Source organism: Hemiscyllium ocellatum, chromosome 45 (assembly GCF_020745735.1).
Source record: "Hemiscyllium ocellatum isolate sHemOce1 chromosome 45, sHemOce1.pat.X.cur, whole genome shotgun sequence".
Lineage (NCBI taxonomy): Eukaryota > Metazoa > Chordata > Chondrichthyes > Orectolobiformes > Hemiscylliidae > Hemiscyllium > Hemiscyllium ocellatum.
Window position 1 is genome coordinate 15,703,738 of NC_083445.1, and position 113,342 is coordinate 15,817,079.

General features: G+C 40.6%; 3 protein-coding genes across 4 annotated transcripts; 2 read left to right on the forward strand and 1 right to left on the reverse strand.

Annotated features, from left to right (window-relative positions):
- Window positions 1–2,097: 2,097 nt before the first annotated feature.
- LOC132835909 (A-kinase anchor protein 8-like) lies at window positions 2,098–34,127 on the forward strand. 2 transcript variants are annotated; one of them, XM_060855012.1, is made up of 13 exons: window positions 2,098–2,189; window positions 10,323–10,370; window positions 12,174–12,369; window positions 13,307–13,766; window positions 14,612–14,723; window positions 15,202–15,230; window positions 24,258–24,309; window positions 26,082–26,148; window positions 26,693–26,834; window positions 29,588–29,693; window positions 32,158–32,288; window positions 32,725–32,820; window positions 33,384–34,127. In XM_060855012.1, the coding sequence occupies exons 1-13, from the start codon at window positions 2,171–2,173 to the stop codon at window positions 33,858–33,860; spliced, it is 1,935 nt and encodes a 644-aa protein (XP_060710995.1). In that variant the 5' UTR covers window positions 2,098–2,170; the 3' UTR covers window positions 33,861–34,127. The 2 variants fall into 2 exon arrangements, with proteins under 2 accessions (XP_060710995.1, XP_060710996.1); XM_060855013.1 differs by lacking the exon at window positions 12,174–12,369 and having other exon boundaries at window positions 2,099–2,189; window positions 13,306–13,766.
- Window positions 34,128–49,096: 14,969 nt separating this feature from the next.
- Window positions 49,097–77,315, forward strand: LOC132835965 (A-kinase anchor protein 8-like). The gene is made up of 13 exons (XM_060855127.1): window positions 49,097–49,181; window positions 53,128–53,166; window positions 56,223–56,385; window positions 63,562–64,027; window positions 65,324–65,447; window positions 66,941–67,002; window positions 67,599–67,662; window positions 67,764–67,845; window positions 68,549–68,690; window positions 70,376–70,478; window positions 72,300–72,430; window positions 74,754–74,849; window positions 76,463–77,315. The coding sequence occupies exons 1-13, from the start codon at window positions 49,163–49,165 to the stop codon at window positions 76,886–76,888; spliced, it is 1,917 nt and encodes a 638-aa protein (XP_060711110.1). The 5' UTR covers window positions 49,097–49,162; the 3' UTR covers window positions 76,889–77,315.
- An 8,266-nt stretch (window positions 77,316–85,581) lies between these two features.
- On the reverse strand, window positions 85,582–108,224 carry LOC132835918 (volume-regulated anion channel subunit LRRC8C-like). The gene is made up of 4 exons (XM_060855029.1): window positions 108,209–108,224; window positions 99,151–99,293; window positions 87,536–87,900; window positions 85,582–87,469 (listed from the first exon to the last, which is right to left on the reverse strand). Exons 2-4 carry the CDS (start codon window positions 99,286–99,288, stop codon window positions 85,582–85,584), a joined length of 2,391 nt encoding a protein of 796 aa, XP_060711012.1. The 5' UTR covers window positions 99,289–99,293; window positions 108,209–108,224.
- Between the last annotated feature and the right edge of the window lie 5,118 nt (window positions 108,225–113,342).

The following is a 113,342-nucleotide window of genomic DNA, read 5'->3' on the forward strand; positions in this document are numbered from 1 at the left end:
GGGGGTGTCAAGCATCATATTAATTAAAAGACAATTTGTGTTGCAGATGTTTCGTCCCTGTCTAGGTGACATCCTCAGTGCTTGGGAGCCTCCTGTGAAGCCACAGAACAGAACCACAACAACGAGTACCCGAGCTACAAATCTTCTCCCAAACTTTGAATCAAGACACAATTTCTATAGGTTTTATGATAGACCTTTAGGGGCAGTTGGGATACAAACATCCAACTTGGACTTCTATGGAGCAAGAAACAGAGTTATTATTGGGTATGGTATGACACCTCTTCAGAATTACCCTTCATCAGAAAGGGGTGATTGAGGCAGAAATCTTTAAGACATTTAAGAAGTATTTAGATAATCATTTGAAGCACCATAATGTGGACCAAGATCTGGAAAATGTGATGAAACACCATAGATTCTTGAAATCTGGACCAGACACAATGGGCCTTTTACCCCGTGCTTTAACATTTTATGACTCTAAAACAAAACAAAAGCAGAACTTACTTAAGAAATTCAACAGACCTGACAATGGCAGTGAAGAGAAAACTGAGTTAATGTTTCAAATCCTGAGTCCCTTCTTCACTTAGATTCATTGATATGTACAGCATGCACCCAGACCCTTCGGTCCAACTCGTTCATGCCGACCAGATATCCCAATCTAATCTAATCCCATTTGCCAGCATTTGGCTCATGTCCCTCTAAACCTTTTCTATTCATATAGCAATCCTTTTAAATGTTGTAATTGTACCAGCCTCCACCACTTTTTCTGGCAGCTCATCCCATACACAAACGATCCTTCGTGTGAAAAGTTGCCCCTTAGTTCCCTTTTATATCTTTTCCCTCTTACCCTAAACCTATGCCTTCTCATTCTGGACTTGCCCACTCCTGGGAAAAGACCTTGTCTATTTATCCTATGCATGCCCTTCATGGTTTTATAAACTTAGATAAGATCACTCCTTAGCCTCTGACACTCCAGGGAAAACAGCCCCAGCCTATTCAGCTTCTTCCTATATTTCAAACCCTCCAATCCTCACGACATCCTTGTAAATCTTTTCTGAACCCCCTTTCAAGTTTCACAACTTCTTTCTGCTAGGAAGACTAGAACTTCTGGAGAGGTTAAGGCAGAATCTCTCGACATTTAAGACATGAAATGGTCATACGCCTTAGAGCTGGAAAATGGGGTGCCAGACCTGCTGAATTTATCCAACAATTTCTGTTCTTCACTATGTTGGACTGTCCAACTCCTTGAGCCTGGTCCTGCCATTCAGGAGGATTATGGTGGATCTATACATTTTCATGCATAACTGTTGATTCCTCTATTGACCAAGAATCTGTCTGTCTATATCTCTCAATCTAAATGTATCGTACTTTGCAGCAGTGAGTTCCAAAGGTAAACGACCTTCTGAGAGAAACAGTTCTTAGATTTACATATTTTCCCAATCAATCTGTAACACACCTCTGGAGTAGGGTAGAGGCGGAAAGTGTGGCGCTGGAAAGGACAGCAGGTCAGGTAGCATCACATTTCTGATGAAGAGCTTACGCCCCAAACGTCGATTGTCCTGCTCCTCTCGGATGCTACCTGATCTGCTGTGCTTTTCCAGCGCCGCATTTTTCGAGTCTGGTCTCCAACCTCTGCAGTCCTCAGTTTCTCCTGGAGTAAGTCAGACTTGAACCCAGGTATGCTCAGTTTAGGAAATGATTTGGAGATGCCGGTGTTGGACTGGGGTGTACACAGTTAAAAATCACACAACACCAGGTTATAGTCGAACAGGTTTAATTGGAAGCACACTCGCTCCGAAAGCTAGTGTGCTTCCAGTTAAACCTGTTGGACTATAACCTGGTGTTGTGTGATTTTTAACGGTTTAGGAAAAGAGGAGACTGGATGAAACAAGGGAAACATTTAACACCTGTCAAAGGCAAATAGGAGATTTGAAACGACAGGTAGACCCTGCACCTCCAGCAACATAAACATTAACCCGCTACACCACCCAATGATGAAGGGCGAAGGTGGAAAAGCTACATGTACGTCACAGTGGCCGACACATGACGCTGCAGCGTGACGTCTCTCACGTGCTGCAGACGCTGCGACGTGACGACGTCTTCACCCCCACGTGACTCCACGCTTTTGACGTCGCCAAGGGCCCGACCGTTTTCTTTCTGAAGCCGGACCACAATGGACGGTCGCTACGGAGGTGGGTGACAATCGGGCTCTCGTTTCCTTTTGCACTCACGACTCCACCTGCCTTATCAGCATTTGCGCGCTTGGTGAAAATCGACAAATTCCTTCTTTTTCAATTCCACCTTCCTGCACACCCCCAGTAAAACCCCTTACTATTGAAAGCCCGATTTTCTCCGTTGGCGCCCCCGTCGTTAGGTGTTTGTTTCTACCCCTCTGTCGGTTTATTTTCCCACGATGAGTAAAACCGCAGCATTGGCACGGTGGTGCCTCCCATCCAGGTTTCACGAATTGGTCTAGCTGCTGTTGGAGACATCTACCATTGGCTGGTGATGATATCAATCACCCTCCGAACAGCCGGGGGATGTCGAATTATTTTTACAGATGACTTAAATCCACTTTTATTCCAACCCTGGATATGTTTTTTTGGGGGGGGTGGGTGGGTAGGAGAATTACTGACGGGCACCTTCAGAAACAGAACCGATCCGTATTCAGTCAAATAAAAATTGTGACGCACGCGTGGTTAGCTGTCGCTTTTCTGTGACGGTTTTGAAGATTGGGTGTTTTCTGATCGGTTCCTGATTTTTCTTCTCCTCTATACATTTTAGTTTTATTAAATACTGTGTCCTGATTTGATGGCGAGGGACCTTTCTTTTTCCCCCACCGCCCTTTCGCTCCAATGCCCTATTCCCCGATTCCCTCGATCACCACAAAATGGCCGCCGCCACCTCCTACTCCAGGCGCGCTCCCCCCCTCTCCGAGCTCGCTCGCGCGCGCACGCACGCGCCACAAACCTGACACCCCAAATCGGCGTGATGTATTCTTTCCACTTCCCCGCCCTCAGCCCCCTTCTCTCTCTCTCTCTCTCTCCCCACCCCTCTCTCGCACCCCTCTAACCCCCCCACCCCTCTACCCTCCAACCTATCTGCCCCCCCACCACCGCTCTCCCTCTGTTTCTCTCCACCCATCTCACCACGCTCTCTCCATCCCTCTTTCTGTTCTCCCCCACCCAGTTATTCTTTCATGATGCTTCCCTGTTTGCAGTTTTACTTCATAGGTAGCTGTACTGTGGATGGTGTAAATCGGAATATTGGTGCCAAATTACTGCAATGTTATTGTAGTAATTGCTGACTAATTCTTGCCATTCATCTATTTCTCTATCTCTCCGATAAGACGTTATGAGCAGAGATTAGCAGAGAGGTATAGCGATTAGGTAATTGGTTGATGTGGATTGTATTTCAGACTGTTTTTGTTCAGTTGGATGTGTTGTCTGCAAAAATTTGATGATTGCTTCCTGTTGTAATGAACTGTAACATAAATGAAACTTGTGTAACACTCAGTGGAGTTGCCTTGGTGAATACAGAATTGGATATGATCTTCTAGTTCGGATTATTTTAAGATCTGCCTTGGGAATGAATTTAAAAATAGCATCCGAGTGCCTTGTATTAATGGTTGTTGTTACGTAATGTTTGCCAACATGAGGGCTTGATTTCACGTGAGTTCACTCATGGAGTCAAAGAGATGTACAGCACGGAAACAGACCTTTCAGTCCAACTTTTGCACGCTGACCAGATACCCTAAATAAGTCTCGCCCCATTTGCCAGCATTGGCCCGTCGCCCTCTTTAAACCTTCCTATTTATATATCAATCCAGGTGTCTTTTAAATGTTGTAATTGTACTAGCCTCCATCACTTCCTCTGGCAGCTCATTAAGTTCCCCTTTTAAATCCTTCCTCTCTCACCGTAAACCTATGCCCTCTAGTTTTGGACTCCCCCACACTGGGGAAAAGACCCTATCTATTTACCCTATCCATGCCTCTCATTTTATAAACCTTGATTAGGTCACTTATAAACCATGTCCAGGGAAATAGACCCAACCTATTCAGCCAGTCCTTTTAGCTCAAATCCTCCAACTGTGGCAACATCCTTGTAAATCTTTTCTGAACTCTCTCAAGTTTTACAGCATCCTTTCTGTGGCAGGGGGACCAGAATTGCATGTAGTATTCCAAAAATGGCTGAACTAATGACCTGTACAGCTGCACTATGACATTCCAACTCTTATACTTCATATGCTGACCAATAAAGGCAAGCACACCAAATGCCGCCCTCACTGTCCTACCTGTGACTCCACTTTCAAGTGAACTTGCACTCCAAAGTCTCTTTGTTCAGCAACACTCCCCAGGACCATATCATTTTTTTTTCAGGCCAGTGACAAGCAGTGCCCTTCACATCAAAGGGCAATGCTCTGTGATGATCCCTGTTTTTTTTTTTCCTTTTTTTCTTTACCCCCGCACTACCACCAGGACCATATCAGTAAGTGTGTAAGTCTGCTCTGATTTGCTTTTCCAAAATGAAGCACCTTGGATTTATCTAAATTAAATTCCATCTGCCACTCCTCAGCCCAATGGCGCACTTCACTGCTACGTCTCCAATTTTGGTGTAATCTGCTAACCATACCTCCTTTGTTCACATCCACATCATTTATATAAATGATGAAAAGCACTGGACCCCTCACCAATCCTTGTGCACAGGTTTCCTGTCTGAAAGGCAACCCTCCACTCCCACTCTGTCTTTTACCTTGGCGCAAGTTCTGTATCCAAATGTTAATTCTCCCTGTATTTCATGTGATCTAACTTTGCTAACCAGTCTACCGTGAGGAATCTTTGTCAAACGCTTTACTGAAGTCCATATACATCACACTCACCTTACCCTTATCAATCGTCTGCGTTACTAATTGAAAAAACTCAGCCAAGTTAGTGAATCATGATTTCTCATGGACAAAGCCATGTTGACTGTTCTCAATCGGTGCTGAAAATGTGTTGCTGGAAAAGCGCAGAAGGTCAGGCAGCACCCAAGGAGCAGGAGAATTGACGTTTCGGGCATGAGCCCTTCTTCAGGAATGAAGGGCTCATGTCCGAAATGTCGATTCTCCTGCTCCTTGGATGCTGCCTGACCTGCACTTTTCCAGTAACACCTTTTCAGCTCTGATCTCCAGCATCTGCAGTCCTCACTTTCTCCTATCCTTAATCGGTCTTTACCTTTCCAAATGCATTTAATCCTGTACCTCAGGTTTCCGTCCACCATCAATGTCAGGCTCACTGGTCTGTAGTTCACTGACTTTTCCTCACCACCTTTCTTAAATAGTGACTCCACAGTAGCCAACCTCCAGTCTTCCAGCACCTCAACTGTGGCTATCGATGATACAAATATTTCACTTCCCTAGCTTCCCTCGGAGCTCTAGGGTTCGCCTGATCACGTCCTGGGAATTTACCTTCCTTAATTCCTTTTATGCTGTCTAGCACCGCCACCGACATGAACTATTTTCAAGATGTTGGTGATATTTCCCCATGTTCTATACCTTCCATATCCTTCTCCAGAGTAAACGTTGATGCAATATACTTGTTTAGTATCTTCTCAATTTCCTGTGGCCCCACACGTAGGTGGCCTTACTGATAGTTGTCCTTCTGTCCTAAATGTATTTGTAGAATCCCATTGGATTCTCCTTAACCCTATTTGCCAAAGCTTTCTCGTTCCCTCTTATTGCACTCCTGATTTCCCGCTTAAATGTACTCCTACTGCCTTTAAACTCTTCTAAGGGTTTAATCAATTTCTGCTGTCTATATCTGACACATGCTTCCTTTTTCTTGACCAAAACCTCAATTTCTCTACACTGACCAGCCTTGCCCTTCACCCTAACTGTCTCCAGATTCTTGTTACCCAGGAAAATGAAAATAGAGGGCCAAATTAGTGTATTGCCGTTTCTCTCTTGAACTGGAGGCATATCATGTGCTAGACAGTGCAGTGTACATATGACTTCTAAGGTAATATTTGTCACAGGTGCATGTTAGATTATAAATTATACGTGGTTATATTCTGTCACTATAACATTGAGTATTACCACTGCTTTGTAATATTGGCTATACTGAGGTGGAGGCGATGGTCTGTGTTGCCCACCACTAAGTTTGTTGTTGAGTCTAGTAATGTCTGTTGTCGAATAAAGCCAGTTGGTTCACTAACATCCTTTAAAGAGAAATGTTACCCTTGCCTGGTCTTACCTACAAGTGACTTCAGGTGCACACCAACATGGCAAAACATTTAACTGCCCTCCGAAATGGCCGAGCAAGCTGTTCAGTTGCAACCATCTCTACAAAGTCTCAGAAAAAAAAATCAGATGGGCCACCTGCACTTCAGCACTGGAAATGACAATGGCAAACGCAGCCCTTTTGACACCGTGTAAAGTTGTCCTTATCAACATGTGTGGGCCAGTGCCAGAATTGGGAGAACTGTCTCAGACCATTCAAGAAGCAATCTGACATAGTCATACTCTCAGGATTGTACCTTACAGACATTATCTCAGACACTATCTACTGCCATGACAAACCCAGCGGAGGTAGTGGCACAGTGGTATACAATCAGGAGGGAGTTTCGTTGGTGTCATCAAGTAACAAGAAATTCCATTCTTGACCTCATCCTTGCCAGTCTGCCTGCAGATACATCTGTTCATTACAAGGATTGTGCAGTGGTCACTGTTGAGACCCAGTCCAGCCCTTACATTGATAATTCCGTACATCGTGTTGAATGGGTACAATAACCATGTTAAATTGGACAGACTTTGAACAGCAACTTGAGACTGGCCATCTCTGAAGCACAGTGGGCTAACAATAGCAGAACTGAACACTGTCAAAATTTGCAACCTCATATCCCCACTCTACGATCACTGTCAAGCCAGGTGATGAACCATGTTCAGTGAAGAGTGCAGGAGGGCATGCGAGAAGCCACACCAGCATATCTAACAATGAGGTCAACTTGGTGAAGTTACATAACAGTGCTACCTGTGTATCAAACAGCACAAGCAACAAGTGATGGAACTAAGTAATTCTGCAACCAAAAGATTAGATCTAAACTCTGCAGTCCTGTTGCAGCCAGTCATGAATGATAATAGACGTTGAACAACTCAGTGACAAAAGAAACTTCCACAGACATCGTGGTCTTCAGCTAAGGCTGAAGCATGTGCAGTAATTGTCAGCCAGAAGCAATGATTGGATGAACTATCTCTGCATGCCCCAGGGTCACATGCCAGTCTTCAGCCAATTTGGTTCTTTTGATGTAATGGTTTGAGTCACTGGATACAGTGAAGTCTGTAATCCCTGACAATGTTCAGGTGAAGTACTGAAGATGTTCCAGACGTTTCTGCACCTGTAGCTAAGCTGTTCCAGGGAAAACAAAACTTGTCAACAGGCGAGTAGCAGTGAGGGAATGGATTTTGATTGCTGAAAATGCGATGGAGGCAGGTTCAATCGAGGCATGAGGTAAGCATCAGTTGGTTCTTTGGATAGAAATGATGTGCAGGGTTATGTGGAAAAGATTGGACCAAATGTCCTTCTGGGTGCTCAAATCTGTGATCATCCAGGCTATCAAGCACCACTTTATTACCAATAGTATTAGCAGTGATTCCCATTTTGAATTCTGCCACTGTCATTCAGCTCCTGACCTCATTACAGTGTTGGTTCAAACATGGACAGAAGAGTGACTTCAGGTGTGAGGAGAGTATAACTGCCTTTCAGTCAAGGCTGCATTTGACAGTATGGCATTGAGCAACCCAAGTAAAACTGGAGTCTGGAGAAATTGTTGAAAGGAATTAAACTCTGGAATCCTGCCTGGCATAATGAAAGATAGTTGTAGTTGTGGTTGTTGGAGGTCAGTCATCTCTGTTCCAGAGCACATTTCCAGAAGTTCTTCTGCGTATTGTCCTCGGCCCAAACGTCTTCATCTTGTTTCATCATTTACCTTTCCTCCATCATGAGGTCATAAGTGGGGATTTTCACGAACGATTGTGCCGTGTTTAACGCCATTTACAATGACTCCGATTCTGAAACATCTAAATGTAGTAAGACCTGGATAATATCTAGGCTTAAGCTGACAAGTGGTAAGAAACACAAATTAAACCATCACTCCTTAACCATTGTCAATACTGAATTCTCCACTATCAACATTAAAGGGTTATCATTGACTCGAAACTGAAATGGGGGAGCCATACAAATAGTGAGGACAAGAAGTCCGGAATCTTGCAGTAAGTCATGAATGATGGCAACTCTCCCTGACTCAAACCTGCCCGTCATCTAAAAGGAGTATGATAAAATGCTCTCCAATAGCCTGATTGAGTGCAATGTCGACAACAATAAAGCTTAACACCAACCATGATCATGCAGCCTCCTTAGTTGGCACCACCTAGAAAAAAAATCACTTCCTGCACCACTGACACTCAGTAGCAGCAGTATGTACCACCTGCAAGATACGGTGGAGAAATTTACCAAGGCTCCTTCGGCAACATGTTTCAAACCTGCAACCACTTCCATCAAGAAGGACCAGGGCAGCAGATACGTGGGAGCATGACTATCTCCTTCAAATTAGAGTGGTGAGTGACTTGGAAGTCTATTGATGATACTTCTGTGTTTGAGTCAAACGCCTGGCATTCCCTTTCCAATGGCAATGTGAGTCTTCCTGCAGCAAATATATAGTGGATTTTCAAGAAGGCAGCTCTCCAATGCCTTCTAGACATGTCATCACTGGCTGCGCCAGCACTTATTGATTATATTCCTATGATTGGAAAAAGTCCGAACATATTGATCATTACTAATTCTTTTATTGTCATTTCCAGATAATAAAATGAAGTTGTTAAAATCGTACACTGTAGTCCTTTGTTTTCTGTGCTATATGTTGCATATTTGAGAAACACATGTAGCTGATATGCTGTTATTAATCGTGTACTTGCTTATATCTCTTGAGATTTCATAAAAGTAATCCTATACAAAACTTGGTTCTTTTAATGTCATTACAACATTTCTCGTTTATACTGGCTGAATTTTGTTACAAAGTTTGCACGGATTGGAATGATGTAACATGCTATCATTTGTCTACTTGCCTGTGGCAAAATCCTCTGAAATTTGATATTGGCTGAGATATATAGGATGTTGCCAAGCATATGCCTTAATGCCTCCACATTGGGGTAATTATCATGCATTGTTCGTAAGTTGCAATTAGGAAGCACTGAAACATCTAATCAGTTTTCTTTTTAAAGCAAACGTGTGATAAAAATATACTCCTTTATATGATAGGGTGTATAGGTGTTAGTAGTATCTTATAATGGGCTATTCAGATCGAAACCATATACCTGTTTGTTTTTATTTAATTACATCATAACCTGTTCTAATGTTGAATGTAGTTGGAATGTGTTGACAAGACTGCAATAAGCTACATTTGCTTGCTAGAAACTGTTATGATCTTCCTTTTTTTTCCCAATAAATTCACAAAACAAGTTGATTCTTGAATGTTTTACATCTCTCTACAGTCATTTGATTTATTGCTGCATGTTTATTCTTCTGTAATGTCTTTAATTGTTAAGGTTTCCCCTCTCATTTCCATCTTTCCTTAACCTAAAACAGTTCTGTGCTAAATTGATGCCTATCTCGAGGTGAGTTAGGGTTATATAATCTGTTTTTCAACGTGTCCGGCAGCTACAGTTTCTTGGTCTGAATGACTTCTAATAATTGTGGATGTTGAGTTTTAAACCTTCTCCGAGAATGTATTTTGCTTTAGTGTTTAATGCATCAGTTTACCAGTGATGTGGTAATCCCATGCATTTTGAGAGGTTGAATAGGTATATCCTTTTGTACTGCACAAGTGGTAAAATTTCTGGTTTGGGAAAGTGGATATTGGGGAAGTGGTGGAATCCATTAGGTTTACAACAACTGCTGTGTTGAATCTGTAGCTATGTAATGAATATGGTGAATACTATACCAAATTAGATTAGATTCCCTACAGTATGAATCTGTTTATTAAATTCATCTCTTCAGCTTCAAATCACCTGTCAGTATTCATTTGGCTTGCATGAGTTCCTTCAGTAGAAGAGATGAGAATATTGACAATTCAGCCTTGGGTCACCTGCAAGAATTGTTTGTTTTCTAACTTATTGTGCACAATTTAACTTCTTAGTTATGTTGAGCTGAATTACCTCATCATTGCCATTGTAACAAATTATGCCAGGTTCTTCTGGCTTTTACTTCCTTACAAATAACAATGAAGTGCATTTTTGTGAAATCGTTGAAGTATCAGTTGAGTTGATGATTAGTGTCTGATTCTGTTTTCCTTAGAGTACGGAGAGGATGATGCTTGGAATGCGGGAGGAGACGATGGTCAAGGTGATTTGCTTTCACTTTATCACTGAAGTTCCAGAAGTGGGAAGACATTGTAGGCTAATAGGGTCAGGAATTGCTATTTATAATGTACAGTGGAAGTCCATTATAACGTGGACATAGGGGTTCACAAAGTGTAACAGTTCCAACTGGGCCATCTTAAGAAAAATGTCTGATTTCTCTTATTTTGAAATTAATATTAAATGACATCTTTCTAGTATTCATGGGAACTCTGCAAATTCAGTTCATTTGAAACGTAATGGACTTTCACTGTGTAAGGAATAATGGGTTGAATAGGAGGGCATGTCTTGGAATCAATTAATGTTGATGCCCAAATTTGTTATATTGGACATAAATTAAGTAGTAAGCTATGTTATTGGTTATTTACTAGATGAGTAATTCTGGAACCTGGACTAACGATCTATCAAATTATATAGTCGTAGCTATGGGTATTTAAATTCATTTATTAAAGTGCTAATAATCTGTAATACTGATATTTCTGGATTATTGTAAAAAGCTATTTAGCTTGCTGTTCTTTAAGGTAGGAAATCTACCACCCTTATCTGGTTTGGTTGATTCTTAACTGCCCTCTGAAATGGCCTAGCAAACAACTCCATTGTATCAGACGTGCTAAAATGACATTTGGAAATAGGTAGGGTTAAGCACACTTACAAGAATGACATCTGTTTTCCTTCACTTTAATTGTCTGGTCTCTTGAGGCTAGTTGTCAATGTACAATGACATAGTACAAAAAAAACTAATGCACAGTGATACTCAAGATTTTATATAGTACTTGACAAAGTTGCCCTCGGGAGAACTTGAGGAAGGCATATTTGTTTTGCTACCGAGAGACTTAAACCTTTTGGATAATTTTGTGAGATTGGTGGTCAGATTTTAGTATCTGCTTGTGATTGACATATTCAACAATACTGCAATGAAATGAGAATGGCATTCCCATCCCAAACCCCTTGCCTGCTTAGGTATTTCATTGCTAAGTTTGCCTTTTTATCTAAACTTGCCATTGTTTAAAGGTTGGAAATAAATTAGCTGGTGCTCCAAAATGGAATTACATAAAGGAATGTGATGACTTGTAAATCCGTTTTCTTAGAAAACATTTCTCAGGTCAGAGGTGATTTAAATTAACTGATGCAACTGTATATTGAACTCTCAGGTTTTATAATTCTAATTTGTCAGAGTTAAGTTGCTTATTGCATAACATGGATTTGAATACCTGTACAATTAGATGTTTGAAGAATATTCTGTTTATGACAAAGCAATTTGTTGGAATAAGTGGACGTTGTCTAAGACCAGAGGGCGTAAGTGCTTTTGAGGGGATCCAAGGCGAATGTTTTTCACCCAAGCTGCATCTGGATGGACACTTAAAATGGCAGGGTATAGTAAGCTATGGCCCAAGTACAGGTAAATTGAATTAGTGTATTTAGTTCTTTGTAGATATGGTGGAGCAAAGGGCCTGTTTCTGTGCTCTGTGTCTGACATTTCCTCCGAATCCAGAATAAATTAGAACACCGTCTTAAAATGAGATCTAGGCCATTTCTGAGTAAAGTTGGGAAGCAAATAAATCTAGAACTGTTTTCACCTTTGAAGATGCGAATATTGGGACCACTAATCTTCAAAAGGGATTAGTGTTGTTTTGAGGCATATGATTGATGGGTAAATCAAGTCTGTGTGCATTAGTTATGATCTTATTGAATAGTGGTACAGGCTTTGGTTGAAAGTCTGTTCTTCTGACTTGATATTTCAATTTTTTTCCTAATCTGAATGTCTGATCTTTTGTTTTGTTTCTGTTAGGGTATGATGGCTATGATTACAATTACAACCAAGATAATTCAGAAAATTATTCAGGAAATTATGGCTATAACTCTGGCAATAAAGCTTGGGAAGCTCCTAAAAACACTAACACAGATTCCATCATCGCTAAGATCAACCAACGTCTGGACATGCTCTCTCAGTTAGAGTGTGATAAAACTTCAGGCCAACACAACAGGTATCTTCTGGAAGGTCACTAAATGGTAAAATGCTGCACACATAAAATGAAGAAATTGGCACTTGGGACTGATGTGACACTTCAAATTTAAATAGGCTGGCACACATTTCTTCTTTCCTCCCTCCACCCTCGCCTAGCCCCAAAGAAACATTCGCGCTTTTCTTCACTATGGTGAGAAACCCTGATTTATTCATTATTTTAACCCTTATCGAAATTAAAACTTAACTTTTAAATTGACTCAATTAAGCATGAATTGAATGCTTAAGGCTTTAACTAACAATTCATTGTTTAAAACAAAATTATAGCTAATGTTTTGTGTGGTATTCTATGCCAGATTAGCCAGATGCAAGACTTAATCTTAATTTAAGGCCACTAGGATTGTTGGCATAATTGTTTTGTTTATCATACGGGATATTCCAACTATGAATATGTCAAATTACTGTTTGCATTAAAATGTATGCTTCATGATGTGCAGATTATAGAATGCTGTAATTGTTTTGTAAAATCTCCCTTCTTTCCAGCAATTAGGTTAAGTTTTTGAGGATGGCATCCAGCAAATGAACATTTGTGATGGGGGTTGGGGTGGAGAATAGAACATTGGACAGTTGACGTGAACCATTTGTCTCCAAAGATTGCTGTTGGCCAAATGAATTGTTTTCCAATTTCTATGAAGGAAAGTTGGATATTGAGCGATTGCAGGCTGGTCACCCCATTACTTACACGTGTATTTGTCTTTTTGGTTTCAGTAAGCCACCTTTTGCTGCTTTATTTAGTAATTTAGACATTGTTTACAGATGTAGAAGTAAAACCTCAGACGCCATGATTACCTGAAATATCCTGTTTAGTTTTTAGTCTGCTGTCAGTTGAGTGGCAGGCTTTTGCCATCGTCCTTTCCAGCTACTGATTAGATTCCTTGCTTGCTCTGCAACTCTTTCAGGTTTGCACCTTATGAGTCCTATGACTCCAGGTCTTCAATGAATGACCATGATCCGTACAGATCTGGCTACGGCTATGGTTACGGTGATTCTGGACCTAATTATAACGATTCCTATGGAGGTCACTATGACCACTACGACAACTCCTACGGGACTCGCAGAGATCAGTACCACAACAGAGCATATAGTAGTCAACGGGGTCAGAATTGGTCTAGAGACTGGGCTCCAAATAAGAGAGCAAACTGGAATGACCCCTACATGCAGCCTGGAGGTTCCAGGCGGATGTCTGGACACTGGAATGAGCCAATGGGAGGCAGAGGCTTCAATGCTGCCTCCTCCACCAGAAATCTCCCTTCACTCTTCTCCCCAAACATTATCCCCATGGACCTGTTCCGAGCTCAAGGCTCGGCAAGAGCGTTTGGTGGCAGACTGAGAAGGAGAGACAAGAATCGAAACAGAGGCGTAAGTACCTTTTTTAAACAATGCACTTTATTTTAATCAGTAGCCAGCGGGTATGATCAATGAAAGATCAAAATGGCCAAGTTACAGGATATTTCTTTGTAGTGGAATGTCCATCTCCCTTTTTTATTATCCAGAAATGAGGTGTTCCCTTTGCTCAATAGCTTGCCATTAAGCATAATATTCACATTTTTAACCAGCTGCCTTACTGAGAATCTGAGGAAGAAGCAGGTTTTTGGACATCTGAGTGATTTTTAAGGTAGTGTAGTGAGGTAGGACTGTCTTTAAGGTAATTCATTGTGTGAAATACTTGAGTGTTACGGCTTGATGTAAGACTCTGAATGTCTGTCTTTTCTTCCTGTACTCATGCCCAAACCCCTTCCTCAAAAGCTTGCGTCTCTGGTCCATGTGAGCCAAGTTGATGTGTGATGGTCGTGTACGAGCATTACTGGGTATTGATTTGAGGGTCTGTTAGGGCAGGGATTGCACTTTGTTGAGACTGATTCACTGTACTGCAACTGCTATTTAAGTGGAGAGCCAGTCTCTCAAACTGGGATATTTGAGGGCTTTCTTGGTCGGGTGATTAAGAGGTATGAAATGTGTACTAAGCCATAGAAAAAACCCTTCCAGGAAGGACGATCGGCTATGGTATGCTTTTCCATCAAATTGCATTGTTCGGAAATGCCCTCCATGCATTTGCAGTTGCTTTAGGATTGTTAAATTTGTTTATTTCAAAGTGCTATAATATCTGAATATAATTAACTGATATTCAAAGATAAACGTTAAATTGTCAAACAAATGTTTTAAGTTCTGAAACGTGATTGCCAATTGTTTTTGCTTTATATCAGAGAAAGAAGGTTATAGGTGGCCCAGGTAGGAAGAGGAAACAGTCAACAAGTAGCACGGAAGATCCTGAAAACAAACAAGCTAAAACAGATGATGGTGAAGATTCTGATGCTGGTACTGAACACTGCAATGTTATTTACTTGGACATTCTGTACTGTTGATAAATGAGATGAGTGCATGCAAGTTTGAGGCCAGGTTTGAGCTATTGAATAGAGTTGATGAACAAATGAGTTGGGAACTGCAATGCTGTTTATTTTGGTGATGGCTGAAGGTGGGGCTCTGTCATGCTGTACATTAGAATGCAATATGCTGAAGGAAAAAAATCATTTTACAAAAACTTGGAAGACCTGTCCAAATGTAAATATAGGGAGGAAGAATGGTTCTGCTTCTAATCCATTATTTATGGTGACTGAAACATTGCAAGTTATTGGAGGACAGTGCAAATTAGAAAATGTGCATATCATCCAGTGAAAGCAGTGTTGTTATTTATTTAAGACTTCTGTAACAAATCAGAAAAAAGTTAATGTTGCTATTCTTAAAAATCTTAAACAGTAACTGTTCAAAAGCAATTGTTTTTGTTTCTTTATTGTAGAAGACAAGGAAGATGATGGGGCTGAATCAGTAAGTAAAACTTCTGTTGAAGACTTTCTTGTTGAAGTACCTGAATAGGTAGGGCATGAATTAGGACTTGGTATGGTTTTGCTGCTCAAAGTTGAAATTGCTTTGCTTTGATTTGGCCAGGAAGGATGTTTTTGTTTAGAAAGGTGGAGTTAGGGAAGCAAGAAGATTTCTGAAGTTTGTTAGTGTGTTACTTCTCGCTGGTTCAGTGGTAGCATGTGCTTTTTCTGTGCAGTTGCGTTCAAACCCGACTACAGTGAAAAGAGCGCTCGTACCCTAGGCCAACAATTTAATTGTAGTGTTGAGGATACTTCGAGCTGCTTTAATGTTAGGAGGGTGGGACTACAAAAATGTTTTTCATTTACTTCATTATTGTGGTGATGTGTTTTAATGCTATATGTCTGGGAATCACTTTGACATCCTGGAATCATTCCTTCCAAGAGAATGGTTTTTACATGCAAGGAATAGCATGTATGAATGTGTTAGGTTGTGCTGTGCAACTGATCCATGGTTGGCACTTCAAATCTTTCTGGTATGGTTTTGGAAGTCTGCAAGCTGCTACATTTCTAGGTGCAATTCCTGGTCTGTGCTTTTCATGAATTTTTTTGATGGGCTGTGAACCTAGGATATGTCGGCAGTGATTCATCCCAATTGCGCTAGCAAACCACCACTTTGAACCTGGAATCATAAGTGCCCATGCCGTGCTGTTAGGAAGTAATGATGATTGCAGTATAATTAGAAGTATCATCTCAAAATCAAGGAGACTTATGTGAGGTTGCTATTGTAAATGGCAAAAATGGTTGCTGAGAAATGGGTAAAAATTGTTTGTATTGACGGAGTAGTTTGTTCAGGATTGAGTGAGCCACATGAGTGAGTTAGCTAGCGGTCTGCATTGACCTTTGAAACTTTAGTATTCAGTTGTAGTTATTAGTGTCATGTGAGGTTTGTTATGATTTCTAATCAGTTGAGTGCAAGTTTACAAAGAAAATTCAGAGATAGGAATTTCTTTATTTAACTAAAATGGATTATGAAAGTTGTTCAATATAAAATTGTCACAGACCAGTGAAACACTTGCAATAAATTAACCTTTAATCTGTTTAAAACAAGTTATTTTTGAAGTTTCTTTAGGGATAGAGAAGATGATTATTAACATTCAAGATTAGTCTGCTTGGGTTCGAGTTGCACCCGCTCCAGAGATGTATAACAGCATCTCTGAAGAAGTTGATTAGAAAATATCTGAAACTAGTAAAGGAGGCAAAAAAAAAATCATGATTCGAAATAAGTCTGCATGGTATAATATAGCTTGTTCCTGAAATTGGTTTTAATGCTTGATGTATAATTCAGCAGCTGTCATTGCTTCTGAAGTTCACTTGTATTTTCTTGTACAAGTGGGTTCCTCAGAATGGCATCTTTTCAGAGAGAAAATGAGTCTTAGATTCCTCAGTGGGCACAGTAGTTTTAGCAAACTAAATATTTAAGTTTTCTTTCTCCCTCACACACTGCCTGGAGATGTTCATGATTTTTTTTTCTCCTTTTGGTCTGGTTATCAAAGGTACTGCTTGAAGTTTAGCACAATGGCTGTTCTTGGCTAGCTTTCTTTATGCAGCTCAGCCTCCTTTTGCTCGTAGTTTCCTGTTGGCCCTTTGAACCTGCTCCACAATTTAACATCATCATGACTGGTCATCTAACTCAGTATCGTTATCCTGTTTTCTCCTCATACTCTTTAGTCCTAAGCAAAGACTCTCGCGCTCTCTCTCACTCATTCACTCATGCCCGTTTTCAGGTTGGTGTTGCTACCAACATGGATGACCATATGTATGCATATCATTCTGCATCTTCCATATACCACTGAAGCTTCTCTGCATCCTGCTCACAGTATACCCTCTCATTGAACTTTGTGTTATCTGCAAAAGTGGAGGTATTACATTTAGTTCTCTCCTCTAAATCATGAATATATATTATGATTGATTCCTGTCTACCAACATGTTGTCAGTTCATTTCAGTACATGACCTTTGATCCCATGTGCATGGTAATCTCTTAGGTGGGACTTTAAATTCATGTAAATTATATCCATTTGCTTGTCCTATCTACTTGTTACATCATCAAATAATTCCCGCTTATTTGTCAGACACAGCTTTCACGTAAATCCATGTTGACATTGTTTGAGCCTGTCATAGTCTTCCAGTTCAAAAACACAAAATAGCGGGCTTGTTAATTTTGAGCAATGAGAAGTTTTGCAAAAAAGTCAGTTATGCTGAGCCCACTTAAAATTATTCCTCCCATCTACTATTTCTTTAGAAATGCGAGAATTCTATTCTCATTTTCTGTTTTGGTATTTCAAGAGTTTTACATAGTCTGGGCAACTAGTAGGAGAGACTAAAACCTGAGGGCCCAGCTTCAGTGAAAGGAAGACCCTTCAGAACGGGGGTAAGGTTGAATTTCTTCAACCAAAGGGTGGTGCACCTGTGGAACTCATTGCCACACAAACTGAAGGTAAAGTCATTAAATGTCTTTAAGACAAGTTTATTGTTGTAAAGGGCATCAGAGTTATGGGAAGATGGCAGGAGAATGGGGTTGAGAAACATATTAGCCATGATTGAATGGTGGAGTAAACTCTGGGCTGAATGACCTAATTCTGATCCAGTATCTTGTGTGTCAGCAATCCACTTGGATCTTACAACTGTGCAGTGAGGAACTTTTTTTTTCAGTCTGTTCTGTTTGGCTGAATTAAGAATATACTTTTTTTTTAAACAAAATCTTTAATCTCTCAACAGTATTATTAATGACTGGCAACTAGCCAAACTAACTAGAATGAGTGGAGATGTACTTTTCTGGCAAAGTAACCATGTCTCCTGAAGTAGTCTTAGTCATTGAAACTGACCCTTGGTCCAAATCTGACATGCCAACCAATTTTCCCACATTAAACTAGTTCTGTTTGCCTGCATTTGGTCCATATCCTTCTGAACCTTTCCTATTCATGTACCTCTCCAAATGTCTTTAAAACGTTGTAATTGTACCTGCATCTACCAATTACTTTGGCAGTTCATTACATGTAAATACCACCATCTGTGGGATAAGTTAACCGTAAGATCCCTTTTAAATCTTTCTCCTGTCACCTTAATTTGGACGCCCCTATCCTATGGGAAAGACCTTTGCTATTCACCGCATGACTTTATAAACTTCTATACAGTAATTGTTGTACCTCCTATGCTCCGTGGGGAAAATGTGCCAGCATGTCCAGCCTCCATAACTCAAATCATCCAGTCCCAGCTGCATCCTTGTGGATCTTTTCTGCACCCTGACCAATTTAATTGTATCCTTCGTGTATCAGGCTGACTGGAATGGTACACAGTACTTTAAAAGTGGCCTTGCCAACATCCTGTACAACTGAAACATAATGTCTCAACTCGTATAATCAATGGCCTGAGTAATGAAGGCAAGCTGTGCCAAAAACCTCCTTAACCATCCTGTTTACTTGTGACACAACTTTCAAGGAACTATGTGAAATAACTCTGGCCACTTGAGTGAACAGAACCTCTGACACTTGGTTGAATTTTTTTGTAGGTGTGTGTGTTGCTCGCTGGCCAGCATTTATTGCCACTCCCTAGCTGCCCTTGTGAAGGTGATGGTGAGCTGCCTTGAACTGCTGCAGTCCACCTGATGTAGGTTGACCCACAATGCCATTAGGAAGGGAATTCTAGAATTTTGATCCAGTGATAATGAATGAACCCACTTTCAAGTCAGGATGGTGATTGACTTGGAGGGTAACTTGAAGGTGGTGATGTTTCCATATATCTGCAGCCCTTGTCCTTCTAGATGGAAGTAGTTGAGATTTTGGAAGGTCCAATCTGAGAATCTTTGGTGAATTTCTGCAGTAGGTAGTGCACACTGCTATTATTGAGTGTTAGTGGTGGAGGGAGTGGGTGCATGTAGATATAATTCCAATCGAGCAGGCTACTTTGTCTTGGATGGTGTCAAGCCTCTTGAGTGTTGTTGGGGCTGCACTCATCCAGGCAAGTGGGGAGTATTCCATCACACTCCTGATTTGTGCCTTGGAGATAGTGGACAGATTTTGAGGAGTCAGAAGACAAGTTACTCACTGCAGTATTCTAGTTTCGGACCCGCTGTTGTAGCCACTGTTTATGGTGAGTCCAATTGAGTTTCTGCTCAGTGGTAACCTCCAGGATTGTGATAGTGGGAGAATTCAGCGATGGTAACACCATTGAATTCCAAGGAACAGCAGTTAGATTGTCTTGTAATCATGATGGTCTTAGCCTGGCATTTGTGAGGCTCGACTGTCATTTGCCACGTGGCAGTCCAAACGTGGATATTGTCCAGATCTTGTTGCATGTGCACATAGACTGTTTCAGTATCTGAATGTTGTGCAATCATCTGTGAACATTCCCACTTCTGGCTTATGTTCATATCTGTCAGCCAGGGGTTCCTGATTGGACCAGGTGACCCATTTTGGTCGACATGGCTGATCTTGTTACAATCACTACATCCCTCCCCCTCTAAATCCAGGGACGTAAGCCTATTCTTGTAGCTTCACATGGGCATTTTCGCCCCAGATCGAGTTCGTCTGATACGGATGGTGTGTACTGGATTGTAATCTGCCTCTTGCTCCTGAAGCATCTTGGAAGAAATTCATCCACCTTTTCAGGTGGTAAATGCATCACTACTGCGACATCCATTGTGTCCATCTCAGATTCCATGGTTTCTTTGATACTAGATGGAAGAGAACCCATAGATTCCAATAGCCTTTCTCAATGTTCTGAGACACTGCATATGTTTTGCTCTTGCCCCATTTGCTAGTTTGCAGCAGCAGTGTTCAAATCCTCCTTGCGAATCCAAATGGGTATGCTGCAGGGCCATTTCTGTGCTGTCGGCACCAAACATCATCCCCTGAAGTTAACTGCCTCTCTTGCTTAGAGAAATCTTGTGTAACTGACTGAGGGATGGTTGGATAATCAAATAGAAATCAGGACAGTTTGGTATTTATTGAAATTGTAGGCTGTTTCTTTAAACCTACGTTCAAAGTTTGAACTGCTCTTTCTGCCTGACCAGGGAATTGTGGTCTGTTTTGGTATTGATGGAATTTTCTCACACCTAAGATGCTCACCAAACCACCTTTGCACTACTTGAACATATTTCCGCTCTACATCAGCCAGAATCCAGGAACCATATGTTATTGGGCTGTTTATGAGCCAACACTACTCCACTATCTTACGGGGAAGCATCACATGTCAGCACCTGATCTAGCTTAGGATCATAGTGTAGCCACATCTTAGACAATAGCTGCTGCTTCATTTCCATGAAGAAAGATTATGTCGAGACCTGAGACCACTTCCAAGGCTGACCCTTTTTCAGCAGGAGATGTATGGAAGCCAGAATACATATGGACTTTTATAATAATTCACAAGCCCAAGGAGAAACCTAAGACACTGGTGTCAGAATGGGACACCTTTGATCGCCCTCGCTTTATCTTCCAACAGGTGCAACCTGTTCTTGTTGACTGTGTAGTTCAAGTTGGTCTCTTGGGGTGCCTGGAACACATTTTCTTTTCTAAGTTGTGTCCCTGTCTAAGGATTATGTCCAAGTTGTCTAAGTGCTCTTTAATGGTCTTTTCTTTTATTAGCACAGCATTCAGATAAATGGTGACCTGCGGTAGACTTTTGTAAAATATTCTCCATGCACACATACATTCACATACCCATACTTCTGCCTATATAAGGACCTTGTGACGACTTAACCAGATGCTTATTTTAGTTCTAATTTGGGTGTTGCTAAATAACTTAACTGTTTCAAGCCAGATGTAGGTGAGCTTTCCAAGGTGCGCACTTCTAGATTTCTCTTAGTCAATTCAGGCCTAGTGGCAAGATTGAACAACTCACGTTTTCCAAATAACAGCATGATGCTCGAAATGCTTACCCCAACTCCAAGACGACTACTATGAATGAATTTCTTTAGTATATTTTTTTCTCCTGTTGCCACTGAAAGAACTCTACAGAGGTTGGCATCCCATGACCATGTCACGCATTATTCTATGTGGACTGTCTTTGACACTGATCCCATTCTGTCAGCCAGCTAAGTGAATATTTACCTGTCAGCCAGGACTCTGGCCAGGTTATCAGCCCTAATAAGGGAACTCATTGTGAGGCTCATCTAGCTGGAGGGTAGTGGAGGCAGTAGGGCCTGGGCTCTAGGGCTTTGCAGTTGCTGTTCTGGAAAATGGCGGTAGCTGGCGGTTGGAACGCGGTACAATTCTATGGCCAGGTTCATGCTGCAGAGCGGCTGCGCTGCCTACGTGCTGTTTATCTCTCACAGGTACCACAGCAACATGAATTTCCCACCCAGGCTGACAACGATCAAGAGTATAGCCCATTGCACGCACTCACTTGTACAGTCAGGCTCAAGTCTCTCACATTAACCTTTGACTCGTTTACTGGAATGGAGAAAGTTGGAACAATTTTAGTCTCTAAAATTGTGCTAGCTTTGTTTCTGTCGTGAAATATCTTTATAGGGTATTAAAAGCAGAAATATGCTGTAGGAGTTCGGTCTGGCATGTTGAAGAGAGATTCTGATTCTTGGTCGGGTGATTCCTAATGAAGGGCTTATGCCCGAAACATCGATTCTACTGCTCCTCGGATGCTGCCTGATCTGTGTTTTCCCAGCACCACACTCTCAACTCTGATCTCCAGCATCTACAATGCTCACTTTCTCCATGGAGAGGAGAGGAAACAGTCAACATTTTGTGTCCAGTGACTTCCACACCCAATGGGTGACGTCTTGTTTGGTTTGTTAACTCTGGTTGTTTTAATTCAGTTATATTTTTTCCCAGTTTTATTGAAAAGCTTAGCAACTCTGCGATCATCTATGGAGAGAGAAATAGTTAATGATATTTGATGATATCAACATTGTCTTTCCTGCATAGTGAGCAAAAACTTTTATGGTGGGGTGGGGCAGTTAAGTAAGGGTGGGAATTTGTTGACTCAGTAGCAACATGTCACTGCTCAGTTCTGGTCTTCCTGTAGGAAAGATGTTGTGAAACTTGAAATGGGGCAGAAAAGATATACAAGGCTATTGCCAGGATTGGAGGGATTGAGCCACAGGGAGAGGCTGAATAGACAGGCTATTTTCCCTGGAGTGTCAGAGGCTGAGGGGTGACCTTTATGGAGGTTTATCAAATCTTGAAGGGCATGGCCAAGGTATTTTTCTGGGGTGGGGTATCCAAAACTGGAGGGCATAGGTTTAAGGTGCAAGGGGAAAGATTTAAAAGGGACCTAAGGGGCAATTTTTTCACATAGTGGTGCATAAATGGAATGAGCTGCCAGAGGAAGTGATGGAGGCTGTACAATTACAACATTTAAAAGGCATCTGAATAAGAAGGATTTAGAGGGATATTGGCCAAATGCTGGCAAGTGGGACAAAATTAATTTAGGATATCTGGTCATCGTGGGCGGGCTAGACTGAAGGGTCTGTTTCCATGCTGTACCCCTCTGTGACTTTGTTACAATCCCTACACTATAAAGCTGAACCACAAAGACACTCTATTCAACAACACTCCTTGGCTCTATCATTAACTTATACAGTTAATGTTCATCTTAGCAAAATGCAACTCCACATTAAACTCCATTTGTCACTCCTTGGCCTCTAAGTGACCAATGGCATTGCTGGAGCAACACAGTTAAATTCTTGTTCTAACACAGTGATACTGGGGTTGTCAAAGACAATCTGACAGTACAGCATTGCATAAATTGACAATAGCATAACAGATGGCAAATCGGTTAGTAAAAATTGGGTACACTCGAACTCCAGGGAAAGTGTGGGGAGAGAGGGCGGGAGGACAGTCATTTGGAGGTGGTGCCTGTTTAATCACTGTAACAAAAGGCGCGGTCACTGTTGGAAACGCATCTTTGATGTAATGTTTCTATTGGGACCTCGATCTCCTTTGGATAATCCGAGTTTTGGATAATTGGTATTCAGGTAATCGAGGTTACCCTGTAGATCAGTATGCTGTGCTCAATAACAGCAAACAGCTACCACGAGAATTACATCAACAGACAATACTAAACTTAGATCACTTATTGTTATTTATGCTGCTGCTCATAAAATTTTGTTAGTCACAAAATGTTTACTACTAAATAAACGTAACTGTTTTTCAAAGTAATTCACTGTAAAGCAATTCCAGGCATTTCTAACATGTAGCATTATGTAAATGCAAATCCTTCATCCCCACTAAATTATAGCAACCTCACAGAACAAAACAGACTTTCCTAAAAATGAATTTTTTTTTTGAGATCTGATTGTCTTATAATCTAGGGCTGAATCTCTTGATATTTTCGCAATGTGTCATTTTCATCGAGTTTCTTGGAGGGTTTCTCTCTGTGACTCCTCATGAGTTTTCTTGTGTTTTTGCCAAAATGATGGTGTTGACCACATACCACACCCCTACGGCATTCTTCTTTGGTGTTGGCCTGACCCCTTCATTTGTCATAGCCGGAAGTACTCATTGCTATTGGAATGTCAGGATATTCCTGGCACTGGCATCATGTTTAAAAGGCTGTTAGGTACCAGGTGAAGAGCTGGTAGTTTGGAGCTACAGATCATGACATTCCACAGTTTTCAGACTGGAAGTGGGTTGGGGTAGAATTTACTCAAGGGCTGCAATATGAGTTATGTGGGATAGAAGGCAACCTGTTATCAGCTGTCATTAATTGCAAAGCAATGATAATTGTGAAATAGGACAGAGAGAAGGGAAGGAGGAATGTGGGGAATGTTCATTTTTTATTTCTTGGTGAGGAATTTTTTTTAGTATCTTTACAGTGCTTTGGCAAGATAGGGAATGCAAGGAAGGTTGTAGCTAAAGCATATTTAACTTCTTGGAGGGTTGTCTATCTTTGCTTTAACTATATAGTTGGTGCTTGTAATGGTACATCCTAGCTTACCAACCTGCGTTTAAGATCAAAACTACCCTGATAGGTTCCTAAAACAAAGCAAATATTTACTGTCGATTGCCTGTTTTTCAGGGTGGTGAGGACAAGGATTCAAGTGAGAAAGGAGAGAAAAAACCAAAGCGTTGTAAGTTTAACTTAAACAGTAATTTCTTCAGTGATTGCTGTAAAACTTGGTGATTTTCATTGATATACACAGGAGTATAGAAATGTCCACTTGTGTTTTTATGTATGAATTCTGCTATTCATTCCCTCTTTCATTGTCAGCTTCTGAAATGGGGCATACTAGACTGAAATCCTGGATTGAGATATAATTCCTAAGTAATTAAAGTCCATGCTTAGTTAAGTCTTCTCAGTAGAGACTTTTTTGGAGAAGGCAGGATAAAAACTCATTGGAATTTCACCATGTAGGTGATTTAAAGTAAGGACTAAGGAAAGCAGGCAGGAACTTTGGTGAATATTGAAGTGCTCCCAAGGCACTTAATTCCCAATCTTAACAGCATTCCCAGTGTTATTTTCCTCCATTATTGCCAAAACAATTGTCTCTTCCATCTGCACCTTAAGTTGTTTACATCCAATACTGTCTGAAATTTGCTTTAGTTAAATGCTGCACAGAGTTTATTCTCCTAATTATGGGAAAGAGATTTCACTAGCCCTAGGTGCCTTTGAAAAGATGGTAGTGAGCTGCCCTACTTGAACCACTGCAGTCCATTTGGTGGTGTTACACAATGCTGTTAAGTAGAGAATTCCAAGATTTTGATCCAGCCATGCTAAAGAAATGGTGACATATTTCCAAGTCAGGATGGTGATTGGCTTGGAGGGAAAGTTGCAGGTGGTAGTGTTTCCCTTCTTTTTGCTGCCTTTGTTCTTCTAGATGGTGGTAGTTTGGAAGATGGTGTCTCAGGAGCCTTTGAACTTCATGCAGTGCAGTCTAGTTCTAGTCAATGGTAACTTACAGAATGTTGATTATGGAGAAAAGCAGCGATGATCTGACACTTTCAAGTGGCCAAATTCAGATTCTCTTATTAGAGATGGCCTTTGCCCAGCAGTTGTGTGGTGTAAGTGATACTTAGTACATGTGAGCCCAAGTCTAGACGTTGTCCAGGTCATGCTAATTTGGACATGGGCTTGTGTGTAGGGAATCCTGAATGGTGCTGAACATTTCTGACCTTGATGGAGGGACATTCATTGATCAGAACAGCTGAAAATGTTTGGGCCTAGATAGTGTCTTCAGCATTGCCTGCAGAGACATCCTGGACCTGAAATAATCAAACTCCAAAAATCTCCATCTTCCTTTGTGTCAAATATGATTCCATCCAGTGGGGAATTATCTTTCTGATTTCCCATTAACTCTAGTTTTGCTAGGGCTCAGTGATGTCATGCATGGACAAAACCAGAAGCTGTCTGTGTCCACATCCTTGGCATTCTTACTGAATTGTATGCAAATTTAATAATGTTAATCTGAGCATGTAATTATCTCTAGGTTTTGATTTTTGCCACTGAGATTTTCTTTGTGGAAACATAACATCCAATAAGGTAGTATAAAAATGTTTATGAATGGGTCATGTTGTATTTCTGGTTTATGTAGCTTGTCCTAATAGCCAGTACTAAGGAAACTTCACAACTTCCTAAATTTTTAACTGTCAATTTTCTTAAATCACTGATGCCATTTGTCAAATGCAGGCTTGAACTACCTTGGCCAGTTATCATTGGCCTCCCTATAAACCTCTTAAGCACTTGTAGAGAGAATTAAACAATGTTGCATGTTACTAGGGAGTGTACACCTGACAGACAAAGTTGAGGATTAATCATCTCACGCTTAGCAAATAAGGCTATAGCAAGGCTTTGGTGCTTTACATTCAATAATTAAAACAAATTGACAATTTTATTTTCAAATAGTTCCTACTATGCAAGAGAAGAAGAAGACTGGTAAACCCAAGAAGAATCGTGACCGTCTCGCAGAGAGGTACAGATCACTAGTGCCATGGTACTATTTTGGTCAGGAATTAGTTCTTGTCTATCTTGTTTATTCAGTTTATGATCCACCTGGTTGTAGAAATAAACACTGCTAAGTTTCAGTATAGTGTGCTTAAGAAAAGATGGGATTTTTTTTTAGCTGTTGTCTCTGTTTACAGAGGAAAAACTGGGTAATAGTGGTTACTGTAAATTCCAGTGGTTGCACAACTGTGTCACTTAGGTTGGGAAGAAGGAGGTATCTCTACCTCGCAGGCATTTTACCCTGAGGAGCTGCTACTGCCTTTGGCATATAAAACTTGAGCAGCTGCCCAAGCCACTTTAACACTTCATCTACTTAAATAACCTTGTCATAAAATAAGTGCCATACAATTTAATTCTGAATCTTGTGTTGGAAATACCAGTATTGATGTAATTTCATTGAGTTGTTAAGTATGTAAATTGTTGCCTAATAATTAAGTGTAAATAAATGCTTTGGAGTTTCTTGATTGCCCTCAGACTAGATGATTTCTCATGTTAACCCTTTTCCTTTGCAGGATAACATATGCCTGCTCAGTCTGCAAGTTCCGTACATTTGAAGATGAGGAGATTGCTGCTCACATGAAGAGCAAGTTTCACAAAGAAACTTTAAAATTCATTGGGACCAAGCTTAAAGCTCAGACTGCTGACTTCTTGGATGTGTGTAATTTTCTGCCTTTTCGAAATCTTAGTTCTCCAGACAATATCCAATTGTACCCTTGAGTTTATGTTTGAAACCTTGGAGGTTTAGTGCTGTTAGTTCATTAGTAGTGAATAAATTCTCTAGCAGATTATTAAGGTTTCACTGATTTTAAATGTATGCAAATGTTGATTGAGGTCCATCTTGAGTGCTTCATGTGGCTGTGGACCAAATACATGCTCAATTATTACAGCCAATGGTGTTTAGGACAAGAAGAACAAATTGCTGGAGAAAGTTAGCATGTCTGGTAGCATCTGTGGAGAGAAAACGGACTTAACTGAAGAAGGGTCACTGGACCTGAAATGTTAAGTCTGTTTTCTAACAGATGCTGCTAGACTTGCTGAGTTTCTCCAGCAATTTCTATTTTCGTTTTTGAGTTTTAGCATCCATACTTTGTTTTAATTTTACATGTAGGGACAAGTTGTTTTGTTTATATCCCTCATTATATTTTCTCAGTGTCTCTCTGGCATAATTATATAGTAATCGAGAACAGAATCCCTCATGGTTTCCTCCAGTTCAGAAGCCAGTTGAATGTACCTACTCCACTTCAGCTGATGATTAACCGTGCTATGATCAAGGAAGAAATTGGCATATTTGAAGTACTGATAATTAAGCTTTAAACTGTTGGAGCTTCGCAAGTCAGAAAAAATTTGCAAGGATGTTGCCAGGATTGGAGGGTTTGATAGGAAGAGGCTGAATAGACTGGGGCTATTGTATCTAGTTTCAGAAGCTGATGGGTGACCTTTATAGAGGTTGATAAGGTCATGAGGGGCATGGATAGGATAAATAGACAAAGTTCTTTCCCCAGGATGGGGGATCCAAACGTAGAGGGTGTAGGTTGAAGAGCGGAAAGATTTAAAAGGGATCTGAGGGGCAACTTTTTCATGTAGAGGGTGGTGTGTGTATGGAATGAACTGCCAGAGGAAGTGGTGGAGGTGGGTACAATTGTAACATTTAAAAGGCATCTGGATGGTTTTATGAATAGGAAGAGTTTAGAGGACTATGGGCCAAGTCAAATATGACTAGATTTATCTAGGATATCTGATTGGCATGGACGAATTGGACCAATGGGTCTATTTCTGTTCTATATGTCTCTGACTCTTAAACAGGAGAAATTTGCAATTTCACATCAATGTTAATCTTAAGATTTTAACCAAAGAATCAAACCACTTAACCAACCTAACTCACAATGGCATGCTCTAGCTGTCAAGAAATGTGTGCTGGTTAATTGGATTGGCCTTGCTGAAAGTTGTCCAGGGAGGTGCAGGTTAGGTGTTAATCACGGCTAAAAACCCCATGTGGGGTTACAGGGTGGTGTGTGTTTGGGTGGACTGCACACTTGATGGGCTAAATGACTCTTTGTGTACTGTAGGGATTCTGTGATAGATTGGTTCCTCTAATGAAATACCCTCCTTCCTGGGAATGTTTAAACCAGCAAAACTATCTCCAGATCGAATCTATCTGCAAGTATATTATAGCAAAAAGAACACCAACACATGTTCACCAACATCAGCACTTTGAATCCTCAATGAAGAATTCTAGAATAATATTATCTCGTTCTTGTTAGGATGCAAGCATGAGACTAAATTCTTCATAATGGATAAATAATTATTTAAGAATCCATTCTAAATTACATTGTCATAATGAACAATATCATAGAATATAAAACCTGAAGATAATCGTTTCACTTAAGCAGATAGTCAGCACTCTTAAGAAAAGTGAATATTCAGTGCTGTATTTTCTGACTAATGAGTGTTAGATGTGTAATCAGTTCAAGATAGTTATAACATGATTATTCTGCTTTACATTTATACACAATGTCTAAATCCCTAAAAACTCCTTTGGATGTTCAAACAAGTAAAATTAAAAGAAAACTATACTCTCAAACTGGATTAATTCCATTACAATGCCTTTGCCTCAACCTTCAAGAAAGTTGATGTCAAACTTAAGATCAAAAGTTTATCTGTCAATATAGAAGAGGCTTTCTTTGTTCATCGTATACCGCAAAAACTTTCAAATGTTTTTAATTTTACAGATTTTATTAAAATGAATGGTTCACTGACTTGTCTGCTTTCTGTCTCGATTGTTTGACTGTTTTCATTAAGTAATGCTATTTGAGGTCCTTGAGAGTCACACCATTGTTTTCTCTCAGTTCCTTGACATTTATTTGAATGTTGTGTGGTGTATTATTTCTATGATTTCTTTGCCTTAGTTGTTTTCATTTAATCTGTCATCTTCTTGACATGGTTTGGTTCTGATGTTTGGCAGCCTTTTGGTACCTGTGCAATGTAGCCGTTCTATGCTTGTGTAAATTTGATGGACTTTGCAATTCAGGGATCACCCTGTAGTTGTTTGGATGTGTGTACTTTCATCTGGGATTACTAGCTAGTCATCAAAATTATGAATTTTGTGACTCTGGCCAATTAGTCATTCTTTTATAACGGTGAGGGCTGCATTCCTGAGAACCCCTGCAAATGATCAAATTTGCAAAAGCACAGATGGTTAAAATATCACTGGATAAGTGAACTCATTTTGCAGATAGTGAGGATTTACTGTATGTTTTACGTGTAATTCTAATCTGCACAGACCAGTTATATCATGAGTTACATGACCCGTATGTGTCACTGATTTTACAGTTAGCTACTCAGCAACTGTGGAGCAGTGCTGATTTCAAGTTCATGTGTGGTAATGGTCTCTTCTAATTTTATTGCAGGAGTATATCGCTAACAAGAACAAAAAAACGCAAAAACGCCGGGAACAAATTGGAGATGAAACTATTCTGAAAAAGCAGCTGATGCAGCAACATGATGTGCTCCAGGGTAAGTCAGAAACTAATTGCACAATGCCCACTTGTATTTGATTTGTAAGAATTAATTCTGTAAACAACATGTAGCTGTACAGGATATTAGTTAGGTCACTTTGGGAATATTGTGCGCAATTCTGTTCTCCCTCCTATTGGAAGGATGTTGTAAAACTTGAAAGGGTTCAGAAAAGATTGACAAGGATGTTGCCAGGGTTTGGAGGGTTTGATCTATAGGGAGAGGCTGAATAGGCTAGGGTTGTTTTCTTTGGGGCGTCGCAGGCTGAGGGGTGACATTGTAGACGTTTATAAAATCCTGAAGGGCATGGATAAGGTAAATAGACAAGGTCTTTTCCCTGGGTTTGGAGAGTCCAGAACTAGAGGGCGTAGGTTTAGGGCGAGAGGGGAAAGATTTAGAAGGGACTTAAGGGGCAACATTTTCATGCAAAGGGTAGTGCATATATGGAATGAGCTGCCAGAGGAAATGGTGGAGGCTGGTACAATTATAGCATTTAAAAGGCATCTGGATGGGTATGTAAATAGGAAGGGTTTAGAGGGATAAGGGCCAAGTCCTGGCAACTGGGACTCTTTTAATTTAGGATATCTGGTGGGCATGGATGAGTTGGACCAAAGCGTCTGTTTCCATGCTGTACATCTCTATGACTCTACATATAAATATGTAACCGTGTAAAGTAAGTTTGGTGAATTTAGGGAGTTGGTTGCCTGGACTATTAATCCAGAAACCTAGGTAATGTTCTGGGGATGTGGGTTTGAACCCTGCCATGGCAGGTAATGGAATTTGAATTCAATTAAAAATCTGGATTGAAGACTCTAATAATGGCAATAAAGCCACTGTTGATTAATGGAAAGTAATCTATCTGGTTAACTTATGTCCTTTAGGGAAGAAATACTGCCTTCCTTACCTGGTTTGACGTGCATACAACTTACGGACCCACAGCAATGTGGTTGACTCTTAAATTGCCCTCCGAAATGGCCTAGCAGGCCGTTCGGTTGTAAAAATTACTAGAAGGTCTCCAATGAGGAAATAAAACTGACCATCTAGTGTTGACCTAGGCACATGACATGACAATAAAAATAGCTTGTCAACCCTGCATATGGGCCCAGTGTCAAAATTGGGAGAGAGGTCTCATGGACTAGTCAAGTAGCAGTCTCACACAGTCATGCTCGTGGAATTTTACCTTGGATACTGTTCCAAACATCATCAACTCTGCTGTATCCTGACCCACTGGCAGCACAGTCAGGAGAGAGTTGCCCTGTGTATCATCAGCATTGACTTTAGATACCAAGAAATTCAGCATCAGGTCAAACATGGGCAAGGAAACATTCTCCTGAATACTATATAGCAGTCCTCCATAATTTAATGAGTCAGTGCTCTGCCATGTTGAACAACATTTGGAGGAAGCATTGAGGGTGCCAAGGGTGCAGACTATACTGTGTGGAGGGTTTCAGTGTTCACCTTTTTAAGAGTAACTTGGCAGCAACTACTGATTGAGCTGCTGGAGTCTAAAAGGACATTGCTGCTAGACTGGGTTTATGGTAGGTGGTAAGGGAACCAACAAGAGGGAAAATAAACTGACCTCATCCTCACCAGTCTGCCTGCCTCAAATGCATCTCAACATGACAGTATCTGTAAGAGTGACCACCGCAGAGTCCTTATGAGAACGATGTCCTGTGTTTACATTGATAAAAATTTACATTGTGTTATGTGGGTACAATTACAGTGCTAAAACGAACAGAATTTGAATACAACTAGCAATTTGAGACTTAGCATCTATGAGGAGCTATGGGCCAACAGCAGCAGCAAAACATATATCTAAAAATGAGATGAGAACCATGGGACTAGTGTGCTCAACAGTATAGGCAAGAAGTGATACATCTGAAAATGAATGGATCATTAATAGGCTCTGCAGTCCTGCTGCGAGTAATGGTAGCTAATTAAAACAAATCACTGGGGGAGGTGACTCCACAAATACCCCATCCTGAATGAAAGGGGAACTGAGCTCATGGGTACAAACGATATGCAACAGTCTTCAGCCAGAAATGCCAAGTGGATGATTCATCTCTGCTTCCTCCAGAGATCCCCAGCATCACAGCTGGCAGTCTTCAGCCACTTTGCTTCATTCCATGTGATGTCAAGAAACTATTGGAGGCACTGGGTAATGCGAAAGCTGTGGACCCTGACAACGTTCTGGTGATGTACTGAAGACTTATCGTCCAGAACCTGATGCACCTTTAGTCAAGCTCTTCCACTACATCTGCAACAATGTTCACCTGTTTGCTCTGAATTATGCTTGGGTTTGCAAAGTCCCCACAGAAACTGGACAGATCTACAATTATTGTCAAGAGTGGTCAAGTAAATCCACTTTTTGTTGTAATGCTTTGTACTCTCATTTAATTTTGGATTCATGCCTGCTCAATTCAGTTAAGTTTTATTTTTCTAACTAGACTTGTTTTAATTGTAGGTATTGGTATGGAACAATGCATGAAAAAGGTGGAAGCAGCTCATTGTATGGCTTGTGAGCTATTCATACCTATGCAGACTGGCTTCATTGGGCAGCACTTACGGTCAGCTGAGCACAACAGAAACCGCAAAGTAAGTGATAGAATGGTTTCAGATCAGTGAATTCTTTGACTATAAAATATAATCACAAGCTACAAGAAAAGCATTTGCTTTGAACTTAGTTTTGTCATTGCAATGATAGTTGAAGTCTTCATCCCTTTTCTTACCATTCAATGCCCTTTAATCACCCCTCCTTAGCGTCTGCATGTCCCCCACACCATTTAAATAGGCAATTAAAGGAGTATTGTATGCATTGGGGAACTGTTTGTGATGGTTGATATGTGGCTTTATCATTTTTTGCCATGGCTTCACATTTGTTGTACTTTCAGTCATTTGATAACTGTTAGAAGTACTTCTGGATATATGTGGATTTGATTCTCCGTTCAAAGTATTGAACTGAAAAGTTCCTTAATCCATGAAATCACATTTGTACAGTATTAACTTGCTACTGTTTCTTTCTCTTAACCAGATGGCAATTGAGAGAGCCAAAAAGGGTAGCCTAGTTATTGCTAAAAGTATTCTGAATAACAGCAACATTGCAACAATGCTAGAGAAATACGTCAAGGTAAGCATATAATAATCTTGTTTGATCACTATTGCAAAGAAAGAAAGCACTTAATTGCCTTGTCAAACATTAAGTCAGATTTAGCAAAGGATTGACGTTGAGCCAAGACCTCTGAACTGCCTGATATAACTCAATTCTGAGCAGCTTATCTGAATGTCTAAATTTGTTCGAGACAACTTATTTCTGGTCTGCTCTAGAATATTCCATTTGTGCTCCATGTTGACTGCTTTTAGTTGTGGGACAGTTTCACTTATGGACAAGACTATACAAATTTAACTTAAAATTGTAAAGCTTAGCAGAAAGGATTCTTGGCTCAAATGTAAGTGAACTAGTTTTGAAGTACGACTTTGTTCTCTTGAGTAAAATCTCTTGTAGTTAATCAAATTTGGATTTGTTCAGAATCGCACACCTTGTTTCTAAATTTTAGTAGGGTTAGAGTTAGGCTCTTGAATAAAGGAATAAAATAACATTGTCCAACCCATTGATTTACATCACATCATTGTTCATTCTACTCAACACCCAACAATACCTAATGCCGCTTGTTAAAATTCCTTTTTCCCAAGGGTGAAAAACCATTCACTGATGATCCAGATGACAAAGATGAAGAAGAAGGTGGCATGCAAGAAGGCGATGGTGATGGTGAAGGTGATGGACTCAATGACAGCATGAATGATGGAGAAAAGAGAGAGGGAGAAGAAGGAGAAGGTGATGAAGAGATTGAAGGTGGTGATGGTGAACAAGATGATGGCGAACACTATGGTGAACAAGGTGGCGAACACGATGGTGAACAAGATGATGGTGAAGAACATGCCGAGGGTGATGAAGGAGAAGAAACAATAGATAGATCGGAGGACGCTGTTGATGTTGCAGATGAAGACATGGAGGCAGAAGGTGAGCCTGAAGCTGAAATGGAAGACTTGGGAGAAGGAGAAGATGATGCAACTGAAAGCAAGGACCCTGAAGAGCCTTTTGAAGCTGATGAAGATAAGATTCTGGAAGGAGAGGATGATGCATTGCCATTTGACACAGAGTTAGAGTAAATTTAGTGTGACTTGATAAACAGATGTGGATAAATGATTATGTTCCTCAGTCATTCACTAAAGCTTATACTAGTTTTAACGTTTCTCATTGTTTGACTTGCTAGTAGATTTGTGTTATTGCTGTACTTGAGTTCCAGCTGATTGTTTCATGAGTCTAGTAAATGCTTCCAATGTACTGTGCTGAATGGCTTTTCATGATGTAGACTATAAGCTTGCCTGTACCTTTGTTTGAAACATTTTACAATAAACATTCTTTCTATAATCTGACTAATGTGACAATCTTTTGAAGCATGTCAGATGAGCATCTTCAGGACTAGAAATTATGAAAATGAGTTGTATGGAATGAATCTTTTGCTTTTGCCAGTTTAAGAACTGAACCTTTTGGGCTTTGTAAACCAAGGCACTTTGTTTAGTCACACAAAATAGTTTGTTTCAGGTTGACCTTTGATTAGAATCAAAATGACATGAATAGCTAATAAATAAGCAACAGAAAATAAAATGGGTAGGGAAGATGAAGTAGAAGGTTGTGATTAGGTAGAGGTCAGGAGATGATTAAATGAGTTGATAATGAGAGACGAGGAAGCGTTGATAAGAAACATTAGAGCACTATCTATAGCATTGAAACACAGAGGATGTATAAATGGTTACGGCTGGATTCCTGTTAAATTTTATGACAGAAGTGATTAGTATCAATTTCTTACACTTTATAAGTGCCTTTATCAATAGAGCAAGTTACAAAACTTCTTGGGCTGTGGTGCCCCCTGGATTGTTCCTCCTCTGAATCTCACCTGTTGCTTTATGTTCACTATACTCTCTGATCTTTCCATCTCTGTTGAATGGTCTGTGATCAATAAAGGACTAGGATTTGTTCGTTCATGCCCCTATATTAATGTATTTTGGACATGACACCATGTTGAACTGTTCTTGCATCACATTTGCCGTTCTACCACCACTGAGCATCGATCTGTTGAGACTGCAAGACCATAAGATGCAGGAGGAGAAGCAGGCTATTCACACAATTGAGCTTAGTTTGCCATTCAGTTGAGATCATGGCTGATTTGATGATCAATAACTCCCCTTTCCTGTCTGTTTCCTATAATCCTCATTTCCTTCCTAATTAAAATTCTGTCGAGCTAAGCCTTAGTGTTTGTAATGAACCTCTAGAGTAAAGAATTGCACAAATTCAATGCCTCAGAAGAAATTCCTCCTCATTGGTCTCAAAGTGTAACAGCTTAATGTGTGAGTCATAGTCATAGAACTGAAGAGTGTGGAAACAGACCCTTTGGTCCAACTTATCCATGCTGAACAGATACCCTAAATCCAGTCCCATTGCCCTCTAAACCCTTATTCATCCAGATATATTTTAAATGTTGTAATTGAACCAGCTTTCACCACTTCCACTGGCAGCTCTTTCCCTCTGTGAAGAAATTGGCCCTTTAAATCTTATCCCTCTCACCCTAAACCTATTCCCTCCAGTTTTGGACTTCCCATCCTGGGGAGAAGACCTTGACTATTCACCTTATTCCTGACCTTTGATTTTATAAACCTCAAAGTCATCCCTTTGGGCGGCACGGTGGCACAGTGGTTAGCACTGCTGCCTCACAGCGCCTGTAGACCCGGGTTCAATTCCCGACTCAGGCGACTGACTGTGTGGAGTTTGCACGTTCTCCCCGTGTCTGCGTGGGTTTCCTCCGGGTGCTCCGGTTTCCTCCCACAGTCACAAAGATGTGCGGGTCAGGTGAATTGGTCAAGCTAAAATTGCCCGTAGTGTTAGGTAAGGGGTAAATGTAGGGGTATGGGTGGGTTGCGCTTCGGCGGGTCGGTGTGGGCTTGTTGGGCCAAAGGGCCTGTTTCCACACTGAGTCTAATCTAATCCCTCAACCTCTGCCCCAGGGAAAGTAGCCCCAGTCTATTCAGCCTTATAGCTCAAATCATCCAACCCTGGCAACATCCTTTTAGATCTTTTCTGAACATTTTCAAGTTTTGCAACGTTTTCTGATTGCAGGGAGACCAGAATTGAATGTGGTATTGCAAAAATACAACTGCAACGTGACCACCCAAATCAATACATTGACTAACAAAGGCAAACATAGCATGCTGTCTTCACTACACTGCCTACCTGAGACTTTCAAGGAACTATGAACCTGCACCTCATGGTTTCTGTTCAGCAACATCTTACCATAAAACGTAGAAGTCCTGCCATGATTTGCCTTTCCAAAATGCAGCACCTCACATTGATCTAAACTCCCATCTACCACTCATTGGCCCATCTGATCAAGGTCCTGTTGTACGGAGGTAGCCACCTTTGCTGTCCACTACACCTCCAATTTTGGTGTCATCTGCAAACCTACTAACCATACCTCCTATGTACACATCTACATCATTTATATTAGTGACACTTTCAAAAAGGGGACCAACCTTTTCATATCTGCCCTTTCAAGTCCCCTAAGAATCTTGTATTTCAAATAATGGCTTCTCATTCTTCTAAACTCCAATGGTTATAGGCTCAATCTCCATACCCAGGGTTGGCCTAGCGAACCTTCTCTAGACTGCTGCCAATGTCAGTATATCTTTCTTTATACAAGTGGCCCAAAACTTCACAGTATTCCAGGTGTGATCTGACAAGTGCTTTGTACAGTTTTAGCATAATCTCTCTTTATACTGCATTTTCTTTGATATAAAGGACTACATTCAATTTGTCTCCCATATTACCTGCTGAACTTGTAAGTTAGCATTGTGATTTGTACTCAAGGACTCAAATCCCTGTGCTATAGCTTTCTTGTAGTCTTTCTTCATAATATTCTGCTTTTTTTTCCCTTCCTACTATCATCTTACACTTTTTCACATCACATTCTATCTGCCAATGTTTTGCTCACATGCTTAACTGATCTATATATCTCTGCAAACTTTCATTATCGTTGCCACTTGCCTTCCCACCTGTGCCATTTGCAATCTTCAATATAGTACATTTTTTCCTTATTCAAATTATTAATATGTATTGTAAATCACTGGATTCTATGATGGGCACTAGCTACTGGTTTACATTCTGAAAATACTCATTTCAATAATTAGTTTAGAAAACATTTTCTCTGAACAAGTCCTATTAATATACTTCAAGTATGGCAATCACTACTGAACACTGTACTCGAGATGCTGTCTTATTAATGTTCTGTATAACTGAAGCATAACCTCCCTACTTTTGCATTTAAATCTTTTCATAACAGACCGTGACATAGTATAACCTTTCCTGATTACTTGCCGTACTACATAAGAATCTTCTGTGATATATGTAATAGTCGGATACTCAGATTTCACCACATCTGAGCTCTGAAACGTCTCACTGTTTAGACAATATGCTTTTCTCTTAGTATTTCTGCCAAAGTAGACAATTTCATGTTTGCAGTCATCATACTCCATTTGCCAGGTCTTCTCCCACTTGCATATCCTATCTATATCCCTTTGTAAGCTCCTTATGTTGTCTTCACAACTTTCCTACCGATCTTTGTCATCAGCCAGTTGAGCTAACATATCCTTGATCCCTTCATCCAAATTATTTGTAAAACTTAAGGCTTAAGTATCAAACACTGTGGGGTCTGTGTCAATATGTTGCCTCCCAACACCATTGGCTTTTACTTTCAATAAAAATCTTTGTGACACTATATATTCTGTCTTGAGATCGAAGTACAACACATCCACTTATTTTCCCCTGATAGTGTTTAATTTATCAGCATTATTTGAAAACTACTTAATTTGACAAAACAAGAGGAAAAAACATATTTGACCTCTTCACACATCTGCTTGCAGCATCTGTCAATTTCAGTGTTGGTAACAGTGACCATTACACAATTTCTTTTTAAGATAAAGTCCCATCTTCATACTAATAATAGTGTGCTCAATGTGATAGATTTCAAAAAGATCTAGAAAGTCAAGACTGGGCATCAACGAGGTGCTATTAACCAACAGCAACCAAAGTGTACACCAACACAATCTGCAACCCTGTGCTCTTGTATATTTTCATGCTACCATTATTAAGCCAGGAATTAGTCCTGGTTCAATGAAGAGAGTGTGTCAGAAGCAATTCCCAAGAGTTAAACTGCCAACATGGAGAATCTCAAACAAGGCTACATGTCTGCCACGGAACAAGTGGCTTATCGAGCTAAGTGGATAATCAATGGATCAGATCGAAGTTCTGCAGTTATGCTGCATCTTGTCATATATGATACTGGACAATTAAACAAATAACTGGAGGTGGAAGATCTGCACACATTCCATTCTCAATATTGGGGGAGCCTAGTATACCAATGCAAAAGATAAAGCCGAAGTATTCACAACAACTTTCAGCCAGATGTTCCTAGTGGATGATCCTTCACAATCTCATCCAGAGGTATCCAGCATCCCATATGTCAGTCTTCAACCAATTCAATTCACTCCTTACATAATGACTAGAAGCAGCTGGAGGCACTGGATGCTGCACACGCAATAAGCCCTAACAAATTCTGAAAATTGTATGAAAGGCCGGTGCTCCAGAACTTGCCATGCTGTTCAAGTACATCTGTAACACAGGCATCTATCTGACAATGTGAAAATTGACTATTGTCCTGTACATAAAAATCAGGGCAAGTCCAAACTGGCTCATCAGTTCAATCTTGATCATCAGTAAAGTGATGGAAGGTGCCATCAAGCAGCAATAGACAGCTGCTTATCAATAGCAATATGTACATCCTGGGGATTGCCATTGATTATAAACTGGATTGGATTAGCCAGAATAAAGATATTGTGACGACAAGAGCAGATTAGTTTAGAAATTCAGCAGTGGGTAACTCACCTCCTGACTCCCCAAAGCCCATTCACCATCTACAAACCATTAGTCAGGAGTATGATGGAATACTCCCCACTGCTTGGATGAGTGCAGTTCCAACACTCAAGAAGCTTGACAGCATCCAGAATTAAGCAGCCTTAGTTGGCTCATATCCATAAATATTCACACCCTTCATCACCAATGCTCAGTAGCAGCAGTGTGTATCATTTTCAAAATGTACAAAAGAAATTCTCCTTTGCACTTTCCAAACTTTCAACCACTACCATTTAGAGGTTCATGGGCAGTAGTTATATAGGAACACCATCATGTGCAAGGTGCCCTCCAAGTCATTCAGCATTCTGAATTGGAAATACATTGCTATTCCTTCAGTGCCACTGGGTCAAAATTCTGGAACTCCTTCCCTAACGGCATTGCAGGCCAAATAAAATAAATATAAAGTTTGGGAGAAGATTTGTAGCTCGCGTGCTCGTTGTTGTGGTTCTGTTCGCCGAGCTGGGAATTTGTGTTGCAGACGTTTCGTCCCCTGTTGAGGTATCCTCAGTGCTTGGGAGCCTCCTGTGAAGCGCTTCACAGGAGGCTCCCAAGCACTGAGGATGTCACCTAGACAGGGGACGAAACGTCTGCAACACAAATTCCCAGCTCGGCGAACAGAACCACAACAAAATAATTATAAAGCAGCTCATTGCCATCACCACCTACTCAATGGCAACGAGAAATAGGCAACAAATTCTGGCCCAGATAACAATGCTCACATCACATGAATGATTTTTTAAAAAACACTCAAACTGGAGAAGAAACATGTGTAAGAGTGCTTCAGTACCTCTGTGGGGCCCAAGCTTTGGTCAAGCATAAACAATGGAGGAACCATGCAAAAACCTGAGTATCTCACCCTCCTGACTGTTCAAGCCACAATAATATAAAATCATTAGGGCATAGATAAGGTGAATAGCAAGGATCTTTTCCCTGGAGTTGGGGAGTTCAAAACTAAAGGGCATTATTTTAAGGTGAGAGGAGAAAGATTTAAAAGGGACCTGAGAGGCAACATTATCACACAGAGGGTGGTTCACGTACAGAATGAACTGCCAGAGAAAGTGACAGATACAGGAACAGTTACAACGTTTAAAAGATATTTAGGCAGGTACACAAATAGGGAAAGGTTCAGAAGGCTATGGACCAAATGCAGGCAAATGGGACGAGTTTGGGAAACTTAGTTGGCATGGACGAGTTGGACCGAAGGATGTGTTTTTGTGCTGTATGACTACATGCAGATCCCACATTGGACTGTTTAGTCACCTTAGGATCAACACATCTGCAGTGGAAGAAAGCCATCCTTGGTTTCAAAGGATTGCCTGAGAAGACTAATTGAAATAGCATCAGCAACATTATTTTTTCTCATTCCCATCCCCATTCATGGACCCAGGTTTTGATTTTTTATAAAGGTGCATCACCACCTCCTTTCTCCCTGCATAACAATGTTGTGCCTGCCACACAACGTTTTTTTTAACTCTTCTCGAGATGTTAATGGATTAATCTGATCTGTTAATCTGTAAGAAATTGGATGCCCTGGTATGTTTCTCTGTCTTGCCGATACAATGTAAAAGAATTTACATTATCATTTCCCACTATTCAGAGTAAAAGAATTTACATTATAGAACATTACTGTGCCGTACAGGCCCCTCGCCCCTCAAAGTTGCGCCACCTTGTAAAGCCAATCTGAAGCCCATCTAATACATACCATTCCACTCTCGTCTGTATGCTTATCCAATCAACATTTAAATGGCTGTAATGTTGGTGAGTCTACAACTGTTGCAGGCAGTGCATTCCACGCCCCTACTACTCTCTGACATCTGGCCTATATCACCCCTCAATTTGAAGCTATACCCCCTCATGCTAGCCATCACCATCCTCCCAAAAAGGCTCTCACTATCCACCCAATCTAACCCCTGATTATCTTATATGTCTCAATTAAGTCACCTCTCAACCTTCTCTCTCACAAAAACAGCCTCAAGTCCCTCACCCTTTCCTGGTAAGACCTTCCCTCCATACCAGGCAACATCCCAGTAAATCTCCTCTGAACCCCTTCCAAAGCTTCCTCATCTTTCCTATAATGTGGTGACCAGAACTGCACACAATACTCCAAGTCCAGCCGCACCAGTGTTTTGTACAGCTGCAGCATGACCTCATGGTTCCAAAACTCGATCTTTCTACTAATAAAAGCTAACACGCGGTACGTCTTCTTAACTGCTTTATCAACCTGGGAGGCAACTTTGAGGGATCTATGTATATGGACACCGAGATCTCTCTGCTCATCTATACAACCAAGAATCTTGCATTAGCATAATAGTCTGCATTTCTGTTACTCCTTCCAAAGTCAATCACCTCACACTCTTCTATACTAAGCTCCATTTGTCATCTCTACCCCATCTAAAGTACTTGAACTCTAGTATTCCCAGTCAATATTTTGAAAGTTGAAGTCTCCCATAACAACTCCCCTGTCACTCTCGCTCCTATTGAAAATCATTTTTGCTATCCTTTCCTCTACATCTCTGGAACTATTTGGAGGCCTATAGAAAACTCCCAACTCTCCTTTCCTATTTCTAATCTCAGCCCAAACTACCTCAATTGTCGAGTCCTCAAACATCCTTCCTGCAGCCACAATATTGTCCCTGACTAACAATGCCACACCCCAAATTTTTTACCATCTTTGTTCTCATTAAAACATCTAAATCCCAGAACTTGCAACAACCATTCCTGTCCCTGTCCTACCCATGTCTCTGAAATGGCCACAACATCGAAATCCCAGGTACCAACTCATGCTGAAAGTTCACCCACCTTATTAAGGAATTCCTGGCTTTGAAATAGACACACTTCAAACCAACTTCTTGCTTGCCGGTGCTCTCTTACAACCCTGAAACCTTATTTTGGACCTCCCTACTCTCAACCTCCTCTATACTTGAACTACAATTTAGGTTCCCACCCCCCTGCTGAATTAGTTTAAACCCACCCAAAGAGCATTAGCAAATTTCTCCGAGGATATTGGTAACCCTCTTGTTCAGGTGAAGACCATTCTGTTTGTAGAAGTCCCACCTACCCCAGAAAGAGCCCTAATTATTCAGGAATCCAAACCCTCCCTCCTGCACCATCTCTGTAGCCATGTGTTCAACTTCTCTCTCTCCCTATTCCTTGCCTCACTAGCACGTGGCACGGGCAACAAACCAGAGATAACAACTCTGTTTGTCCTAGCTCTTAACTTCCACCCTAGATCCTTGAATTTAAATCCCCATCTCACTTCCTACCCATGTCATTGGTGCCTATCATCTCCTACTATTCAGAGTACAGAATTTATAGCATCATCTATTCAGAATCAATAAGAACTTTGCAATTAAAATTCTAACCACATCCTTTAATTAAAAAAAAAGATTTACAACAGATCTTGCCATTAAGGGATGATTTTATTACATTATTTCTGGAGATGATCAGGTCACTGCGTTGTGTCTTGGGTGGGATTTAACTGTGGGGGAGTGGCTGGGGGTTGTCTTATGGGCATTACTGACTGTGATGTAAAGATCTTGAATAAAAGAAGGACTGTTTCTTTGTTCAGAGAGCCTTGCTGTGATACACTTCACAAGCATTGAGAGGAGTGTTAAGTGATCCTCCAAAGCTTGTACTTGCTTAATAAATTTTGGCTGTTCACAGAAGTTGGCATTTTGCAGTTGCATCAAGTGTGTAAGAATCTCAAGAAAAAGAACTTAGCATTCTACCTAGCAAATAAACTGTGAGTCGACTCTTAATGGTAATAGATGATAATATGTAATTATTTTTAATAACAAGATAGGCAACAAACTAGCATTTCACACTTCAAATCTAATCAACTATCTTGTACTTTGACTTAACACTGGAAGATCATATACCACTACACTAGATCTTGGCCTTGATACACATGGCAGTGATCATCTGGTCTTCTCCCGATGGTCTCAGAGTTGTCTTCTCTTCAAGGTGGTTGGTCTCCAGTTACCATCCTTGAGGGTGGTGTTGCAGTGATTCTTATACTTAGAAGTCTTAATGCCCTTTTGGGAGGGTCTTCGATGTCCACCAATAGACCAATAAGGGCTCAATCACATGATCAATCGGACCCAAGCAAGCATTGACAGATCAATAGCAAAGTGATCCTTGGTCATCCATTCCAGGAGGTGTTGGAAACATGCAAATCAGGTAGCCCGTCTAGTAAACAACTCGATATTTCCAATCGTCCTGGGGTGGCATTCAGGTAAATTCCATTCGAGGAGATTACAGAGAGTTTGGCAGGAATTTTAAAAGGAGGTCCTCGAGAGTAGTAATATCTGGATTACTCCCGGTGCTACGAGCTAGTGAGGGCATGAATAGGAGGATAGAGCAGATGAATGCATGGCTGAGGAGCTGGTGCAGGGGAGAAGGAGTCCCATTTTGGAACATTGGAATCTCTTTTGTGGTAGACGTGACCTGTACAAGAAGGACAGCTTGCACCTATATTGGAAGGGGACTAAATATACTGGCAGGGAGATTTGCTCGAGTTGTTCAGGAGGATTTAAATTAGTAAGGTGGGGGGGGGCGTGGGATGGTGGTGGGACCAGGGAGAATAGTGAGAAAAGAGATCAATATGAGATGGTACAGTTGAGAACAGAAGTGAGTCAAACAGTCAGGGCAGCAGGGACAAGGTAGGACTAATAAATTAAACTGCATTTATTTCGATGCAAGGGGCCTAACAGGGAAGGCAGATGAACTTAGGGCATGGTTCAGAACATGGGACTGGGATATCATTTGATTACCAGAAATGTGGCTCAGGGATGGACAGGACTGGCAGCTTAATTATCCAGGATACAAATGATATAGGAAGGATAGAAAGGGAGGCAAGAGAGGAGAGGAATTTTTTTTTGATAATGGATAGCATTACAGCTGTGCTGAGGGAGGATATTCCCCAAAGTACATCCAGGGACGTTATTTGGGTGGACCTGAGAAATAAGAATGGGATGATCACATTATTGGGATTGTATTATAGATCCCCTAATAGTCAGAGGAAAATTGCAAAACAAACTTGTAAGGAGATCTCAGCTATCTGTAAGAATAATAGGTCGTTATGGTAGGGGATTTTAACTTTCCAAACATAGACTGGGACTGTTACAGTGTTAAGGGTTTAGATGGAGAGGAATTTGTTAAGTGTGCACAAGAAAATTTTCTGATTTTCATGTGGATGTACCTCCCAGAGAAGGCACAAAACTTGACCTACTCTTGGGAAATAAGGCAGGGCAGGTGACTGAGGCGTCAGTGGGGGAGCACTTTAGGGCCTGCGACCATAATTCCATTAGATTTAAAATAGTGATGGAAAAGGATAGACCAGATCTAAAAGTTGAAGTTCTAAATTGGAGAAAAGCCAATTTTGACGGTATTAGACAAGAACTTTCAAAAGCTAAGTGGGGGCAGATGTTCACAGGTAAAGGGACGGCTGGAAAATGAGATTTTCCAGAAATGAGATTACGAGAATCCAGATAAAGTATATTCCTGTTAGGGTGACAGGAAAGGCTGGTAGGTATAGGAAATACTGGATGACTAAAGAAATTGAGGGTTTGGTTAAGAAGAAGAAGGAAGCATATGTAAGATATATACAGGAAACATCGAGTGAATCCTTAGAAGAATAGAAAGGCAATAGGAATATACTTAAGAGGGAAATCAGGAGGGCAAAAAGGGAACATGAAATAGCTTTGACAATAGAATTAAGGAGAATCCAAAAAGTTTTTACGAATACATTAAGGACAAAAGGGTAACTATCAAGAGGATAGGGCCCCTCAAAGATCAGCAAGACAGCCTTTGTGTGGAGCCGTAGAAAATGGGGAAGATACTAAACGAGTATTTTGCATCAGTATTTAATGTGGAAAAGGATATGGAAGATATAGAAAGTAGGGAAATAAATGGTGACATTTTGCAAAATGTCCATATTACAGAGGAGGAAGTGCTGGATGTCTTGAAACGCATAAAGATGGATAAATCCCCAGGACCTGATCAGGTGTACCCTAGAACTCTGTGGGAAGCTAGGAAAGTAATTGCTGGGCCTCTTGCTGAGATATTTGTATCATCAATAATCACAGGTGAGGTGCTGGAGGACTGGAGGTTGGCTAATGTGGTGCCACTCTTTAAAAAGGATAGTAAGGACAAGCCAGGGAACTATAGTGAGCCTGATGTCAGTGATGGGTAAGTTGTTGGAGGGAATTCTGAGAGATAGGATGTACATGTATTTGGAAAGACAAGGACTGATTAGGGATAGTCAACATGGCTTTGAGCATGGGAAATCGTGTCTCACAAACTTGATTGAGTTTTTTTGAAGAAGTAACAAAGAGGATTGATAAGAGCAGAGCGGTAGATGTGATCTGTGTGGACTTCAGTAAGGCGTTTGACAAGGCTCTTCATGGGAGACTGGTTAGCAAGGTTAGATCTCACGGAATACAGGGAGAACTAGTCATTTGGATACAGAACTGGCTCAAAGGTTGTTTTTCAGGCTGGAGGCCTGTGACCAGTGGAGTGCTACAAGGATCAGTGCTGGGTCCTCTACCTTTTATCATTTATATAAATGATTTGGATGTGCGCATAAGAGGTATAGTAAGTAAGTTTACAGATGACACCAACTTTGAAGGTGTTGTGGACAGCGAAGAAGTTTACCTTCAATTACAACAGGATCTTGATCAGATGAGCCAATGGGCCTTGAAGTGCCAGATGGAGTTTAATTCAGATAAATGCGAGGTGCTGCATTTTGGGAAAGCAAATCTTAGCAGGATTTATACACTTAATGGTAAGGTCCTAGTGAGTGTTGCTGAATAAAGAGACCTTGGAATGCAGGTTCATAGCTCCTTGAAAGTGGAGTTGCAGGTAGATAGGATAGTGAAGGCAGCGTTTGGTATGCTTTCTTTTATTGTTGAGAGTATTGAGTATAGCAGTTGGGACATACTGTGTCTGTGGCTGTACTGGACATTGGTTAGGCCACTGTTGGAATATTGCACGCAATTCTGGTCTCGTTCCTATTGGAAAGATGTTGTAAAACTTGAAAGGGTTCAGAAAAGATTTACAAGCATGTTGCCATGGTTGGAGGATTTGAGTGATGGGGAGAGGCTGAACAGGCTGGGGCCATTTTCCATGGAGGTTGAGGGGTGACCTTATAGAGGTTTACTAAATTATGAGGGGCATGTACAGGATAAATAGACAAAGTATTTTCCCTGGGGTCAGGGAGTCCAGTACTAGAGGGCATAGGTCTAGGGTGAGAGGGGAAAGATATGAAAGGGACTTAAGGGGCAATTATTTCACGCAGAGGGTGGTCCGTGAATGGAATGAAATGCCAGAGGAAGTGGTGGAGGCTGGTACAATTGCAACATTTAAAAGGCATTTGGATGGGTATATGAATAGGAAGTGTTTGGAGGGATATGGGCCAGGTGCTGGCAGGTGGGACTAGATTGGGTTGGGATATCCGGTCGGCATGGACGGGTTGGACTGAAGGGACTGTCTATACGCTGTACATCTCTATGACTATGACACTAATTCAAATTTGTGAATATTGTATTGTCTACAGCTACTGCAACAATTGTATACTGTCTAGCTTTGGCTGCAGCCTGTCAGGATTGTACAGAGTGTTTATTTCAGTGTCTTAGAGCACAGTCACTTTGGCCAAGGCTTGCCTCAATTTCCCAGCAAGCCTCATTTACTGTCCCTTTTTCATAAATCCATCATTTTGAGCAGCCCGTCCAGCCACAATCATATTTCATGAATCTGTTTTTGCACCACAATCCAGGCCATGAAACCACTTTTACTTCATAATCCTACGTCAAAGGATCACAACCGAAAAGTTCAGTTGGATATATAAAAAACATCTCCTGGGCTTTACATGGAAATTTGAGTAGTCCTGCTGCCAAGGCCAACATTCCTCTTACATTTTGGCCATCTTGCTTTGTGCCAGTGGGATCTTGCTACTTTGATTGCTTTTACAGCTATAGTTGTTTGTGCAAGTAATGAATTTGTTGTGAAGAGACAAAACTGTTCATAATGTGGTCTCACCATGGCCCTGTACTATTGCAGCAAGACATCCCTGCTTTTGTACTAAATTACTCTTGCTAGGCAGGCCACATGCCACTGCCTTCTTTACAACCTGCTGCACTGCATACTTACTTTCAGTGACCAATGTACAAGGGCACAAGGTCTCATTACACTTTCCCTTTCCCAATCACCATTCAGAGAATAATTTGCGTTCCTGTTTTTGCTCCCAAAGTGGATAACGTCACATTTATTTACATTATACTTTAGCTGCCATGCATTTTCTCACTCAACTTGTCCAAATCACACAAAGATTTCTTCATCCTTCCACTTAGTGTGGTGTTGTCTGTAAACTTTAATTTTATATGCTAATCGTTAAGTGGGATTTTAATGAAAGCCTTCTGAAAGTCCAAGGCCACATCCACTGACTCCTTATCAACTCTATTAATTACATCCCCGAAAAATTGCAGTTGATTTGTCAAGCATGATTTCCCTTTTGTAAATCCATGGTGATGACTCTGACTGATCCTGTCATTGTTTTCCAAGTTTTCTGTGATTAATGTTTTCAATATAAACTCCATCATTATCCCCATTACCAATGTCAGGTGAACTATAATTTCCCATTTTCTTTAAAATAGGAGGTTGAAAGGAATGGGGTTACATTAGCTGCCATTCAATCCACAGAAACCATTTCAGCAATAGTGGATATGTTGGTAGTCATCTTTCAAAATTCTATCATTTCTAGTGATACCGGTCACATCCTGAAGTACTCTGGGATGTAAATCATCAGGTTCTGGGGAAGACTACAATATATTTTGAGGTTGTGACATAAACCCAAATTTCTTCTTACACGTATGAATCATTATATATTTAACAGATATGATCTTCTCCATATTCTTTATTCTGAACCTTAATATCACTCCTAATTGTTATTTTGGTTAACCAGGTACAGGGGTTATCTGGCAGATGTGGAAGCCCACCACCACGTTTTGAATATTCCAAACTAACCCACTGAAAAAGTCAGATGTTTATTTTGGAGTTTAAAATCCTTCCCCCAAGACTAAGTTCGCTTACAAAGAAATACGAGGCACTGAGTACTGGGAATCTCTCATTGGTTCTAACTAGTATGCATACCATACCTATTAATATATCACCATATATATGAAGGTGCAGCACTTCAAAAGCTAGTGCTTCCAAATAAACCTGCTGGGCTATAACCTGGTGATGTGTGATTTCTAACTTTATTAATATGTAGGCTTGTAGAGGTGTTTGGCATTGAATGAAAACAATTGCAGCCTTCAGTGTTATATCTACGTATTCATATATAATTAAAAAAGGCCATTCCACCATTCTGTGTGGAATGCTTTGCCCCAGAGGGCAGTGGAGGCCCAGTCTCTGGATTCATTTAAGAAAGAGTTAGATAGCGCTCTCAAGGATAGGGGAATCAAGGGCTATGGAGATAAGGCAGGAACAGGATACTGATTAAGGATGATCAGCCATGATCATATTGAATGGTGGTGCAGGCTTGAAGGGCAGAATGGCCTACTTCTGCACCTATTCTCTATTGCCTACTATCTCATTCACACAACTAATCAACTAAGTCAGGACTATCCTACTGGTGAGACCTCTACAGTTTAAGAGTCCTTTGCATAGCATCCATGAAATTTTCCAGAAATGTTCCGAAGGAGTCATGCTCGGCTTCGAATCGTTAATTCCCCATTGGTGTTGCCAGAGTCGCTGTGTTAAAACCACTTGGTTTTTAATTTCAGATTTCCAGCACCCGAATTTATTTTTTTTTAAATTCCCTTTCCTCGAGTTTGATATTTCTTACCCGCTCCCAAATCATACATGAACGGAATTCACTCTGCGCAGACTAGAAGCTGGATGAACCCGCGACTGAGGTTAGCTGTTCCAGACTGGCTCAAGGAGGATGAACTCCCATACCCATTCCCCACTCTTACAAAACCAAATTGGCCTGTACGAAGAGAAATTAGTTAAATTGATCTTTTGTTCTTTCTCACGAAACAAGACAATTAAAACAAAAAATAAATCATTAAGAGGTTTCTAAGAAGGGTCACCGGGCCCAAAATCTTAACTGTGTTTTTCTGTCCGCGGATGCCTCCAGGACCTGCTGAGTTTCTCCAACATTGTTTTTGTTTTTTTAAATAAGTTGGGACAGTAAGCGGGGTGCTGCCAATCGTCTCGAAAGCTCCAACTGAACACGGGAGCGCGCGCGAGCCCTGGACGCCCCTCATGGCAACCGTCGTCAAGGAGGGACTGTATTTGACTGACGCGGGCGCTGACGAATCGAGAGCCGCGTTCCCGCTGTGACCCCGCCCATATTCCTGGACCTCGGCCATTCAGCGGTGGATGGGCGATACATCCGGTTGGACCGCCGTTGACTGGGGAGACTTGTTTTGACTGAAGCCGGGGCGAAATGGACGGTCGTTATTCAGGTCAGTCAAGCAAGTTTGGGGCGATAGGCGCCTCGTGATCGCCTTCATTTATTTTAAGAGAAATGAAAATAAAGAAAGGCAATGTGCATTGCATCGTGACACGGCGATTGACCGTTTTCTATAAATTGGTCCCCTTTTCTTGCTCCTCCTCCCAGAAAAGATTAAAAAGCCACAGCCACCGAAGCTGGTTTTCACAAACGAGAGGAAAAACAACGCAACCTGCTGCAGCCGGTAACCCCGCCCACGATATCCGATTGGCCAGCAGACCTTTGTTTTGGGCGGGTCTGTGGTGTGATTGGTCACGGTCGGTGTCGCTCAATTTTGGGCTCCTGGGTTGAGTTGCTCGATCGCTACTGGACATGCGCCGTAGAATCGCCCTCTATTTCGCCGCTGTTTTCCTGCATTAAAAATAGGAGTTGTACACTGTCGCGCCACGTTTTTCAAGCGGTCGGTTACTGAAGTACAGATGAAAATTTCCCCTCCACCATAAAATCTAAAGTGAAGCTCGATTACAGGCTAACCGCTGCGCGCTCGCCTGGATGTTGTTTTCAACTGTTCGCGTTTTCGTTTTCTCGACCCCACAAAATGGCGCCTCATTGGAAACGGTCCCTTCGGTACCCCATCGCCGACTCCGGCCCACGTGCATCGATGACATTCACACACCCCGCCCCCCCAACCACGCCCCGTTCGCGCGCTCACAGTGGCTTACCCCCATATACTTGCAGCGCTCCCTGAGCTTCTACTGTGAGCTCTCAACTAAGCTCCTGTTGTAAATGAGAGTAAGCTGTTTATCTGCTGGTTTTGTGTCCCTCCGCAAGTTCTCTTTTCACTTTATTCTCCCTTCCTTCTTTAATGTACATAACCAAATGTTAAGAACATTATTAGCAAGACAGGCCAGTGCTTTATCATGTGTTATTTTCTTAAGTTTGAATCAAAGTAGCAAGCAGTGTTAACATGGCTGCGAAATTTAATTAATTATTATTGTGTTGTAGGAAATATAACAACTTTTCCCTTCTAATTTATTTACCTTTAAACATTTTAAGTATGTTGATTTTAATCATTAAATATTTTGGTACTCAATTACCTTAATTATTTATAATTTTTTAAAGGCTCAATTTAAGAAAAAAAGCAAAGAATTTGCTGATCTGCTTCAAATCTCATTCTGAGGTCAATAATATTCTGTGCTCTTTTCCCATCAGTGTGAATGTTCCTCTCCTGCGTGGTTGTGGAACTTTATTCCTCCTCTTCCAAGTTTCTGTTTAAATCTTGTTCGATTAATCAGTGCATTATGATTTCACTCCCAGAATCTATTTCAGTCAAAAATGATTTTGGTTGTGTCTTTTTGTTTTTGCTTTGATCTTTCTTTCTCTCTGTTGATTTAATACCTATACAGTCTGCAGCTCTGGTAACACTTCTTTCCATGTCTTTTATTGAAGTTTTGAACTTGGTTTTCACTTTGCTCTTCTTCCTGCTACTTCTTGTAATTTTCAATGATGAGATGTTTCAACATCTGAGACGTAGATGGAAGTCATGTTTTCAATTTTCTGTCTATCAGTGATTCTAAATGTGATGACCTTTTCTGTGATGCTTGTATTATTTCTGCTCCTTGCTCAGCTTCTCCATTTGCTTGAGGTTAGTGAAGAGAATTGATAGCATGAATAAAATATTCACGTAAATCACAATCTCTTAAAAATTTGTCATTTCTAAACTTTGGACTCCTATTTGATATTACACTGCCTGAATTTCTATACATTGAGTAGATTCTCTTGAGTGATTTTATTACTGCCAATGCAATTATGCAGACGATTGACTTCAATGCACCTGGAGTAATACTCTATCATAATAATGAAGATCTTCCCTTTGAACTTGAATAAATCCATTTCCAGATGTTCCCTTGACCTTTAATGGAAACAATAGAGATTTTAGTGGCTCTTTTTCCTTTTGGGTATTAACACCACAATACAGATGATAAATATTTTCTTTATGCAGTGCATGATATCTGACCAAATTGTTTATTGCTTGCACAACACTTTAAAGTTCTCAGACATGCTTGATGAATTTTTTTTGAAGAATGTCAAGTTAAAGACCTCTTGGTATCGTCAAACTCTCTTTGAAGATTAGCGAATCATCATCCATAACAATGAGGTGTTTCCACTATACAAATTATTGTCATGTTTTGGATTGTTGGTTCATAATCTGGTATCTTCCAGACAATATTTCTGGATCCAGATGTGTTCTGCATCTCATATCATTTGCAGCTTTAGTAGCTGGTAAATGTTTAGTAACTTCTGATGAGTGGGCGTCAACTTCAATGAATTCCAGATCTTCTGTTCAATTTAATGGTATCTTGACAGTGTGACTGCTGATTGATACCTGCCTTAAATACATTACTTTGTGAGCCTTAATCTAAACTGCTGAAATATGGGCAGCAACTTGGTCATAGGTTTTGTGTTCGAAAGTGTGAGCAATAGTTTATCATTATATTTCAAAATTAAAACTAAGACCATCACATAATCTGATTTTTTTTTCTCTCCACACACGACTGTTGTTGCTAAAACTGCTTTCTCATTAATGATATACACTGTTTAATCTCATGAGTGATCTACCGCCATAGTAGACTGGTCAATGTTTTCCATGTTTCAGCACAAGGAAGGGCACTGCCCAACCTTGTTTAAAAAATTATTAGTTGTTGCTATGGTTGGTAAAGTAAATTATTGTTGCTTAAAATTTATAAGGAGCACAGGAGTTACTTGATTTTATCAAATACCTTTGTGTGGCCAATGTTCCAGCATCACTGGCCCTGGCTTAAGATCTAGTGGAAAGTCTCATTAATCTCTGCAGGTAAAGTAGAAACTTTCCCACATGATTCACCATCCCAAGGATTCTTTTAAGTACTGTAATGTTCCTAGGTGGTGGGAATTCTCTGCTGGCATATAGTTTTTTTTTGGATCTACTGTGATTTCAGTAGCTTGGATAATGTTAGGTTTTGAAAACTTGCATGTCTCATTCAGTTTTAGACCTGCATTCTGTTGGACTTCGCCACTTGTAACTCTTTGGCTATGTTCCTCTTTTGTGGATCCATGTATTAGTATGAAATCCACGTGGCATATTACATCGTTGATGCTTTCCAGCGAGTTGGATATCATTCTCTGAAACATTTCTGGAGCGAATGCAATTAGTGAAGGTAATCTGTTAAAACAATTATGCCGAAAGGATGTAATAAATGTACTTAACTTTCTGGAGTTTACATCTGCAAGTAATTGCCAAATCCATTGTTAGCATCTAGCTTGGTGAATAGGACTCTGGACTAGTTTTGTTAGACTTTCATCCATTGAAGCCATTCAGTGAATTTCGTAAACCGTTGCTTTGTATAAGTGAGTTACATCCACACAGATTCTTATCAAATCATTTGGCTTTGGTATTGTACCATACCAGACATAAACACAATCTTGATGCCATAGTAATCAATGAATCACTCATGTAGCAAATTCTCTATTTCTAGGGTAGGTGAGGCACGTTTTTTTTAGTGTGACTGAGTAGACTGATTTAGCATTATCCTTTAGAAGATGTAATGCTTTCTTCAATTTTTCCAAATCTGAGAATTTTGGGAAATTGCATCAAAATTGACTTACGTGCTTTCTTTGTATCTGAAATCAACTCTCCTTCAGACTGTACTATTATAGTATTTAACTTCACTTGAGATGGTGTCTACAATGCTGTGCTAAGCAAGCACTGAAGTAAAATATCACCTCAGGCTATGTGCTGAAGAGTTTGGAGTGGTGTTTGGAACTTGCAAAGTTTTTCACTTGGTTGAGAGTATTATTACTGTTCTGCATTGCTGCAGATTATAATGGAATTTGGTTTGATTTTCTATTTCACAATGTACTTTGCACTGGTAGCCTTTTTTTTTCCAATTACAATATGACATTATAGTCTTATTTTGCAGGCTCATATGGAAATTGGAACACAGAATCTTCTGGTGAAGGTAAAAATGTTAGAGGTTCTTAATGGTGGGGTTTGGATGGATGATTTGGCTGGTCTTACTGTCCAAGCTTTGGAACTTGATTTGACTCAACAAGGAATGATTGTAAACCTGATAGCTACATAAAATAGCTCAGTAAGCTTTAGAATAGAAAAGCTCCCACTAATTGTTATCCTCTACAGTTGTTTGTCCTTGCTCTGTATCCTTTTTTAGTTCAGTGTGAAATCTGACAGTTCTTCATGTGACATTCGTGTGCTGTATGAAGAGTGGTAATGCACATATTTCTTAGCATGCAACTGGAACAAACTTGTCAAGAAGTGAAGAGGTCAGAACCATAGACTGTAGTTGCTGGTTTAGGAGAGAACATTACAGTGCAGCACAGGTCCTTCAGCCCTCGATGGCAGGTGTAGAGATTTAAAATTCTCTTGGAGAAAGTGAGTACTGCAGATGCTGGAGATCAGAGCAGAAAAATATGTTGCTGGAAAAGCGCAGCAGGTCTGGCAGCATCACAGGAGAATCGACGTTTCAGGCATAAGCCCTTCTTCAGGAATGAGGAGGGTGTGCCAGGCAGGCTAAGATAAAAGGTAGGGAGGAGGGACTTTGGGGAGGGGCGTTGGAAAGACAATAGGTGGAAGGAGGTTGAGGTGAGGGTGATGGGCCGGAGAGGGGTTAGGGGCGGAGAGGTCAGGAAGAAGATTGCAGGTCAAGAAGGCAGTGCTGAGTCTGAGGGTTGGGACTGAGAAAAGGTGGGGGGAGGGGAAATGAGGATGTTGGAGAAATCTGCATTCATCCCTTGTGGTTGGAGGGTTCCTAAGCAGAAGATGAGGCGCTCTTCCTCCAGGCGTCGTGTTGCCATAGTCTGGCGATGGAGGAAGCCAAGGACCTGTATATCCTTGGCGGAGTGGGAGAGGGAGTTAAAGTGTTCAGCCATGGGGCAGTTAGGTTGGTTGGTGCGGCTGTCCCAGAGGTGTTCTCTGAAACGTTCCGCAAGTAGGCGGCCTGTCTCCCCAATGTAGAGGAGGCCACATTGGGTGCAGCGGATGCAGTAAATGATGTGTGTGGAGGTGCAGCTGAATTTGTGATGGATATGGAAGGATCCCTTGGGGCCTTGGAGGGAAGTGAGGGGGGAGGTGTGGGCGCAAGTTTTGCATTTCTTGAGGTTGCAGGAGCAGCTGCGGGAGTGAAGGTTGGATTGGCGGGGGGGGGGGGGTGTGGACCTGACGAAGGAGTCGCAGAGGGAGTGGTCTTTCCAGAACTCTGATAGAGATGGGGAGGGAAATATATCTTTGGTGGTGGGGTCTGTTTGGAGGTGGCGGAAGTGACGAAGGATGATACGATGTATCTGGAGGTTGGTGGGGTGGTAGGTGAGGACCAGTGGGTTCTGTCTTGGTGGCAATTGGAGGGGCGGGGTTCAAGGGCGGAGGAGCGGGAAGTGGAGGAGATGTGGTGGATAGCATCGTCAACCATGTCTGAGGGGAAATTGCAGTCTTTGAAGAAGGAGGCCATCTGGGTTGTTTGGTGTTGGAATTGGTCCTCCTGGGAGCAGATTCGGTGGAGGTGAAGGAATTGGGAATATGGGATGGCGTTTTTACAGGGGGCAGGGTGGGAGGAGGTGTAATTTAGGTAGCTGTGGGAGTCAGTCGGTTTATACTACAAATTCACCTGCACCTCCACACACATTTACTGCATCCACTGTACCCGATATGGCCTCCTATACATTGGGGAGACAGGCCGCCTACTTGCGGAACATTTCAGAGCACACCTCTGGGACACCTGCATCAACCAACCCAACCGCCCCGTGGCTGAACACTTTAACTCCCTCTCCCACTCTGTCAAGGGCATGCAGGTCCTTGGCCGCCTCCATCGCCAGACCATGGCAACACGACACCTGGAGGAAGATTGCCTCATCTTCTGCTTAGGAACCCTCCAACCACAAGGGATGAATGCTGATTTCTCCACCTTCCTCATTTCTCCTCCCCCAAAACCTTTTCTCAGTCCCAACCCTCAGACTCAGCACCGCCTTCTCGACCTGCAATCTTGTTCCTGACCTCTCCGCCTCCAACCCCTCTCCGGCCAATCACCCTCACCTTAACCTCCTTCCACCTATCGCATTTAAAATTCTCGTCTGTTTGCTGGAGTCAGAACATTGTGGTTCTCCTGTCTTGCATCACAATGAGGCATTATTGCAGGATTAAAATCAAAATAAAGATATGGTTTTTCCAAATTATTTGAGGTTCATTCTTTGAAGAAAAGTTAAGCTATTGATTTTGACTGAAATATAGAGAAAAACATTGGTTCTGAGATCACACACAACATAGGAGGTCTGCTGTGGGTTGCATCCTTCTGTCTGGGCCAGATATAACTCTTTAACTTCCACACCACAAAACTTATCTTTGTTGAAAGAATGTTCATAACATGGTACAACAGTTTATAATCAGTCTGGGAGTCCTTCCTTCACCTCCAAATTATTCCCCAAAAGGGAAGAAAGTGTGTGAAGATATGCTTTAAAAAAAGGCTATTGTCTTTTCACTTGCTATATGTGGGTTATTTACGTACTCTTCACTTCTACAATAATATTTTATGATTCAATTACTTACAGTGTGGAAACAGGCCCTTTGGCCCAACAAGTCCACACCGACCCTCTGAAGAGCAACCCACCCAGAACCATTCCCCAACACCTAACACAATGGCAATTTAGCATGGCCAATTCACCTAACCTGCACAATTTTGGACTGTGGGAGGAAACCAGAGCACCCGGAGGAAACCCACGCAGACACGGGGAGAATGTGCAAACTCCACACAGTCAGTTGCCTGAGGCAGGAATTGAACCCGGGTCTCTGGCGCTGTGAGGCAGCAGTGCTAACCACTGCCACCATGCCACCCACGGTGTAGGCAACTGCTGTAGGCAACTCAATTTCTCCAACTTCATCTGTTTCTCTATAGGGGGTGTAGGAACCATTTCCAATATTAAGAGTCTCAAAACAGTTTAAGAACTTGCATATGTGGTTGTTTCAATAATAACACTGATAATGTTATTGCAATTTATCTGCCCTCTTCAGGTTATGATGACTACAGTTGTGGACATGGTTCTGGATCCAGTTATGGCTACAGTAGTAAACCCTGGGACTCGTACAAGGGCAACCAGACTTCTGAATCCATTGTAGCTAAAATTAACCAACAATTAGATCTCCTTTCTCGCAATGAAGGTGATGATCAGGAAAGGTATCTATCGGGGCTTCAGAAGCAGCTTGACCACTCTGTGCCATTTGGGAGACTAAGTTTTTTTTGATTGTTTTGAACAATTTAGATTAGACCTTGAACTAGCATTAAAGATTGTATGTTCACGGAGACATTATGTTTTGTCTCTTGGCATTCTGCTGTGAACATAATGTTGCATTCACTCTCAACTTGTCCTAGCAGTACTTAACCAACCTGTTCGGACATGTAATGACACAGTTCTTGAGCAGATTGGACTTGAACTTGGTTTTCTAGCTCAGAAATAGGAGCTCTACCACTGCACTACAAGAACTCTATTCATGTACTACTGACTATTTATTTAATTCAGTCCTTGTGGAGGTTATAGCAACAGAATGGCTTTCTTTTTGTCTTGGCATCACTTGATCAAGATGTTTATTCTGATTGTAAGGTCTGCAATTTGTTGTTTCTAATTGGTTCTGGAGGAGTACTTTCTTGATTGCGGTGGGTTTTTTATTGTCCAAATATGAAGAACGCTAGCATTATTGTTGAAGAACTTTAAATGGCATAACATTTAATAGACATAATTTTAGATTTATCACAAAGTAATGACCAGGAGAGTGTTTCTAATCCAAATTGCTTCTCTCAGTTGGAGAATCAAGTTAACAACCTCTCCTTATTATTCACCATTGACTCTCTCTATGTTGGAAGGTATATTGTAGCTTGATACATATTTATGGTAATCACAGGAATATTCATATCACAGAAATGTCAGCCAATAAATATCTTTTCCTTTATTCATGGGATGAGAGCATTACTGGCTCACCCCATTTATTTCCCATCCCTAATTGACGAGAGGGCAGTTAAGAATCAATCAAGTTATTATGGGTCCGGAGTTACATATATGCCAGACCAGGTAAGGATGGCAGTTTCCTTCCCTCAAGAACATTAATGAACCACATGGGCTTTTCCAACATTTGACAGTGGATTTATGCATTCATTAGACTGGTAATGCTGGGTTTTTAAAAAATTCAAATTAATCTGCATGGCGGGATTCAAACCCGGGGTCCCAGAACATTACCTGGGTCTCTGGATTAATGGTGAAGTCATAATTCCAGTTGGATAAGACCTTCAAATAAGACATAATCTAACCACTGTCCTTTGATATTCAATGGTGTTACCATCACTGAATTCCCCCACTATCCATATCCTTAATGTTACTAATGACCAGAAACTCAACTGGATTCGCCACATTTACATATTGGCTCCAAGAGCAGGTCAGAGTTAGGAATACTGAAGTAAATAACTCCCCTCCTGATTCCTCAAAATCTGTCCACCATCTACGAAGCACAGGTCAGGACTGTGATGGAATACTCACTACTTGGCTAGATGGGTGCAGCCCCAACAGGACAAATCAGCTCGGTGGATTGACACCAAATTCACAAGCATCCACTCCCTCCACCACCAATGCTGAGTCGCAGCACAGTATCCTAGTTACAAAGTGGGCTACAGAAATTCACCCAAGATCCTGGGACAGCATGTTCAAAATGAATGACCACTTCCAACTAAAAGAACAAGGGCAGCAGATACATGGGGACACTGTTAAGTTGTTTCTTTCTGAGGTTCTTTACACACTTGATGCAACTGCAGCATTCCAACATTTGTGAACAAGCAAAATTTTATTAAGCACAGTACAATACAAGCTTTGGAAAAACCCTGAACACTCTTCGCCGTGGTTGCAAAGCGTGTCCAGGGAAGCTCTCTGTACAAAGGAAACAGATGTTCCTTTATACAAAATCTTTACATCACAGTCAGTAATGCTCAGAAGACAACCCCCTGGCACTCCCTCACAGTCAGATGCCACTCAAGACACAACGCAGTGACCACCTCAACTCCAGAAACAATGTATTGAAAATCATCCCGTAATGGCCTGATCTGGTGTGAATTGTGTTTTTTTAACCACAGAGAGTTGTCAGAATTCCAACTATAATGTTTTACTGATTTCTGAATAGGAGGTGAAAATAGTAGTAGATGACAATGTAAATGGCTTTTGAATAACTAGGAAATGGCCATGCAAATGGCTCTGAATGCCAAGAGATGGGAATATGATTTCCTTACAATCTACCTGCAAGGCAGAGGCATCCCACTCTAGACTCGAGACATCCAATTTCCTGCAGGTCAGCAGAGTAAGTTAATGCTTTAATATCACAACACCTCCATCTGCAGGTTCCCTTCCAAACCACCCACCATCCTAACTTGGTGATTGCCAATATTGCCATTCCTTCACTGTCGCTGGGCTAACATCCTGGAAGTCCCTCCCGAAAGGCATTGTGGATCTGTGATGTTTTTGTCCCAGGTCCTGTTCCTCTGATTCAAACTCTGACACAGGTGGCGTGTACTGGACAGTAGCCCATCATTTGCGCCTGGAGCATCTTAAGAGAGTATCTTTTCCTTTTCTAGCAGTAATGATATAAGGCTGCTTCCATCTCAGACTCCAAAGTTTCCTTGACACCCGATGGAGGGGGAGAATCTATGGTTTCTGACAGGCTTTCTGGCTGTTTGGAGGGGCCACTTGTGTTTTGCTCCTGCCCCATTTGCGAGGTAACAGCTTTCAGGTGATCCACATGTTTGTCAGAGCTGCCTCACCTACCTGAACTTTGTAAGTCATTGGACCTGACCTCACATCAACCTTGCCTCATACCGATACAGGGCTATTTCTGTGGTTCCAGTACCAAACTTTGTCCCTTGAATTGTCCCCTGTCTCTCTCGCTTAGAGGAGGTATGTGGCTGGAAATAGCGTTCTTGCTGTCGTTTCGTTCTCTTCCCCCAGGTTTGGGAATATTGGGTTTAACCTGATTCAGAGTCTTTTTCCCCCATCAACAATTCTGCTGGAACTAAGTTGTTGTTGTGTGAGGAGTGGTCCTGTCATCAAACAGGAACTGGGACAGTTTGGTATCAATTGTGCTTTAGGCTGCTTCTTCAAGCCTGCCTTCAACATTTGGACTCTTCTTTCTGCCAGACCAATGGATGATAGATGATATGGAGCTGTCCTTATGTGTTGAATGCTGTTCAACTTCAGGAAATACTCAAACTCCCTGCTGGTAAATGATGTTCCATTGTCCATGACCAGTACTTCTGGGAATCCGTATATTGTGGACGATGCTTGTCGCTTTTGAATGGGCATCCATGATGTCCAGGAATATTGAGCCCATGAAGGACTGGCATAGTCGACATGTAACTGCGTTCAGGGTATACCCAGTCATGCCCACGAATTAGCAGCTGCCACTGGTGGCAATTTTTGTCCTTGTTGGCTCTCTGTGCACTGCCTCACCATTGCAACTATGTTAGCATCCAAGCCTGGCTATCAGAAGTAGCTCTTTGCTAGCATCTTCATCTTGGAAGCCCCTGGATGATCCTGGTGAAGTCTGGCCAATGTCTGGCAGTAACCTTTACTCAGAACAATCACTCTTGCTTCCTATAGTAGTATGATCCTCTACAGTGATCTGGTTTTGCCGAGTTCAGAAAGGTTTCAATTCTGGTTGCGATGGCCTTTCTGTCTTCCCCATTACCACCAGCTGTTTTAGTTTTGTTAGGACAGAATCTTTTTGTGTTCACAGTTGGATATTGTCAGCGTTGACTGGAAGGGTGTCCAGGAACGTTAAAACCAAACATACTGTTCCAGGGCAGGCATCATCAGTGGAGTATCTGTCAGTGGGAGGCAGCCCAAGACATTCTCATTAGCCACTTGGCTACCCGGATGGTGTTCTAACTTGAACGTGTTAAGAATAAGGGCACACCACTGAATTCTACCAGGTTAAGCTATGGGCAGCACCATCTTCTATTCCTTCAGTAGTCCTAGCAGGGGATTGTGCTCTGCTACTATGACATTCCAGACTGTAAAGGTACTGGTGGAACTTTCTCACATTAAAGGTAACTGCTAAACCTTCCTTCTCTATCTGGGCATATTTGTGTTCAGTATCAGCCAAAGTCTGGGAAGCATACGTCATCCTTGGTTGGGCCACTGGTGGGCCAACACTACTCCAGTATCGTACAGGGAAATATTGCATGTCAGCACCACTTCTCGCTTCACTTTATCTTCCAGTGGGTATAACCCAGTTTTGTCACTCTAATTCTAAATTTACAGATCTGTAATTTACAGATTCTACATCTCCTGTTAATTTTTTTTCTTTTTTCTTTCTTTTTTTTCTTTTTTTCCCCCACACTACCGCCTAACTGCGGTAGTGCTTATTTTTTCCCCAGCACCCATGGTGTGTGTGTGCAGGTGTGAGACACAGTGAAAGACACAGTGTACAAATCTTTATTCAATTTCCACCACCAGGAAAATAAGAAAACACCCGAGTAGCCTGTATCTCCTGTTAATATTGGTCAGCCAGTGCCTCCTGATTGGTGTTTTTAACCTGGGCCAATCAAGGACCTCAAGAATGATGTCCACTTGGTTCCCATCATTACAGTTTCGTGTGAGGAAAATTGTGTCTCACAACTCTTGAGTTTTTTGGGGAAGTTACCAAAAGGATTGGTGAGGGAAGATGTTGTTCAACTGGTCTTTAGTAAAGGTTCCAGATGGTAGACTAATTAGCGAAGTTACATCAGGTGATTGTCTCCTGCCGTTAAGCCAATTATGTATCCAGAGTGGATGGTTCTTTTTCAGGTTGGAGGCCTGACACCAGCGGTGTTCCACAAGGATTGGTTCTGCATCCTGTTTTTGACATTTATACAAATGATTTGGATGAGAATGTAGATGGCATGGTTATTAAGTTTGTGGACGACACCAAAAGTGGTGGCATAGTAGACAGTGAAGTCAGTTTTCTAAGAATACAAAGGGACCTTGATCAAATAGAGTCATAGAGATATACAGCACAGAAACAGACCCTTCGGTCCAACTCATCCATGCTGACCAGATAGCCTAAATAAGTTTAGTCCCATTTGCCAGCATTTGGCCCACCCACTTGAAACCCTTCGTATTCAATATGCATCCAGATGCCTTTTAAATATTGTAATTGTACCAGTCTCCACCACTTCCTCTGATAGCTCATTTCATACAGGTACCACCCTCTGCATGAAAATGTTGCCCAATAGGTCCCTTTTATAGCTTTCCCCTCTTGCCTTAAACCTATGCCCTCTAGTCTTTGACTCCCCCACTTGGAGAAAAGACATTGTCTATTTACCTTATCCATGCCTTTCATAGTTTTATAAACCTCTATAAGGTCACCGCTCAGCCTCTGACGCTCCAGGAAAAATAGCCCAAGTCTGTTCAGCCTCTTCCGATAGCTCAAACTCTCCAACCTTGGCAGCATCCTTTTAAATTTTTTCTGAACCCGTTGAAGTTTCTCAACATCCTTCCTATAGGAGAGAGACCAGAATTGCACGCAGTATTCCAGTTGTGGCCTAACCAATGTCCTGTATATCCAAGCCATGACCTCCCAACTCTTATACTCAATGCACTGACCAATAAAGGCAAGGATACCATATGCCACCTTCACTATCTTATCTGCCTATGATGCCACTTTCAAGGAAGTATGAATCTGTACTCCCAAGGTTTCTTTGTTCAGTAACACTCCCCAGGACCTTACATTACGTGTACAAATCCTGTGCTGATTTGGCTTTCGAAAATGCAGCACCTTGCATTTACCTTGCATTTACCATTAATTAAATGGGTCAAATAGCTACAAAATGTCAGAAATAATTCAATTTGGATAAATGCGAGATACTGCATTTTGGTTCAACAAACAAGGGCAAGGCTTATACAATTAATGGTCGTGTTGTTGAACAGAGGGACCGAGAGGTTCAGGTACATAATTCTCTGAAGTTTACATCACGTGGACAGGGTGGTTAAAAAGGTATTTTACATGCTTGCCTTTATTGCTCAGTCCTTTGAGTACCAAAGTTGGGGAGTCATGTTAAGGTTGTAGAGGACTTTGCTGAAGCCTCCTCTGGAATACTGTGTCTAGTTCTGGTCACCCAGTTATAAGAAGGACATTATTAAGCTAGAGAGGGTTCAGATGTTGCTGGATATGGAAGGTTTGGGTTATAAAAAAACGGCTGGATAGGCTGGGATTTCTTTTCCACTGGAGCGCAGGAGGTTGACAGGGGACCTTATTGAGATTTCTAAGATTATGAGGAGTATCGTTAGGGTTAATGATAGGTGTTATTTCCCTGTGTTGGGGGTTTTCAAGACTAGAGCTGAAAGTGTGTTGCTGGAAAAGCGCAGCAGGTCAGGCAGCATCTAAGGAGCAGGAGAATCGACATTTCGGGCATGAGCCCTTCTTCAGGAATCTTGAATTCCTGAAGAAGGGCTCATGCCCAAAACGTCGATTCTCCTGCTCCTTGGATGCTGCCTGACCTGCTGCGCTTTTCCAGCAACACATTTTCAGCTCTGATCTCCAGCATCTGCAGTCCTCACTTTCTCCTAGAGGATTTCAAGTCTAGGAGACATACTTTTAAGGTGAGAAGAGAGAAATTTAAAAAAAAAGACATGAGGGGCAAATTGTTTACACAGATGGTGGTGCGTGTGTGGAATGAACTTCCTGAGGGAGTGTTGGATGCGGCTGTAGTTACGATGTTTAAAAGATTCATAGATAAGTACACAAATAGGAAACATTTGGAAGGAAATGGGCCAGGAGCAGGCGGGACTAGTTCAGTTTGGGATTATGTTCGGCATGGACTGGTTGGACTGGAGGGTCTGTTTCTGGGCTGTATATCTGGGCTTGCTTCTACACTAGTGAAATTCCTTAAGTGTAGTTGTGTAATAACACACTTGGTTTGGCAATAAATATTTGACTACAGAGTAATATGGAAGAAATCACAACATTTTCCATCCATATATTGACCATCCTTCATTTTCATATATACCCAAGCACTGAACAATCTACAAGTTCAGTGCATTTGTTTCTAGGTTACAGAGCTCTTAACAGATGCTAGCTTTGGGAAAGGTCTATGTTTCAGAATCATGAATGACGCTCTTAAATTGGTAACAATTTAGTTTTTATTACTGATAAGTTATTCAATCCCACATACACTGATTTTATTAAAGACTAGAAAATATTAATTCCTTTTAAACGAATCACCTAGCTTGATTGAACCTCTGCTGTTTAAATTTCAGTCTTTGCTGACTGTTTATTAAACTGTTCATTGGTACTCCGCAGCTACTGACCAAATTCCTTGTTTGCTGTGCAACTCTTTCAGGTTTGCACCTTTCGAGTCCTATGACTCCAGGTCTTCACTGGATGACCGTGAGCTGTTCAGATCTGGCTTTGATTGCAGTGAATCTGGACCTAATCGTAATGATTACTGTGGAGATCGCTTTGACCACTTCAGCAACTCTGTAAGGAATCCCAGGAATCAATTTTACAACAGAGCACGTGACAGGTCCGGCCAGCAGTGGGGTCAGAACTGGTCTAGAGATAGACCTCTGAGTAACAGACCTTTCTGGAACAATCTATTCTCATCATATTCAAGTTCTGAACGACTATCTGCACACTGGAATGAACTGTCAATAGGATATGGAGGCAGGGGTTATGCTCCCCTCTCTAGGAATGTCCCTTCGCTCTTCTCCCAGCCCTCTGGTTTTGGGATGTTTGGCATGCAGGGAATAGGAAAGCAACTTGGAGGTGGCAGACTGCGAAGGAGAGAGAGGAATCAATTCAGAATTGTAAGTAGAAAGGAGTTTCCCATTTTATAGTGTCATAGACTTTAGCATTTAGCTGTGTGAATTTCAGCAGCCAACCTAACAAACTCCCATTTTCTCCAAAAGTCTTGTGCAGTTGCTAATATGTCCTGTTCTTGACCTTGATTGTCAATATAAAAATAAAGTTAAAAACCGTAGAAATGGTCATATATATGGACTGGATCAGAAGTTACAAATGGAGTTGCTGCGGATTGCAGGAGTGCTGTGAGTGAAATATGCAATTTAGGAAGAAATAGCAGCCTTGTATGAGATGATTGCTGAAAGTGCAAGAATGCAGAATGTAAGATCAATTGGATGTGTCAATATTGAGTAGCATTTTCACAACTGTATCTTTATGCATAGGACAGTATGCATACTTAGCGCACTAGTGGTTGGTACTTTGAGGCTTGCTGATATTGCATTGCGTTTGTTTCACTGGATACATTTCAATGTGTGTGCTTGCAATTTGCAAGGGTTAGCATTCAAAGTTAAAACTGTTGTGGCTTTCATAATGATTCCTAGTAGGTTTCTGTATGTTTCAGTGAATGTTTATGAAAATATAATGGTGTGAGCTTGTTTAGTAGTTCTTACAAACCCTTGGACTTAAAGTTACTTTGTGGTTTAGTGGACCAAAACTTCTGTTTCATTAAATCTGTTTGAAAAATGAAATTGAAAGAATGACTTGTACTGAATTGGCTTCACTATGAAACTCATTCGTTGGCCCTAATAGCTGCAGAACTTGAGGTGAATCCAGGGAGAACTTTGATTCTTGCCTGATTTGATTTATTATTGTCACATGTACTGAGATTCAGTGTAAAATATTGTTTTGTGTGCTAACTAGACAAATCATACCTGACATAAATACATCAAGATAACAGAACAGAACTCAGAATATAATGTTAGACACAGAAGGTGCAGAGAAAGGTCAACTTGAATATTTGAGAGGTCCGTTCTTATAACAGCAGAGGAAGAAACTGTTCTTGAGTCTGCCAGTGTGTGTCTTCTGCCCAATTGAAAAAGCAATTTGAACAATTTATAAAGTTCTCCAACATTTGATTTGATTTGATTTATTGTTATCACATGTTCCACTGTATCTTGGTACATGTTGTTTTGTATGGTTCAGTCTGCCTGTACAGCATTCTAAAGTGTAGAACAATACAGAATACACAGTAGTGCAGAGAGGGAGAGAGATATCATATCAGAACCTAGAGCACATGACCTCCTAGTTAACAGTATCCATCCAAAGTTAATTTGACCAATATTCTGGTATCTTCATCACAGAGGGGAGGTAGAGGCCGTGAGATAGGATTTGGAAGAAAGTGGCAGCCTTCAACTGCAAGCAATGATGAACCAGACTCCAAAATGTCAAGAATGGACCAGTCAGATATTTCAGATAGTGAAGCAGGTAACCACTTAAAAGAAATTGTTGCACACTCCTTGTTGTTTTGTGACATTTTAAAACGAGTTTGAGTCTAAATTGTGAACTGAGGTAATTTTGTTCAACTGTGTGACCAGTCCTGATCAATCAAATCTCAATCCACTTTCCAGCAGTTGTTAGGAGATAGTAAATCTTTCTCCCTCTCTGGAATTATATTCAACTGGTAGCTTGCTTCTTATCCATATCCTCGGCCTTGGCGACATCAGTGTCAGTTCCAAACCTATCACCTGTCTCACCACCATCACTCTTGTTCCCTTCTCCATCTCTGTAAATCTATTTCATATATTGCTCAGAAACTGGTCCAACTCTTCTATGCTGGTTTTGTGTTCTACCTATTCAGTTATTCAGCATATTTTATCACTTTTTCAATAGTCAGACTACTTGTTTGTATTTCAACTCTAGATTAACACACATTCCTCCAAATAAATATTGGGAAGGTGAAAGGCATTGTCTTCTGTTCCTGTCATAAACTTCATTTGTTAGTCACCGATTCCATTCCATCCCTGGGAACTGACTGTTCGTTTATAATCCTGGTGTCAAACTTAACTCTGACATATTGATTTTTGACCGCATGTTGATGCCATTATTTCAGTCACCTTTGCTGACATCACTCAACTCTGCCTTTGCTTAACAACATCTACTGCTGAAGCTCTTGAGCCTTTGTTGACCTAGAGATCTAGCACAGTGTCAGTTGATTCCCTGCACTAAAGTCTTGCAAAACTGCTTTCTGAATCCTGCTTATCATTTTTAGTCGACATTACCTCCTAGTTAATTAATGCTTCAGTTTTCAAGCTCTTGTTCCAAATCTGTCCACCATCTTGGCTCTACCATCCTGCAGAGCATTGGTGCTTCTTTTAATTCAACCAATGCCAGGATCTCTGATTTTAATTCTTCTATCCCTGTCCAAGTCTGTCAGTTTTAAAACACCTTTCCTAAAGCTATCTTCCTTATTATTCCTTTTAAGATGAACCTTAAAGTCTGCCTCTTGGTCTATCTTGGTAATCACTTTGCATTGCTCAGTATCAAGTTATTATGTTAAACCTGCTTTGCATTATTGCATGTTTTGGGACCTTCCTGAGTTGTACCAATTGATGCATTAATAATCCTAATAGTTTTCTCTTTCAAAAAAAAACCTTGTGTCTGTGTCAACTTAAAACCGAAGCTGGTGTACCTTCCTGTCCAGCTGTGGTTGAATATGTTTTTGAGGTTGGTATGTCTTTCACAATGGTGAAACACTGAACAAAATTCATGTAGTAGTTTGTTTTCCTTTGTCTGAGAGGTTGGTCAGATTTTCAGACATGTATTAATATTTATATTGGAGGGGTTGTCCTGGTGTATGCATGTGTTCTCAGCTTGATACTGAATTTCCTTACTTAATTCATAAAAAGTTTGCAGACTAACTGATTTGATGTAATTTGCATGACGTCCCATCATAGTACTGGTCTTTCTGTTCATTTTAGAAGGAAAAGAGCAAGTTTATGGAGATGATGTTGAAGGTGCTGCACGAGGTGACTCCTGTGCTGTGAGTATTTCTGGAAATATTAAAAGTTTAATTCTGATAAAATTTAAGACGTGGTTTCAGTATACCTAAAGAAAAAGGTCTCTACAATTTGGCATAAAACTTGGTCTGATAGGCTCAGGAACCTCTAATGAACATAACATCTATTACAATAACCACTTGTTGGCACTATTTCATATTGCCCTTAATTGATGTAATTTAAGGCCACAGCACAGAGGAAAGGCTGACCTGGACTCCCTTGTAGAAAATTAAAACACCTTTAAAATTTTTCATTTATGAAAGTGGAGGAATACTCTTCTACTTTCCACTTGTAATATGGTCACAGATTTTTCAAGTAATGGTTAAAGAGAATAAAATGTAATATTGTTAGAGGTTCTCTTTCATTTCTCACCCTGTGTGACTATTTTTTTGGGTCTGGATTTTGCCTAACGGGCATCTAGTTTAGAGAAAACACTGCAAGTAGTTTGTGATGGTTGTGCTGTGTTGCAGGTTTAGTAAGTATTGGTTTAAAACTGCAGTCGTCAGTGTGTTTGTGTAAGAAAAACACTCAGATGGGATTGTTAGTTGGTGTATCATTGAAACTGTTTTTCTATATTTAGAACTTTGAGGAAAAAGATGCAACTGACACCCCTGAAAAGGAGAAAAAAGAGAGTGATGCAGATGGTAAAACTATTAACTCCAAGAAAAGAGGCCTGGTTGTGAAATTTTGATTGTTTATTTATGATATACAATAATCTGCCATTTAATCTTTTGTTTTTGCTTAGCTGGTGAGGGACAAGAGGAAAGTAATGAACTAAAAATGAAAATGAAACCAAGGAAGAAACAGCGGGATCGTATTACAGAAAGGTAAAGAGTGTTGCTTATCATAGGTATATCTGCAGTTGCATTGGTTTGAACATCTGAACAATAGGATACAGTTTTGGCATTGATTGGATTGTGGAGTGCACTGTTTAGTTAAAAGTGTATTTCCTACTATATGATTTATGATGAAGGTATTTTCTTATCAATCTGTTCAGAGATGTTATTACACACCTCTGATGCAGGTGAGACTTTAACTCAGGTCTTCTGGTTCAGAGATAGGGACAATATCACTGTGTTACAAGAGCCCTCATTTATCATGAAATGTAGTTACATGAGTAATAGTCTTGTGTGGTAACATGACCATATGATCACATTTCTTGAGTAGAAGCCATTCTCAGTGCTGTCACTGTGGTGTGCAACAGAGAGTGGTTACATGGGAGGTGAGAAGCTTATTTTGTAGTTTGGTTACCACCTTAATTGGTAAGTATGGTTCAAGGTTGCAGTTGTGACCTCATTGTACTTCATTTCTAATTCTCCCAGCCCTTTAGCATGTAACTGACCTTATGACCTCTAGCAGGATTAAGAAAAAATATGCAATTAATTTAAACCAGCAATTATGATGATCAGATCTATAGCCCAATTATGTCTAGTAATAGGATTGCATTGGTCAGTTTCAATACTACAATTGAAGGTAGTAAAAATATTGCTGCACACTATATATTCAACAATAAAAATATATTTATTGCAGAATATTGTATGCCTGCTCAGTTTGCAAGTTTCGCACCTTTGATGATGAAGAAATTTTCCCCCACTTGGAAAGTAAATTTCATAAGGAGAACTTCAAATTCATTGGGACTAAGCTTCCGAAGGAAACAGCTGAGTTTTTGCATGTATGTTAAAAATGTACTTTTCTTGTTGTTTAATGCTTGGCTCATGTACATGTAAAATGCACAGAAGGATGAATAATGGTGCAAGGAATATTGTGTGTTTCCAACTTGTGTTGGAGAATGGTTGCGAGAAGTGAATGAGAGAGCCTGCACAAGCCTCATCTTTTGACATGACACTCACCAGCCTTCAGCACGCTCATCATTATCTTTGCTTCCAATTTTTTTTCAGAAACCATCTGTTCATGATCTTTTTATTTTTATCATTTGCAACATCTATAAGCCCATCTTTTATGCTTTACTCGTCCCATTTCCAATTTCTCTTATATTGCACCATCATCCTTCTTTCTGTCATTTCATCTCTCCTGCCTTCCACTCTTTCACAGATGTTCCTTTTGTTTCCATTGCAAACATATTCCCTGTTTCTGCAATCATTCAGCATCCATAGAATATAGAACATCACAGTGCAATACAGGCCCTTCGGCCCTCAGTGTTGCTCCACCCTGTGAAAGTGTTATCTTTTTTTGTTTTATTTCCCAGTTCTGATGGAAGGTCATCAGCCTAAAATGTTAACTATGTTTTTCTCTCATCAAAAATGCTTCATATTTTCAACATTTTCTGTTTTTGTTTTACTGAGCATTTAGACTTTTCTGTTGTATAAACAGGCAGTATTGAACTAACTTGATACTTAAAAGCTTTAGTAGAGGCTGCTACTGAATGGTTAGAAATGGCAATGTCTGCATAGTAAAAAATGAGGTCTGCAGATGCTGGAGATCACAGCTGAAAATGTGTTGCTGGTTAAAGCACAGCAGGTTAGGCAGCATCTCAGGAATAGGGAATTCGACGTTTCGAGCATAAGCCCTTCATCAGGAATGAGAGAGAGTAGCCAAGCAGGCTAAGATAAAAGGTAGGGAGGAGGGACTTGGGGGAGGGGTGATGGAGGTGGGATAGGTGGAAGGAGGTCAAGGTGAGGGTGATAGGCCGGAGTGGGGTGGGGGGCGGAGAGGTCAGTAAGGAGATTGCAGGTTAGGAGGGCGGTGCGGAGTTGAGGGAACCGACTGAGACAAGGTGGCTGTGCAGAGGAGATGACCTGGGGGGTGCAGTGAGAGAGAGACTCACTGAAATCCTTGTAGAGGGAGGAAGAGAGCTTTTTCAAGGAAGGCATCCTTGCAAGAGGATTCGCAGTAGGTTAAAATCTTCGAGTAAAAAATGAGGTCTGCAGATGCATACCCTTGACACTGTAAAGGATGATCTGTTGCTGGTTCAGCTGAGATCCAGTTAATCGTGCTGGTATGTACTGCACTAAGTCACTTTCTGTTTTCAGTATACTTCTGATAATGGGTCTGCTGCTTACCCTGTTGCTTGGCAGTGAACAGTATCATGAAATGTTAGCCTTTTGATTCTAGCCATTTCAGTCAGACATCCAATCTGAAGGGCAGACTTTTGAAATGTACTTCCTTTTTACCATCTAAAAGTACCTTCCTTTTTCCCTCTGGAAGTTTTCAGTTATCCATTCTGGAGACTTTTATTTTGTTAATCGTCAATTTTTGATTTTTCTGGATTGAAAATTGTGATTTGCTGAGTGGAAAAGTTCCAGAATGTTAGCTTCACAAAATACTTTCTGCTTGCAGACTGATACTGGGCCTGTTTTAAGATATTTATTTTCACAATTAATGGGTCTTTCGTTGCAGGAGTATGTTTTGAACAAAAATAAGAAGACATTGAAATTTCGTGACTCAATGGAAGATAAAAGTGCAATTATGAAGAGGATCCAGGAACAAAACCTCTTGCATGGTGAGCATTGCTAAACTGGGATGTGTATTTGAGCAAGATTAATACATTTCATCACAACTTCAGTCATTGCTGAATGGAATAGTAATTTTAGCCTGTTGTCTACTTGAGCTTTTATGCCATTTCTTATATTTTAGAATTATATAAAATATTGAAGTTTACAGAACTTCAATAATGGTTTGAATTGTAAAATTCCATATGCTAATCATATCATGTGAGGAAAATTGCTTTTGCTCCTCCATTTCATGCTTTGTATAAATACTGCATTTATCCCATTGAAACTGATGCAGCATTTAGTGAAGATTTCTGGTCAATTACACTGATGTTTAGTCTGAACTCTATAGGCTAGCAGCAATCTGTAAGCCTCTGTGCAGGTTGCACAGATATTGATGATTCAAATACAGTTGAACAAAGGAAAATTAAAGGGTGTGTTCATTTGCCATTTTAATCGTTTCTATCATGTTGATTATTTGCAATTTTTAAGCCTTATCATAACTCCCTGACTACATCTATTATTCAATCAGGAAAGAAAGACTTTGCATTTATGTTGCTCCTTCCAAGGCCTCAGCATGTCCCCAAAAAACTTAACGGCCAGTTGAACACTTTTTAAAATTTTTGATTGACACGTAAAGTCTCATTTTTACACATCAGAGTTGGATTACTGTTGGCAAGAACAGAATTTCATCTTTGAAAAATAGTGCTATGTGATCTTTTATGGTTACCTGCGGAGATAAGTGTTGCTTCAGTTTAATATTTCATTAAAAAGGCAATAACTCTGATAATGCAACATCCTCATGCACATGGTGTATAACTGATATCTTACACAGACTGCTTGTGCACTCAAATTCTCTTCAATTCAAATACCATCTTAAAAATTCATCTCAATTACTCTCATTTCCAGATACTTGGTAATATTGTCAAGTTTCCCACATTTCAACAGTGACTGTACTTCAAAAGCTACTTCGTTGCCTGTAAAGCATTTGAGCTACCCAGTGGTCGTGAAAGGAATTATATATAATGCAAGCCTATTTTATTCATATGCCAGAAAAAAAACTGGTGATCATAATGAGATGAGAGTAACTTTGTTTTCTTATTTACCTCTATTTCAAATGCAAGAAACATTCAGCTGTCTTTCAGTGCTTACCTTCCCTTGGACAATTGTGACTCAAGTCAAATAATTAATGGGCTTTGCTTCTTTTTCTAATAATTGTTTCAATTATATCACATTGTGTTGCTCATGCTCCTGCAATCTAGACATTTTTTTGGTAAGTAGAGGTGAAATAATTGACTACCTTTGCTATTTCCTATTGTCATTTTCCTGTTTCCATATATGTATTATCCTCTATGTTGCTACCTTTAAAAACATTTAGCTACTTTTTGCCAGATGACTTCTATATGAATTTGTGAAGTTACGTAAGTGAGAACTTAATATGTTAGAAGTGTCTTTTATCTGAGTGGCTCAGTGGTTAGCATTGCTGCCTCAAAGCACCAGGGACCCAGGTTCAATTCCAACTTTGTACGACTTGTCTATGTGGTGTTTGCACATTCTCCCTATGTCTGCGAGTGTTTCCTCCAGACACTCTGGTTTCTTCCCACAGTCCAAAGATGTGCAGGTTAGGTGGATTGGCCATGCTAAATTGACCATAATATCCAGGGATGTGCAAGCTAGGTGGACTGGTCATGGAAAATGGAGGGTTGTGGGGACAGGGTAAATGGTTTGGATGATCTTCAGATGGTTGGAGTGGAGTCAATGGGCTCCATTGGCTGCTTCCACACTGTATGGATTCTATGATTCTATGATCTGCTAATTTCTTTGTCTTACAGGTATTAGTATTGAAAATTTTATGAAGAAGGTAGAAGCTGTCCACTGTATAGCTTGTGAAATGTTCATTCCAATGCAGATCAATGCCATCCAGCGACACATGAAGACATTTGACCACAACAGGAATAGAAAAGTAAATCTGGGTACTCTCTCCACTCCACATGAGAAACTGACCTTCATTGCAATTTCGCCTTTCCACTGTCACCCACCCCAGCCAAAAAAAACATGTTTCATGGTGTGGTCTTTTGGTTTGGAGGAATGCATAGTCTGTTCTGAAGATGTAACAGTTCAGAGATGAGATACTGCCTTGAATGAAGAATGGGGCAGTTAATTTTTTTATATAAAACCAACAGATACATGCAAGTAAGATTATCATTGCAGTGGTCTATCTGACATGGTAAATTGACATTTTTTAAATAGAGATGAAATGTGGACAATATTTGCTTGGAATCTCAATTGCTGTCATATTCACAAGGTGTTCTAGAGAAGCAGGGAATGCCAAGGGTTTCAGAAAAGTTAGGAGAAGGATTATTGTCTGTCTCAGGTCATCTGCTGCTGAAACTCTTATCTCTGCCTTTTAGTTATTTTCAGCTCTTCCCATGCTGTCGTCCGTGCCATCCTATCTTACACCCTCTGTAAACTTGAATGAGTTGAGAAGACTGCTTTCTGCATTCAAACTAATGTCAATCTCATTTTAATAAGGTCTGAGCTCACTGACCTAGTTTGACTGCCAGATTGGCGAAGATTCAGTTGTATAATATCATTGTTATTTTCAAATCCCTTCATAGCCTTGCTTTCTGTAATTTGCTGAAGCCTACTTGTGCATTGCCTAATCTTAATTCTCCATTATTGATGATTTTTCTTTATCTACTTTGATCCTGAGCTCTGGAATTCTCCACAACCATCCGAGCCCCCTCCAAAATACTGTCCAGATCTCTCGAACACTCTTTCCTCCTTTGAAGAGATGTGCTTTAAGGAGTCTCTGAAATCAAGCTCGTGATCATCTTAAAATGTTTTGTTATGTGGCTTGGTCACAAACCTTGTTTAAGTGACATGTTTTTCCAGTGCTCCAGTAAAGTGATATTTTTCCTAGCTTAAAGACCAGTTTTAAATGCAAGTTGCTAGTTGAAAGCTAGCTATTTAATTGCTTAAGAATAAGATGTAGGGCTTCACTGAGAGTAGGGATCAGGTTGAAGATTCTTCCAAATTTCTATTGCATCTTTTAAAATGTAACACAATATCCCATATAGGAGAGCTAGCATAAAATTTTATGAGACTTACAAGGATATGTTAAAATGATAATTAAATGCTTGGTCAAATAGTTGTTTGGCTTGATTTGCTTTTAAGAATCCTATTAAAAGAGGAGAGAAGTGGAGATGCTTAAGCAAGGCATGGCTGCTAAATTTTGTTTTGGGAAGGGGGTGCAAGCAAAGGAAATCTGGAGTGCATAAGAGTAATGCTAATAGAATTCTGACTCAGATGATAAAGAATAGATCTGGAGCATAGTCTTTTTCACTTACACTGAGTTTTTTTTTAATAGAGAAGCACAATATATGTAGAATTCCAAAACTGTTATGCTCCAGGCCAGACCCCCCTCAAAAATATTTTAAGGTAGCCAAGACCTTAACTTTTTCTTATTTTAAAGGCAGATGTGAATGGATATTCCAGGAGTGATGCAGCTGGTCAAACCACTTGGCTTTGAGCAAAACAGAATTTATTTAAACACTACAGTTGAAACACAAACAAAAGAAAACAGAATTTAGAATTACTTAATTATTTGAAAACCCAATTGACTCAATATTGCAACTTAATTAAAGACCTGTTCCAATTCCCACAACATCCCATAAACACACCTCTTGGCAAAAGATAAATTCAAACACAGGTTCTTATAGACAAGAGGAAACATCTTCCAAAGAGATTTCAGAGAGAAAGCCAGTCAGGAACCATCTGCTGAAGCTTGGAACCTTCCTATACTGCAAGCCACTATTCACTCACAACTAAAACTAGAAAAAACTTGAACTGGGAGAACTGACCATCCCCCTGCCATTATTAAACTAGGCTCTCTCCCATGCATTGCGGCACCTCTGCCTTTACAACATGTCTTTTAAAAAAAAGTGCCAAGGACAAAATAACCTTGTTGAAGGAGCACCATCATCACAAAACTAATAACCACAATTTTAACCTGCTTTATACATGTTATGATTCCTAATGTCCATCATCTCAACATAATTAAATATTACACTGATATGCAAGTAAAGTAGGGCTTGAGGAGAGGACAGATGGTAAGGGGTGAGAATTTTAAATTTTGGGGCATTGCTAAATTGGGTGCCAATGTCAATGAGCACAAGTATGATGGGTTTTTGAGACTTGAAGGTCTGGGTTGGGATCACGTGAGCACGTATCTAATATTTGTGTAGTTGGTTTATTGTAAAATAATGGTTTGCTTTTATTTTCAGATGATGCTTGAGCAGTCAAAGAAGACTAGTCTTCAAGTAGCTAAGAGTATACTCAATAATCGTAACATTGTGACCATGTTGGACAAATACCTCAAGGTAATATTCAAAATCATGGCAGTATACCTTGCCAAATAGTTGGAGGAAACTGGATGTAAGTTTGCTCACTGAACAGGAAGGTTCATTTTCAGACATTTCATCACCGTATGAGGTAACATCATCAGTGAGCCTACATTGAAGCACTGGTGGTATGACCCGCTTTCTATTTGTGTTGAGGTTTCCTTGGGAGGTGATATCATTTCTTGTTCTTTTTCTCATAGGGTGGTAAATGGGGTCCAAGTCAATGTGTTTATTGATAGATCTATAAACAAACACATTGACTTGGACCCCATTTACCACCCTATGACAAAAAAGTACAGGAAATGACATCACCAACTCAAGGAAACCTCAACACATACAGAGGAACCTCAATTATCTGAATATCAATTATCCGAATATTAGATTATTCAAAGGGGATCTCAAGGTACTAATAGAAACATTACATCAAAGAACTGATTCAACCCTGATCGTGTCTTTTGTTTACAGGTACAATGATTAAAAGTGAACTCAGCTCACAAATGCTGGTGAAAAGAGTCCTGGACAGTCCCAGGCATCATCTCTAAATAACTGACCACTCGTCTCCTCTCTCTCTCTCTCTCTCTCTCTCTCCCCCCCTCTGCCCACACTTTCCCTAGAATTCTACACAGGGGGAGGAGAGGAGATGCGGGCAGAGGGTGGTGCTCGAGCACGGTGTGCTGCTGCCTAGCCCCCTGAATGGGGCGCAAACTTCACAGAGAACTCCATGCCCCAGAGGAAATCAATTAACCAAATAATCAATTATCCGAATTAAATAGTGCCCATCCATCTCGTTAGGATAATCGAGATTCCTCTGTAAATAGAAAGCGGGTCATAACACCAGTGCTTCATCCGAGGCTCTCTGATGATGTGACCACATATGATGATAAAACATCTGAAAATCACCTTCTTGCTCAGGGAGCAAACTTATATCCAGAACCTTTTAATTGTGTGTACGTTGTGTATGTACAGAATAGACTTGCTAGTGGATGACGAAACATCTGAAAATGAACCTTCCTGCTCAGTGAGCAAATTTACATCCAGAACCTCTTAACTATGTGGACAGAATGGACTTGCTACTGGAGCACACAGGGAGCCATTTGTCCCACCAAAGCTATGCTTGATTTTTGAAGGAAATTTTCAAAGTACTCCTCCACTACTGCTGTTTTCTCACTGCCCTACAAATTTTAAATATGTATCTGATTCAGTTTTTAAAATTTACTCTTCAATTTGCTTCCTTTCAGGCATGCTTTACAGAGGTCTTCTCATTCCCCTCCTCTGCTTATTTTACCTTAAATCTGTGTCCTCTGATTACTGAACCTCCTGTCAATGTAAACAACTGCTTTCTGTGCTCAGTCAAAACCCTGAATAGTTTGAAATGTGTCTAGTTGAAAGAGAATATATGTGTAATTGTCATAGCTTTCATGCAAGTGACTACTTGAATGAAATCTAGAACTGTCTTTCAGTGGAGACTCTCAGACCTTGGGGAGAAAATTTGAAGTTAAAAATGTCTAAGTGAAATAGAGTTGCAACTGGAAGCTTTGGAATCTTAACTGTCCCAAGTTTTTCAGAGATCTAAATTTGTTCACATTTCACAGGGTGAGAATCCCTTTACTGAAGAAGATGCTAAAGAAAATGAAGATGGTGTAGATGACCCGTCAGAGGGTGATGCAGGGGAAAATGATGAAGAGAAGAAAGATGAAACCACAGAAGGTGAGCAAGCAGAAATAAAGCTAGAACCAGGGGGAGAAAGTGCTGAAGGTGATGGTAAAATTGTCAGTGCAGATCAGACCATTGTTGACAAGTCTGAGCAAGGAGCTGATGCCACTGATGAAGAAGGGGAAGCAAACCTGACAGGAGACCAAAACAGTGAAGAATCTCTTCCAGCAGAAGAAACTGCTGAAGTAGCTGTCTCAGCCAAAGATGAAGATAACATCTTGGAAGCTGGTGATGGAGAAAATTCTGATGACAGTACTGAGAGTCCCTCAGGTGGTGGTGATGGTGATGCAGAAAAATTAGAGTAATTTGCTGTACAGATGTATTTGTCTCATTTGTTAATTCAGCATAGAATTCTCCACAAGTACTCTATCTGAATTAAAGCAATGTTGCTTTAGTCACCACAAGGTTCTTATGTTGATCCTAGAACACGTATTTGGGATAATTCAATGCAATGATTGTACCAAATCTAGTGTGGCTCTCTTCCTAGCTTTGTCTAGCTAGTTTTATGTGAAATGCTGTTCTCTGTGAAAGTGGTTCATGAGTGCATTTGCCTTGTTGACTTCCTTTTAATTTTCCAGAGAAGGTAATACCAATCCAGGATATGAACAGACATTCTGTGTGAAGTGGCTTTACCTGGTTAATACTTTCTTCTTAAAAGAAGTTTACAAGTGTCATTGTATTGGTAAAAAATGAGGTCTGCAGATGCTGGAGATCACAGCTGGAAATGTGTTGCTGGTCAAAGCACAGCAGGCCAGGCAGCATCTCAGGAATAGAGAATTCGACGTTTCGAGCATAAGCCCATTCCTGATGAAGGGCTTATGCTCGAAACGTCGAATTCTCTATTCCTGAGATGCTGCCTGGCCTGCTGTGCTTTGACCAGCAACACATTTGCAGCTGTCATTGTATTGGTCCCTAGCTTAATATCAGGGAATTGGATGTGACATTTGCAGTTCCCTGTGTTTCATAGTATAATGCAATTCTAAAACTGTCTTCTCATTTCTACGTCTTTTGATTAAAGATGTTGAAGGGAATTTCACAAAATTAGTTAGCTCGAAGAAGCAAAATAAAGTTGCATGCTAATGCTTTGGTGTTTTCAAACTGCCTTTAATGATGAGCAGGAGTTATATTGTGTAACCAAACTTTCTACATTTGCTTGTCCAACAGTTTTAAGTGGAATACAATTTATTGAAAATGTGACAGTTGTTTTCAGCTGAAGTTTTTGCTTAAAAGTTGAGTACAATTTCCATTTGTGAGTTTTGTTTTGCGATTTAGTGATACTATCTGGATACAAATGGAAATGTTTTTGTTTTACTGCTGGAAAGAGTAATAATTACTTCTGGGAACACTTGTATCCAATAAAATTGCATTAAACACTTTTTAAAATAAATATTATTGTTTTACTAATTTTGTCTTCCTTTTTTATAAGGGTACAATATTATAATAGTTGTGTACCTGGTCTAGTAATCCAGAGGCTTGGGGTTACTTATTGAAAGGATGTGGGTGTGGCTGCGTAGGCCATCATTTATTGCCCACCTCTAATTGCTCAGAGGTCTGGAGTTCACATGTATGCTAGATTTATTTCTTTGGGATGAGTGAAACAGTTTGGGTTTTCATGATAATCAACAGTGAACGGTTAACATGGTTCCACGGGCTAACTTTTCTAGATTTTTATTGGATTCAAATATCCCGCTATCTCCCACAGTGGGATGCTAACCCATGTCCCCAGAACATTTGACCTGGTGTTCTGAATTGCTCGTCTAACTACATCATTGCTACACTTGCATGTCCCCAACTAAGCCACTGCCTCCCCAATATATGAATGAGTTCAAATCCTACAATGGCAGGGAATATAAATTTGGTTAATTGAATAAATCTGGAATGACAAGCTTCTATCTTTAAATACTAACACAGAATTACCTGATTATCATTTTTAAAAAATAATCTAGTTTATTGATATTCTTTAGGGAAGAAAATCTATCATCTTTATCCAGTCTGGTTTAATTGTGACTTCAGACCCACAAAATTAAGAGAAACTGGTTTTCTTCAATTGGATGCTGAAAGTGGGGATTTAAAGAATTAAAAATCAGGATAGTTTATTCTTAAAGCGGTTTGCTTTTGATTAGTTCCTTTCTTCACGTGACAGAATTGATTAACTTTTCAAAGTCTGTTAACCATACCAAAGACAAAATAAAAATAATAGAAGAATGAAACCATTCATGTCTCCAATACATAAAAACCTTTGTCCTTTCTTTTTGCCTTGCCACTGTAACCAACAATTGACTTGCATCAAATTGACAGCACAATTTAAAGGTGGTTGGACTCGACAGGTTTGTGCTGGTGTTTATGTTCCACCCGATGTTCTTTGTCAATAATTTGTTATTTATTCTTTAATGGGATATGGGTGACAATTATTGGATTTTCAATCTTTTGAGAAGATAGTGTCGAGCTGCTGCTTTCAATTCCTGCACTCCATTGTGGTGTTTGTAGTTACAGTGCTGTTTGGAAGGAAGTTCTAGGATTTTGACCCAGCTATTAGTGGAGTAATGGTAATATAGTTCCAAATCAGGATGATGTGTGGTTTGGAAGATTTCATGAGGTGGTGGTGTTCTCATATATCTGCCAGTCTTATATAGTTCAAAGTGTTAAGACATCATGGGTTTGGAAGGTGCTGTCGAAGGAACCTTAGTGAGCTGCTGAGTACCTCTTGAATGTAGCTCAATGATCTGAGCTATAAATACTTCATATTAGTGATTATTCATGATGTAATGAACTGTGTTCAATAGGAATCTTTATTATTTGCTTCCAATGCTCTTATTTGGAAGTTCATTTCAGATAGTAATCATTTAATGTGAAATGCTTCCTGACATTATGATATTGCTTTTACTAGCTGGCAAAGGCTTGACTACCATTGCACCTTCTATGTAGCTGTTTGTCTTTTGCAGTTTAATTTTGGACTTGTTACATGAGTGTGTGTTATATTATGATTATTTAAAAAGCATCGAAACTATTATGCATTTTAGTTTTTCAGATGCAATATTGATTAGGAAAGATCTATCACCTTGACTGGTTGTATGGTAAACTGATAGAACAGTTCACTCACCTGATGTAGAATCCTCCCTGAAGGAGGATTTTCCTATCATGAAGAACATCACATCTGAGGCAGATTACTAGATGTTCTACATCCACATTAATGTTATTTCGGTAGAAACTTGCTACAGCGTCAGTGGGAAAGGTAGAATTCCTTAGTGAATTTCCATGGTAAAGATTTTCTCAGAGATAAAACACCGTGTATTCATTTCCACCCAGCTTTCTTTACAATCAGAATTGTGTCCTTGTCTGTTCCTTGAATCAGACATCAAAAAGGCAGGTCAAGGTACACAAGAGTAGAAGTGGACAATTTTTAATTCATTTCTGCTTCCTAAAGCATTTCATTTTGCGAAGTTTTTTTGACCTCCGTGCTAATGTACTGTGATACTCTTCTATGGCTTTCTATCTTGTCCAACTGAATGTCACTGGGTTTTTGGCAATGAAAGTGTTTTTGTCCTGTCAAGGTAATCCCTTGAGACTGAGGATTATTTTCATAGTCAAAACCACTAGCATAGCAGGGGTGAAGAGTGAAGACATTGAAAGGAAATGGTATGGTAGAAAGAGGTATACGTCTTAAGATAAAAAAAAATTAACTTCAAAATGTTTCACTTGTCATCTCATTGCTTGGAATTGTGGTGGGAAAATGGGCTAATATAGTATGGGGTTATTGCAGGCTCAGGTAACCTGCTTTTGTAAGGGAAAAAGAGGTGGTGACTTTAAGAGAAAGGAATACCAAGTCCGTTACAGGAGTGGGGTTCAGAAAAATAATGATTTTGTGTTGTTCCAGTTACTTTAAAGTCTTCTTTGGCAGTACCTCAAGACCGAGGATGACCTTCTCTGACTTTGGAGTTGTAGGACCTGAGGCAACTAAACAGTCTAATGCTGCCACAGAGGGTGTTAGAGGAAACAGGCGGGTTGGAAGTTTTGAGCATGATCCTTTTGTTTGCACTTCAGTGCCATCTGCTCGGTCTGGAGATTCAAAAAATGTTTGGTACCTTGATGCTTCTCTTCTTGAGTTTGGGCAGTCGAGAGCATGTGATACCCAAAATTGGAGGGTATTTTTTTTTAACCTGGAGATTTATAGGACATCCTTGAAGTAATTTATCAGGCCTCCTTTTCACAATGAAGTTCAGAGCAGAGAGTTTGCTTTGAAAGTCTTGTGTTAGATATGCGATGTGGTCCATTTAACAAAGCTGACTTACAGTAACCAGTGGTACAATACTAGGATATTGGCTTGAGAGAAGACACTGATATTGGAGCATCTATCCTGTCAGTGGATTTTGGGATTTGTTGCTGGTGGTATTTCTCTTGAGGTTTGAAATGTCTGCTGTACATCGTCCATGTCTCCAATGCAGGCAGCACTAGTGTCCTGCAGGTTGAGCTGTGTTACTTAAATAGCAAAAAGCTATACTGGCACACTAGAGGCAAAATTAAATTTGGTTGACTATGTCAAAGGACACTCCAAATTGATTCACATTGTGTCCAGTGTAAACCTTGATATTCATGGGAACAGATTGGTAGAGGAATTTTATCTTCTGGATTTTTAGCCTAAAGAATGTTTTGTTGTACTTTGATGAATGTGATGATGATGGTTTGGCCCATGACCTCTGATTGTGTGTACTGCAATTCAGTGAGTGAGGTTGAGGATGGTCTTGGTTTTTGACAGGAAAGGTGACAGGTTGAACAGTTTCCTGCTAATTCTGTGGAGAAGCTCTACTCTAGTAGGAAGCTTTAAAAATATGGAGTGAAGTGTTTAGATTAGATTAGATTCCCTACAGTGTAGAAACAGGCCCTTTGGCCCAACAAGTCCACACCGACCCTCCGAAGAGTAACCCACCCAGACCCATTTCCCTCCGACTAATACACCTAACACTATGGGCAATTTTAATATGGCCAATTCACCTGATCTGCACACCTTTGGAATTCCAGGAGGAAACCCAAACTCCATACAGTCACCTGAGGCTGGAATTGAACGTGGGACCCTGGTGCTGTGTTGGCTTCATCCTTAACATATTTCTGTTGGTGGGATCTTGCTGTTTCCTATAATTTATAGCAAGTGTTGTGGTGCAAAAGATGAAGTGCGTTGGTGTGATGCCAAAGCTTACTTAACTCTACTGTTTGTGTCTTTATGCCTATAGTGACTCTGTTAGTGAAGATTATGACTTGCTTATTGTGTAGCAGGTAGAGAATGGTAATGAATTTCAGCAGACAGTCACATTTGAGGCCAACCTTCCATAATCTATTCTAGAAGATATTCAAGGCTTTTGTGAGGTTGAAGAAGGCCAAATATAAAGTTTGTTGCTGCTGTCTGCTTAGATTTGACTTGTGCCTCTTGGTGAATGGAAATCATATTGACTCAAACAGGTACTCTTCAATCACTGGTAGGAGGTGATTGGGAATTTTTGCAATGATGTTCCTTGAAGTGGACAGCAGGGAGACCCCTCTTGTTACTGCAATCAGTCTTATCTTCTTTGTTGAAATGGTCACAGTTACAGCATCTTGAAGATCTGTTAGAATGCTCTCATCTGAGTTAATGTAGGTGAGGGCTACTACAGCCAGGTCTAATACAGTTTTCCTCTGAGATCCTCACAACGTAATTTCCCTCAGACATTTATAAATTCATTGAAGCAGCATCAAGCATTGCTAAATTTTACATTCCCTAGCTCAATATTGTTTTGGAATCAGCCTCTGTAATGACAGGTCCAAGGTGTTGGGTGGGCAATAAACATGGAAGCATGGTGTTCAGGCTTTAAAATAATTGAACATGATACTGAGTCCTGAAAACTGCAGGATCCCCAAGCAGATGAGATATTGTTTTTCCAACTTGCGCTGAGCCCTGCTGGAGCACTGCAGCAGGCCTGAGACACACATGTTGGCCAGAGAAGTGGCAGGCAATGGGAAGCTCAGGGTAATTTTAAAGGACAGAATGGGGGTGTTTTGCAAAGCACTCACCCAGCCTGTGTTTCATCCCCCCAATATAGAGGAAATCACATTGTTAGTAGCTTAACATCAAAAATAGGGATTCTGGCAAAGGGATGTTGATAATTATTAGGGAAAGGCTAAGTATTTTGCAATAAGATTGTCAGATGTAAGAATGAACTTCATAACAGTAGGGCTGATTTGGCTGAATGATGAAACCAGGGGTGGGGATTTAAAGGAGGGAAAAGTTGGGCCACTAAATACCTTTATCAGAGAGAAAGCTAGGGGAAATTTAGGATGGGATTTGTAAATTAAAATGACAGTTTCAAGATAAGGGAAGAAAACAAAATATATCACAATTATATGATCTTTAGGATCTGGGCGCATGCCAAAGCATTTTGCAGTTGATGTTTCTTTTAAAAGGTACAATCACTGCTATAATTATAGGAAACAGCAAGATCCCACAAACAGAACTATGCTAAGGATGAAGCCAACTATACCGTTAACAATATTGATAGAGGCTAAAATTACTTTCAAAGGGTTTAAACGGTAAGGTTTTAAAAAATGCAATCATCTGTCTGGATTCTTGATGTAGTAGCATTTTAGTCTGCAGGTAGTGCTCCTCAAATTACCTGTCTCTGTTTTATTTTATTTAGCATTGCATTAGTGACATCTGCCACCACTTAAAAAGATAATGTAGTCCCTGAAAAATATTAAACATATGATTATTTACATACTAATACATTGGAAGTGGTATTTCTAGGCTGTACAGATGTCACTTTACAACAGATACAGAATAATTATAAATCATTGGATTTTGCTATTTTTCTAACTAAGTTTAAAAAAGACAAAACACATTTCAGCCTACAAAGTTCCCAAATAATTGATGAATGACTTCAGTATAAATTTTTGTTTTCAGAACAAGACCAGCCTGATTTAAAACTCAGATTCTGAATGAGGCCTCACACCTACAAGTCAGCGTCTGACCTGAGATGTCACCTGTTGCATCTCAACTTGACTGTAGTTTGGAAAGTTAGGCAGACACTAATAATATCTTTAATTATCTCATGGCTGTGACTTGGAATAGATTCTGAATTTGCATCTTAATCAATTAAAACTTGCAGTTCCTTTGTAACTGAGTTCTCCACCAGCCATTTTAGGTTTGTTTACTCTACTTACACCAGTTGTATGATCCTTTGATCTCAAACTGTCAGTATGCCCTCTCTCACTATGCCTGACAAAGGAGCGTCACTCTGAAAGCTTATGATTTCAAATAAACTTCTTGGACAATAATCTGATGTTGTGATTTTTGACTTTGTCTATCCTAGTCCAACACTGGCACCTCCATATCATAACTTCATATATTTGTTGCTTTTGTGATGATTTGGACAAAACAATATAATTTGAAGGTAGTTTAGTATCAGCAAGCTTTGTTGCTGGGGCATTTTACCTCTTCAAATTTTTCACCTTCCCCTTTAAGAAAGGTCAAATTTCTATCAAATGGTGATAAAAATCAGCTCAGTTTAAACTCCAAATTATTTTTCTCTCCCAGAGTCGAACTTTGTTCATGCTGGAAAATAGTGATGCAGGATTGAGAGCTACAACACCGCATCCAAAAATCGTTGGTATATAAGTCAGAGTAATACTAAAATGGATAAGTCACTCCACTGTACATACCTGCTTATCCATGCACATTCTTGGTGGACTATATAATGACCAAGAGATAAACTCTTGCTGGGTATAAATTACCCCAGTCTACCTCAGTAATTTTAATGTATGCACCACTGCTTCAGCTGAGATAATCAAACTGAATGCATATTAGTGACTAAACCTAGCATCTTGCAGGCCATATGGCAAGGCATATTCAACTTCTAAGCTATCGTAAAGCTTCTAATGATTTTATGAAAACATGCATTTAAGATAGTTGTGATTTGTCGTATGAATCCAAGAAGGCAGAAGTAAGTTAAAAGTGAAGGACATCACATCTTTTGCTGTCTGTGATATGGCTGATGATAATCATCATGCATTGTGCATGACAACGATTACTGTGCTAACTAATCGTGCACTATCCATGATACCATGGGTCATATATTTTATTTGAAATGAAACATAATCCAGATCTCTGAGTATAAACAACTAACTGCTGTAAGAAAGGAACCAGTGTATTTTTGGTTGTTTAGTACAGGGAGTGACATATCTCACCACTTTCATTCGCTTCACCTTTAAGCAATATGTCTTCATCTTCAAATCCTCTCAGATCTTTGATAATAATCTTGTGTGCCTTTTTTGGGAAAAGGTGCAAGAGGGTTCAGGCTGTGACTGCTTACCCAAATTTCTCTCTCTCTTAGGAAGAAACCCAGATCAGCAATGCCTAGATTACGTTAGAAAACTATGGCTATTATTGTAATGGGCATCCTATCACATCTGTGGTATGATATATCAGAGCATTAACAACTTATACCTTCTCCTTCAGTTGGAATTTAATATGGACAACTTTCTTTTGAGCTGGTCACTATTGGAAGATAAACAAATAGACTTGTAAAAGAATGTTTTCAATTTTCATAGCAAGTAGCTGTTCCTGTCTGGAAAATAATATGGGGTTGCAGAGTTGGTTTCTTTGAAGTTCGGATGGGGGTGGTTTTGATTTTCCCTCTCTGCTTTTTTGTTAACAAATGGTATGTTCCCATACATATCTTCTCATATAAGCATGGTTGTCAAATTCCCATGATGACCTATGCTTTATAGCATCAATATTTTGGACCACAATATTGTCCTGGTTAAGACTTCAACTCAAATGTCTGATTTATTGTTAATACCAAAATTAGCTGAAACAATCTTCCTGTTATGACTGTGAAGTGGAACTGCATTAGGATAATATGGTACTATATCTGTTGAAAACATCATCATCCCATTGAGTGACACATCCCATAAAACCAACTTTTAGCCATGCGTAGATTTGATACAATTAATATTAAGCCTTCACCATTCACATTTAGCTTGATGTGATATTTGTAATCTGCTCCCTGACTTCCAGAGGTAGGGTTTTAAAAATATCATCTTCTACAATCAGTTGGTTTTTGTGGAGGAAAACACATTGTCCCAATTCAACTGGAAGTTTATCCAGTTTGTTGACTTTAATGTCCAGAAATTGCAGTTGCCGAAGACGTCCAATTGAAGGAGAAAGGTGAGTTAAATTATTATGTGAGATATTGAGCACCCGAAGCTTGGTGCAAGAGAAAAGGTTTTCTGGTAATTCGGTCACCTTATTGCATTCTATAGCAAAATGCTGCAGCTCTACGAGCTGGTCTATATCAGGAGGGATCTTGGAGATGTGATTGTGTGAGACATCTAGGAAGAGTAGCTTTGTAAGTTTAAACAAACTTGGAGGCAGGAATTCAATCTTGTTCTTATTCAGATAAAGCATTTCAAGGTTAGCAATTTTGGCAATGTGAACAGGAATTGAAGAGATGTTGTTATGCCACAATCTGAGACAGATGAGCTTTCGAAGGTTTTGGCAACTGGCAAGCTCCTCTGTCGAACTTAGGTTGTTGTCTTTGAGATCCAGTTCCTGTAAGTTGGTCAAGCTGAAGATGGCACTAGGAATTCTTTCCAAATTACAGTGGAGCAGCCTCAAGAGAGTCAGGCAGAAAAGCTTCTTAATGGTTGCAAGAGATGTTATTTTTACACCTTCGTTGTGAATTATCAAGCATAGAAGGTGAGGTGCCATGTCTAAAATTGCAGTTGGCAGCTTAGTTATATTAGTTTTCAGATGCAAAGTGTCTACCTTAGGGAGCTCACGAAACATTTGCAGAGCTGTGGAGATTTTGCTGTCTGTTTGCAGTTGCCCTTCAATATAGAGCTCACGCAAACTTTTCAAGGTGAATATCCATGGAGGTATTTCATCAGCAATACCAAACCGTACACGTAAAGTTATCAAATTCTCCTTCAAGAATAAAAGTGCCTGCCTTTCCACCTTAACTGAACAATTGTATAACCACATTTCTTTCATCATTTTGAGGTTGGAGATGGCTGCAGAAATGGCAACACCTTTGATGAGTTCCAGCTTTAACACCTCAATCTCAGTCAGGTCATAAACCTGGATTGGAATTCCAGGCATCATGAAGAGGTGCATCTCAACTTTGTTCTCAATGTTTGTGATGAGACGCTGCTTTAGTCGCTCTTGACTCCACTCATGATTCAAATTGAGCTGAAGAAGTTTGTTCTCACTCACATCTGACAGGAACACAGCAAACTTCCTGGCATAAAGTTTGTCATATTGATCGATAAGATGAAGCAAGAATGCAAAATCGTTTCTTACATCAGGAATATCATCCATCCCAGTCTCAACCCTCACATTTTCAAATGAATACTCTTTTAATTTGTAATAGAGTATCCAGTGCAGTGTGTACAGACATGTGCAACTGTATAAGACAATTGCAGTTATATATACTAAGGATAACATTCGAAACATCCTCCATAAACCATGAATGCAGAAGAAGTCAGTGAATCCTGTGATGTGCAGTGCATCAACGCAGTGAATGTTGTTACACATTTGAGGAATGAAAATGCTGATGTAGACAAGGATAACAACACTTTGTACAGCTCGGACAATGGTCTGATTCAAGTACATTGTATAGAGAATGTCTCCCTCTTCTGTGTGGAGGCGGAACTTCTTCACCTTTTCAAACAATGATTTTGCTTGTTCACCTTCTTTTTTATCCAAAATTTTCACTGAGGAGTTGTCCACCATTATACCACCAGCAGCTTTCAAAGCTTGTGAGGAACCTTTAGATAAAAGAGAAACTTTATCTGCTTCATGGATGTCATTGCTGAAAGTCATCTCTTGGGACAATGACTCAGAAGAATCAACTTTCAATGGACTACTTATAGAAGATAATGATTGATCTATATTTGATTCTGAAACTACAGGTATCCTGGGGGTAGACTCCTCATATACTGTTTCTGATAGCGCTTTGGTGGTCCATGGAGAGTCTAGGCATTTCCCAAGCACAGTTATAAAATGTTCAATCTTCGAACTTGTGCCAGGAAATTTGAACCAAAAATTGCTACTGATTAAAAATATCAGAGAATGCAGAAGTACCAGATAAGGGAAATATTTGGAAAACCAAATAACTGCATTATCATAGCACCACTGATTAATAAGGTAATATTGCTGGACATCTAGGCCAGTCTGGAATCCAGTAGCAAACACACTAAGATTGAGCTCCTCCAAAATAGAGTGGTTCCATTGGCGCTCTTGAATGGAGAGACCCTCTGGAACTGGGATACACAGAATCTGCTCACTTGATACCTAGGAAATAACAGATTAAACACTTATTAACTAATTAATTAAACCAGATCAATTAAATAGTCACCTCGTAGGCCATGTCTTCCTGGCAACAGAAGGGCTAATCTTTCCTGCTTCAACTTCATGGGCCCAAATTACTTACTTTTACTAGGATGTCAATCTCACCCCTAATTTTTGTTTCACCTGCATTACTCCAGCTACAAAGAAGCAAATTATCTGAAGTATTATTATTATACAGTAAGAGGACATTATTCAGCAATGATTGACTTGTCCGGGGAGAAGCACAGGAAAAAAAAGATACACTTGAAAATGAACACACTGGTCATACTGGAGCACTGTTCTGAGGTATACAAAACAAGTTGAACCAGTATACATCATTCAGCAGTTTTACTGGTTTTTCCTTCTGGTGAGCTGGAGAAACTATTGATCATGTCCTACCACCCTTACTGTGATGGAATATTTGACAAATCAATCATTTTTTGTTTCTCCTGCGTAAGAAAAGCAAGTGGGCTGTGAAACCATATCCTGCCAAATGGGCTGTGAACACACATTCTAGTAGGTTTTATAAGTCCCTCTTATTATGGTACTCTTAGTCAAAAATAGTGTCTGGCCCTCACAGCAACAAAACTGGGATTCTGTGAAGTATTCTGCACATTGGAATACCAATTCAGACAGACTGAAACCAGGGGTCATATTTTATTGGGAATATTTCTTACATCTCTGACAATTTATGCAGATCATATATAAGATGTTTATCAAGAAGGTACGCATTTAAACGTAGAAAACCGCATGTGAGAAAATACCTTTCCTCAAAAAGTGGTTTCAGTTCGGAATGCACTACTGGACGCAGTTCCAATTAAGGCACTCAAGAGGGCACTAGGTGATTATTTCTATTCAAATAATCTAAACATTACAGCCTGGAAACAGTCACCTGCACTGAACAGCAGATTGTCATGGGTCTGGTATCAAGGAGCGTTTAAGGTGCAAACACTACATCACAGTTGTGTCTTTCTCCTTCTTTCCTCCTCTAACCAAAAAACAAAGAGGGGTTGATAGAGAGATATGCTATAACAAAATTATTGTTGGTAGTATGTTGTAAGAATTTGTGTGGAGTGGCTTCAGAGAGTAGCAGCTCAGCAAAAACTACAGATAAGCTCAGGTATAGTCCTTTGAATTTTCCTCTTTAGTGTTAGGGCAGTTGCTTGTTCCTCCTGCAGGAGTTGAGAGCACAAAGAGACTTCCATCCTCCCTGATGACTACACCTGTGGGAAGTGCACCAAGCTGCAACTCCTGGGAAACTGTGTTAGGGTGCTGAAGCTGAAGTTGGATGCACTTTGGATCTTCTGAGATACTGAGGGCTTCACAGATAAGAGTTTCAGTGAGGTGGTCACACCTAAAGGTGCAGACAGACAGTAGGAGTTGAAAAGTGTGGAGCTGGAAAAGCACAGCAGGTCAGGCAGCGTGACAAACAGAAGATTTGATGTTTCGGGCAGAAGTCCTTCAACAGGAATGCCCTTTATCCGAGTTGCAGGCAGAGGGTAGCTGGGTGACAACCAGGAAATGCAAAGGGAGTAGGCAGAGAGTACAGGAATCCCCTGGTGGAATTAGAAAGGAGCTTGCAGGGTTTGATTGGAGTAGTTTGTTTGCAGGTAAAGGGACCTCCAGCAAAGTTCAAGGTCTGTACGATCTTGTGAGGGTGAATGGCAGGGTTGACAGGAATAGGGAACCCTTGATGACAAGAAATATTGAGGCTTTGACCAGAAAAAAGGAGGGATGGCTCAGGTACAGGCAGCTGGGATCAAGAGAATCCCCAGAGGTATATGATGGATACAGTTTATTGAAGAATGAAATCAGTAGGGTGAAAAGCAGGCACAAGATAGCCTTGGCTGAAAAGATTAGGGTGAATGCAAAGAGGTTTTTTAAGTATATTAAAATAAAAAAAAACTGGAGAGAAAATAGGAACCCTCAAGGACCCAAGTGGACATGCATGTGTAGAACTGCAGGAAATGGGCGAGATTCTCAATGAATATTTCTCCTCTATGTTTACCATGGAGCAAGACTTGAAGACTTGGGAACTTGGGCAAGTTAGTAATCATATCTTGGAGACAGTCCATATCGCAGTAAAGGAGGTGTTGGATGTATTAGAATATATGAAGGTGGATAAACCTCCTAGTCTTGACCAGATATATACCCAAGAAATCTGTAAGAGGCTCGAGAAGATGTTGCGGGGACCCTGGCTTATATTTATGCAACATCGTTAGCCACGGGTGAGGTCCCAGCAGACTGGTGGTTGGGGTCTGTTTGGAGGTGGAGGTGTTCTCTGAAACATACCGCAAGTAGGTGGCCTGTCTCCCTAATATAGAGGAGGCCACAGTGTTCTCTGAAACGTTCCGCAAGTAGGTAGCTTGTCTCCCCAATGTAGAGGAAGCCACTTGAGCCCCGCCCCTCCAAGCATCTCCTCCACTTCCCGCTCCTCCGCCCTTGAGCCCCGCCCCTCCAATCGCCACCAGGCCATAACCCCACTGGTCCTCACCTACCACCCCACCAACCTCCATATACATCGTATCATCCGTCGTCATTTCCGCCACGTCAAAACGGACCCCACCACCAAAGGTATATTTCCCTCCCCTCCCCTATCAGCGTTCCAAAAAGACCACTCCCTTTGTGACTCCCTCGTCAAGTCCATACCCCCCACCAACCCAACCTCCACTCCCGGCACCTTCCCCTGCAACCGCAAGAAATGCAAAACTTGCGCCCACACCTCCCCCTTACTTCCCTCCAAGGCCCCAAGGGATCCTTCCATATCCGCCACAAATTCACCTGCACCTCCACACACATCATTTACTGCATCCGCTGCACCCGATGTGGCCTCCTCTACATTGGGGAGACAGGCCGCCTACTTGCGGAACGTTTCAGAGAACACCTCTGGGACGCCCGGACCAACCAACCCAACCACCCGTGGCTCAACACTTCAACTCCCCCTCCCACTCCACCAAGGACATGCATGTCCGTGCACTCCTCCATCGCCAGACCATAGCAACATGACGGCTGGAGGAAGAGCGCCTCATCTTCCACCTAGGAACCCTCCAACCACAAGGGATAAACTCAGATTTCTCCAGTTTCCTCATTTTCCCTCCCCCCACCTTGTCTCAGTCCCAACCCTCGAACTCAGCACCACCTCCCTAACCTGCAATCTTCTTCCTGACCTCTCCGCCCCCACCCCCACTCTGGCCTATCACCCTCACCTTAACCTCCTTCCACTTATCGCATTTCCAATGCCCCTCCCCCAAGTCCCTCCGCCCTACCTTTATCTTAGCCTGCTTGGCACATTTTCCTCATTCCTGAAGAAGGGCTCATGACCGAAACGTCGATTCTCCTGCTCCTTGAATGCTGCCTGACCTGCTGCTCTTTTCCACTAAATTAATCTACCAAATTCAGTCCACGTGAATTAGGGCACGAGGTGAGAGGACAACTGAAATTAATTAAGGAGAAATTGGTGAGTCAGAGTTCAGAGACCACACATTTGAACTATGTCAAATTTTAGGGAAAGATTAATAGACCAGTTGAGTTGGCCCAACAGTATTCAAATGTAGCAGAACATGTGTTGAAACAGGAAGTAGACAAGAAATCAAAAATTCTGAAATTTTTCCAGTGGAGATAAAGTGTTAGTGTTAGTGTTACTTCCAATGGTAGGTGAATCTTTAATGGGCCTTATAAAATCAAAAGAAAATTGAGTGATGTGAATTATTTGCTAAGAACACCACATAGAAAGAAATCTTATTGGGTGTGTCATGTGAATATATTCAAAAGGATTTCGAAAAGGAAGGAAAGCAAAAGAAGATTTATTACTTGTTACAACACAGTAAGAAAAACCAAGTTCAGGTGATTCTGATTTGGCCATTCCTCCATCTATATCGGACAATGAGGAAGTTCTCAAATTGGGATAAATTATTGAAATTATTTTAAAGAGTTATTATATCACATGGGGAGATATGACGGAATAAGCTGGGAAGTACTAATCTAATTGTGCATTATGTCAAGATAGGAAATGCTATTCCAATTAAGCAACATCCTTCTAGATTTAACCCTCTAAAGTTAGCACAGATTCAAAAAGAGATTGAATGCAGGCTCAAAGACAACATAATTGAGAGAGTTGCAGCGAATGGAGTTCACCCATAGTAATGGTGCCAAAACCAGATGGTACCCAATGATTATGTTTGGACTATCGCAGAGTCAATGCAGTTACAAAATTTGATTCATATCCTATTCCATGTTTGGAAGACTGTATTCAGATGGGACAACTAACATATTTCAAAGTAAACTTACTCAAAAGATACTGGCACATAACTTTATCTGAAACAGTAAAGACAATTTTGGCTTTTGTGACACCGAATGGACTGTACCCATCATACTATTTGGTACGGAAAATGCACCAGTCACATTGACCCAATTGTGTCGTGTACATCAACCATCTGGAGATTTTTTAGTCACACCTGGAAGGTACATTTGCAGCATCTATCGGAATTGTTTGATCGACATTGGGAGGCAAGTTTGTTGATAAACTAGCTAAGTGAGTTTGCAAAATTCCAAGTCATGTTTCTGGACCATGTCACTGAACATGTAGAGATAGCTCCAGGGGATTTGAAAACAAAGGTTATTCGAGAGTTGCACGTATCATCAACAGAGAGGGAAGTACTACGATTCCTCGGATTGAATGTTTTTTATCTGAAGTTTATACCAAATTTTAGCAGTATGGCTGTTCCACTACTGACTTATTGAAAAGTACAGAAAATTTCAATGGTTAGAGGAATATCAGAAGGCATTTGACAGTCTGAAAGCTGTGTTAACCACTGTCCCTGTGTTAGCTACACCTAATTACACAAAGCCACTCAAGGTGGCTACTGATGCGAGTTGCGCAATGTTGGTCCTTGTGATTAGATTAGATTACTTACAGTGTGGAAACAGGCCCTTCGGCCCAACAAGTCCACACCGACCCGCCGAAGCGCAACCCACCCATACCCCTACATTTACCCCTTACCTAACACTACGGGCAATTTAGCATGGCCAATTCACCTGACCTGCACATCTTTGGACTGTGGGAGGAAACCGGAGCACCCGGAGGAAACCCACGCAGACACGGGGAGAACGTGCAAACTCCACACAGTCAGTCGCCTGAGTCAGGAATTGAACCCAGATCTCAGGCGCTGTGAGGCAGCAGTGCTAACCACTGTGCCACCGTGCCGCCCACCGTCCTGTGCTCATGCTAGAAGCTAATGAAAAATAGAAAGACCTATTAGGTATTTTTGCAGAAAACTGAATAGTCATCTACAGAAATATTCCACGGTTAAGAATGAGTCCTTGAGTTTGGTATCAGCATTGCAACATTTCAACCTTTATATTGCCAGTCATGTGTCTGAGACAATTGTAAATACTGATCCTAACCCCTTAAAGGTTCTGGAGAAAGTTAAGGACAAAAATTCCAGACTGTTTAGTTGAAGCTTATTATTACAGCTATTCAATCTGAAAATTATACATATGGCAGGAAAAGATAATGCAATTGCCAATGCGTTGTGGCGACTTTGATGTGGAAAGCCAGAGGCATTTAGCTGTGGGGAAATAAAAGGACTGAAATAGACAGTAGTAGTGGACTCAACGATTAGCACTGCTGAATCACAGCACCAGGGACTCTGGTCCAATTCCAGCTTCAGGTGATTGTTGTGGGGAGTTTGCACGTTCTCCATGTGTCTGTATGGGTTTCCTCCTCTCCTCCGGTTTCCTCCCATTATCCAAAGATGTGCAGATTAAATGAATTGGCCATGTTAAATTGCCCATAGCGTCCAGGGATATACAGGCTAGGTTGGTTAGCCATGGGAAATGCAGGGTTATGGGGGGGTTGGGATGCTCTTTGTAGGGTTGGTGTGGACTTGATGGGTCAAATGGCCTGCTTCCACACTATAAGGATTCTATCCTATTCTAGTAAGTCAATGTAATATATATGTATTTTGTGAAATAGTGTAGGATTAAAGGTTTTTTTTAAATGAAGCTATCTTTGGATATTGATGGTTCATTTTCTTTTAAAGGAAGGGGGAAGGTGTGACAATACTGAAACCTTAAGAAGAATAGTTTATCCTGTTTTTCTTTTAAAGAGAGGTTTTAAGGCAGAGATGCCGAGCAGTCTACCAGAGCTACTAGAGAAAAGAGCTTGTAAGTCCGTGAGGTTTTCCTTAAAAGTTCATCTTGGGCCAGTGATTCTCAGGTGTCTGTGGGAATGTCTTATTTTGCCAGCAAAGCTTTGAGGTTATCACTGAAGCACTGTTCACCTGAGGCTTGCCTGTCATTTCAAAGCTGGGAGTTCAGCACCTCCTTGGGGTGTCTTGTGTCAGTCATGTGGGCAACATACCCAGCTCATGGTAGCTAATCAAAGGTGGTTAATGCCTCGATGCTGGGGATGTTAGCCTGGTCACCGACTCTGGTGTTGGTGCGTCTTTCTTTCCAGCGAATTCACAGGATCTTGTGAGGCAGCATTGATGGTACTGCTCTGGTGCTTTCAAGTGTCTGCTGCAGACAGTCCATTTCTCCGAGTCATGTCAGAGGGCGGGAACCACAGCTCTGTAAACCATGACACTAGTGTTGAATCTGATGTTGTTGTGGTCATAACATTCTGCCCTTATCTACATTGGCTGTCTGCGTGAACATAACTCAGTACTTTTTTTCCATGTATCCTTATGCACAATTTCTATTCAAATAATTTTCTAATACTCTCTTGGATGCCTTGATTGAACCTACCTTCACCACACCAGCTGCAGTTTCTTTTGTCTCCACCACACATGTGGCCACATTTGAACTGTTTGTGGTGTGAAAACAGTTTATCGCACTTGCTTCATTTGTGAATCATTTTAAATCTGTGCCCCTTGTTCTTGATCCTTTTATGAGCTGGAACTGTTTCTCCCTGTCTACTTTTGTCCAGCTTCCTCATGACTTTGAAAAAGAGAAGGCTCATCAAATCTCCTGGCAGTCTTCTGCTCTCCAAGAAGAAAAGTCCCATTTTCTCAAATCCCTAGCTTAAATTTCTCATCCTTGGAACTAGTTTTATCAATCACTTCTTCATCCTCCCTTCAGCATTTCATTCACTACTTAGGCAATATTCCAGCTGAGGTATAACTTGTGATGTACACAAGTTCAGCACAATCTCCTTGCTCTTATACTGTATGCCCCTATTAGTTAAGCCCTAGGAACTGTATGCCTTATGAACTCTCCATCTTTCTTCCATCTTTAATGACTTGTGTATATCTATATTTTATGTTGTCTCTCCATGTTCTTCCACTAAAATTTCACACTTTTCTGCAATGAACCACATCTGCCACCTCTCTGTCCTTTTGAAATTACATACTGTCCTCACAGTTTATAATCATTCTAAATTTTGTATCATCTCCAAACTTCAAAAGTATCCACTGTACTCCAAGATCTAGATCATTAGTTCATATCAGGAAAAGCAACAGATCCAATTCAGACCCCTTGAGAACTCCACTACAAATCTTTTTCCAGCTTTAAAAATATCTATTAACTCTGTTGCCTATTATACAGCTAATTTTTTTTTAGATTACTTACAGTGTGGAAACAGGCCCTTCGGCCCAACAAGTCCACACCGACCCGCCGAAGCGCAACCCACCCATACCCCTTACCTAACACTATGGGCAATTTAGCATGGCCAATTCACCTGACCCGCACATCTTTGGACTGTGGGAGGAAACCGGAGCACCCGGAGGAAACCCACGCAGACACGAGGAGAACGTGCAAACTCCACACAGTCAGTCGCCTGAGTCAGGAATTGAACCCGGGTCTCAGGCGCTGTGAGGCAGCAGTGCTAACCGCTGTGCCACCGTGCCGCCCACTTATATCCACATTGCTACTGTTACTTGTATTTCACGATCTATCACTTTTCCCATAACTCTGTTGAATAACACTATATTGAATACCTTTTGGAAATCCATGTATACATGATCAGCATCACCCTCAGCAAGCCTCTATCTCAAATAATTGTTTCTAGAACCTACCACAAAGTTTCTTTTAGATTACTTACAGTGTGAGAACAGGCCCAGCAAGACTACACCGACCTGCCGAAGCGCAACCCACCCAAACCCATTCCCCTACATTTATCCCATCACCTAACACTACAAATTAGCATGGCCAATTCACCTCACCTGCACATTTTTGGATTGTGGGAGGAAACCAGAGCACCCGGAGGAAATCCACACAGACACAGGAGAATGTGCAAACTCCACACAGTCAATCGCCTGAGGTGGGAATTGAACCCAAGTCTCTGGCGCTGTGAGGCAGCAGTGCTAACTACTGTGCCCCTGTGCCACCCATATATACTGACTCATCTGTAATTGCGAGGGTTATCCCTAACAAGGGTTTAATTTTTGAAATTTTAACCAATACTGACACCCCTCTTCCTTTTCTATCTTTTATGAAGAGACCTTATAACGAGGAATATTTCTTGAGCTAGGTCTCTTATCACAACATCATTTTTGCACATAGCAATCTATGCTTGTAACTCACTAATCTTATTTACTGTATTCCATACATATACAGGCACATACTATTGCTCTGATTCAGATTCCCATTATCTGAAAATCCTGGGTATATCATTCAAGACATAGCTTGGCTGATGGTAGAAAGTGCACTCCCCATGAGATCAATCACGCACGCCTGCACTCTGTGTCATCGTACATGACCCTTGATAGAGCTGCAGTGGTAAAGAGACTGTCACATCTCCTTCAGGAATGTTCCTTTACAAAAAGTCTGGAGAGACAGGGATTTTTGTTGAGGTTCTTCCTGAACATCTCCATGCAGCTCTGTGTTAATATGGATGTTCCTTAGGACGCACGCCAAGACAAACATCAATTGCAGTGGGTGAACCATCGACTCAGTAAAGATGCTCTTTGGTCTAGATGAAACTTCTTGGTATTCCAGTGCAAAGGATTATCTTCAATTGAGTGTTGCAAATTTGAACATTCCAAGGTCCATGATGAGATATTGAGGGACGCTCTGGGCAGCCATGCCAAGACGTCATAGGAAAATAAATCACTGTCTAAGGTTTTTTTGCCATGATATTCTGTTATCACAACATCATTTTTGCAGAATATCTGGGGTAAAATGCTTGAGTTGAGTATATAATTCTTGTTACATTTAGTAAATACTCCATTTTTGCATTTGGAAAGAGGCAGATAGAGTACAAATGCTCAACTGAGCAACGTGGTAATTTTATTACATTTTCTGTAATGTCCAATTTGAACTGTTTTGTAATGTATTTAAATATTTTATGAATGAAGTACATTTTTGCAAAATGATCTAATATTTCTGATAAAAAAAAGCCACCCACTCATAATTTCAGATGTCAAGAGTGTGTGCTGTAAAAGCACAACAGAATTTAAACACTCCTGATGAAGGGCTTATGCCTGGAACGTCGATTCTCCTGCTTCTTAGATGCTGCCCGACCTGCTGTGCTTTTCCAGCACCAAGGTCTCGACTCTGATCTCCAGCATCTGCAGTCTTTACTTTCTCCTAATTTCAGATGTGCAGCATTTGCAGTATTTTGTTTTTATTTTAATTAGTAATTTACCTTGTTTACTATTTGTCCCTTTCCCCACCAGTGGTAGCACCTTTAGTTCTACTGTTTGGGAATCTTGTTTTTTTTTACTTATAATCTTTAAGCAATATTTCAGAGCTTATTTTTGCCGGTCACCTTTCTTAAGTCTCCCACGATGAGTTGACACCATGCCTTTTGTTTCAGTAATATTTTCCTCTACAAACCTCATTTTCTACATTAAAGCTGCTATGTATTGCATGTTGTTTTTTCGGTTATTCACTGTATGCAATTTTGATATGATTTTTGTCTAGAAGACTACAGTAATTAAACCTCGTTTTAAAAGTAATAATGTGAATATTAGATATATGTGACATGTTCTGAGAATATGAGGTGCTATTTAAACGTGTTTTCTTTATGATTTTTAAGTCTCAATTCTGCAATGACTAAGGTGAGAAACTCAACATATTATGCAAAATTAAGTATCGTTGTATGCTATCATTGTACGCTAGAACTCTATACATTGTTTCTCCAAAATATGATTAACTTACTGAACTAGTCCTTCATATAAGAAACTGAACAATGTGTGCTAGCAGAATATTTGCCAATTGGAAACTTGCCAATTGGAGCCACTTTTCCTCAATTGTGACCCAACAACTTTAAAGCCAATTTAAACATTTATAGAGGTTTTTCCATAATAAGTGGAGGTTCCAAAAATGCTTTACTAGATGTAAGTTTGCTCGCTCAGCTGCAAGGTTTGTTTTCAGATGTTTCGTCACCATATTAGGTAACATAATCAGTGAGCCTCTGGCGAAGCACTGGTGGTATTTCCCAATTTTTATTTGTGTTTAGGTATCCTCGAGTTGGTGATGTCATTTCCTGTGATATCATTTCCGGTTCTTTTTCTCAGGGGTTGGTAAATGGGATCCAAGTTAATGTGTTTGTTGATAGAATTTAATCTACATTGGACAAACAGGCAGAAAACTAGTCATCAGGATACATGAACATCAACTAGCCACAAAAAGACATGACGCACTCTCACTAGTAGTTTTATATAGACATGAGGAAGGACACCACTCTGATTAGGCAAACACATCTATCCTTGGACAAACCAAACAGAGATACACGCAAGAATTCCTAGAAGCATGGCACTCCAACCAGAACTCTATCAACAAACACATTGACTTACATCCAGAACCTCAACCTGAGCTACAAATCTTCTCAAAACTTGCCAAATGCTTTACTAGCAATTAAGTCCTTTTGATGTGCGGACACTCTTATAATGTGGGAAACACAGCAGCCAATTTCAGCACAGCAGCTCCTACAAATTGCATTATGATAATGACCAGGTAATCTGCAATTATTCTGTTTACTCAGGGATAAATATTGGCCAAGAGACTGCAGGTGATTCGCTGCTCTTCTGCACCATAGGAATTTTTACATCCACCTGATGGCCAGATTATTCAATTGAAAAAAAAAAGCTTAACTACATTCTAATGAAGGATTCTGACCCGAAAAGTCGACTTTCCTGTTTGTTGGGGGATGTCTAACTTGCTATGCTTTTCCAGCTACACATTTTATCGACTCTGACTTCCAGCATCTGCAGTCCTTACTATCTCTTAATTACACTCTACCCTTGTAAAAGTTTTTTCTCATAATTTTACCTGCAGTGCTCCTCCAAACATTGAGACCAAAACCATTAGAAGGGTCAGATATTCTGCAAACACATCCCACCAGGGTTTCAGGATTTTGAATGCTGGGTCTTGTTCTCCAAAATATGATAGTTCTGTGACTGGAATCATTTCTACTGAGATAAAAAGAAATAACATGTTGATACGATAACAGCAGAAATCAATAATGTGATTATCATTTTTCAAGAATCCTAAGATTGCGAAATGAATGATGCCAAAAGATTCATAGTTTAACGAAAGATTTTTAACACACAAAACTAATGTCATGATTCTGCTGTAAAATAGTCAGCTACGTTAAAACGTAATAATAATACTATTATTTGTACTTCAAATCAAATGTTTTAACTTTACGTTTCATCAAGACTTACATCCCAAAACTCTCAATTCAAAATACAATAATCAAATTGCAGCACGGTGGGACAGTGGTTAGCACTGCTGCCTCACAGTGCCAGAGACCCGGGTTCAATTTCCGCCTGAGGCAACTCTCTATGTGGAGGTTGCGTATTCTCCCCGTGTCTGTGTGGGTTTCCTCCGGGTGCTCCGGTTTCCTCCCACAGCCCAAAAATGTGCAGGTTAGGTGAACTGGCCATGCTAAATTGCCCGTAGTGTTAGATGTAGGGGAATGGGTCTGGGTGGGTTGCTCTTTAGAGGGTTGGTGTGGGCTTGTTGGGCCGAAGGGCCTGTTTCCACACTGTAAGTAATCTAATCTAAATCCAAATGGATGTGCCAACAAATATGTGTTAAATGGAATTTTGAGATATGAGCATGATATAATTAGTTGTGTTGTCAATGTAAAGGAGCATGTTTTCTGTGGTTTTGTGCTGTAGAGTGAAATTTTGGTGCATCTTCTGATGACTCTTTAAGGTCTTTGCAACTTCAGCTCGGGAAGCATATAGGCAAGCCGGTGGGCAAATATTCATCAGACTCTTCAGGGTCATCAGCCCCCCCCCCGTTTTAAGAATTTATTGGATCTACTTCTTCCTCATCTCTAAATTCTCATGTGTAGCATACACTATCATTACATCCAAACTTTCTATGGTTGTCTCTTCTTGAATTACCATGTCCACTCCCAGAGAAAAACACCTCCGTATCTAGTTAGTTGATGTCACTCTGCTCATCATTCTGAGTCTTGTGCAGTTATAGCCCTTTTATAGCAGACTTTTTGTACACCATATTTCATTCACACAATCATTAATATGGCCACTAAAACAATTGGGTTGTAATCCTCAATTTTCCACTTACTTTCTCAACTTATCCTTTTCTGACAACATTTTTAACTTTTTCACAGGTCTAGCCACACTCACAGGCCTTGTATATCTGAGATCTTGAAAACAAATGGTGACTTGCCAGTATTCTAAAATTTTACACGCTTGTATGGCCGAACTACGTTCTGATTAGTTGATCTTCTCAAATGACAAGTTTACATAAATTCAACAAAACTGGAGTTAACAGTTCAGACTTTTAGCTTATTCACAGGTATCATTTGCTACCCCACCGGGTGAAATGGTTAAGTATAATATTTCTATAGCAAAGTATTCCAAAGAGTGATATAAAATTATATTCATAAATAATTATTTATTAGATTTTTCCTGTTGATCACATCATTTGAAGGATTGTTTCAGTAGCATTAACTTCTGCAAGCTGTAGAGATTATGTATTATGCCATGATACATAGAAGGCATTACATTGCTTGATCCTATGAGACCAGGGGTGATTAAATATGCTACTGTTACGCAGAGAGCTATTAATATTGTTCTGTCCAAAGTAATTGACTGGAGAAATTGTATTTTCCTGCAGTCACAAATGTTTGGATCAATGGGTCTACCCTTTCCACTTAATTCAAACATCTGATTTTATTATTAATATTTATTTACAGTTTTATAGTATCAGTTTGATTGGCAGCTTTTTTAAGATGGAGAGATGTATGGTTTATTCTGTGTTATACTTTGATATGTTTGCAGCCAGATAGCAGGAGAATCGACGTTTCGGGCATGACTCCTTCTTCAGGAATGAGGAGAGTGTGCCAAGCAGTCTAAGATAAAAGGTAGGGCGGAGGGACTTGGGGGAGGGGCGTTGGAAATGCAATAAGTGGAAGGAGGTTAAGGTGAGGGTGATAGGCCTGAGTGGGGGTGGGGGCGGAGAGGTCAGGAAGAAGATTGCAGGTTAGGAAGGTGGTGCTGACTTTGAGAGGTGGGACTGAGACAAGGTGGGGGAGGGGAAATGAGCAAACTGCAGAAATCTGAGTTCATCCCTTGTGGTCGGAGGGTTCCTAGGCGGAAGATGAGGCGCTCTTCCTCCAGCCGTCATGTTGCTATGGTCTGGCGATGGAGGAGTTCAAGGACCTGCATGTCCTTGGTGGAGTGGGAGAGGGAGTTGAGTCACGGGGTGGTTGGGTTAGTAAATGTCCGTGTTGATTCGGTCGTCCGAGATAGAAATGGAGAGGTCTAGGAAGGGGAGAGAGGAGTCTGAGACGGTCCAGGTAAATTTGAGGTTGGGGTGGAAAGTGTTGGTAAAGTGGATGAACTGTTCAACCTCCGCATGAGAGCACGAGCTAGCGCCGATACAGTCATCGATGTAGCAGAGGAAAAGGTGGGGGGTTGTGCCAGTGTAGCTGCGGAAGATGGACTGTTCCACATATCTTACGAAGAGGTAGGCATAGCTGGGGCCCATGCAGGTGCCCATGGCTACTCCTTTGGTTTGGAGGAAGTGGGAGGATTGGAAAGAGAAGTTGTTCAGATTGAAGACCAGTTCAGTCAGTTGAAGGAGGGTGTCAGTAGAAGGGTGCTGATTGGTACGATGGGAAAGGAAGAAGCGGAGGGCTTTGAGTCCTTTGTGATGAGGGATGGAGGTGTACAGGGACTGGATGTCCATGGTGAAGATAAGGCGTTGGGGACCGGGGAAGCGAAAATCATGGAGGTGGAGGGGGTGGGTGGTGTCCTGAACTTAGGTGGGGAGTTCTTGGACTAAGGGGGACAGGACCGTGTTGAGGTATGCAGAGATGAGTTTGGTGGGGCAGGAGCAGGCTGAAACAATGGGTGGGCGAGGGCAGTCAGGTTCGTGGATTTTGGGCAGGAGGTAGAAACGGGCGGTGCGGGATTGTGGGACTATGAGGTTGGAGGCGGTGGATAGGAGATCCGACCGACTCCCACAGCTGCCTAGACTACAGCTCCTCCCACCCTGCCCCCTGTAAAAACGCCATCCCATATTCCCAATTCCTTCGTCTCCGTCGCATCTGCTCCCAGGAGGCCCAGTTCCAATACCGAACAACCCAGATGACCTCCTTCTTCAAAGACTGCAATTTCGCCCCAGACATGATCGACAATGCTCTCCACCGCATCTCCTCCACTTCCCGCTCCCGCGCCCTTGAGCCCCGCCCCTCCAATCGGCACCAGAACAGAACCCCACTGGTCCTCACCTACCACCCCACCAACCTCCATGTACATCATATCATCCGTCATCATTTCTTCCACCTCAAAACGGACCCCACCACCAGGGGTATATTTCCCTCTCCTCCCCTGTTAGTGTTCCAAAAAGACCACTCCCTCTGTGACTCCCTTGTCGGGTCCACACCCCCCACCAACCCAACCTCCACTCCCGGCACCTTCCCCTGCAACCGCAAGAAATACAAAACCTGCGCCCACACCTCCCCTTTACTTCCCTCCAAGGCCCCAAGGGATCCTTCCATATCCACCACAAATTCACCTGCACCTCCACACACATCATTTACTGCATCCGCTGCACCCGATGTGGCCTCCTCTACATTGGGGAGACAGGCCGCCTACTTGCGGAACGTTTCAGAGAACATCTCTGGGACACCCGGACCAACCAAACCAACCACACAGTGGCTCAACACTTCAACTCCCCCTCCCACTCCACCAAGGACATGCAGGTCCTTGGACTCCTCCATTGCCAGACCATAGCAACACGACGGCTGGAGGACGAGCGCCTCATCTTCCTCCTAGGAACCCTCCAACCACAAGGGATGAACTCAGATTTCTCCAGTTTCCTCATTTCCCCTCCCCCCACCTTGTCTCAGTCCCAACCCACGAACTCAGCACCACCTCCCTAATCTGCAATAATCTTCCTGACCTCTCCACCCCCATCCCTACTCCGGCCTATCACCCTCACCTTAACCTCCTTCCACCTATCGCATTTCCAATGCCCCTCCCCCAAGTCCCTCCTCCCTACCTTTTATCTTAGCCTGCTTGGCACTCTCCTCATTCCTGAAGAAGGGGTCATGCCCGAAACATCGATTCTCCTGCTCCTTGAATGCTGCCTGAACTGCTGCGCTTTTCCAGCAACACATTTTCAGCTCTGATCTCCAGCATCTGCAGTCCTCACTTTCTCCTTGCAGCCAGATAATCTGGCAGTCTGAAGCCATTAGAAATTTGCGATAATTTGTATTTTCATCTGAGCAATTTGTCAAAGAAATGAAAGATCCTATTTTGGGATAAATTTCATGTTGAGGATTAATGTAAGCAAGACATTTTATTATTCTGATATTTCATGTCAAAGTCACAAGTATCATATGCAGTCTGTACTGAATACTGTTTATCAATGATTCTAATGATTTACCATACAATATTTTGTAAGTGTTCCTAATTGTGTATACAATTCTGTCTGTAGTAACACAGATTAATTGCATAGATTCTCCTCTCTACATACACAGCTGGTTGTGTGCCAATAATAAACATTTTGCAAGCAGACAACTGTGACAGAGCACTGAAAAATTTAAGTATCTGTTTATTTTTAAATCACAGCATTTGCCAATAAGACAAGCTGGAGACCTGGTATGGTTTCTATCAATGCGATTAACAACTTAGCAATGTGTGTATGCAAAACAGCCCATTAAGACAACTCCTTGTTCAGTGCCTCCCAATAATATGACAATTATTGAGATCACAAGCTAAGTACGGGTAGTTCTTCTGTAACATGATGGTTGCATTCTTGTGCGACCCTGCACCACAGAAAAATTCCGCTTTAGAACAGCGCTTAAAAGTGTTGGCGATGTAATTGCGTTACAGCCAACACACGTTAAAAGTTTGCATTTTAGAAATGATGTTCCCAATCCGTAAATCACATTACATTGAATTTGTGTTAACAAAATGCGCATTATAGTAGAATGACCTGGAGCTTGCTGCTGACCTCAAGTAAAGCAACACCAAGCACTCTCTCACTCTGAGAACTGTACCTCTCCTCATCTGCAATTAACTGTAACATTGCTTAATAGACATTCACAGCATCGAGCTGCAGTGATGTAATCTGATTGTCTAAGCAGCCAATTACATTAAAGAATTCTCACAGTCGACCAAGCAGGAAATGAAAAGCACAAGCGATTAAATCACATTTTTAAAAATTTCTATAGGGCAAAATAAAAATTGAGACATGGATAAGATGAAGACAGAAGCTAAAATAATATGAACAAACATTTTAAAGAATCATTATTTCAAAATTCTAGTTTTAAAAATTAACCATTATCTAGACTTTGAACAACATTCCATGAATATAAAATGAATTTATTAGGACCAGACTGGTGTTCAACTGACTCACATTGCAGTTGGAAACCCATTTACATCTTAGCAAGGAAGGCTTTTCATGGGATCTCTAAAAATTACTTGACAGTGGACGATAGGAAGTTCTCACCAAGTCAGTTGAATCATTAATGGTACAGTGTGCAGGAGGGAATGAAATGATAGATCAAAACTTCAAGATTTCCACATTAAACTGTTATAGCCACTGGTCACAAACGAGTGTGGAAAAAATAGTTTTGCAAGAAGGTATTAGCACAATGTGGAAAATGTGCTTAAGTGTTGTTTCTGCAGAAGTCAGGTACTCAAAAGTCATAAAGACTCAGTGTGCAGAAGTGATCAGATCCAGTGTTGCATCAGCAAAAGTAATAAGACTCAGCTTTTTTTTTGGGGGGGGGTGTAGTTGCACGCTAACAACAGGCCACAGACAGATGTGGTAAGCCAATTAGATTAGCAATTGCACAGAGCAATACAACTGTCACATATGAAGTAAAAGGGGAAATACAAAGAGGCTCATAAAAACTGAATAAATATGCACTAATATTATTGAGGGGTGTGCCCACTTTGTAGTCACCCGGGCTTGTAAGAACGTATGAATAAAGACTGTTTCGGAATTTGACTCGGACTAAAATTATTTGGCAGTGAGCTTTGTTTCTCACAACAAGGTAGATGAGTTAGCGGCAAAATCATTGCAAATGAATATGATTTAGTAGCCATTGCAGAGACATGGCTGCAGGATGGTCATGACTGGGAGTTAAATATCCACGTGTATCAGACTATTCGGAAGGACAAACAAGAAGGTGAGGGAAGTGGTGTAGTTCCAATATGTAAGGACGACATCAGGGCAGTGGCGAGAGATGAACAGGTTCTGTGGAGAATAAGGTTGAATCCATTTGGATGGAAACTAGAAATTCTAAGGAGAAAAAGTCACTGATATGCGTAGTCTATCGGCCACCAAATAATAATATCACTTTGGGGCAGGCAATAAACAAAGAAATAACTAATGCCTGTAAAAATGATTCGGCAATTATCATGGGGGATTTTAATCTACACATCACTTGATCAAACCAGGTCGGTCAGGTTAGCATTGACAAGGGGTTCATTGAATGTATCAGTGGGTTTTCTTGAACAGTATGTAATGTATCCAACAAGGGAGCAAGCTATCCTAGAAGTGGTCCTGTATAATGAAATAGTAATAATTAATGATGACATTATTAGAGATCCTCTTGGAAGGAGCAATCACAATATGGCTGAATTTAGAACACAGATGGAAAGTGCAAAGATACAATTCAATACCAGGGTCCTGTGCTTAAACAAGGGAGACCACAAGAGAATGAGGGAGGAGTTGGCTAATGTAGACTGGAAGCAAAGACTTTATGGTGGGACAGTTAATAAACAGTGGAGGACTTTCAAAACAATTTTTCAAAGTCCTCGGCAAAAATATAGACTAATGAAAAGGAAGGACTATAGGAAAAGGGGCAATCTGCCATAGGTATTTAAGGAAATAAGAGAGTCTATCAAATTGAAAGAGAAGGCATACAAAGTAGTCAAGATCACCAGGAAACTAGAAGACTGTGAAAGCTTTAAAGATTAACAGAAAGTCACAAAAAGAGTGAAAAAGAAAGGTAAGCTAGAACATGAGAAAATAACAGCTCAGAATATAAAGACAGATAGCAAAAAATTCTAAGTATATAAAACAAAAAAAAGTGGCTAAAGTAAACATTGGTTTTTCAGAGGATGAGAAGGGGTATTTAGTAATAGGATATGAGGAAATGGCCAAGGCATTCACCAGACATTTTGTGTCAGTCTTCACAGTGGAGGACACAAATAACATGCCAGAAGTTGTCAAAGAGACAAAGGTAAGTGAGGACTGGAATAATCTATCTCGAAAGAGGTAGTGTTGGGCAAGCTAATGGAGTTAAGGGTAGACAGGTCTCCTGGCCCTGATGGAATGCATCCCAGATATGGCGGGAGAAATAGCAAATGTAAACTTCACTGGACTCTGGGACAGTTCCAGCTGATTGGAAAACAGCAAATGTGAAGCCACTATTTCAAAAGGGAGGGAGACAAAATATGGGGAATTATAGGCCAGTGAGCTTAACCTCTGTAATGGGGAAATGCTTGAGTCTATAATCAACGAAGAAAAAGCAAAACATCGAGACAGAAATTGTCCTGTTGGTCAGAGGCAGCATGGGTTCAAGAAAGGAAGTCATGCTTAACTAATATTTTGGAATTCTGTGAAGGCACCACAAGCGCACGTTCGAGGACCCAGTAGATACAGTGTATCTAGATTTCTAAACCAAGGTGCCGCACAAAAAGCTGCTGCATAAGATAAAGATTATAAGGTTTTATGGGCAATGTATTAGCCTGGATAGAGGATTTGTTAACCAACAGGAAGCAAAGATTGGGAATAAATGAGTGCTATCTGGTTTGCAATAGTAATGTGTCAGGACTGCAATTATTCGCAATTTACATAGATAATTTGGATTTGTGAACCATATGTAGTGTGTCAAAGTTTGACACTAAGATGAGTGGTGGAGCAAAGCATGCAGAGAATTGTGAAACTTTGCAAAAGGATTGTTTAAGTGAGTGGGCAATGGCTTGGCAAATGGAATACAGTCTTAATAAATGTGAAGTCATCCATTTCGGTCGGAATAACAGTAAAAAGGACTATTACTTGAACAGCAAAAAATTGCAACACACTGCTGTGCAGAAGGAACTTGTGCATGAATCACTGAAGGTTGGTCTGCAGGTCCAAAAGGTAATTAAGGTGGCAAATGGAATTTTGTCCTTCATTGCCAAAGGGGTTGAGTTTAAAAGCAGAGATATTATGTAGAAGCTGGAGTACTCCATGCAGTTTTTGTTCTCCTTACTTTAGAAATTATCGATAGGCAGTACAAGCAGTGCAGAGGAGCTTCACTAGGTTAATTCTGGAGTTGAGGGGGTTGGCTTGAAGAGAGGTTGAGTAATCTGGGATTATATTCCTTGGAATTTAGAAGAATGAGGGGGGGATATTATAGAAATGTGTATAATTATCAAGGAAATAATCAAGGTGAAACTGGGAGAGAAGGGCATAGCCTCAAAATTAGGGGAGGTGATTTGGGATTGAATTGAGAAGGAACTTCTTCAGCCAGAGGATTGTGAATCTATGAAATTTCCTGCTCAATGAAATCGTTTAGGCTTCCTCAGTAATTTTTTTTAAAAGCTAAGAAGATTTTTTTTTCACTAAAGGAATTAAGGGTTATGGTGAAAGGGCGGGTAAGAGGAGCTGAGTCCACAAAAGGTCAGCCATGATCTTACTAAATGGCAGAGCAGGCTGGAGGGGCCAGATGGCTTGCTCGGAATTCTTATGAACACACTTGTGTACCTTGCGTGTCATTAGACACGACAAAAAAGCCTATTATCTCGGGTCTTTGTAATGCGGTAGAACTCGATTAGTTTAACTGACCAGGCAGGCAATTTGCGAATCAGAGTAATGTCAGTAGCGTGAGTTCAATTCTCACATTCATCGAGGTTACCTTCCCAATCGCTCCCTTTGCTTGAGGTGTACTCTCATGCCAGTAGAACCATGGTGACTTTTTTTTAAAATCCCTGGACCAGGAGGTCGGGGTTCATGTCCAATTTGCTCCAGGTGTATAAGAAAGTCTCTTTCCAGGTTGATCAGAAAATATGTTGACGTCTTGGCTAATTCAAGGGGTATGTGCTAACATGTTTTACAAATAAAAATCACACCTCAAGTTGACTTATTGAAATCATACTTCACACCAAGCAGTAAATGTCAGTTACACACTCCCGCCTTTTTTAAAAAACAAATGATGTCTCGTGCCGCCTCCAACAACCGTTGGCATGTTACCAAGCCCCCGGCGCATCTCCTCAACGAATGGTCAGATCCCGCAAAACGGGTGCTCCTATTGGGCCATTCTGTTGTCAATCACTGGAACATCAAACGGGTGGGGCCAGAAAAGCGTGTCCGTTTTGGGGATTTGTTCTTTGTTTTCGAGGTGCCGAATGAGGGAATTGGGGCGGTCTGGAAGAAGGGATTGGATTCCTGGTGAAATATAACAGAAATTATTCACACTTTAGAATTCTTTTTAATGGGAGACGATGAGATTAAATTAGCTAGTTCCAGAGGAAGAATCAACTCAGATTAAATTAGCTCAAATTTTCCTTCTGGATGTAACCTTTGGAGCAGATGGGACTTTATCCCTAATACCCTTGCTCAGAATTAGGCACAATATCATTGCACCTCAAGTGCTCCAAATTTCCATTCTGTACTATACCTTGGATGATGTATATATACATATCAGAATTGGAAATGAAGGAACTATTGAAATTTATCACCCCAAAAAATGTTAGGATATGCAATAGTTGATGGAGGTATGATGGAATTCAGCGTTTCGCCTAGCTACCCGCTTCAAGAAACGATGGACTTAAATTTCGTACAAATGGAAAATACTGCAGAAACTCAGCAGGACTGAAAGCATCTGTGCAGAGAGAAACAGTTAATGTTACACATTCAACAAGTCTTTGGAATTTCTTTTATTAGATGTATGTTTATTAAAGTTCAGAACCTCTATCTGTTCCAAAGTGAATTACTTTTGATGTACGTGTAATGAGTTGCAAATCTAAAGAGGCTTTTGAATAGTCGCAGCTAGAACAAAGCTCCAAATTGTAATTATTTTCAATTATTGAAGGAAGTACAGAGCCATACAGGACTTATGAACACCTGACCAAAAGAATCATCAATAAATATACAAGATGGTTACCAAACATGTTTCACCAGCAAAAAAAAAGCAAGTACTGTACAACAAAATGCCAAATTTGTGAAAAACAAATGGAGATTAGAAATGGGAAACACGAGGGAGAGGCTGGAAACATCACAGGCTGGTAAATGGAAGTAAATTTTCAATATTTGATTAAACATTAGCAAAGTAAGTTGGATGCATTGTAACAATATCTGGTTTGAAATACAGGTTTGATCGAGAAAGTATAACTAATTAGTTAGGACAGACATACGTATTAAATGCAGCGAGCAGAAAAAGCCAAAAAAAGTCCACTTTGAAATTCATATATACCTGTCTGTAAACAGACTTGGAGATGACTCACATCTGGCATTAATTCAGGTAATAGACCAGCACTTAACACAGACAACAAAAAATGTACAAACAATAGTTTAATCATTGAAAATAGGCTTGAAAGAGACATGGCAATATCATATGTGGGTATGAATACAAAATGTTAATTTTTAATTCACTCATGAGACATAGGTTTCGTTAACTGACCATCATTTATTGTCCATCCTAGCTGACCTTGAGGGTGGTGATGAGCAATTAAAAAAATTAACATGTTATTTTCACACCCATATTTTCACATTCATATAAGATTATTAAAACAAACCACAGACAAATTATTTAGGTAAAGACTCACTAGTTTGTAAAGGAATATTTGTGGAATCCTTAATAAATAATATTAAATGATGCAGCATTACTTTAAACTGGAAGGAACTTATACAGAGTGTTAATACCTACATTTGCAAAGCAGGGAGCTGGGATGGGATCTGAAAAATGGTCCAGCATTATGTTAAACTAGGAGGAATCTATATAGAGTGTTAACACCTACACTTGCAAATTGAGGAGCTGGGGATAGGATCTGAAAAATTAAAATACAATCATTTCATTGAAATTTCCAAAGGTCCAAAAATTCTCAGATGATACTTCTCAAAAGATATTTTGAGAATATATCTGGAGAATATATCTCTCTTCCTCAGGGCTTTAAAGTAAAGCTTTATTTAGATTTCTTACAGTGTGGAAACAGGCCCTTCAGCCCAATAAGTCCACACCGATCCGCTGAAGCGCAACCCACCCAGACCCATTCCCCTACATTTACCCCCCTCACCTAACTAACACTACGGGCAATTTAGCATGGCCAATTCACCTAACCTGCACATTTTTGGACTGTGCGAGGAAACCAGAGCACCCAGAGGAAACCCTCGCAGACATGAGGAGAATGTGCAAACTCCACACAGACAGTCGCCTGAGGCGGGAATTGAACCCGGGTCTGTGGCACTGTGATATTAATTGTTATTGGATATTCTATTTGTGTATTTTGTTATTCTTTCTATTCTTGGCTAATCTTAGATATTACTAAATGTTCTTACAGATGCTTAAAAATAACATCAAAGGGAATTTCATAAGATTTGATGTTACAGCTGTTTATGTATTTTGGCACAATATACTTATCCACTTAAAGGTGGTTATTTCATAAATTTTGTTTATAAAATTAGTAAATCATCTCAATTAAGTTTTCTGTTACAACTGAAACAAATCCTAAATGCCATATGGTCCTTAAGCTGGAAAGGAAATATTCAGGAAAAAGAAATCACAGATCCTCAAAACATCTGATATGTGTAGATCATAGCTAAGACTTAGTAAAATAAGCAGGTGATTTGGAAAAAGTTAACAAACTCAGGTAGCTTCCCCCATGTGGATGATTATGTGAATCCTATAGATCCCAAAATAAATGTTTTCAGGATTGACTGGCTCAAACTCATCAGAGAAATAGTCATGATTTATCTTAGCTTTAATTAAGACCTAAGAGTTATAAATCACTCCAACATACTTTTGAAGCAAAGCACCCGGATAGTGAAATAAAAACAAATAATCAATATATATTACACAGCCAGACAATCGCAACATGAGGAAGTCTTCCTGACCTCTAATTTGATTCCTTCATATAAGACAGCTCAGCAAAGAAAATAACATAAATGTACAACCTTCCCCAGCTCATGGCCACAAGCTGATATGCCTTCACCATCTCTTTGAAAAGTTTCAGCACAAGGAATAGAGGGAGAATCAGCTATTTGAATACAGAACTGGCTCAAAGATAGGTGGTGCTGGAGGGTTGCTTTCAGACTGGAGGCCTGTGACCAGTGGTGTACCACAAGGATTGGTGCCGAGTTCCCTACTTTTCTCATTTATAAAAATGATTTGGATATGAATGTAGGAGATATAGTTGGTAAGTTTGCATAGGATATCAAAATTGGAGGCATAGTGGACAGTGAAAAAGATTACTTCAGAGTAGAATGGGATCTTGATCAGATGCGCCAATGGGTTGAGGAATGGCAGATGGAGTTTAATTAGATAAATGTGAGGTGCTGCTTTTGGAAAGGCAAATCAGGGCAAGACTTATACACTTAACGGTAACGTCCAAGGGAGTTTTGCTGAACAAAGAGACCTTGGAGTGCGGTTCATAGTTCCTTGAAAGTGGAGTTGCAGCTAGATAAGATAGAGAAGAAGGCGCTTGGTATGCTTTCCTATAATGGTCAGAGCATTGAGTATAGGAGTTGGGAGACCATGTTGCGGCAGTACAGGACATTGATTAGGCCACTTTTATTGATCAGTGCATTGCATATAGGAGTTGGGAGGTCATTTTGCAGGACATTGGTTAGGCCACTTTTGGAATACTGCACACAATTGTGGTCTCCCTGCTATAGGAAGGATTTTGTTAAACTTGAAAGGGTTCAGAAAAGATTGACAAGGATGTTGCCAGGGCTGGAGGGTTTGAGCTTGAGGGAGAGACTAAATAGACTGGGGCTATTTTCCCTGGAGCGTTGGGAGCCTGAGGGGTGATCTTATAAAGGTTTACAAAATCATGAGGGACATTGATAGGGTAAATAGACAAGTCTTTTCCCGGAGATGGGAGAGTCCAAAACTAGAGGGCATTGGTTTAAAGTGAGAGGGGAAAGATATAAAAGAGACATAAGGGGCAACATTTTCACAGAGGGTGGTGAGTGTATGGAATGAACTGCGAGAAGAAGTGGTAGAGGCTGGTTCAATTAGAACATTTAAAAGGCATCTGGAAGGATATATGATTACGAAGGGTTTGGAGGACAATGGGCCAAATGCTGGCAAAACGGAATAGATTAACTTTGGATATCTGGTCAGCACAAACGAGTTGGACTGAAGGGTCTGTTTCTGTGCAGTATATCTTTATGATTTTAAGGAGAAAATGAGCTGTCATGTGAAAGGAAGATCAATGCTTAAAATCCTGTGTTGTCTTTTACTCTTTCTCCACAAGGATTACATTTTTGCAGAAAGAACTTAGTGCTCATGGATTAAACAAAATGGCATTTTCAATGTGTATGGTTTTCATTCTTTTCCACCTTTTAAAAAATATTGCTAAATCGATTTCTTTTAAATCACGGAGGAGACTTTCTTTTAAACTTTACTAAAGAGACTTTTTAAGTTACAGAGGAGAGTTTTTCTAAAATTACACGCATAGAAGAGAGTTCTTTAACATCGCTAAAGACTTTTTTTAAAATCTCGGAACAGAGCTTTTTTAAATGTAGTCATGTTTACGGAATTTTAGATAGGCCCACACGTAAATGGCTTAGGAATGAGTTTTTTTTAATATCAGAAGATTGAAAGCTATCTGCTGGACCACTTTAGGAGGAGTCGTTTTTTTTAAATTCAATTGATTTTATTTAAGATTTATATGTTTGATTTTTTTTGTATGTTTAATATTAATTCTTTTGGGTAAGGAAAGGCAGTTTATTTTATATATTGCCGTTTTTAGGCTTAAAGTCATTGAGATATACAATTCTGAAAGATAGGATTTATCAGTATTTGAAGAGGCAAA

What these genes read in the sequence shown, in the direction of transcription:
- LOC132835918 (XM_060855029.1), bottom strand. Translation starts at nt 99,288, where the DNA reads ATGATTCCAGTCACAGAACTATCATATTTTGGAGAACAAGACCCAGCA. An exon ending in TGTTTGGAGGAGCACTGCAG is followed by an intron (nt 87,901 to 99,150) that starts GTAAAATTATGA and finishes GTTATTTCCTAG; the next exon opens with GTATCAAGTGAGCAGATTCT. An exon ending in TCAGAAACAGTATATGAGGA is followed by an intron (nt 87,470 to 87,535) that starts GTCTACCCCCAG and finishes TTCTATAAGTAG; the next exon opens with TCCATTGAAAGTTGATTCTT.
- LOC132835965 (XM_060855127.1), top strand. An exon ending in CACAGAATCTTCTGGTGAAG is followed by an intron (nt 53,167 to 56,222) that starts GTAAAAATGTTA and finishes TGCCCTCTTCAG; the next exon opens with GTTATGATGACTACAGTTGT. An exon ending in AAAAGAGAGTGATGCAGATG is followed by an intron (nt 67,663 to 67,763) that starts GTAAAACTATTA and finishes GTTTTTGCTTAG; the next exon opens with CTGGTGAGGGACAAGAGGAA.
- LOC132835909 (XM_060855012.1), top strand. An exon ending in GCAACATGATGTGCTCCAGG is followed by an intron (nt 29,694 to 32,157) that starts GTAAGTCAGAAA and finishes TTTTAATTGTAG; the next exon opens with GTATTGGTATGGAACAATGC. An exon ending in AGCACAACAGAAACCGCAAA is followed by an intron (nt 32,289 to 32,724) that starts GTAAGTGATAGA and finishes TCTCTTAACCAG; the next exon opens with ATGGCAATTGAGAGAGCCAA.